Source organism: Lotus japonicus, chromosome 1 (assembly GCF_012489685.1).
Source record: "Lotus japonicus ecotype B-129 chromosome 1, LjGifu_v1.2".
Lineage (NCBI taxonomy): Eukaryota > Viridiplantae > Streptophyta > Magnoliopsida > Fabales > Fabaceae > Lotus > Lotus japonicus.
In genome coordinates this window covers 90,823,912-90,939,371 of record NC_080041.1, presented here as the reverse complement: position 1 = coordinate 90,939,371, position 115,460 = coordinate 90,823,912, and the positions used below count along the sequence as shown (strand labels likewise).

The following is a 115,460-nucleotide window of genomic DNA, read 5'->3' as shown; positions in this document are numbered from 1 at the left end:
CTGTAATGGAAGCAGAAGCAGCAGGAGTAAAAACCACTGGTGCAAGTCTAAGGGCTTCAGCTTCAGCTTCACGTCTCTCTGCCTCTAGCACTTTCTGCTGCCCAGACTTCAAATTTGGTAAACCATTGAATAGATTAATTTTGTTTTCACTCAGATAACCCAAGTTGAATGATGGCCAATTCCATGTTTCCTCTTCTAACTTTTGCTCAATAATGTTATTTAATTTATGGTTGACCTTCTTTTGGTTTTTCTTTTGTACATTTGACATGTTATTTCCCTATCTATTTGTGTTCTTGGGTGCAACGCAATATTTTAATCAAATTTGGGTTACCATAAAGTATTAGTGGGAAAATTATTTTGTTCTTACTTTAATAGTATAGTATATGTAAATACCTGATTTATGAAGTATGTATAATTTTGTTATTTGAATTTGGTAGTACACTATTTATGATAGAGGTTATATGTATTCAGTACATAACATAGGGTACTTGACTAAGAGAAGTTCACATAGCATTGTAAAAAGTTAACATTTATTAGTAAATTTTTGTCATTCTTGGAAAAGTTTTTTTTAGCTTATGTTTGTTCTAGAAGCTATATTGGTACGATGACAAAATATAAGGATGAAGAGTTGTTTTATCATGTAAAAAGTGTAACGCATTAAAATTTTAAAAAATTGTGTACTAGAGAAGTATTGACTTTTGTAATGAATTGGTTACTTTTTTGGGAAGAATCATTTTCATGAAAAGTGACTCTAAGTATATTGGATTAGTTTGCTATAGAGGTAATACCTTTAACACCCGTGGAGGCAAAAAAAACACATTTTCAGTATAAATATAGTACAAGTAGGTTGTAAAATTTCATTTGTGAAGAGCATGTAAGCTAGGTGATCATTGTGTTTTGTTTATTGCCCTTATTTTCTAAGCTCTTACCTTAGATTTGTTGTCCAAAAGAATAGGTAGGACTTGAAGTATAACCAGTGAGGAACAATTGGTTTTTTTTTCTGGCATATTCATTTAATTAGTATCATGTTTGTTAAATTTTTAGGTAATTAGTGTGGGCAGATTTGTGGTGCTTTGTCATGGCTGGTGTTCCTAGAAAATATAAAAGAGTAATGTCGTCCAGTAGCAAATCAACAGGTAAATATGTGTTCCTTCTATATCAATTGTGTGAAAGAATTATGATTAAAAGTGTTTGATATGAATATATGAAGAAGAGCTGAGCTTATTAATCCTTTGTGTTCTTTTTGGTAAGGTATTGGACAGGGATCGGTGCCCTCATTATCTGAAGAAAGAACAAGGGGTAACAAAAAGAAATGTTTTCCGAGAGGCCAAAGATATAATGCGCCAAGAGAAATTCAGTTGAGTTAATTAACTTAGCATGTTAATTAGTAGTGATTATTTTTGTTGTGAAGGTTTTTTTACCTTAGTTTTTATCTTTTGGTAGTGTGCTCAAGGATACCTCAAGTTTGGCTAATGACACTCTTTATGATGCTATGGATATTTCCTCGTCATCGGTGTCGACTAATGCTGGTATTTTTTTCTAATGGTTTATAATGTGAAATTTTGAAGTGAGTGAAAAATGTATAACTTGATTTTAGAAATTTTTAAGATAAGTAATATTAACTGTCAAATGAACGAATTATCAAAAGTGGGATTATAAAGATGACTGTTTTTGAGTTAGTAGTTTAAATCCAAGGGGATGATTTTGTGGATTATAAAATATTACAATGGAGGTTATTTAGGTGTCATATGATATGATATGAATCTGAAGTTGAAGAATTAATATAAGGTATACTTTTTAAAGTCCAGTACAAGAAGATGGCGCGAGTGATGTTGGTGTGGATAATTGGATTAGTAGAGATGATAAGCTGCCAGAGTATATATTTAAATAATTTTATGGCCAATTTTTGGTGTCTAGGACAGTTCATTTCCATTTTCCAACCATGATTTTGATTTTTAATTTAAAGTATTGTTTGGTAGACATTTGTGAATGGAATGTCAATTTGAGTTCAGTTTTGTGATTGTTATGTTTTTATGATGGAGCAGAAGAGAAGAAAATTAAATGCTCTTGGAATATCACATTTTTGTTCTTTAGAAAATGGTGGAACATAATGAAACACACTCTTAAAAATTTAAATGGTCCATATTGCTCCTAATTTATATTTGAAATATTTATCTCCAAATGGTTTTAAATTGCATCTTTTGTAAAAAAACTTATTGACAAACTTAAATAAAAAATTATTTTATTCAAAAAATTCACTTAAAATAAAATCAATATTTTTTTAAGTAAATATTTTTATGCATATCGCTTAACTTTTTGATCAATAGAGTAGAATTGCTTTTTTTTAATGGAGGTTTTGAATAATGTTTATTATATTTTTTGTTCTATTCTTTCTATTTATGAAATAATAATAAATTGCAACTATTTGTAGATGAAGTTCAAACATTTAGTGGTTGTTCATCAAGTGATGAAAGTGAAGATAGTGAAGATGGTGAACGAGATGATATGCCTTGCAGTAAAAATTTAGATGAGTTTGAGGGTAAATTATTGTTTTATGATATAAATTTGTAATTAAAGGTTGATTGTGAAAAAATTTCCATGTAAGTGTTATTGAATTTAAATGCAGAATATTCTGATATTGGAGACATGAAGTATGAGTGTCAGTATTGTGGGGCTTTGCATTGGTATGCTGAAGGAGTTAGAAAGAAAAAGAATAATATTCCCACAATTTTTTCGTTGTGTTGTCTAAACGGAAAAGTGTTAGTTCCTTTCTTCAGGAAGCCACCGACTTTATTATGGGATTTGATAATGGGAAATGATGTTCGTAGTCAAGAATTCTTAGCAAATATAAGAAGTTATAATAGTGCTTTTGCTTTTACTTCATTTGGTGGAAAATTGAAAGTGGTCTAAATGACGGAGGCGGTCCACCACAATTTGTTATTAGTGGGCAAAATTATCATCGTATTGGTAGCTTGCTTCCAAATGTGGTAGAGACTCCTAAATTTGCCCAACTTTATGTTTATGATACTCAGAATGAGATCCAAAATCAAAGTTCACACTTTAGGTACGTAAATGCTATTTTTTCTTATGAATGTTGTATATTATGTTTTAATGTTATTAATATTTTTGTTTATTGTTTAGGAATTCGGATGGAAGTTGTAAGCTAAACAAATCCTTAATTGAAGATCTTTTGGCAATGGTTGATGAGTGTAATGTCTTGGTGAAATCATTTCGAAAGGTACGTGATTTCATTTCTATCAACCAATTGTTAAGGATTTCTCTAAGATTGTTTAGGGCTAGACCCAAAGACCCAAGAGTGTACAATTTACCTTCTGTGGATGAGGTAGCTGGTTTAATTGTTGGTGATTTTGATTCTACTGATTGTGGTCGAGACATAGTTGTTAGTTCAATGGATGGTACTCTTAGAAGAATTCATGAGACACACACTTCATTTTTACCGTTGCAATATCCTTTGCTTTTTCCTAATGGAGAAGATGGATATAAAGAAGATATTTTGTTTCGCCAAGATGGAGATGGTCGTGTTTTTAAAAAGATAGTACGAGTATCTTTGAGAGAATTTATTTCTTTTAGAATTCATGAAAGAATGAGAGAGGATTCAGTTATATTGCGTAGTAGAAGATTATTCCAACAATTTCTTGTGGATTGTTATTCGATGATTGAGGCTCAAAGATTATCATATATCAAGGGTAATCAAAAGACAATACGTCGGGACTTCTTATCTGGATTGGAGGAGGCTATGGAGAAAGGTGATGTCGATTCAGCATCAGTTGGAACAAGGATAGTTCTACCTTCATCATTTACTGGTGGAAGAAGATATATGTTTAACAATTGTCAAGATGCAATGGCAATCTGCAAACATGTTGGATATCCAGATCTTTTTATAACTGTTACTTGCAACCCAAAGTGGCTTGAAATTCAAAGGTGTGTTTCTGAAAAAGGCTTGAATGCCTATGATCGCCCTGATATCTCGTGTCGGGTTTTTCATATTAAAGTGAAGCAGTTAATGCGTGATTTGAGGAAAGGTCAATATTTTGGGAAAGTCTCAGCCGGTTAGTAATATTTCAATTGAATATAATATATATATATATATGTAGATATTGAAAATATTATATGGGTGATTAATTTATTTATAGGAATGTATACCATTGAGTTTCAAAAGAGGGGACTTCCACATGCCCATATACTTATTTGGTTAGCGCCTGGTTCAAAGCTAACAACACCAGAGAAAATTGATTCAGTTATATGTGCAGAGTTACCTGATCCAGTTGCTAGCCCGAAACTATTTGAAGTTGTTTCTATGTTCATGGTCCATGGTCCATGTGGTAGTAGTAGGAAAAATTCTCCGTGCATGGTAAATGGTCGGTGTTCCAAATTTTTTCCTAAGAAATATGTGGATAAGACCTCATTTGACATTGATGGTTATCCGACATATCGAAGGAGGAACACTGGTGTTTTTGTTGAAAGACGTGATGTTCAATTAGATAATGGGTATGTTGTTCCTTATAATGCAAAATTGTTGATGAAGTACCAAGCCCACATTAACATTGAATATTGTAAGAAATCGAATTGCATCAAATACTTATTTAAGTATATCAACAAAGGAGTTGATCGGGTTACAGTTTCAATGAAAAATGAATGTAATGAAGGACAAAATGTGCCAGAGGTTGATGAGATCCAACAATATTATGATTGTCGTTATTTGTCTGCTTGTGAAGCTGCTTGGAGATCATTTTCATTTCGTATTCATGATCATTGGCCTCCCGTTCAGCGATTACCTTTTCATATGCCCAACAAACAAGTTGTATTATATGGTAATGAAGAACCAATTGATAGGGTCGTTCAAAGAGGTCAGATGTCTGAAACAATGTTTACTGGGTGGATGGTTGCTAATATGATATATGAACATGGTAGGCATTTGACATATGCTGAGTATCCGCAGTTATTTGTTTGGCATCCTAAAGATAAAGAGTGGCGACCACGCAAAAGAGGGTTTTCCATTGGAAGAATGAATTTTATACCTTTGGGGTGTGGGGAGGTATATTATTTGCGTTTATTGTTAAATCTACAATGTGGATGCACAAGTTATGCCGATTTGAGAACTGTTGATGGTGTTGTTCGAGTGAGCTTTCAGGAAGCATGTTCTGCCTTGGGATTATTAGAGGATGATAAAGAATTTATTGATGGATTAATTGATTGTGCTGAATTGTCAGGTGGTATGTCTGTTAGAAAGTTGTTTATGGTGTTGCTATTATCTAATTCAATTGTCACACCAGGAAAAGTTTTTGAGGAAACTTGGAGGTTGTTAGCCGATGGAATTCTTTATAAGCGAAGGAAATTACTTTGCAATCCAAGTATTTTTTATTTATTTATGTATTTGTTTATATACATGTATATATTTATGTTTTGTACATGTCATTTCTTTGTGGTTGTTAAAGTAATTGTTATTTTGACTTTATATAAATTGTTTTATTTTATCTAGCTTTGCGTTTGGATGATCAGACTTTGAAGACGCTTTGTTTGGTTGAGCTTGAAAAAATGTTAGTTAATAATGGGAAAACACTAAAGGATTTTCCTGGCATTCCGTATCCTATTTCAGATGAAGTCCCTCAGTTTGAGAATGTCATGTTGTTTAACGAGTTAAGATTTGACATTGATGATATGTCAGTTAAACATAATGACCATTTGATGAAGTTGAATAATGGTCAAAGGAAAGTGTATGATGAGGTTATTGATGCAGTTAATAAATCAGATGGAGGATTTTATTTTGTCTATGGTTCAGGTGGTACAGGAAAAACTTTTCTTTGGAAAACCCTAAGTTATAGATTAAGATCTGAGCGGAAGATTGTGTTGAATGTTGCATCCAGTGGTATAGCATCTCTTTTGTTACCTGGTGGGAGGACTGCACATTCGTTATTTAGTATCCCACTTGTGTTAAATGAGGATTCATGTTGTAATATTAGGCTGGGTAGTAACAAGGCAGAGTTGCTTAAACATACAAGTTTAATTATATGGGATGAGGCACCTATGGTTAATAGGTGGGCATTTGAGGCTGTTGATAGAACCTTGCGTGATATAATGGAAGTTGGGGATGTTTATGGTGGGGGAAAGCCGTTTGGTGGAAAAGTTGTGGTTTTAGGGGAAGATTTTAGACAAACTCTTCCTATTATCCCGAAAGCAAGTAGGGAAGAAATTGTAATGGCTACTATTAACTCATCAAGACTATGGAAATTTTGCAAAGTCTTAAAACTTACTGAGAATATGCGTTTGCATGGGAATGATTCTTTACATGATTGTGAAAAATTGGTTGAATTTAGCAAGTGGATACTTGATATTGGTGATGGTAATTTGGGTGATTACAATGATGGTGAATGTGATTTAGATATTCCACATGACTTGATGGTTCTCTTTAAAGATGATGTTGTGTCAAGTATAGTTTATTCCACCTACCCTGATATTCAAAGGAAATTTTTTGATGAGGAATATTTTATTGATAAAGCTATTCTTGCTCCCACTTTGGATATTGTTGATAGTGTGAACCAGTTTGTGCTTTCAATAGTACCTGGCAAAGAAAAAGTGTATTTAAGTTCAGACAGTGTAGTCAAAGTTGATGAAGATGTAGCCATTGATGCAAATTGGATAACCATTGAGTTTTTGAACGACATTAAGGGATCTGGACTTCCTGATCATAGGTTGTGTTTGAAAATTGGAACGCCCATTATGTTAATGAGAAATATTGATGTTTCAGCTGGGTTATGCAATGGAACTCGGCTTATTGTGTTGGATCTTAGACCAAATTTGATTTATGGGAAAGTGCTAAATGGAAATAAAGCTGGCACAAAAACATACATCCCACACATGACTATTGTTCCTTCTGATAGTGGTCTACATGTTAAAGTTCAACGTAGGCAATTTCCGGTGTGTGTTTGTTTTGCAATGACAATTAATAAGAGTCAAGGGCAGACGTTGTCTCGAGTGGGGGTTTTTTTACCGAGACCTGTTTTTTCCCATGGTCAACTATATGTTGCGTTGTCGCGTGTGAAATCAAGGGATGGATTGAAAATTTATGTTGACCAGACAGAAGTTCCGCCTTTGGAGCACACAAAAAATGTTGTTTACAAAGAAGTATTCAAAAATTTAAGCTGAGGTATGAAGATGAGTCAATTGCTAATTATATATGTTGGTCCCCTTATTTAAATTTAGTATAAAGGTAGGTTTAGATAGTGACAATTTTTAAGCAAATACTATGATAAATAGTAATTTTATGATTTATGTTAACTCAATATTTATGGTAGTTAGTTTATTTTCAAATGAATCTCCAGATGGGGAAGGTCTCCTATGTACCATTTAATGGAAGGCATGGATTCTCATAAATGGTAAGTGATTTTAGGTGTGCATTGCTTGAATGGATCTTGTAGTCGTGCTCTTGTATTGCTCAGTTAAATAACAGATTTGTTCAACTAAAATGAAGTATGGATGGCCGTTTTTTGTACTCTAAGTGATGGTGTTGCAACACTCTCTTTTGGTGGAGGATATTGGTTTTTTTTATTGATGCAAACTCGTGAGCTCCCATTAGAATGGCTTTTGCTTCCTGGTTCCTTTTTCACAAGTCTACCTCTGCTGGTTATTTCCTGGAGGTACAGATTCTGTATTAAGAATTTGGTGGAAGGTTTGGTCTTGATTTTGGAAGGCTTACCAATTGGGTTTGGGTTGAGTATTAGTTTTCTTTGTAAACACCCTTGAAAATTCCTCTTGACTTTTCAAAATAGGTACTCTTTTTCCTTGCTAGGTTTTCCCAAGGGGGTTTTATCCTAGAAAGGTTTTAATGAGGCATGTTTTGTTAAGTCTATTTTCAAGGGGGTATTAGGTGGGGTAGTTTTCTTCTTTTATAGGGTTTTGGTATTTGTACATGTAAGTATCTGATTATTTAATTTATTATATGTAAAATGTTAAAGATGAACTTATTATGTATTCATTGGTTTCGTTGTTAACTTAAAGAAGCAACTTCATTTAATAAAAAAATAGGTACGTCTAACCTGTTGAAGGGATAGGCCATTTGTGCAATGGAAGTTTACACACAAAACCATTTTAAGCATAAATATAATCAGTACTACGTCAGTAGTTAACTTTCATACTAAAAGTTCAATTATCATAAACTGCAATATAGTAACTATAGCCATATATAAAAGCCAACATTGATATGTATGTCTTGGAGCAAAAAGTATGACATATAAGGTTAAAAACAAAGTCGCTAAAATAAAAGTTTATCCAGTTAAAATTCAACTATTTAGCACTAAGTTTGTTGAACATTTTTCTTCAAACTTCTCTCATTGGATTTGGTATCTTGTTATCTTCATCTTGTTAGCAGAAGATAGGTTTTTATTCATTCTTGAAAACCTGAACATGGACTTTTGTCCAGAGTAAGGTTTTCTTCAGAACTTCTGACCCTGGTACCTCTGAAGTCATCAGATGTTACCTCCTTCAGAAGTTACTCGATCAGAAGCACTTAACCCACCGGTTAAACTTATGTGGTAGGCAACAATACACGTGTCACTTCATTTGTGACATAGTTCCTTGAGTCGCGTGGTATATCTGCTATAATGATGATGTCTACTCTCCTCTACTATGCTATTTTCAGACTATCTATTTTATAACCGTTGGTTTTGCCTTTAATTTCTTAAAACTGTCAACGGTTACCATTAAACCCACTATATGCACTGTCACACACGATCTCCCACTCACTTACACTTACGGTTTTGAAACTATCCGTGTGCATTGCATTCATTCATACTCCTTCCTCCAACATTTCCCCCTTCTCTCTGAACCCTAAACCTCATTCTCTGAGAATCATGGGCAAATCGAGGAAACCTAAGGTAAATGTTTCTGCTTCTTCCAAACAAACTGCCGAAGATCAAGAGAATCAAAGATTCGAAGAAGCACAGAAGATTCTGAATGCACCAAATGTAGTCACTTGTGCCAAGAAAGTAGAAGAACTGAATGTGTGCTGTGAAGCAAGAGTTGACTTCGACAATCTGGCTGAACATGGGTTCGACATCAGGGATCAGGTCAACTTACAAGGGTGGTCTGGCTACTTCAATAGACTTGATGGTCCGATTTACAACAAATTGGTTGTTGAGTTCTGGAAGAACGTTGTCTGCAACGACTACTACGTTGTTTCTCACGTGCTGGACAAGAAGATTGTAATCTCAGAAGAGTCCATTGCAAAGTTGCTGGGTATGGAATTCCAGCAAGGAAAAAGGATTATGAACGTTGATGCAAATGTTCCTGGGATGAGGAGCGTGGTCAACAAGGCGATTTATGACCACTGGGAAATGGAGAAAACCAAGTACAACATAAAGGACTTGAAGCCTCAGATGAAGATTTGGCAGAAGATATTCCTTACATGCATTCACCCCAGAACTGGTGGAACTGATTATCTTAATGAAACTCAAAAGGTAATCATGTACTACATTTCTAAGGGCGAACCTATCTGTCTTCCATTCCTTCTCTTCAATTATCTGAAGGAATGTGTTGAGAAATCAAGGACTACAACTGGTTCTGAGAACAAGAGGTTCATATCTTACATTCCGTATGGAAGGCTGCTGTCAGATATCTTCGTCCAGAATAAGCTTGTCAAGACCCTATCAGACCTTGGACTTCACGAAGATCTGGCCATGTCTATTGGCGATGCTCTCAATGGCACAAAGTTGAAGAAAATGCAAATCATTGAGAAAGTTCAAGTTGCTCCCAGAGAAGACACTTCTGATGAGGTTCGTAAGAGAAACTACCCCATTGATGATTTTCCTATTTGGTCCAAGAAGGACAATCCAGCATGTATTCTGGAGTATGTGCGGATGCTCAGAAGACAAGGAGATCCTATCACTCTTGAGGAGTTTGTCAAGACACTTCCTGAAAGTCCTCCTAAGTTGGCAACAAGGAAATCAAGGAGGGCAACAAGCAGCAAGCCTTCAGATCCTAAGGGCAAAGGGATTCTGACAGAGGAACCTGCAAAGAAGAAAGCTGCATCCAAGACTGTGATCATCAGAGAACCCTCTACTGAAAAACCTTCCAAGAGAACCTTAGTTCAACCACGTCAAGTGTCTGAATCTGAAAGCTCTGAAGACACATGGGAAGATTCCTCAAGCGAGGAAACTGAAGATGATGATATTCCTGTGGCTAAGAGAAGAAAAGTTACTCTTGAGGAAGAAGAAGATGAGCATGATGACCATGAGATCATCCAGAATGTGATTCAGGTTATAAGGGAAGCTTCAGACGCTGAAGAATCCACTGATTCTGATGTTGTTCCCTTAGTGAAGAGAAGGAAGCTTCCTCTGAGGGGTCCCCTTCAGCAGAAAGAGGCAGTTGCAGAGCAAGCATCTGAACCTGCTTCAGAAGTTCAACGTGAAAGGAGATCTAAAAGAACTTCTGATCCAGCAAGGGCTGCAAATCTTACCACAACCACATCCATCAGAAGTCCAAGTAAGGTAATTACTGAAAGCATTAACTCTGATTCTGCTTTAGTAGTTATTCTTGAACAACCCCTGCCTATATCTACCTCTATGCCTACCTCAATCCAAACAGCACCCACTCAACCTGAAACACAAGCTGAAACACAAGCTGAACCTCAAGCTCCTAAATCCACCATCCAAACAGCTACCACAACCATCCCTTCCACTCCAATTTACACCTCTTCCACATCCATCCCAACTGAACCAGTACCTCCTTTCAATTCCTTCATTCAAGGTATTGCTCAAAGTGAGGCCACTCTGAGAACCTTGGTTGAACAATTCAACCCCAAGCCTTCATCCACTTCACACACCTTCCTCATAACCCAGACTGGTGAGATCCATGCTGAGAAAGAAAAGGATGATGATGATGTTCAGATTCTTGTACCGCCTTTCAATGTGAAGCCCCTTCAACAAATTGCTTCCAACTTTGAAGATCAGCTTCCAGATGCTGCTGAGACCTCCTATGTGTCCTTGTCCAACTACTCAGCAGTCAACTCACAGGATCTGAGTTTCACTTCACATGAGAAGACTGTCACCTCAAGGCAAAGGCCAAATATTATCTCTGAAGCTGAGCACATGGATGAATCAGATCACTCAGGCGTAGAGAAGGACCACGAGATTGATTCCACACCTTCAGAGCACCTGGATGAATCAAATGCTTCAAGCTCCAATGCTGCCAGAACTCCTCAGCTTGTTCTGACCTTGGCCACCTCCTTTCATCCTCAGAATCTTACTCAACTCATTCGGGAGTTTTCTGAAGAGGCCTCCAGAAGACTGAAATGGCTGTATCAGGTAACTGATAATCAGTTTGATGCCTCTCTTGTTGATGGTCTATGGTCTGCCTTTGAGAGATGGTCAGAAGGCAAAGTTCATGAACTTCAGAAGCAACTTAGCAGGGAGAAACGACTAAGAGTTCATGATGCATCTGAGAGGGCCTATGAGCAAAGGCAGAGAGTGCTGCACAGGGTTTGTGAACCCTTGAGAAAAGCCATGGCTCAACGACCATGTGTTGTCTCTGAATGTACCTCAGAAGATGCTGTGATGCTTTCAGCAGAGGTTGAAGAAGAAAGCTCTGATGGTATAGTCATTCTGGAAGATGCAGTTGATCATGAAGTTGAGAAGCAAGGGCCAACTCAAGTTGATACTGTCATGTCTTCAGAAGCTGCAGCTGCTACTCCTACACAAGCACCAGAAGTTCCTACTTCTGCTCCAGCTCCAGAAGTTGTCATTCTTGCTGCTCGGATTGACAGAATTCAGGATGATCAGCAGAGGTTATTTTAGATGGTTGAGCAACAAGGACATGTTCAGAATGAGCAAAGCAAGCGAATTCAAGAGTCCTCAAGCAAAATGGAAGCAATCATGAAGTATTTAATGGACAACCTTCCTTCATCTTCCAAGCCTTGAATCCCCCACATCTATCATGCATGCATTTATTTGTCATGACTAAATTTAATTCATGTTGACTGTGTTAATTTTTCATTCTCTGATTCAATGCACCGTCCATTTAGTAACTCACATGCTTTTATGATTGATAAGTTTTATGCATGTTTTTCTGTTACTTTTTCTTCTTATATTCTCTGCAATACTTCTTCTTCATCACACCACAATTCACCTCATCCTTCATTCACTTTAAATCTTCCATAACTTCCAATTCAAGAATGACTACTGTCGATTTGATTTCTGGACTCAAGACTTTGGTATTCGACCAAGTCTTTCCATGGAGCGTCAATCTATCTTCTTCTCAGATCTCTCTCGCTCTTGAGCGGATTGAGACTCTTCTGAAATGCTGGCTCACTTCTCATCAAACTCACTGTCTTCAGAACCTTCAAGAAGTTTTGACTGACTCCTCCGTCTGACCACTCGCCGGAAGGACGTTGAAGATCAGCTCCAGGGCATTTGCATGCTTCTGGAATATGAAGAAGATCACGATGAAGCGGATCAAGCAGCTGTCCAGGAGAATGTTGCCTTGAAGGAAGAACTGGCTACTCAGTTAGCCTCAATTGATCAGGACATTCGTCCCCTCCACCTTCAACTTCTCTCCATGAAGAATTCTCGAGCTTTCCTATTTATCTAGGATTAGTCTTCTTCGTTCCTCTCGATCCTTTGTACTTCTTCTCCGTTTAGTAATAATAACATATCTTATTTGCATCACCTTCTTGTTATCGTTATTGTTGGTTTTGTTTTTCACCCTTTTTGCTTATGACAAAAAGGGGGAGTACATAAAAATGGTTTTGATAAATTTTTTTTCTTATATATATATATAAAACCAGTAGAGGAGAATAAGTATAATTACTTATAGCACATAGATATTGTCAAGCGTCTCAAATAAGGAATACATTTTGTTCATATACTGAACTAATCTTGCTTCTGACGCCTTATTCCAATTATATCTGGACAAGAATCTATGTTATTATGTGATATACGCTAAGTTCTGAACCATCACTTTTGATGAGTATACATCTCTTCAAGCGTCGTAAATTCTGATCACATAACCAGACTCCGAATCTAGACTATTCATCATCTCATCAAGTCATAGATTCAGGGGGAGTCAGGGGGAGACCCTAGCTCAGAATCAGGTGTCATCCCAGATTCAGAAAGAGCAATGCAAACCGTTACACAAGGATAAGTTTAATCTCTGATCCTTTCTTTCCTGTGTATTCAGTTTATTGTGTAAAAATTGTTCATCAAAATACTTGTTTTGTCATCATCAAAAAGGGGGAGATTGTAAGATCAAGGTTTGATCAGTGGTTGCATCTCTATGTTTTGATGATTACAATTAAGGTTTGTGATGATGAACAATTGTGGTACCCTAACGTTTGTCTTTTTAAGTTGTGACAAACAGGTTCTGAATCTGACCCAAGCCTATTCGTTCAGAAGAAGAAGAACCAAGAGTTACTAAAAAGAGAGCTCTTTAACCCACCATGTTCGTTCTGAACAGTGGCAAATACTTCAGAAGCTCTGAAGATGGAAGCTCTCGAGAAGTTCTGAAGAACTCAAGTCAGAAGTTCTGAAGACCAGATGTTCCAGTGGAACGGTCCAGAAAGCAGAAGACTCAAGTTCTGAAGACCCAAGCTATTCTAGCTCTGACGATCAGAAGTTCTGAGGAACTTGTTCAGAAGCAGAAGTTGCAAGGTCAGAAGAATCCAAGCTTCAATCTGACGATGATCAGAAGCTTCACCAACGTTCATCTGAAGCTCCTTGATCTCAAGTCAACCGGTGAAAGGACAGGTCGCTTTCACAGTACAACGTCGTACATGTCTCAGTCTGTCCGCCACCTACCTTGTACAGCCTAGCAGTCTGAAATTGCAGAATTGCCACTCCAACGGATAAAACCCTAGCAACGGCTACATCACAAGTCTTGGAGTATATAAAGGCTGAAGAAAGAAGAAAGAAGCCAAGAAACTTTGCTGAAAACATTCAACATATACGAACCATTCTCTTAGCATTATTTCTTCATTGTTCTTAAACATCTGAGTTTACTATTCGCTTGTTAGAAGCACTTATTGTAAACCCGAAACCTTTTACATCACATTGTAAAGTTCATCAAGAGACCAAGGTTGGTCGGATCTTGAGAGAACTGAATCAAGGTTGATTCAGTATTTAGCTAGTCTTAAGAGGATCGGTAGATCAGCTTCTTAAGAGGATACTAGTGAGAAAATCAGTGTATTGTTAGTCACTTAGCAGGTTGCAAAGTGCAGTTGTAACACTCATTGATTTTAGTGGATTGCCTTCATCAGAAGAAGGAAGAAATCACCTTCACAGGTGGACTGGATTAGCTTGAGCTTTTATCTCAAGTGAACCAGGATAAAATACTTGTGTGCTTTACTTCCTATCATTTAGCACTTAGTTTTTATCTTTGAGTTTTGAAAAAGCTTAAAAAGTATACCCGTGATTCAAAAACTCTATTCAAACCCCCCTTTCTAGTGTTTTTCGCACCTTCAGGATGGTATCCCCTGAAAATGGTAACTTGTATAATTTATGATATACAATGATTTGGTATGAAGAAAATGATGAAATGTAGTAAGTGAAATACCCTTTCAGATTTTCCCTTCATTTCTTCTGGACTTAAGATTGCCTTCCACATGAGCAGACCATGTTTACCTGAAGCAACCATCTCATTCCAGTATCTAATTGTATCGTAATTCACTGGAACACCTGGTTTGTCAGCATGCTTGCCTTTGTGATGCTGGGGAGTTTCTTCTAAGTTGTTGGTGATCTTAGCAGGATATTCTACCTCATAGTTGTTGCTGTCATAGACTCTAATTTCAAATTTAGCTGGTTGAATATATGAAAATTTGATCCATGATGTAGTGTGAAGTTTATATATAGTTCTGAGGATAGTTATAGATTTTCCGAACCAATATCTGTTTCTATGCCTATGTGTTTTCATAACTAGGACGTTTCCTGCTGGATCTTCTAATAGGGCATGGTGTTGCAGTTCTTGTCCATATATTTTGGTTAACCACCGTGGAATCAGCAGACTATTCTGCAATTTAAGTAGAAGAATGAAAAATTGAGGATTTAGATGAAATAAAATATAAGAAAGGTAACAAACAGAAAGTACTGTTGGTAAGAACAAGTGTTTACTCTTTGTTTTCAAAAGAGGATTAAATCAATATAGAAGGGGAGACAAACAGGTAATCAAGAGGCTCTTCTAAGTTTGAAAGGTAGTAAAGTGAAAAGAAAGCAAAGTAAAAAGCAACATAACAGATAGTGAAATTGCAAAATATAAAGTCAATAAGTGTCTTTGATCATTACCCTGTGTAGGTGGAGGGGCTTGTAGAATAGCTTTGAGTCCTTTTGTCCATTGTGTCTTCTTTGGAGATCCATCTTTGACATGGTAAAACAGTCCAACTGAAGTTAGTCAATTAAGATATGCAGATTGATTTGTGAGATTTTATTTCAATATTGCTTTAGTTCTATAAATGGTTAAAAATTGGAAATGAAAATTGTAAAAGTAATGTAAGTGGGATTAGACATGGTATAATGTATGGTACTGGTTAATTGGTTGTCAAGGTAGGTTTTTAAAAATTAAAAGAACCGAAATTCAATGAAAATAGAGTATATGATATAAGTCTTTCTATAGGAAATTTATGTTAAAGTGAATTAGAAGGGTTGAAATTGAATAACAGAAAACAAGTATTGACAAGTGGAAGATTGTTTTTGGTGGATGTGACAAGTTTCTTTTAATTAAGCACAAATACGAATGGTGGTGTAAAACTTATTTACACCGTCGGTGCATTGAAATTAATCTCATAATTTATTTGGTATGATTGTTATATATTAAATTCTGGTAGGATGAGTATTCTATTTAAATTTATGAAAAAACAAAATTCAAAATATGGACACTTAGTTTTATTTTATTGTTAACTTAATATCTCATTGTAAAATATTTGGAAAAAAAATAATTTAACATGGTATTTTATAGATATTGTTTTGATACTTTGTTATTTGTTTTTCTTTATATTTTCGTATGAAATTATAATTAAATTAAATTAGAAAAAAAAATAGGAAAAAAAAAGATGTGAGGTACAATTTAATTTATTATATTTTAATTGGATTAAGACATTTGAATCACATCATATTATGTTATAATAAAATATTTTGGAAAAAAAATGGCACCGTGCATAGCACGGGTTACTACCTAGTATTAGACAAGCGATGTAAACATTTTTCTCAAAACTATTCTTCACATGATGCTCATTCTAAGCGACCCATCCAACATGTTATGTGATTGGATAAATAATAATATCTGAAATATATATAACATATAATGAATTAAATTAATAAAAGCTAACACAAAGTACATAATAATGACAATCATATTCATACCATTCCTTGAAAGTCTCAAACCATTCCTTACAAAGAGTGTTATCTCGTCACAATATTGTGACGATGAGATGTAGAGAAATGTGATTGTAGGAAGCCGAATCGCTATTGTACGCATAAAAACTAGTATTTCTTACCCGTGTCTTGTAGGCGGCGGGGCAAATTAATAAATAATGGTGATGTATTGGACCGCTGATTAACGAACAATTCGTTCCTGGCGCTAAAAAGAGTGAAGTGGCACGAAGGTAGAGAAAGGTGTAAACTGCAAATGTACGTGTGAGCGTAACATTTCTCTTCGAGATCAGAGAGAGAGTGAGAGACGAACGAAAATGGCGAAATCCAGCGCTGACGACGCGGAGCTCCGGCGAGCTTGCGAGGCTGCAATCGAAGGCACGAAGCAGAAGATCGTCTTGTCTATTCGAGTTGTCAAGACTATCGGCACCTGGGGAAAAACCTCCAAGCTTGGCCGTCAAATGGCCAAACCTAGGGTTCTCGCTATCTCCAGTACGCACTCGCCATCTCACACTCGTTTCTTTCTAATTCCGCATTTTGCAATAACACATTTTCCATTTCAATGATGCATCTATAAGCGCAATTGAACAGTCATTCTATGAACAAGTGAATGTAGTGATTGTTGTCTCGCTTATTGGGTTTGGCATTTCCTTTTGAGGCAGGCCATAAGGGTTTACTTTGTTGCTCCAGGAGATAACATGTGGTGTTTTTGCATTCTATTACTTCTATGGGTTTTCAAACTTGTAAATTAGGTAGTAGTTTCTATTTCATGTTAATAGTCAGTGTGCAGTCAGAAACACTTTTATTTTCTATTTTTTCTTTTAATTGCAAAAATGTCACCAGAAGCTAAAAAAAAGTTCTATGGTGTTTGCTGTTTCATATACAAATATTTGGAAACAGGAATACAAGTTATACAAGATGACATTTTTGTAATTTAATAGGTGATTGTATGTGGTCATCTCATCAAGTATCACAACTGTAATTATTTGTGAACTTCTTTATTTTTAGCACTGTTGGTGACAACATGCTATTTTGTGTAGCAAAAGCAAAAACTCAACGGACAAAAGCTTTTCTTCGAGTTTTAAAGTATTCCAACGGAGGGGTTCTTGAGGTGATTTCCTTCTTAACCCTCTTCTTGGCCTCCCTGGTATATGCTTGTTTTTGTAGCCTGTTTCAGCTAATGTATTACTGGTCCACTTTCTATTGCACAAAGGAATCAGAGAAGCTGTTGTTTTATCTTGCATGTTGCTTTTATAGTTTTTTGCTTTTCTTAGGAGGGTTGCTGATTATGCTATTCAACTTTTTTCAAGAAAAACTTCTTTTTTCCTGTCAAAGAAAGTTTCATTCCTGCACTGGTTGCCCAAGAAAGGAAAAGTCCTGCATGTAACTGACATATTTTTGTTTTGGTAAAAATTACATTTTTATGAGGCAATCGAACTTACACTCGTTCCATCTTTGTTGCCTCTTTTTTTTTTTTTTTAATTTCTTAATAAATACAGCTTAACCTTGGTGAGTTTGCATCCGGCCTTGCTGCATGGGTTAGCTATGCTCTGTTTGCTTTATCTGTCAAACAATCAGACAACCTACAAACTAGATTATTAAGTGTATACTAACATGCATCCTCAATTAAAAACCAATAACAGGCCAACCACTACTCCAGGTTGAAAGTTAAAAATTATAATTGTGGGGAGAGGGATGATTAGCATCTCTTTTGAAGTTCAAACAGCCAATCTTTAATAGTATATTTTTCCCTTCCTTGCAACTTCTATTCATCTCATTCATATTTCAACACGTGATTTCATTTCCCTAATGTATCACCACTTTTGAGGTATTGTGTATTTATATCTAATTGCTCCCCTCAAATTATAATCATTAGTGAAGTGAAGAAATTATCCACCTTTCCTTTGTTAGCAGAAGAAACAGATATACTGAAGCTGGTCAGTTGTATTAGAGTGAATAGGAAGGTTAGGGATATGAAAATATCGCCTATGTGTACTTGTGTTTGTGCCAGCTGGAATGTCAGCTGGACACACTAGTCTTTTCTGTTATTCTGTTATGTTAGCTGTCAATTCTGTTATGCCAGCTGTCAATTCAGTTAGGAGTAGTTATAGCAGTCAGGTTGTTAGCTTAACTTGCTGAACAAGCTTCTACAATCCTATATAAGGATTCATCTTCTCTGTATCAGTTTAACCAATTCATAATAGAAGTTTTCAGATGCATTTCTTTTTCTCTCTTTCTGTTTTCTCTAACATGGTATCAAGAGCTTAAGATCCATGGCTATGGAGTCTTCACCTTCTTCTCTGCCTACTCCTTCTTCTACGAATTCTCTTTCTCAAGCATTCTCTCACAAATTGAGCATCAAGCTTGATGATTCCAACTTTTACTCATGGAAGCAACAAGTAGAAGGTGTCATCAGATCTCACAAGCTGCAGAAATTCGTTCAAGATCCTCCTCAAATTCCTGTGAAATTCTTGACTGAGGAAGATCGAATCATGGAGAATGTGAATCCTGAGTTTTCAGATTGGGAGCAACAGGATTCATTCCTCTTCACCTGGCTTCTTTCTACACTTTCGCCTTCGATTCTTCCCAATGTGATCCAGTGTGTGCACTCTTGGCAGATCTGGGAAGAGATTCACTCGTTTTTCAATGCCAAATCGCGTGCTCAGTCAACACAATTGAGGAATGAGTTGAAGAACATCACAAAAGGTACCAAAACTGCTTCTGAATTTCTGCAAAGGATCAAAACGATTGTGAATACGCTTGCTTCAATTGGAGAACCTGTGACTTTCCGTGATCATCTGGAAGCTATTTTCGATGGTCTCTCTGAAGAGTACAGTGCTTTGATGACGGTTATCTACAACCAAACAACCTACTACTCGATTTCTGAGGTGGAAGCTATGGTGATTTCGCATGAAGCACGATTTGATAGGATGCGAAAGAAACAACAAGCTGAAACCACTCCTGCAGTGTTCCTTGCACAGGCGCAAAATCCGCCTTCATCTTCTACTGCACCGGCGCCGCCGCCACAAGCTCTGTGGACTCAGCCTACTCCGGCGCCGCCATCGCCAGCGCCGCAACCTCCTGCAACCAGTGTCGCTTCTTCCCAGCCACTCGATGGTACTGTTGCTTCTGGCTATGAGAGTCGCGATGAACAAAATCGCAATTTTGGTGGCTATGGCAGAGGACGCGGGCGCGGGAGAGGACGCAATGTCCAGTGCACATACTGCAACAAATGGGGTCATGACACAGCTTCTTGCTGGTCACGCCCTTCAGGAGTTGCTCCTGGTACTAATCCTCATGGTAATTCTGGACAATCTGGAAATTCTGGTCAATTTGGGAATGTTAGTCCCAATTTAGGGTTTTCTCCAATGCAATTTGGGGGTTTTCCTTCTATGGCTAATTTTGGGATTACACCTTATGCATCCTACAATCCCATGTATCCACAGTATGGTTCTAATGCTAATTCAGGTCCTGGTATGCCTACTTGGCCTCCTTGGTGTGTTCCACCTATCTCTGGCATGCAATTTCCTCAACCAACTGGAATGCATTTTCCTCCAGTTGCTGGAATGCAATTTCCACAAGCTGCTGGTATGCAATTTGCAAGACCTTGGGCTCCTCAGCCAACCACTTTTCCAAGGTCTCCACAACATCCAGCTCCCACTGGTGTTGCTCCTCAGGCCATGTTGACTACTGCTCCTGCATCTTCTACACAATTCACTGCTGCACCTCAAGTGAATTGGTGTCCTGACTCTGGGGCCACACATCATGTGACAAACAATCCTGGCATTTTTGTGGATAATGTGCCTCTAGCAACACAAGATCAACTTCTGGTGGGCAATGGTCAAGGATTACCAATTCAGTCCATAGGTTCAGCCACTCTTCCCTCTCTTTTTAATCCTAAAGCTATTTTAATTCTTAATAAGTTGCTCCTTGTTCCTTCTATTACAAAGAATCTAGTTAGTGTTAGTCGTTTTGCTAAAGATAATAATGTTTACTTCACTTTTCATGCCAATTTTTGTGCTGTTCGTCATCAGGACACCTCTGAACTTCTTCTCACTGGAAGTGTTGGTGATGATGGTCTTTATTACTTTGATGGACCACCCTCACAAGCTGTGTCTCACTCTCCTGTTAAAGCTTCTTTGTTTCAGTCTTCTTTGCATTCTCAGCCACTGGCACAGGCTGGCTTAGCTTCTCAGCCTGTAGGAAACAAAGCATCTTCTGCTATTGATTTGCCTTCTTCATTAGTGAATTCTAGTGTTTCAAGTTCTGCACCTTGTAATAGTAGTAGTAATATTTCCATTTATGAGTTGTGGCATAATAGAATGGGTCATCCCCATCATGATGTTCTCAAGCAAACTTTGTCTTTGTGTAATGTTCCAGTTTCAAGCAATAAAAGTGTGTTTTCTTTTTGTAAAGCTTGTTGCTTGAGCAAAATACATCGCTTGCCTTCTTCTTCTTCAACCACAGTTTACACAAAACCCTTTGAATTGGTGTTTGCTGATTTGTGGGGACCATCTTCTATGGAATCCTCTTGTGGTTTCTTCTATTTTCTAACATGTGTTGATGCATTCACAAGATATACATGGATTTTTCCCTTAAAGAAGAAATCTGATACCTACACTACCTTTGTCAATTTTCACACCATGATTGAATTGCAATTTGGCCACAAGCTTAAGAGTGTCCAAACAGATGGGGGAGGGGAATTTAAACCTTTAACTGGTCATTTTCAGGCCCTAGGAGTTGTCCACAGGGTCACTTGTCCCCATACTCATCATCAAAATGGGAGTGTTGAAAGGAAACATAGGCACATAGTAGAAACAGGTTTAGCTTTGTTATCTCATGCTTCTATGCCCTTGCATTTTTGGGATCATGCTTTCCTCACAGCCACTTATCTCATAAATCGTATGTCTACTACTACTCTACAAGGTGCTAGTCCTTACTTCAAATTGTATGGTAATCATCCTGATTTTAAAAGCCTCAAAATATTTGGTTCAGCTTGTTTTCCATTTCTCAGGCCTTATAATTCCAACAAATTGTCTTTGCACTCAAAAGAGTGTGTGTTCTTGGGTTATTCTTCCAGTCATAAGGGTTACAAATGTCTTGATCAATCTGGTAGAATATATGTTTCCAAGGATGTTCTGTTTCATGAACATAGATTCCCCTATACTACTCTCTTTCCTTCTGAACCTTTTTCACCACCAACCTCTTCAGCAGAGTATTTTCCTCTTTCTACTGTTCCTATCATATCTAGGAGCATGCCTCAGCCCTCTCCAGCTCCAATCTCTACTGAATTGGCTAATCCTGGGCCACTTTCTCCACAATCCGAAGCATCAGACCTGCAGTCACAACCTTCTCCAATTCCTACTGGTTCTGGTTTAGTTTCAACATCTCAGCCAGCTGAGCATGCATCCTCAGAATCAGCACATCAAGAAATGGCTACATCCTCAGGGGTACATGCTGCAAGTTCAGCTTCTACTGTTGCAGTACCTGTGAATGCTCATCCTATGCAAACTAGATCTAAATCAGGCATTATCAAACCAAGACTTAATCCTACTCTATTGTTGACACACATGGAACCAACCACTGTTAAACAAGCTATGAGGGATGACAAATGGTTACAAGCTATGAAGGAAGAGTATAATGCTCTTATGAGCAATGGTACTTGGTCTCTTGTCCCTCTCCCTTCCAACCGAAAAGCAGTGGAATGCAAGTGGATTTATAGAGTCAAGGAGAATCCTGATGGCTCCATCAACAAATACAAAGCCAGATTGGTAGCTAAGGGCTATAGTCAAGTTCAAGGCTTTGACTACTCTGAGACCTTTTCTCCAGTAGTCAAACCAATCACAGTGAGACTCATCTTGTCCCTTGCTATTTCCAGAGGATGGCCATTACAGCAAATAGATGTTAATAATGCTTTTCTAAATGGTGTCTTGGAGGAGGAAGTGTTTATGACTCAACCTCCTGGGTTTGAGCATAAGGACAAGACATTGGTGTGCAAGTTGCACAAGGCTCTCTATGGCCTCAAACAAGCCCCAAGGGCTTGGTTTCATCGGCTTAAAGAAGTGTTGCTTCAGTTTGGGTTCAAAGCTAGTAAATGTGATCCCTCACTTTTCACCTACAACTCTCCTCTTGGCTGCATCTATATGTTGATATATGTTGATGATATAATTCTTACTGGTGATTCTATGGTCCTTATTCAGCAGCTCACTGCCAAGCTTCATTCTATTTTTGCTCTAAAGCAACTAGGACAGCTTGATTATTTTTTGGGTGTTCAAGTCACACACCTGGCCAATGGCAGTCTTCTTCTCAATCAAACAAAATACATCAATGATCTTCTAACAAAGGTGAATATGGCAGATGCTGCACCTATCTCTACACCTATGCAGTTTGGGGCAAAGCTTACCAAGCATGGAGGGACTAGCTTGCATGATCCCACTGAATATAGAAGTGTAGTTGGGGCTCTTCAATATGCAACAATAACTAGACCTGAAATATCTTATGCAGTGAACAAGGTCTGTCAATTTTTGTCTGATCCTCATGAGGAGCATTGGAAGGCAGTAAAGCGAATTTTGAGGTATCTCAAAGGTACTATCACTCATGGAGTGCTCTTGCAGCCTTGTTCAATGACACAGCCTCTTCCTTTGTTGGCTTTTTGTGATGCTGACTGGGGATCAGATCCAGATGATAGAAGGTCTACATCTGGGTCTTGTGTCTTTTTGGGGCCAAATCTTATTTCTTGGACTGCAAAGAAGCAAACACTAGTGGCCAGGTCTAGCACAGAGGCTGAGTATAGAAGCCTTGCTAACACAACAGCAGAATTACTATGGGTGGAATCACTTCTCACAGAGTTGAAGATTGCTTTTACTGTTCCTACTGTCTTATGTGATAATATGAGTACTGTTTTGTTAACTCATAATCCAATTTTACACACAAGGACAAAGCACATGGAAATGGATCTATTTTTTGTCAGGGAAAAAGTGCAAGCCAAGAGCCTAGTTGTTCAGCATGTGCCCTCAGAACATCAAAGAGCTGACATCTTCACAAAGGCCCTATCTCCAACCAGATTTCTACTTATGAGAGACAAACTGAATGTAGTTGACAAACATCTTATGTTGTCACCTACTTCAGTTTGAGGGGGTGTATTAGAGTGAATAGGAAGGTTAGGGATATGAAAATATCGCCTATGTGTACTTGTGTTTGTGCCAGCTGGAATGTCAGCTGGACACACTAGTCTTTTCTGTTATTCTGTTATGTTAGCTGTCAATTCTGTTATGCCAGCTGTCAATTCAGTTAGGAGTAGTTATAGCAGTTAGGTTGTTAGCTTAACTTGCTGAACAAGCTTCTACAATCCTATATAAGGATTCATCTTCTCTGTATCAGTTTAACCAATTCATAATAGAAGTTTTCAGATGCATTTCTTTTTCTCTCTTTCTGTTTTCTCTAACAAGTTGATCTGTATATATTTGTATAGTCCTTGTCCCTTTGAATTTTTCTAGGTTGGATATTTACATACTTTTTGTTCAATTGTCTATTAAATTAGTTTGTCCCCATCTAGATGGGGAAGTCTTTGGTTGTGTATGTTGTATTAAATTTATTTTTCTTGCAGCCTGCTAAGATATACAAGCTGAAGCATCTCTCAAAACTGGAAGTTGTAACAAATGATCCTAGTGGATGTACGTTTACGTTGGTAATGCTCTATTTTTTCTTTCTGTCATAAAAAAACTTTATGTGGTGAAGATAATTGATGTTGAATAATCCATGCAAAGTACTCTGCTGATAATATAGAGTTTTCTAGGGCAGAGGGCTCTTCCGACTCAAATATGATAATTCTATGTTGAGAAAACTCAATGGCATATGATGCTCAAATCAAAAGCTTCCCTTATCTTTAGAATGGAATTTATAGACCTAATGAAGCCACAAATACCCTTATGAGCTATTCCTACTCAGATGAAATAAGATAATCTATAATTCCTAAATAACAATTAATAATTCCAAATAAACCCTAAATAAATAATACAACCATATAGGTTGATCTATACCATTTATGTTCTCAATTTCTGGAGCAGAAGCAAATCAAGATGCAGTCGTTTCCTGTTATAAAGTTTGTTTCTGTAGAAGTTCAAGAGAAAAAGAGAGTTTTCATGAGAGAAATGTGAGAGCTGAATTATTGAAGATTAATCAGTTAGTAACTAACACTAACAGAACATGCATTAGGTGAGAGCTGTATAACACCTTCTGACCAACAGTACCAGAAGCTTAGAGATTACAATCCTGTGTGTGTGTGTGTGTGTGTGTGATAACTGTATGCTCCAACAGTTTGCAAATGTCATCCTTTTTTTATGATGAATGTATATCTTATAGGGATTTGATAATCTTAGAAGCCAGAGTGTGGCTCCTTCACAGTGGACAATGCGCAATATTGATGACAGGTTATACCTTTGAGAGAAATGCATTATTTAAGCACACTGAGTTTGATTGTTTATGGTACCACGTTGAGAGAGTGGACTTTTTCATTGTGTCTATTACTTTCTTATAGGAATCGCCTCCTGCTTTGTATCTTAAATATGTGCAAAGATGTCCTGGGTCGCCTTCCTAAGGTTGTTGGTATGGATGTTGTGGAGATGGCTCTTTGGGCAAAGGTACATGATGGTCTTCTTATCACTTAAACTTAAAGTTGCTTTACAATTAAATTGCTTAGGATACTGTTTTTATGTTTTCTTTGAGTCTTTTCAGTGATATTGTTTTTATGTTTTCTTTGAGTCTTTACTTTGAGTCACAGTGTCCTACTTTTTGGAGGTTTAAAAAAAAAGTGTCATGTCGGAATCGATGGTTCATAGCTCTGAACACATGGCCATGGTGACATGGTCTTCTTTTAGCCACATTAACCCTGATATAATAATAGTGGAGACCAAATCCAATATTTTCTGTAAAACTGGGGACCTTATATGAAGGGCTTTTTAGAAATATAATTAAAATAATTCATGTATCTTCACCTAACATCTTAAGCTTTTGGGATAATTGGTTCATGAGAAAGTCCTTAGTTTCAAGCTGAGCATGTTAAACTCTAATGAATATTTACTTGATGACAAATTTCTGTTAATCACTACAGACTGAATGTTCTCTCGGTTTATTTTTTTCCACCAATGTGAAATAGGAAAATACACCTGCAGTTTCCACTCAAAGTAACCAACAAGATGGTGCTCCTGCTGAATCTTCTGTCACTGAAGCAGAATTGAAAGTCAATGTTGAAAAGGAACTTGTCTCCCAGGCAGAGGAAGAGGACATGGAGGCTCTTTTGGGAACGTAGGTGCTATCATTTTGTCATAAACTGTACTACAAGTTTAAGTATTTGTGATGCATAATTGAATTGATTTCTTCTGCCTGCAGAGGGTTATTTCAATATCACGGAAAGCCTCTCTCTCTCTCTCTCTCTCTCCCCCCCCCCCACCTCAAATAAATTTCTGGCCATATTTTATGATTGATACTGATACAGGGAATTCCCAAATTAGTTGATAATATCATGTTGCCAAACATTACATCGATAATGAAATCATAATACCAATGTGAAGAGTTAAATTGCTGTCGTTTTTGAATGAGCAGTTATATCATGGGTATTGGTGAAGCAGAGGCATTTTCTGAAAGGTTGAAAAGAGAGCTCCAGGCTCTGGAAGCAGCAAATGTGCATGCCATTTTAGAAAGCGAACCTTTGATAGATGAGGTATAACTGTTCTTTGAGTTAATTGCCTTTCTTTTACTAGTATTACTAAGTTTTACTTTAAATGGGCCCCTTGATTCATATTTTCTATTATGGCTTAATTTTCTGCCGTTGTGAATTTAAAATGGTAGACTGAAAATATGTTTTCTAAGCTATGATTGTAATTATTCAAACACCAATACACCTTGGATTCTTGATTTATTTTTTGTCGTGAGGTAAACCAATTTGCTTGGTTCTATTCCCTTCTGGAAGCTTTATCCTTATGCAGATATTGTTGGTTGTAGTTTTATTTCAGTATTTTCACTTTAACCATTAGATCTGTCAGGATGCTAATAACACTATGATCAGGAAATGCTACTTCATTTCATAAATCTTCATGTTTCTCATAATTGGTTATTTGAAATTATTTTAACTGAAGTAGTTCATACTAATTTGTGCTTTGCAGGTGTTGAAAGGGCTTGAAGCAGCTTCAAATTGTGTCGAAGACATGGATGAATGGTTAGGCATGTTCAATGTGAAACTCCGACATATGAGGGAGGATATTGAATCAGTAAGGGCCTGTTCTCTTCAAGTCAGGAGCATATTTTTTATTCACAATTTACTTTGTGTTTGTTATAGTGGTGTTTGTTAGAATACTTGTTTATTCATTTGATTTGATTTCTTAGTTACTTGGCTAAAGCACCGTTTGGCATATTCATTAGTCTAGTAGGTTATTTTTATTTTTTGGTGTCCTATCCCTGTTCTTTTTCTTTACGGCTTTATGTTGTCACTAAAGCAGCAACATAGATTGGTTTGTCAGTCAAAAGGAAAACTAATTGGTTGGGAAGTAAATATCTCACCTTTAAGGATATTTCTTTGGATGAGAAGCTTCTTTTGGGCTAAGATTAGGCATCTGGCTTCTATTTGGTGTAAAACTCACAGTCTTTTGACAAGGATTTCTCTAAAAGATTTAATGAGAAGTTGGGCATTTTCCTTGACTGCTGTGTTCTTTATATTTTTGTTTGTTTTATTTTTCTGTAAGGAGGATATCCTATATCCTATCCTCGTAATGCTTTTATAATAATCTTCTTTTTGGCTTATTGAACTTCTTTATTAAGAAAAAAATAATGTCTTCTCATTTTATCTCAATACTGTTTTGATGTTCAGATTGAAATCCGCAATAATAAGCTGGAAATGCAATCAGTAAATACAAGATCTCTCATTGAAAAGCTTGATAAGCTTCTTGAGCAATTGAGTATCCCTTCTGAGGTATGCCTTCATCATGTGTTCAATTCTTGTAGTTTGAGTTTGTTGAGAGTTATTAGCTTGATACATTTTAATGATGTTTCATTTGGTGTAGTATTCAGCATGTCTGACAGGAGATTCATATGATGAAGAACAAATGATGCAAAATATAGAAGCATGCGAGTGGTTGACCACTGCCTTGCGTGGTCTTGAAGTGCCTAATATAGATCCTACTTATGCAAATATGAGAGCTGTATGTTCTTGTCCTTGCTTTTCTATCTGGTATAGTAAGTTGTTGATAATTTAGGAAACAGAACTGTTCATGGTAGTACATGCTTGTTTACTTTAGTTTCGAAGTTAAATAAAGAAATCTGATTTAAGGTGTAAAAGCTGATTTTATTCATTACTTACTACCATTTTTTATTTGTTTGAGAAGCTGTTTATGTCAGTATTATGAATTTGAGGTCTCACTAAGCAAATAGAGTTGGAAAGTTTCGAATAGGGTTTTCGGTCATAATTTGAGGTCTCACTAAGCAAATAGAGTTTGGTAGTGCATGCTTGTTTACATTAGTTTCGAAGTTAAATAAAGAAATCTGATTTAAGGTGAAAAAGCTGATTTTATTCATTACTTACTACCATTTTTTATTTGTTTGAGACGCTGTTTATGTCAGTATTATGAATTTGAGGTCTCACTAAGCAAATAGAGTTGGAAAGTGTCGAATAGGGTTTTCGGTAGTGCTAGAGGAAGAGAGATCATATATGATGAATAATCTAAAAATGTTTTTTTGATGTGATGGATGTGACACAAAATATAAAGCACTAACCATTTTTATCCTAATACTAAACTCATAATGCCTGATTAAATTAGAGAAAAGGCATGAAATATAGGGGTTTGTTGGCTTGAGAATACATTTCCTGTTTTCACTAATAATTACATTATGCCATGTTGTTTTCCTTTTGTTTCCGTTTTTAAAATTGTTTCCACTGTTTTTAATATAAATCTTGTTGAGATATATGATGTATGGTGTAGTTTGTTGAGCTAATTCTTCTAGGACTATATTTTATTATGTTATAATTCCTTGCTATCTTATTGTTATAATTTGTTAGTTTGTTTCCTTATTTAGTTTGACTAGGACTAGGAAGTCTTGTATATAAATATTGTACTTCTGAATCATGTTAACATCAATCAATTATTAATCATTATTCTGAATTCTTCCATTGTCAAGATGGTATGGGAGTGGTATCATCTTCCATGACCTTTATGATTACTATTCCACTGTTGAGTTCCCTAAAGTTCTGAACTATACTAATGTTATTATCTCCCTCAAAGAGGCTGAGATAGGGATTTTAGAGAGAATCTAAACTCTGGTGAATTGGTATTTTATTGCATGAATGAATTATTACATCATGTAGTAGGATTTATAGTCTAACAGAATAAATGCCTAAGCTCATTGTGAGCTGTCACAGAACCACCTGACAGCTATACAAGAGTTAGCTCTAACTAACTCACTGACCCGTATGTTACAACAGAGTATCAACCTAGTGCTCCAATACCCCCCCCCCCCCAAGCTCAACTTGGGATTGCTGTGGAGGCAGCATGTACATTGAGCTTGGTTCTGAACCAAATAAACTTAGTAGACGTGAGGGGCTTAGTTAGAGCATCAGCAAGATGAAGATCAGAAAGCAAATGCTGAACCAAAAGCCATTTGCTGATGACTCGTTCACGAACAAAAAACAGGTCTAGAGTGCAAAGACCAGATTGTGAGCTAAGGAAATGGTATTGAGATTATCGCAGTATAAGGTAGGAGTAGCAGTGAGAACTTTAAGCTCTTGAAGAAGAGTTGAACCCACAGAACATCCGCTGTTAACTGAGCTAAACTACAGGACTTGGCGTCCGTACTGCTGCGAGCAATGACAGGCTGCTTGCGAGACCACCACAGGAAATCAAATTAGGGCCAAGAAACAAGCAAGACTCTGAAGTAGAGCGACGATCATCAATGTCAGTTGTCCAGTCTGCATCAGAAAAACCACAAAGTTGTAGAGAAGAAGCAGAAGCTTTGCGAAACAAGAGACCATGAGACATTGTCCCCTTCAAGTAACGTAGGATTCTTTTCACTGCAGTCCAATGTTTGTCTAACGGATGAGACATGAATTGACAAACTATGTTGACTGAGTATTGCTCCACTCAGGTCTGGTGATAGTGAGATACTGAAGAGCACTCACAATGGATCGGTACAAGGATGGATTATCAACAGGAACACCAAAATGCTCCCCCCCCCCATGTTTCGGTGTTTTCTTTTGTTGCTGTTGTTCCAGCCTTGTTTACTTTTGGACGTGTTGTTGGTTTTGCACCTTAGGTCACTCTGTACTTTTGTTCACTGAGTCAGCTGACACGTGAAAATTTCAGAGAATCAGTTTTAATTTTCAAAAATCTTAGCTAGATAAAGTATGGAAGTTGAGTACCAGGCAATAGCTTTCACAACTTGTGAGCTCCTATGGTTGAAGCATTTAATTCATCAGCTGCAGTTCTGTGATGTTGGTCTTATGGAGCTGATGTGCGATAACTGGTCAACTTTGCATCTGTCCTCCAATGCAGTCTTTCACGAGAGAACCAAGCTTATAGAAATTGATTGTCATTTTATTAAATAGAAACCTTTTGTTTACTCCAAGGATCAACTTGCTGATATCTTCACTAGACCCTTAAGAGGTCCAAGGACAATGATATCTTGCACCAAACTGATATCTTGCACCAAACTGCTTTTTTCTTCTTCTTTGTTTCTGTGTTTTCTTTTGGTTGTTTTTGTTTCAGCCTTGTTTGTTTTGGGGCGTATTGTTGTTGGTTTTTCTCCCTAGTTCATTGTCTACTTTTGTTTACTGAATCAGATGACCCCAACAATCCCAGAGAATCAGCGTTTATTTGCAAAAATCTTAGCTAGATCAAATATGGAAGATGAGTTCCGAGAAATGGCTTTCACAACTTGTGAGCTCCTACGGTTGAAGCTTTTAATTCATGAGTTGTGGTTCTGTGATGTTGGTCTTATAGAGCTAATGTGATAACCAATCAGCTTTGCAAGCATATAGAAGTTAAGGGTTTTCATACATCCACACTTTACTTTCTCTTCCATCTCATTTCCACCAACTCTATCTTCCTATCTCTCTCTTCTTTTCATGTCACACCACCTATTAAATCACTCATTTCTCTCTCTTCGCTTCCTATATCTCCAGGCGTGGGTGGATTTGGGATGTGAAGGTAATATTTTCCAGAAGTTAATTGTCATTTTATCAGACAGAAAGTTCTTTCTGGCATTGTCAAAACACCTATTTACTCCAAGGATCAATTTGCTTATATGTTCACTAAGTCCTTAATGGGTCCCAGCATAACATACATATGTTCCAAGCTGGATGTATATGATCTATATGCCCTTTAGTTTTAGAGGAAGTGTGGAGATAATTATATTAGGATTAGATTTTATTTTGTTAATATTCCTTGTTATCTTGTTATAGTTTTTTAGTTTTGTTTCCTTATTTAGTTTGACCAGGACTTGGAAACCTTGCATAAACTTTTTTACTTAAGAATAGTGTGAGCATCAATAAATTATTCTGAGTACTTCCAATTTCATGAAACCTTTATAAATAATAATCAAAGTGAAAACAAGGTGACATTTCCGTAATTGTTTATGAAAATAGGAAATAAAAACATAAAACATTTTATGAAACCAAACTGACCCTTAGGAAATATGAAAACTAACCCTAAGAGATAATACTCTAAATAGTTCTGTAAGAGATACAATGATAATATTATGAAATATTTTTCATGTTCTAAACGGAAACATGCATAGGACCAAAGTCATCTGTTTTAATGGTGATTTTTGCTACTTCTACAGGTTAAAGAGAAGCGAGGCGAGCTTCAAATAATAAAATCTACTTTTGTCAGGAGGGCTACTGAATTCTTGAGGAATTACTTTGCTACTTTTGTTGATTTCATGATAAATGATAAAAATTACTTTTCTCAGGTATTTTCTGCATTAGATCTTTATGAACGTGAAAGATTTTAAAATCTCAGATTATTTCATTTTCACTTTGGCTGCTTACTCCAAACAGCGGGGACAGTTGAAAAGGCCAGACCATGCTGACCTGCGGTTCAAGTGCAGGACATATGCACGTCTTCTGCAACATTTAAAGGTTTAATTATGGATGAACTGCAACTTCTGCTCAAGTTTTATTTTGCATACCTAGATTTGTTAAGTTCATTTGTTTTTCTATTCTCCCTAACTTACAGATTCTTGATAAGAATTGCTTGGGCCCACTGAGAAAATCTTATTGCAGTTCTCTAAACTTGCTTCTTCGCAAGGAGGTTTGAGATTACAAACTACTCATCCCATTTTGATGTTTTTTTTTAATTTTTTTTGGGCCATTTGATGGTAAAATTCTTTCTCTGACGTGCACTTCAGCTTTTTATGAACTGAGAAGTGGCCATTATGCACGTGGAAATATATTTCATTAGAGTGCTTTCCTGTATAGAATCAATTCACTGAATAAAATCTTTCAATAGCAAGGAGGCTTATAAAATGTCTTAACAGAATAAAAATCCCAATGTAATAACAGAATTTATTATAGAGATAATGATACAACTCTTGTGTTCAAGAGCCAGCCTCTCCTAATTCTAGAATTCGAGAGTCCAGTACCTCTCCATAAAACACACAACTTCTGAATAACTCCTAACAGAAGATACAACTCCTATTGATAACCTACCTCTGATCAGTTATAATTCAAACTTACTGCATAGCTGATAAATTTAAATTTAAATAAATAATCCAAATTCCAAACTGAACCAACTACTAATTTCTCATAACTGATCCAATTACTAACTGACCACAACTGCTACAGCAGTTAGGCGCCCTTCCTGCCTGAACTCCCTTGGCTGTGCGGCTGTTTCAGTGGCAGCAGTGGCTGTCGCACCACTTGTGGTGGTGGCTAGCCGTGTTTTCTTCCTTTTTCGGCGGTAGACATGAACCAGTGGAGGTTTCTCCCTATCATGGTGCCACGATGTTTTATCTCAGGCACATCTTAAAAAACGGTGAAGAAATAGAGGTAAATAAAACGTTTGAAGTGGGGTGGATAAAATGGAGGTGTGCTTCAGATGTTTTTTATCATAAAGTATCACTCAAACTTAAGGGAAAGTTTTAGTGCAAAAGTTATAAGATTGTGTGTGTGAGCGCGTGGAGGGCCTTCTTGACTTCTTGTAGTAAGTTTTATGTGATTGGACAGACAAGAGATAGAGAATCGGCGAGGGTTGTTGATCAGGGATGGTGCGGTAGTGCATTGGTTGACAGTGAACAGCCATGGACAATGATGACTTGGTGGCTGTAATTGCAGTGAGAGCACAAAGTGGTTGTAATGAAGACAACAAAGGCAGCCACAGAGGCTGCTAAAGTTTAGATGTAATGAAAATGACTTTTGTGGAGTATAGAGGCTGAAATGAACACAGGCTAAGATTTGCAAAAGCCAAGTCTCACAACAATATATAAGTCAACTGAATATATACTTTCCTAAAATAAAACCTAATTTCATGAACGAATATTTTACCCTACTAATTGAACATAAATAAAAATACAAATAATATGGGACTTAATAATGGAATCCTAAGATGTGTGACACGAAAACCTAGATATGAATAGGAATGGTTATATAAGAGATAAAGTTATGGTAGCACCTATTATGGAAAATACACTAGATTAGGTAGTTTTAGGCAGTGTAGAGAAGATGTATAGAAGCCCTAGTAAGCAAAGTAGATCCGGTGGAGAGTAGTCCAATAGAGGTTGAGGGATACTTAGAAAAGTATATGCCTAATCATTGGGAAGGACTAATATTTAAATTATTTTTCTTTAGATATGATATGTGATGATCCATGTCACTAACCCTGCTTAACGTGAAAAGGCTTTGGTTATTATTGTTTTTATTAAGTTCTATGTAATATATTCTGGTTTGTTTTAGCTTTGGTAGAACAGTGTGCTTAAGAGTCTAAAGTTTGACAAATCCATTCACAGGCTCGTCAGTTTGCCAATGAACTTCGTGCTAGTACTAAAGCTTCTAGAAATACAAATATTTGGCTTGAAGGTTCCTCCGGTTCTAGTCAGAATGTTAATTCTGCTGACACTGCTGTAGTTTCTGAATCATATGCAAAAATGCTAACAATTTTTATTCCACTTCTGGTGGATGAGGTGAAAGTTCTTGATATCACTTCTTCTGTCTTGTTCATCTTTAATATTTCAATTGTAACTATTCTGCATTTATATTTCAGAGCTCTTTTTGTGCACACTTTATGTGCTTTGAAGTTCCTACACTTGATGCTAACAAATCTGGATACAAGGATGATGCTAACGATGATGATTTGGGAATAGAGGACATTGATGAGAATGACAGTAAATCTGGTATATGTGCCTCACTATCAATAAACACCCTTTCTGTAAAAGTTTATATTTAATCATTATGGTTTGGTTTTCCTTTCTTGTGATCAGTTGTTCCATAGTTTGACCGTTTCTTCATTTTCGCAGGTAAAAACTCTGCGGAACTTGCAGCTTTAAATGAATCACTTCAGGATTTGCTCGATGGAATTCAAGTATGCATAGAATAAACTCTACATCTCTTTTACAGTGAAGTTGGGATTCTGGTATTTGTGAGATGAAAGGATCTAGACCCTCTCTTGTTATATATAATATCTCAAAAGGTCCTACTACTGCCCAGAGCAAGAGCTCCTATAGAGAATCATAGCTCTCTATTCATTCTAACGAACCCCCTATAAGGATGCATCCCTCACCTCATTCCATCACTAATTCTTCCCTCCCTTTTCTCTCACTGCCAGCTCACCTTTCTTAGCACCTCTCCTAGAGTAGACTCTCCAATTCTTAGGCCCATAAGACAATTGCTGAATCCAATCTCCCTTCTCTGCCCTTAACTCATTTGGGGTCCTAACAAAAGTCCCTTGGAGGAGAAATCTCCTAGTTTTGTCAAAATACAGATACACCAATTTTCCCTTTTGTATCCTCTCGCTCTGTTCTTTCTCCCTAGTTATTCTGTTTCCTCTTCCTATTTTCTCTGGAATCTAACAATAGGTTAAAATATTTTAGTGCTATAAAGCTGCTTTATAATTTCTATGATTTCAGGAAGACTTTTATGCTGTTGTGGATTGGGCATTCAACCTTGATCCTTTATGCTGTATATCAATGCATGGAACAACAGAACGCTATCTCTCCGGTCAGAAAAATGATGCAGCAGGATTTGTACGCCTTTTGCTTGGTGACTTGGAGTCTCGAATATCTATGCAATTCAGCCGTGTATGTGACTAGCTTCATAAAGACCGCAAAATGCATTTAGAAGATAGAGGTGCTAACTCAATTCATCTATTTGGAAATATTTTTCAGTATGTTGATGAAGCTTGCCATCAGATTGAAAGAAGTGAGCGCAATGTTCGCCAAACTGGTGTGCTACCGTACATTCCCAGGTGAAATGGATCCTTGCAGTCTTCTTTTCCAGTTTTCCCTTTTTCTCCAAAGAAATTGTTTTTCCCCAGGCCCAGAATGATAGTACAGTTGTCCACTCTTTTTAGCCTGTTATACAGAGTTTAGAATATAGAAAGACCTAGAATATCATCACGACTAAATATTGTGAAAGGTTCTGTTTTTTGTGAACCACATTATGGTCAGATAAGGTCACTTTTGGTTAATCTGAAATCTAAATTACATGATGTTCATACAAGCCTGTGGAAAATTGTGTTTCAACTTTCAAGTCAAGTTTCAGAAAAAAATTTATTTATTTTTCTAAGTCAATATTTAGATAGAATCAGAGATATCTCAAAGAAAGTTGCTGATCTTTCTGGAAATATACTGACATGGCAAGCAAACTAATGATAAGGAATGACTGCTTTATGATGTCATCAAATTGCCCTAATTGCTTGCTTATGTGCATGTGAGCAATGCACTTAAGTTGTCGGCCTTGTATACTAGATGTGAGCATGCAGTAATGTGTGGATAATAAAGAGGTGGAGAGGATAAGTGGCAGAGATATGGATGGAGAAAATTGGATATATTACTAAGTAACTAGCAAGCATTTCATTCAATTATAGGTACTTTTGTTAAATATAAAATATATATATATATATATATCGTGTTTAAAGTTTTAATTTTGAAAATTAATCTAAGTGATAGAAAATTAATTTAATGATCATTTATAAATATCTATTTGGTATGATGTTGATTGATTGAAGAAATTAAAGTATTGATTAAGGAAATTAATTATATCCTTTGGTTGAATGATTATTTAAAAGGTAGTAAATATTAATTTGGTTTTGATTTAATATGGAAGCTCAAGATATGTATTATAGTACAAGACACATTGATTTGTGAGACAGGAGATACAGTATGGCATTGTTTCATAAAATTCAAGAATGACTAAAATTTAACATATAGAGGTGAATATTTCTTTGATATAATGTTAAGTGAAAAAAAAACCATTTAATTGTGTATGTTTATAAGCCTATATACTTTTGGTTTATTCAGAAAACGTGAGAATAAAGTCATTGTTTGAAAACTGCCTCCCAGTTCTAATTGTCTGTGTGTATGTTGCAGCAATGAGCAGTTATGCCGGTTGCAAATCTAATTGTGTGTGTGTGTGTACTTTCCGGTCTGTATTTAGTAACTCAAGTCTGTCTTCATATTTGGTGTTAAGTAATGCTTTTTTTTTTGCTTTCTTATAGATTTGCAACCCTTGCAACACGGATGGAACAGTACATCACAGGACAATCAAGGGATTTGGTTGATCAAGCATACACAAAATTTGTTAGTAATTCCTTTTAAGCGTCTTGTTTTGTGATATCTCCCAGACAACTTAGGGGGGAAATATAGTTAATATCTCTCAGGAACTTGCTTTCCTATTTCGATGAGACTAAAATAAATCTAGTTAATTACCCTACCACTCTTGAATTTTTTTTCCCTATCCATTTTTCCTTCTTATTTGGGGTTGTGGGAGAAGAAAGTTAGTTAAGTTGTGGTCTTTTTCATGCATATGCATTTGGTTAGAAGGAATTGTAAGAGTTTTCAGCCTATGGTGTCTATCCAGTTCCTTGTTTCCTGATATGCTATTGTATCTTTGTAGGTTTGCATTTAATTTTTAGGAGTGCTCTTTATTTCTTTTGGTGTTGGGTGATTTCCTATTTGTTCTGTTTTGCATTCTTCTTTTCTCTTATGTACATTTGGTACAAGGAATGTAATGCCATTGAATAAATAAGAACAGAAATTAGTCAATTGGAATAGAAACCTGTTCAGATTCCATAGTTTGGTACAGTTAGAAATAAAACTGCATGGAAAGTGATTCTGCAATTTGATGCATGAAATACAATATGTAACAGGACTGAATTGATTCAAATGACATAAGTAACTGTAGTGAAAAAAATGAGAAGTTTGACCTTTTTATTCAATATATTAGTATTAAATGAATTCTCATTTTTTTTTGTGTGTTATTAATTTCTTTCTAAAGAACAGAGAAAAGACTTTTCATCCATCAATAAAGTTTCACTGAACTTCTTTATAATTTGTGTGTGCATATCTATATTGCCTATTCCCTGGCTTTACAACCAGTAATTTTGTGCTGTATCATTTCTATATTATTGATGCATCCTTAATGAATGAGAAATTGATAGTCTTAACCCTTAAGTCATATCCACTATGTTGATAGACACTGCAGATGATTTCAATTGATTACTGCCTACTTACTCTCTTGTCTGCTGTCCAAGTATTCAATTTTCTTTTTTCTTTTGTTTTCTTGTCATGTTTCAACAATGTGTAACCAAAATTGGCATGTTGTTTGCTGGTGGGATTGTTGCTTGACAGGTTAGCATAATGTTTGTAACTCTGGAAAAACTTTCACAAACAGATCCAAAGTATGCAGATATTTTTCTCATAGAGAACTATGCTGCTTTTCAGAATAGGTTGGTTTCCATTCCCCTTCAAAGGGGAAGCTCAAGGCTGTTTCAACTCTTTCCTGTTTGTCAACTTGAATCTTTATAAGGAGTTAAAAGCTGGTTTTCTCTTGTTACTTTGTTTTGCTCAGTTTGTATGACCTTGCCAACGTGGTGCCCACTTTGGCCAAGTTTTATCATCAGGCTAGTGAAGCCTATGAGCAAGCTTGTACACGCCACATCAGCATGATTATCTACTATGTGAGTATTCCGTTCTCTATTTTCTGACTTTTTGTTGACCATACTTGAATTTATAGCCTGTAGGACATAACTCATTATCCCTTTTCTTCCTTGTAAAGCAATTTGAACGCCTCTTCCAGTTTGCTCGAAGGATTGAGGACTTGATTCTCAATAACCTTCAACCTGAAGAGGTTTGTTATGTACAATTCTGTTTGATAATCTTTCATAGATCCTGCCATCTTGAATTTTTTCAATTAACAATTATTTGCAATGTTTCTCGTACATTGATAGAAGTAATCATTGTAGAACAAGTCTAAAAATCCTTTATGGGCACCATGTGTAAAGTATGTGTTAGAATATAATATAAAATCATTCATATGTCATTTACCCAAAAGCTAATTGGTTTATGACATGGTATGAGACTCTCTATGACCAAGTGGTCTAGAGTTCGATGCTTGTCACCCTCAACTACTCTAATAAAAAAAGTTGAATTTCAGCATAAGGCGGGTGGGTCTGTGCATTGTCCATGCTTCAAGCCCAAAAAGAGCTCTTGCGTGAGGTGGCGTGTTAGAATATGATATAGTAATATACAACCATTGATGTGTCATTTACTCAAAACCTAAGCTTTTGGGATAATTGGTTCATGACAGTATGGAAAGTTGAAGGTCTAATAGTTTATTACACTAATTTCCGAGGTTCCCCTCCCAGTATATGCAATGAAAAGCAGACTAAATTTATCAAAATGTATCGAATTGTCTTGAGGTATTCATTTTGATTAAAGTCAGTCTATATGGGCTACTCATTTTTGTATATTTACCTTTTTTATCGTGTGTGAATAGATAGCCAAAATTAACATTTTTATCTGGATATTTACATTCTACCCTCACTAGTGTTCTATGTCCATTTCAGGTCCCTTTCCAGATTGGGCTGTCAAAAGTTGATCTTCGGAAGATGCTAAAATCTAGTTTATCTGGGGTAAGGTGGTGCCTATCTTTTTTTATAACCCTTTGGCAAGCGGCTTACTTTGTGAATTATGTCTTTACTTTCCTGTAAAGGTGGACAAGTCTATTGGTGCAATGTATAAGAAATTGCAGAAGAACTTGACTTCAGAGGAATTGCTGCCTTCCTTATGGGATAAATGCAAGGTACGTGAACTTAATTCCAATTGACTAACACAAAATAAGAATGAACCGAAAATCATATGGTAAACGTTTCCAAGGCCAAATTGCAAAGGTCATGTGATTGCTTTGGTAGTATCACCACGTGCATTACTGATGCAATTCTACAAACTTAGAAGATGCATGTAATAAATGAACCCTTCTGTGTTGGACTCTTAGACTTTTAAGTGCTTCAAGTCCCCGACATACTTAGGACTGACAAATTACTTTAGGTCCATAGGATCATAATAATGGTGGATTTATAATTAAAACTAAATGATAAATGAAAATACAAACTGGACATGCCTAGAATTTCTCCTAGAACAAAGTAACTTGCATGCAACAATTTCTGATTGTCATTTCCCCAAAACTATGGCAGAAGGATTTTCTGGATAAGTACGATAGTTTTGCCCAACTTGTCGCCAAGATTTACCCTGCCGAGTCAATTCCTTCTGTAGGAGAGTTGAGAGATCTTTTAGCTTCCATGTAAAGGTTCATGCTGTATATATTTGCTTCCAATCTTTTATACCTATTCATTCTTTTTACGACGATGTAATTTGATTTACTTAATGAAGTGCACTTCAGTGATTTTAATTACTTGAAACAAGCACCTGAATACATCAGCCAGACTATGAGATCAATAATATCTCGTGGGAGTTTCATGCTTTGATTACGTTTCGATAGTCATTTTTTGGTGTTTTGATACTGTGATACATTGAAAGGGAAACACCTCTCCAAATTGAGAGTTATAATAGAGCACCAGATCATATACTACCCCATTTACTTGCAAATTTTGTAGCATATTATTGATACATTTTACTAAATCTTTTTATTCACGTAAATTATGTTTTAAAACTATGACAGAAGGATTTTCTGGATAAGTACGATACTTTTGCCCAACTTGTCGCCAAGATATACCCGGCTGAGTCAATTCTTTCTGTAGGAGAGTTGAGAAATCATTTAGCTTCTATGTAAAGGTTTATGCTGTATATACTTGCTTTCAATTTTTCTTACCTGTTCATCCTTTTTACAACGATGTAATTTGATTTACTTAATGAAGTGGAGACTTCAGTGATTTTAGTTACTCGATACAAGCAGTTTAATGCATCGTCCAGGCAATGAGATGAATAAAAATCTCGTGTAAGTTTCATGTTTTGATTAGGTTTCGATAGTCGTTTTTTGGTGTTTTGGTTACTGTGAGACTTTGAAAGTGGAAGTTGAGGAACACCTCTCCAAATGGAAAACTACAATAGATACCTTATCAAATACTACTAGCTCTCCTTGTGTACACTTAGAGAGGGAAAAGAAAAAAACTTCTCTACCTATCCACTTAGAATTTTATGAGAGACGTTGAAAGTGGAAGTTGTGGAACACCTCTCCAAATGGAAAATTACAATAGATACCTTATCAATAATTGGTGTTTTTCTAAATGCCTTTGTAAAAAGTAGAAATGATGAGAGGTAAAAGATACATTTTAGAAACCGGCATGAATCCCTCCCTCTAAAAACAAACACTCAACACAACAGAAAAACACCTCTAGAAAAGAAGAAAAAGCAAAACAATTCAATGACATATATACATATATTTTCTTCCATTTCTGTCCTTCAGACTCGTAGTAGTCAAGAAAAACAAAATATTAAAGACACGTCATTATTTTTTACGGATGTCGTCACCCGTTCGGAAAACAGTTACAAGTCACTTTTAATAAATATTTTTTCCAAGATTTGAATTAGTATTCTCGTCCTTACCGTGTCTAGCTTGCTTGTTTGGTATAACATTCTTAAATTAATAATAAACTTTTTTCTTATTCAAAAGAGAAATTCTATGAATACAATTTTTAACACATTTTATTATTAATTTATTTTCTTTAAAAAAAATCTATATACTTGTCTTACACTAATTTATCATTAAAAAAAGAAATTAGTTTTCCAAAAATAAATAAATAATAAAAAGGGTTTCTTAATATTCTTGTAATCATCAGCATTGCCCTTTCTTAAATCCAATAAATCAAAACAAAAACATTGACCTCTCTCTATGTGTGTTTTCTGGTCTCGATCGAATCGATCCCCTCCCTGTCAATTCTACATCGCTGTTTGAAGGAAAGGGTATCAGAAATGATAGTATTGAATTTCACCTCCTCAATTCCATGTCTACCTCTCTTTCTTCACTCCAAGCATTCCATCAAATCATCCTTTCTCACAATCAATGCCCAACGAACCAGAACCTGTGAGCTCTTGGATTTCCATCATGAGCTGATTCCTTACGAAGTGGCATGGTCTTTACAGAAAGACATAGTCAGGGAAAAGAAGGCACAGATTGAAAACGAAGGAGATTGCTCTGATACCCTTATCATTCTGCAACACCCTTCTGTCTATACTTTGGGTTCAGGTAGTACCACCCAACAGAACCTCAAATTTGACATCGAAAACCCTCCTTTTCATATTCATCGTACTGAACGTGGAGGAGAAGTGACATACCATGGCCCTGGCCAGGTTCTTAAATTATGTTTCTTGATTAAATTCCTGTTTTTTCTTTAGTTTGTTATGTGTGTATTAATTTCTGAATGTGTTTTGCATTGATGTGCAGTTAGTTATGTACCCTATCATCAACCTCCGAAGGCACAAGATGGATCTTCATTGGTACCTCAGGACCCTTGAGGAGGTTGTCATTCGTGTCCTTTCTTCAACCTTTTCGATTCAAGCTTCTCGAGTTGAAGGCTTAACTGGTGTTTGGGTTGGTATGTCACAATTCTCTTTATTACCACTACATCAACAATTTCAGATTATATGGTCAATTGATTTATCAAAATGTTATCTCATGTCATCCAAGATAATCCTTCATGCTTACAGCATTTGAGTTTATTTGGTTGATCATGTATATGTAGTATGTACACATTCACATTTTAGTTTCATGCATCATAGGATTGGAAAATTTGATCAAGATATTACTAGTATTACTGATCCGAGCAAAATAGGTTGGATAAGTATTTAGCCCTGATTTGGGAGTCCTTGGTCACGCTTAAGATTTTAGATGCTGCAAGTGCAATCTAATCCTTCATGACTGAAAAATTAAGGAATTTGGATGTTTGGTCTATAGATTGACACAGGTTGTCAAAAATTGTGACTTGCGAGACTCCTGCCTCATGATTATGAGTAGTGTCAGTTAGCTTACTTGTTTCCTATTCCCCCATGAAATTAATTGCATGTTTGGATCAGCTTCTGATTCCTATTCCTCGGAATCAATTCTGAAACTCATGAGCTACTCGCATAAGCTTCTTAGCATCATTGGTTGTGACTTTAGAAAATTTTCCAAATATCAAGACAATGACTGCTACTAACCTTTTTTGACCTTGCTTTGGTCTACTATGAAGCACTGCAGTAAGATTGTACAGCATAATCAATTTGTGCATGTGAGTTTATCATGATTCAAAATGTTGAAGCCGGAGCAGCCCGAAATTGTTATCTCATTCCTTATTTTTCATTTCATCATATTCCAGGAAACCAGAAACTGGCAGCCTTAGGTATAAGAGCAGCTAACTGGATAACCTATCATGGCTTGGCCCTAAATGTCACGACGGATTTGACTCCATTTAAATGGATCGTCCCATGCGGAATACGTGACCGTGAAGTTGGGAGCATCAAGGGATTACTGAGAGAAGCACAGTCATGTAGTGCTAATGGAACAGCTGATTTGCATCATTTGGATGATGACAGTCTTATTCATATTACTCATAGGTCCTTGATTGAACAGTTCTCACAAGCGTTTCAGCTTGAATACCATTGTAGAACTGCTTCTGTACCTGTGTTATGTGAAAGTAAAGGAAGTTTCCTTACCAAAGAAACGCAGCAAACTTGAATTTGTTCAATTCACGTAGTAGTCTGTTTATTTTTCACTTTTTTTTCTTCTGAGAAGTGCAGATTAAAACATCATCTGGGCATCTGGCTAACCATGTGCGTCTCATGCGTGGTCTTTAGCTTCGTTTGATTCTCACTTTGGCCTTTATTAACACTCATGTGATGGTGTGCACAAGCTAAAATCACTTTTTTGCAGTACTAACAAAGAGGGTTTAAACTTTGAGTTATAGTGCTCCTTGTAATCATATCAATAAATTTTCATTTTGATTACAACTATTTTATCTAAATTACTATCCTGGGGTGCAAATAAGTTAATTTGACCTAACACGATTTGGCTATAAAACCAAACAAGCCATTACAGAGACTAAACCCTTAATTTTCTTTTTCTTGGTAAATGAATGATATTACTCTGAACTCTGAAGAAATTAAAACAAATATTACAGCGAAATTTTTTTTTTTATGAAAAACCTACATCGAAAATAATCAAATAATAATGCTCAACTCTTACAGATTCCATTCAACTATATACAACACCCTTCCCCGATCCCTGTTAAACTCAGTAATGATCTGCTACTGGCCTAGAAGGGAACAGCCTCACGAGAAATGTCATCAATGACCAAAGGCACACAATTCCCAGTACTTGGAAGCTCACTATCATTGCAAACAAAGCTCCACTTCGTTCTAGTATTTCAGGGGTGGCAGGAAGCCCTTTCAAAGAGAACATCAACCTCTCAACAAAATGAGCAGCTTTTGTAAGTTGATATAGTCTGTATACCTGGCAAGTCAATTCAAAATGTTATAAGACTACGTGCATGTTTGAAATTCCTTCTACAATTGATTCTAAAGTCAAAATCAATTCCATGGAGAAGCTTGTGTGATTAGCTTCTGAGTATTAGAATTTAAAACTGATCCTGAGGAAAGAGAAACTGATTCAAACACGCTATTACCACTCGTAAAAAAGTCAAGTTTCTGCTACTCTTCTCCCAGCAGTGGGCAGAAGAGTCAAGCTGCATAAAGTTCTTGAATCAATATGAAAACAATGGGTCCAGCTCCTCTAAAGTGAGTCCACTACTCACTTTATGGGGTAAAGTAAGTCATCACACCATTGATTAAGTTTGATTTTATTGACTTTTCAAATTAGTTAATCACTATTAATGGTATGATGACTTACTTTACTCTCTAAAGTGAGTCCACTCGCTTTAGAGGAGTCAAATCCGAAAACAAGCAGAATAGCAGATAGACAAACCTCAAATATTATCGGGACTAGAGGCCAACAAGCTGAACCACGCTTGTCCAAATATTTCTCGAATGCAAATTGAATAACACAACCAGCTAAAAAAGGAGCTACAGCAACAATTACGGCCAGGCGAGCAACGGACCAGGCTGCGTACAAAAGAAGGAGAGGAACAACGACCTTCAAACCCATTGTGAGGAATGCAGAGGATAGGTATCCTCTGAGGCCAGTGATGAGACCCCATCTTTTTGAGCTAAACTGCAAATACGGCTTCTGGACACGATCAACCACATGCAAAAATGTTGCAAGTCCAATGTAGAACAGTGCCTCAAAAGTAAATGAACTCACAATATCTGCATTTTATTGGTAATAGAAGTGTGCATAAGAGTTACTTCTTCCCCACATTTTACAACATCCTACAAATAAAACTATGTAATTCACAGGATTCCATCTAGATCTTTTCTGATAGCAAATTCAGTTTATTTGTCCAAATTCAGAAGTAGACCAAACTTGTCCAAAAGAACACCATGGAAACACACAATTTTTCCAAATAGCTAAAAGTTAAACAAGAAACAAAGGCTTCAATCTTCCAAGAACTAGTTATGAACTAGTTACCTTTACTGAAGTCTACATCCACACCACCAAGAACCAGAAATATAGCAAAATCCAATGGGAAGCAATAGATTAGGCATTCAAAATTCTACAACAGGGCTATTATTCCACAGAGCTAACAATGTCAATACTTACATGTCTTGTGTTTTTCTAAAAGATATGCTTCTCAAATAAATGTCAAAGCTTTTTAACTTTTTCTTCCCCGCAATGACTGGTTTAACATTGATACGATACTATAGTCAGTTAAGGTTAGGTTCTCGAATATATGCCAATACAACTCATCTTATTGGGATATAGATAGATACATGGATAGATATTCGCAAAAATAGTGTCACTACAGAAAAACAGGTTTGCATTGAGATGAGATTGAAGATCACTTGAAAGAAATCATTTTACTATTTGATTAGGGCTTCAATAAATATTAATAAGATTATCATTAATAGTCTTTGAAGTTTGGACATTGGATAACACTTTGGCACTACGTCAAGAAAATTATTCATTTGGTGTTAACAGCAGCAAAAAGCCTTGACAGTTGCGACCATCATATATTCTCCGGGTGCCTCTTGGCAGTTTTTACTTTCCACAACAGAAACGACTATGAACTGATTTAAAACAGAAACGACTATGAACTGATTTAAATCACAAGAGACGGTAAAACAAAGTATAAAGTTGTATAAATACCTACTAAAATCATATCATTAAAGAAAGCCTCAACCACATTGCCAACAAAGAACTGCGGCAGAATCAAACATGACAGGAATGCAGCAGGACCTAAGAGCCAGAAGTAAGAGCTCTCCTCTTCATTAAAAGGAGCAGATTCCAATTTCCCTTCTTCAACCAGCTGGTGTGTCAACCCACAGAATGAAACCGAACCCGATTTACCACGAAACGGCTCCACCCCATTATACGCATCAACCGGCACACCAGAACTTCGGCTTGGAAGAACTTCCAAGCCACCATTTACATCAACAACAGGCACACTCGAACTTTCGCCCGGATGAACTTCCAAGCTACCATTTACACTAGACTCAGAAGCATGAACTATAGGCCTTTGAAATTTGCTCAATCCAAACAAAGAAGGCTCTTTAATCACCCATTTCAAACCTGAAATCAAAAAAAGCTTAACTTCTTAAAGGGTTACTTATAATGTAAACAGAGGCCCAAAATGCTACAAACTAAAAAAATCAATTTTTTATTAGGTTCTGGTGTTAAATTTGAAAAACCCAACACAGTATCCATGCAATAAGGGGGGAAGTTCGTACATTTAGAGGAGTTTCCAAACCCAAATCTCTGTCTCTGATACTTGAAGGGGCTATGGATTCCAATTGTTTGAGACTGCGAAAAAATGTTAAGAACGTTAAGTAAATGGTGTTTGAAAATGGAAGATAGCAGAGAAGAAGAGTTAGAATGGAAATTGAATGGCATTGCAGGTTGAACACTCACACGAAGGGGTTGAGAGGGAAGAGCGCAACATAGGGTTTTAAGTTCCATGAATCACCTGAATTTAGGGTTTTAGAGCTTGCGATTTGCTTCTTCTTCCTCCTAAAACCCTTACACTGCACAAGTGGATAACTTATTACACAGTAGGGGTATCTTGGTATTTTACTGTTTGCACTGGCTTCAGACAACACAATTGGGTTTTGCTTGGAATGAGAAAATAGAAAAATAGAGCATTTCATAAAAGATAGAGTTTTTTTACATTTTTCAATCATATATTACCTATTGGGTTTTGCTCTGTAAATAATGTACTCAGGATTCTAGAACACCGTTTCCGAATGGTAGCTCAAGTGATAAGAGCTGGAGGGACATATGGGATGGAAGGGGAAGATTTTGGGATCGATCTCTAAAAAGTGCAATTTATCATTCCGATAAAAATATGATTCTAGATTATCTACTGGGAGTGAAGATGATTTTTAGTTACTATAGTTCTTACACTTTAGACTTGGAGATTCCTCGACCAAAGATGTTACATTTGTACTTAAAAAATGTGATGTGTCTTTTTGGAAATCTTTAATATACACAAGCAAAAACTTATGTATGGTTTGCACAAGCCACTTTTTACCTGTTAGTGTAGGTTTTCCGGTTTTTTTATAAAAAAATAATTCAAAAAACTTATTTTCTTAATTAGACAATTATCCTTTAATCTTCAGAAAATTCAAAACACACTATCTCTCTCTCACTGTCTCACATGTTCATCTTTTCTCTCTAATCTTCGACTTCACCACCGCCAACCACCACCCCCAACCACTCCTCTGGTCATCCTTTCCCTTCCACACCTTCGAATCTGCTTTTGCAAAACCCACAACTTCAACTTAAACATTAGATCTAGGGGTTGGGTGACGACGGCGGAGCAGAGCGGCGCGACGGTGAGGTTGCGGGGTTGGGTTTCAGATATGGGGTGGGGGTTGATTTGCATTGTGGGTTGTGGGGCGGATGGGGTGAGGTTGGGTGTGGGTGGGTTCTGGGTTCGAGTGGGTTGTGGGTTGTGGTTTGCTGGTGTGGGTTGCGGTGGGGGTGGTTTTGGGTTACGGTGGGGATGAGGTGAGGTTGGGTGTGGGTTCGATGGGGTTGGGGATGGTTCTGGGTTGTTGGGAGCGCAGTTCTGGGCTGTTGAAAACCATGGAACAAAACCCCCAAGTTCATGTAAGAATTTTCTCAAACAGTTGGAAGGTGGCTCTCACCTGAGAGAGATTCAACGGTGTGTGGCGATTCTCCACCGCAATGGGTGGGGTAAAGGCACAACTTCCGCCGTCGCCGCCACCCAGTGGTCCTCTGTTTTGGAAATCGAGCCCGGAAGCTTCACCGTTGATCTTCAACCTCGCGACCTGTCCAGCGGCGGCGGACAACACATCCTTGGCGTCGTTCGCTTCAGACAACGACGTCGTCGTGGGCGACGACACCCGGGTTGACCCATATGGGCTTCCGTCGCTCCAACCAGACCAGCTTTCGATCCCGCTCAATGTAGACTGAGGTGACCCAGCCATGGCCTGAGTCTTCTCCTTCCTCTGAAAAAAGAAAAGAAAAATCCAAAGAGAGAAAGCTGGGTAATGGAAGTAGTCTTTTTTCCCCTTCTTCCAGTTGTTCGTGAACCCCTTCCCTGGGTTCTTGTCTTTTTTTTTTTTTCTTTTTCTAGGTTGTACGTGAATGGTGAACCTGGGTTCTTTCCATCCTCCTCTGTTCTTGTATTTTTTTATTGATTGTAATGTGTTGTTGAATCTGGAATAATGTGGATGATAATTAATAATTTGTTACTTTCAGTTTTTGTTGTTTTTGGAGAATAAAGATGATGAAAGAATGATAAAGTTGATGTGAATAAATTTAGTTTCCTGGATTTTTTGATGTTAGAGGATGAAGATATACGATGAAGAAGGTTGAAGATGGTGATGAGATTAACCTAAATCCCTAATTCACTAATTCACTAATAACTAATAAATATGTTTTTGAATTATTTTTTTAAAAAAAATCTGGAAACATGCTATAATAGGTTAAAAGTGGCTTGTGCAACTCTACACAAGTTTTTACTTGTGTATATTAAAGGCCTCCTGTCTTTTTATGTAAATGAAATTATCTCTCTTTATGGTTATTGTTGTCTTGATAAATCACATAAGCTTCATATTTTCAAGTAGCTAGGATGATGATTTTCATCTGCATATGGGAATCCTCGTTGGGATTGTCCTATTTGGAGGCCCGATCTTTGGAATTTTTTTTCTGTGGGGATGAGGACGAAAAATCTCCCAAGAAAAATTTCGGGACGCGGTGGGGGTACCCTCCTGACCCAACAAGATCTCTGCAATGGGTATATAAGAATAAGTTCAATAATACCCTTAATAATAAAGTGATGTAGCTCATTAAAAAAAAATACCATAAACCTAGCTGATTATATATAATAAAATATATATATATATATATATAATGTATCTTATGAGAAAGGTAATCTTATGTGAGAAAATGAGAATAAATCACGACTGTTAGATCTAACCATCAACGGTCAAGATTAAAACATTAAGCCATGTGACTTTTTTAAGTGATCATGTGACAATCACATGACCATTAAATTATTTTAATCTTAACCGTTGATTGTTAGATCTAACGGTCGTGATTTATTTTCATTTTCTCACATAAGATTACCTTTCTCATAAGATACATTCCCATATATATATATATATTAAATTATTTGTGGTCCAGGTAGAAATTTATGTACTTTTTATATTCAATTTAATTTTTTTTTTGTAATGGTGTATTAGTGGTGACTGTGGAGACCCGTCGGGAGGTGGCAATAGGGGATGGGACGACAATTCAACCCGCTGCGGGGATGGAGAGGGGGACAGGAACATGGAAAGGATGCGGGGGCGGGGTGCTAGGCTGACACTGAAACTAAGAGATGAAAGCTAGGGAAACGAATGGGGTCAAATACTCCGGTAGCCCTAGCCATAAACGATGAATATCAGGCGTTGTTCGTATCGACCCGTACCTTATTCTTAATTCAAATTACATATCAATCTTTTAACCACTTCTTACATTTTAAAATATAAGTTGAACATCAATTTAGCACCACAATTAATATGTTTCAGTCTTGTTATAGTGTGTGGCTTATGAAAACACATTGTGGCTGAGTGATGACAAGTTTTAGTGTTTGGTTCAACACGTATCTCAACAAAACATACCTCAACACCACAGAAAGTGGTCGAGTTACGACCTCCACCGAGGGAGACTGTCATGACCCAAAATCCTAAGTCGTGACCGACGCACAGACTAACACCTTAGTCTGGCAAGCCTCAATCTCACAAAATCGTTTTCCAACTATTTTCCAAAAATTATACAAGTTCTCTATATTTTATAATAATTCAGCAATATCTCTTTTGTAAATTTCAATAACTACAAATAACATCTGCCAATAAGCTCTTCCATAGCCAGTATTTCAAGTAAAATATAAAATCAACTCGAGCACTCAAGTGCCAACTCTTGAAAATAAAAATAACAAATAACAACTCCAAATCTAAATCCACCTAGGACTCCCTATAGCTGCAGATAACCAAGATTAAATAAAAGACACCAATGTGACGACCTGCCAAATGAAATAAGCCGAATGATCTTAAACTGACAATAATCTGCTACTCAATTGCCTGAAAATCTGTGGAGGGAAATAAGGAATGGGGTAAGTCACAAAGACTTAGTGAGCAGTCAACAACCACCATGAATAGGAAGGGGAAACAGAATAGGCACGAGTTTTTCTCTCTCAACTCAGTATAAACAGTTTATATCCATAATAATAGCATTTTAAATCATCTCAACAATGAACTTGACAAAAAAATCAAGTTCATCAATAATCACTTCAAATAAATACATTTAAAATCATGTCCTGATATGAAAACATAAGACGATAAATTTAATATCATAGGATCACATATGTAAAACCGTGAGGCGGCTCCATCTCGTTGATAGCCCTCTCCTCCTAAGGGATGGCCTCTCCGATAGGGGCGGCTCAATCTAACGGATAGTCATTTCCTCTCTCATATCATATATCGTATCGTATCTCATCGGGGGAAGCTACATCTCGTTGATAGCCCTCTCCGTGCACTGGCGGCTCCATCTAACGGATAGCCCTCTCCTCCCGGAATCAATCTAGCTAGGTGCACCTAGGTTGTTACCTCCGTTAACGGCTACGGGGTTCTACCAAGGATCCCCAAAACCGTTTTCTTAAACCAGTTCAAGTCTCGTCAAAAGTCTCATAATCAACTTTCCAAGTTCACAATCTCAGTTTCACATAATTTCCAAAGTCAAAGCAATATAAATTATTGTTTCATATCAGTTCATTATCAGACTCAAATCAACTTCATAAAACCAGCTTTCAGATAATTCACGAATTGTAAAGCATGTTTCCCCAATTTTCAAATGAATAGGTAATATATCAAAATAATTAAAAATAGCAATTATTGAGTAATAAAATTATGCCACAATGATTGAAAATCACTCACAACTAAGACGAATCAACTGAACCGCTCTCAACAGCTCCACGCCAACCGAACGAACCACTAACCGATAAATCTGAACACCAAAATTAACCTCAAACCTTCAGCATTTATTACCCTTTTTACATACTATCCATAAGCAACAATAAAATTCCCAAATGTGTAACTAAAGCCCTAAAAATAATTCTACTTAATTACAAACTGTGCTATAATGCTATTATTGAAATTTGTGGGTTGAAGGTATACCTCAATAGCATTCAAAGAGCAATTTTTGTAGAGTGGATACTCTTCTCCTTCCTCAAAACATACATCATTAATCCAAAAGTTATGTCAAGAACCTTCAACTCAAATTCCGAATTTCCCTTTCATGATTGTGTATTCCCATGATTGAATTTGGTGTAATTCTAGTGAAGGAAAGAAGATTGAAGAAGAGGATAGATGAGGGGCGTTGTCACAGAGGCAAAACGAGGGAGAGAAAATGAGATGGGTCGTGGGTTTTGGTTTTAGAATGGGGTGGGGTGGGGGCTGCGTTGGCTTTAAAATGCCTGGTAGGTTAGTTTTGTTTTTTTTTTCCCCTTTATATCTACATATATATTTTTTTTTCATTACTTTTTTTTTGTCACCTTTTTTTTTATACGGGCCGTTTCAGAGACCCGCACAACCGCTGAGTTATGACATTTATCTCCTAACCGACCTAAGGTCATTTGGTTGTGATACAATATGTCAATCAACCTAAAATCACTTGGCCGAGATACGACTATGTCAATCGACCTATAGACATGCAGCCGAGACACAATTATGTAAAAGAAGTAAGCCCAACCCATAGCTTCATGACCGAGATATGCTAACCAGATGATATATGGAGTGTTCGTGGCAAGCCCGCTCAAAGATACATGAATCAACACTTGTGCAAATTCCAATAAATTACCACAACCCCATGAGATCTCAAAAATAATTCGAAATAATTCCCTTCAATGCATTTCCTCTCAAACTCACCAGGGTCAACGACACACTGCCTAACGCCAAACACTTCGCTTGAGGACGAGAATATCATAACACATTGCACAATTTCACCGTCCACCCACGACGATCCAATGACTCAATTTCTCTTTGTTCCCAACCTTTAAATGGAAAAGTACTTATAAACTGAAAATTTGTACTAATTGACCAAATTTAGAAGTTGCAAAATTCCACTAAAAAAAAAGCTTAGTAGTTGCAAAAGTGATTTTGAAAACTCCAAACAACAAACACTTTACGCCTTTATGGTGTGTATATAACTATATATGCTCATCCAATTAAACGGGAATGCGTATATAATTGCTTCTAATAGCCGCAGAACAGTGAGCTCCGTCCTCTAAACAAACACAACCTGCCATGTTGAAAACTTTGAATCCATTTCAGATGCGTCAACCGGCATTTTTTCATCGCAAACAAGCACCTACGGGGTCGGTAAACAAACACACTTCACGTTTGGAACCAGCACGTTTTTTTCCTTCATTCTTTTTCTTCTTGGTGACCACTATCTACTAATTTTCTTTGTCATTTTCAAGCTAAAATAAAACCACTTCTCTCATGAACCGTCCAATATAGGAAACCGTACTCAAAAAGAGAAAGATTTTAGACCATAGAACACCAAGAGTCCTCAAAGTTGTAGTCCCACACGCGTGGTTTTCAGTTTTCAATGGTCATCATCTCAATTTCCCACTAAATTAAATCTCCATAAATACATAGCCCAAAATCCCATAACACTCACTCAATCCTCTGTTACATTTAACCACATTCTCATTCTTCCTTCATCCTTCAATTGTCCATTTCTACTGCACCTGAATTCTGCATAGTGCATGCATGTACGCATCAACCATAATGGCATCATCACTTACCTCTCTACCTTCCCCTTTCCTGCAACTAGAATTTCCATCAAAGAACACCAACAGACCTTACAAGTGCAACCACTCCAGTTTCTCAATCAGAGCCTCTACCAATGAGACACCATCACTATCATCACCACCGTCCTCTGCTCCGGCAACCACCCCTCTTCCAATGCGCAAAATCCCCAGCGACTACGGCCTCCCCATCATCGGACCCGTCAAAGACCGCCTGGACTATTTCTACAACCAAGGCCGCGACAAGTTCTTCCAATCCCGCATGCGAAAATACAACTCCACCGTCTACCGCGTCAACATGCCGCCGGGACCCTTCATCTCCTCCAACCCAAATGTCATCGTATTGCTCGACGGCAAATCTTTCCCAACCCTCTTCGACGTCTCCAAAGTCGAGAAGCGAGACCTCTTCACCGGAACCTTCATGCCCTCCACCGAGCTCACCGGCGGCTACCGCACCCTCTCGTACCTCGACCCCTCCGAAGAGAGGCACCACCAGCTCAAACGCCTCATGTTCTTCCTCTTAAAATCCAGAATCAGCCATGTCATCCCGGAGTTCCATTCCTCCTACACCGAACTCTTCAACACCTTGGAAAATGACCTCGCCGAAAAGGGCAAAGCCATTTTCGCAGACGTTAATGACCAGGCAGCATTCAACTTCCTGGCCAAAGCCCTTTACGGGACCCATCCTTCCGAGACCCATCTCGGAAGGGATGGACCCAGCATTATCACGAAATGGACTCTATTCCAAATAAGCCCAATTCTCAAATTGGGCTTACCAAAACTTATAGAAGAATCCATCTTCCACACCTTTCGTCTCCCTCCTGCATTAATCAAGAAAGATTACCAGAAACTCTACAACTTCTTCTACGAATCGTCCGGCCCGTTGCTCGATGAAGCTGTCCGTTTAGGCGTGTCCAGAGAAGAAGCATGCCATAATCTCTTATTCGCCACGTGCTTTAATTCATACGGAGGGATTAGGGTTTTCTTCCCGATCATGCTGAAGTGGATTGGTCGAGCAGGGGTGAAGCTTCACACAAGGTTAGCGGAGGAGATAAGATCAGCTGTTAGAACTCACGGCGGAGGGAAGGTGACAATGGCGGCGATAGAAGCAATGCCGTTGTTGAAATCAGTGGTGTACGAGGTGTTCCGGATTGAGCCTCCGGTGGCGTTGCAATACGGGAAGGCGAAGAGGGACTTGTTGATCGAGAGCCATGATAATGTGTTCCAAGTGAAGGAAGGTGAGATGTTGTTTGGGTTTCAACCGTTTGCAACAAAGGATCCGAAGATTTTTGATAGAGCTGATGAGTTTGTGGGGGATAGGTTTATGGGTGAAGGTGAGAAGCTGTTGAAGCATGTGTTGTGGTCGAATGGGCCGGAGACGGAGAAACCAACCTTGGGGGACAAGCAGTGTGCCGGTAAGGATTTGGGGATGTTGTATTCTAGGCTTCTGGTGGTGGAGCTGTTTTTGCGTTATGATTCGTTTGATATTCAAGTTGGGCCTTCGCCTATAGGTCATGCCATTACATTCACCTCTCTTAAGAGGGCAAGTTTTTAGATTTAGATTTTGGGCGCGAATGATGACAAAAATTACAGAATGATCAATGTCTTTGTAGTTAAATAATGTTATCTAAGAATCTCTTGACACAGAAAGAGTCAAATAAAAAATGATGGGGGTGGGACTTGGGAGAGAGCTTTTTCGATGGAAATAAGAGAAGAAGATGATGGAGTGATGTTTTGGAGCCAAGTTTAGTGGATGGTGATAAGTACCTTATTTGCACGTGCCAAAATATGCAGATAATGAATGTGAGGTCAGGGCACTATGCCACTAACATCTCTAACCTCACTTCTTTCACATTCACTTACTTCTTTATTCCATTTATATTATTCTTCAGAATTTGTGTTCTTATCCTCTAATGATGACTTAAGTTTATGGTGTGAATTTTAACCGATCCATTCGAAAGATAGCAGAGCTCGACAATTATACTCTTTTTCAAAATGAGAAGACTCATAAAATTGATAGATGACATTTAGTGCTATGAGGGAGATGGTATATGAGGGTCTTTTTCACGTGTTCTAAAAAAATAGTTTAGTTCTCATTTATTATGTATTTGACTCATTTGAATTATCAAAGAAAATGAGAGCAAACGAAAAGAAGGATGTTCACTTTTGCATTATATAACTAGGTTAAAGAGATTAATTCTAGCTCGGTTTCCTAAAGATCACTACGTGAACAATGATGGCCACCGTCAGTGACAGATCCAGAAATTTTATGTAGTGAGGGCAATATATACATATAAATTCGTAATAAAAAAATTAACATATTCTATTATGAGTGAAGACATTTTTTTACCAAAGAAGACACAAGTAAGGTCATTTTTTACCAAATGGGTCATCAAAAACCACATATTTTACTACTCAAGTGAGGGCATTTAGCAATGTGAAACACAAGTGAGGGCATTTAGCAATGTGGAATATAAGTGAGGGCAATTTTTATCAAAGGAATCATAAAAAACCACATACTTTTACTCCTCAAATTTTTTTCTAATGTATTTTTTCATATTTAAGTGAGGGCACTTGCCCTCATACTCCACAACTTGGATCCGTCCCTGGCCACCGTGGTGAAGTAAGGGCTAATTGGGCATATTAGAATCGTCATGTAGGGAGAGGTCGAGATGAGTGGTGCTGAAGCAATTGTAGCTCTTAGCGTCAGCCAATTTATCTGTGGAGAGAAGCATAAGTGGTGGATTAGTTGGTAGATGGTAGCAGCGAAGTCGTCGAAGGGGAGTGTTGTATTGGCTTTGGATTCGTCGGCCATAAATCCTAGAGGCTGGATGATTTTTGGGTGGTATTGAGAGAAGAGAAGAAAGAGGTTTTATTTTGGTTGAAGTTACATGAGAGAAGAATATTTGATTGTAGAAAATATGTTGTAGAGACTAGAGAGTTCATGGGTGAGGGGCTCTTGAATGTTCTTGGTGTTGCCAATAACATGGCCACTAGGGGCTAGTGGAGATTTTACTAGGCCCAATGGTGGGCGCTTGTGTTCATGTAGTGAACTCTAGGAAATCGAGCTAGAACAAGAGCGATCTATGTCCCTCAAAAGCACCTACCCTTTGAGGGGAAGGGAAGTGGAAGACTTAAGGGGAGGAGAAAATAGGGGAGTGGAGGGTAAACCTTCCTTTGTTTTGAAGCTCAAAATTTCACTAAAGTCCTCAATTTGGGAAAACTCCACAATATAACTAGAGAAAGGTCTTATAGGTGTTTTAGAGAGTTTTTAGAAACTCCTCAAACCCTTAGCCCTTCTTAAAAAAACTCCCAAATAAAGTGAAGATTTCTAATAAGTATAAAAAAACATGAGATATATCCACTTACACAACTAAAGGAAACATTTAGATTAAAAAATAGAAAATGACACACAATAAACTCGGGTTCTGTAAAACTAGGGTTCCTAAAATTCCCGATCATCTCATCTCACATCTACTAGCACTCATCTTTCTCAACCCTCACATGTGGTCTTGATCTACGGATCTTAGCACACAACTTAGTTTAAACGCCCTATGGGAGGGATGCAGCAGGCATCCTCAATCAACATTGAAGCAATTGTTGCATGAGATATGTGTTAGAAATATAATATAAAATCATTCAAAGTCTCAAACTCTTACATAAGGCGGTGTTCTAAAAACATAATATAAAATCATTCAGAGCACGGAGACATTTCGCAAGCACGGTTCATCAACAATGGTGAGAGCTGGATTTGCCACCCCAACCATTAGATTTCACACCCCCTATTTTCGGATTTTCAAGTTCTGAATTATTTCGGAATCTTAGATTCCGAAATTAATTCGTGATTTGTAGTGCAAAATACATGTAACACCCAACTTTTGAGTGAAAAAATGCTTCGGAAACCTTATTTCTGAAATATTTCGGAAACTAAGTTTCCGTAAGTGGGGTGACATTTCTAATGAGTGGGGTGTCAAATCTAATGATCAACAATGGTTAGTCCAGCACGACCTGGTTAATCATGAACGATTATTTGGTTAATTTGCCTTCTACCTTAGACTTTCTGATTAAATTCCATTTCTATATGTAAATAGCCACCTTACACACAAAAAATCCTATATATTCTCTTGTACCTTAGGCTTGGTTTGCAGCCATTGGACATGATTAATTAAAAACAGCAAACTATTTGATGAATGAAACAGAGAGACATAGAGTTAGCTCAATCAAATGACTTGCTGGGAAAACTACTCGTCGAAGCAGAGCTCTGTTCACTCAACCATGGATCCGGGTCCTGAACCGACACCGGCGAGCTACTATCAGCTCTTTCCATCAACTTCAAAGCAACGGTTCTTCCACTTTGCACCTGAAGATAACATTCACCCTTTGGCTCAACCTTCTTCACTGCTGCACTCAGTGGCTTCTCACTTTCACTAGAGGAACAAGAACCAGAACACAATTCCGATGAACCTCTACAATTGTTAATGTTTTCTCCAAAACCTGTCATCAACCTCACCTGCTCTAACTCACTAGCAACTTCCGCCATGGAAGGCCTCATATCCCTGTGAAACGCAAGGCACCTGAATGCAACCTCAGCAACCTTGTGTATAGAACAAACTGTGCTTTCATTTTCATCATTGCTTGATTCAGATTCAAGGATTAACGGGTCAATGATCTCACACAAAACCCCTTTTCTGATCCTGTCCACAGCAAGAGAAGCCAGATTCACCTCATTCTGAGGACGAGAAAAGTCCACAGCTCTTAGCCCTGTTATCATCTCAACAAGAACAACACCAAAACTGTAAACATCACTCCTATCAGAAAGCTGAAAATCTTGGTGGTATTGTGGATCAACATAACCAGGGGTTCCCTGTGGTGCAGTTGAAATGTGAGACATGATTGTTTCTGTCTCTGTCATTCCAAGTCTAGAAAGCCCAAAATCAGCAACCTTAGACCTGAAATTCTGGTCCAACAGTATGTTGCTTGATTTAATATCTCTGTGGAAAATTGGAGGGTTTGTTGAATGAAGATAAGCTATGGCTTGTGCTGTTTCTGTTGCAATTCTGAGTCGAATTTCCCATTGAAGCCCGTTCCCTCTTTCTCTTTGCAAATGCTGACTTAATGTTCCATTTGGCATGAACTCGTAGACAAGGATTTGTTCTTGTTCTGCATAATCAATGGAGCAACCTAACAAGCGAACCAAATTGCTGTGGCTTACTGAGGAAAGAAGCTTGATCTCGTTCATGACTTGCTCAATGCTCTCGTTGTCTCTGTGTTTGATTCTTTTGATGGCAACCCATTCATCGCTGTGAAGCTTTCCGGCGTAGACGGTGCCGTATGCCCCTGTTCCAAGCCTCTGTTTCTCTGAGAAACTGTTGGTGGCTTTTTCAATGTCTTTGTAGGGATAGATTGGGACGCTGTAATTGCCCGTGGCTTCGGTGAAGCGCCGTTTTGTGCTCTTTGTGATCCTTAACTTGGTGCGGCGGCGGAAGAAGCAACATAGTGAGACTAGAGTAACCATGAGTGAAGCACCACCAACAAAGGCTGTAAAATGTGTTTTCACATTGCAATTCTTCTTAGTTAACTTGCATAAAATTGAAGGGGAAGAAGATCAGTGTTTCAAATGGTTATGAGAACATGAAATAAGCAGATATATACCTCCAATTAAGACAACCAATCTTGCTGTTCCTCCACATCGACCAGACAGGTACTTTGCTGGGGTGCATGTTGATGATGAGGCTGTGTAGCCAAATTCAAAAGATAATACAATTTAGTAACTCATAAATATTTTATAATAAGATATTGTTCATGTAACCAAGAATGTTTGATGTTGTATTAAGCAAGTTAGACTCCATGAAAGATTATAACATCTCGAGAAATATATATGTTAAAAGAGACATACAACTATTTCTCGAACGGGTGACTGACATTGGTCAAAAGCAAAAAAAAAAATTGTTCATGTAGTGAACCCTAAAATCAAGAATAGAATGATTTACACTCGACCTCTAGGATACAGGTGAACATGTCATTCTTAGTCGCCCATAGCTCTCTTTCTATTATACTAATTGGTATTTACATCATAAATGTGTTATAATTCATTCCCCTTTATAGCTTAAATCATAGTTCCAGCTTCTTGCTCATTCGTATTATGATGCGGTCGATCGATATTCATTGAAGGAGACACAATACCATGAATATTGAGTAATACTCTTGAGTAATGAGTATTACTGTTGAACTTCTAACCATCCAAATGTGGGTTCCGTTGAAAAGAAACTGTCAACGTAACATGTTCTTGCATTTTGTCTTTTTGAGTTTCGTAATATTAAGTTTTTTTCATGTCTTGAATCATTGGATAAACAGCATAACAAGATTTCAGTCATCCATTTATCTTTCAACGAAAGTTTAGTGATCAAACACCTAACTCGACAAGTGTATGAGTCAACATGTCAGTTGGATCAGACCAATCCAGGTACTAATAACTAAATTCTCAAGTCTCATGAGAGAGTGTTGATGAGCTCTAAAAGGTTGCCGCAATGGTTACTAGTACTTATGATGTTAACCTGTTCGGGATATGATGACCTGTTCGGGATATGATGACGATCTCTCCTAACCATGGTTGTAAAAATCGGACCGGATCGGACGGTTCAACCGGTTGAATCGGGAACCGGACCCCTAGCCGGTCCAAAGCACCCACAGAACCGCCTAGGTTGAAAACCGTTGATGAACCGCCCAAACCGGCGTTGAACCGTGCGAACCGGTGAAAACCGGCCGGTTGGCGATTTTTGCCGGTTTTATGTTTTTATTGTTTTTTCGGTTTTTTTTTTCATTTTTTGGAATAATGGGCTCGGCCCATGCCCAAATTTGGATTCAAAAAAAAAGGAAAACAGAAGGTTCAAAATAGAAACGTACGTTTACGTATCTCACATTCTCACGTTTCCACAACCCTAGTCACCCATCTCCGCCCCCGCCGTCGTGCTCCGCCCGCCACCGTTCTCCTCCTTTTGCCGTGCTTCGCCAGCCGCCGCCACTGGTGAGTTTTTTTTTTTGTTTTTTACCGCAGCTGGTGCTGTTCCTGGGAATTACACAGAACTAGGGTGTGGAATTACCAGTAATTATACAGTATACACTATACACTTTAGTAGCCCATAATACAAGTATTATGGAGATGGACGGCTTTCTTCTCACGAGGGACCTCATCACTATACACTTCTGTTCATCTCTGTGCTTGTGCTTTGCCCCCTCTTCCCCCCTGTTTTCATTATTTTGAGGCTTGGTTTTATGCCCAGTTTTCTCTCCAATTTATTTTCTGTATCTCCTTTTTTTATTCTTTCTCTTGTAATATCGATTGGGTGGCACCCCTTGTAGATTAATACAAGTATTTGGCTAGCTTACCCAAAAAAATTTTTTACCCATATTATAATTTTAAGTACCGTCTATAAAATATTTGTATTGCATATTATGATAAAACATGAAATTGGTGGATTCATTGGTCTAAATAGAAACAAAGCGAGCAAAAGATAGCATGATAAGTTACATTATATACCTTTTTAAAATCATATAGTACTATTTCGATTTGCAGAAGTCACATAATAAATTAGGCTTCAATGGTAGTGGCTTTGGTGCTAGGTGTTGGTGGGATTTGTTTGGATATTTTTTTATTCAATACTTACCTTATATATTATCTATTTATTTAAAAATAATATTGTTTAATTTATAGCGGTAAAATCGGTTGGACCACGGTTGAACTACGGTTGAACCATTGAACCTTGAACCGGTACCCTCACCGGTTTCATCACCGGTTCGGTTCTGATAACCTTGCTCCTAACTAATGGTTACCAATACTAAATATTATACTTTCTATTTCCTAAACTCAAATCAGGATTAATACTTTCAACTCAAGGTACCTATAGGGCACGTTTGGTACGTTGTATAGTATAAGGCCTGATAGTATTAGGCCTGATTGTATAAGACCTGATAGTATAAGGCCTGATAAATTTTTTATACTATACAACGTTTGGCGAGACATTGTATAACTTGTCGTATTGGTTAACTTAATACAATCCTACGTTTGGTGAAGTCATAAATAATGATGGATAGTATAAAAAATTAATATATGTACAAAAATACCATTTAATAAATTTGTTATTTATTTATTATTTTGATGTATTGAATTAACTTTTAAAAAAATAAATACAAAATTTTTTTAAAAAGTTTACCATATATTATTTTATTCAAAAGTAATTAAAAATATTTCTCATAGATACATACATAATATATATATATATATATATAAATTATATACTTTCAATTTTTTAAAAATATTGTGCAGCAAAAAGGAAATGCACAAAGATGGACAGCGTCCAACAGCAGCGAACCTCCGGTTGATGCAAACCAGCAAGAAATACTAGGATTTCTTAATTGTCATATATAACTTATGTCATCAACCTAGTAGCACAAAACAGCGTTTGGGGAAAAAAGCGTTTTCGTGAATTGAATAACCTTATTGGATTTCAAAAGAACGGTGAATTTGGGGGAAACAGGGTTTTCACAAGGGTTCAAGAAAATTGGCAATTCCAGAACAAAGATGAATCAAACAATGAAGAAAATAGAACAGATGAAAAAGATGAGAAATTGTGAAATAGCCATGGAGAAAAACTGACTTGACAATGGAGGAGGAAGAAAAGGAAATGAAAGGATGAAGAAGATGGGGGTGAAGGAACGTGACAGCAACTCAGCAAGAAACGAACGTGATGAGCGATAGATAATAAGGTTAGGGTTGGAATATTTTTAAGTTGCTAATACATCAAAACTTATCAGGTCTTATCCTCCTTCATATGATGGATTAAATTATCCATCATTTTGATGTATTAGAAGAGACTAATGGATAAGGTTATCCAATACAATGTAACCACCAAACAACTGATAAACACATAACGTATTGTATAAGCTTATACAATCAGGCCTAATACAGTGTACCAAACGGACCCATAAGGTTTGTCTTTGAATAACTTAAGCATTTAGTAAAGACTCACTAACTGTTTAGAAATAGAAGAAACACATATATTAAGAAATGCAATTAATGGAAAGACAACGAAGAATAATTATTTTTTCTCTAAATGAATAAGAAGGAATATTCTAACCTAGATTTTTAAGACAGTTATTAGATAAATTCTTAAAAAATATGGGGATGTCTAATATATATTGGTGAAACTTCCTTTCTTGGGGGCCACTGATGCTTAAAAACAAAAAGGAAAAGTAATGAAAAAGGGAAAGAAAGCGAATGATGACAAGAAAATTAGACCACTTGGCTAGTTGACTTGAACTCTTTCCCGGTAATCATGGGCATGTTTCAGTGGGTCCCCTCTTCTCTATTGGTTGCTGCCGCTGCCGCTGCCGCTGCCGGGTCCTACTTTGCGTCCTTTATGCCAACCTTTTATGACTCTACTACCTCCCCGCTTCTCTCAAGAGTCAAAGTCATTCATCATTCACAATATTTCTGTTATATTATCTTATCATATTATTAAATATATAATGCTGTTTTATTTATCTGTATAATATTTTTAGATAACCTTCAATTATGTTTGGCCCTTCGTTTCCGATTTAAGATAAATTGAACTAAAATGATACGTGACAATCACTATTTTGTACTAGTACTTCCATGAAGAAACATGTCTTAATCTTGCACATGTAACTTTTACTGGCTACTCAAAATATAAAAAGGCTATGGTTCACATTCATACTTATCTATTTCTATCTTGTTGTTCAATTAAATTATATTATGCATCATATCTTTCATTTTCCACTCTATTTCAACTTTTGTGGCAGAGTGAATCAAGCTTAACTTAAATATACAACTAGTCAATTTTAACATGTAGTTAGTTGAGAGACGCAAAGAAAAAGAGAAAATGATTTAAAATATGAAGCTTGTGTGAACATAAGCTAGAATTCAACCATTGGTTGATTTGTTTATCTAATGATGGTTTAGCATTATTTTTCTTAATATATTTAGCAAGTGTTATGCTATCGTTTCTTAAGTATTCTTATAGCTCGTAACTTTGAGATTAATTATTAAGAAATTTAAGCGTTCATCAAATGGATAAATATTTTCAAATAAATTTTTCTTCATACGCACTTTTTAATATGGAATGTAACTCGGACTAAATACTTAAGGAGTTAAACTATCTACAATTGTATTAGTATTGTTTTTTTAATTAATCTTAAGCATACATGATACATCATTGATTAAGTTACAAGGAAGCTGCCTAGCACAATGGGATAATCTTAAATCATGTTAGAAAGTCAATCAAATAAAAAACCTTTTAATTTTCAAGAAAACAGAAAATTATACTTATGCTGAAATTTTAAGAAAATTAACGGGGAGAAATAGAACAGAAAAAAAATAATTTAACTGACCTTTCCGGCAGCCTGCTCCGGCCAAAAACCCATCTCCGACGAACCCTTCATGGCAGCGACACCGGAACCCTGGTTTTCTATCACGCGGCGACAAAATTTGGGTACAATTGGCATGATCAGAACACAGACATTGATCTCCATGAAGCCACCACCCAAGCTCAATTTCACCAACCTCCAACGACACCGCCTCACCGGAAACATTTCTCAAATTCTCCGACGAAATCGACGACGCAAAATACTCGCACCCGATTCGTTCCAATATTCCATCACTAACGAAACCCGTCGTGCTGTTCTCGAAGTAGCAGCTCAAGTTTCCGCCGCCGCTACAACCTTCATCAGATTGTAGATGAGCCTGAAGCAGAGTCTCCGGTATGGAACAGGGCAAGAGCGTCACCGTGCAATTCTGCAGGAGAATCACGTTTCCTGAAGTGGGTGCGTATTTGTGGCTGAAGAGTTGGTAGAAGCTAGCAAAGGGGCGGTTGCACTGCGCTTCTATGGTCATGATTATGCTGTCTGCGTTCACCGATTTGACGGGGAATTCTCCGATGAAGACTCCGCCGTCGGGGGTGCAGTTGAGGCGGATTTCGCAGCCGGAGGAGAAGCCGAACGGGTAAGGGAACGGTTTTGCTGAACCGCATGTTCGGTGGCACTCACGGTGGTTCACTTGGGCAGTGATTTTGGGAAGAAAAATTGATGATGATGATGCTAAAACCAGAAGGATTAGTAGAAGTGTAAGTGTTGTGATCATTGCAGAGATTATCTAGTGAAGGGTGTTTCTCATTATTTAAGGTAAGAAAGCACACAATAGGGAAAGAGAGACAAGGTTTTTTTTGTTGGAGTGTAAGACTTTTGTGGCGTGTGACTTTAGGGTATGTGATTTTGATTGAAAAATTGCATGTGATTTTCTAGATGAGGAATGGGTTTTGATTGGGAAAACGTATGGATGAAAGTAAGGAAAGAAATCCGTTAAGAACACTTCTTTATTTGCACAAGTTGATTTGCATAGAGTTGGTATTAAGGAGATTAATCATTTGAAGACTCTGATATCACATTAAAATAGATAAGAATTTTACCCAACAAATTTTCTTTCATGCATAATGTTTAGTCATCATCACTTAACCAAATACTTAAGAAGTTTAGTTAAACAATTTATTATACTTTTTTCATTTGTTGATAAATCCGTTAAGGAGTGTGATTGAGGAGTGGGAAATATGTTCTGTTTCCACACCTACCTCTGTTTTTTGTCTTCTTTTCACATTGTTAATAGTATAGTTTAATAATAGATTGAATAGTTTAGTGACATTAAATATTGGCAAAGGGAAGAAAAATGAGAGAACATGATAATGACATATGAATATTGTGATTAACAGTTTGCAAATGACCACACTTGCTTCGAATAATCTTGGTGTTCACGTGATTTTTTTTGTAACAAGTCAAAAATCTTGACTGCAATTCTCAATCTGACAAGGAATTTCCTTCTTCTTCATTTTTTAACAAGGACTTTGCTTCTTTATGAGGAACACTAGTCTGATAATTACAATGAAATGACATCGAAATTAGTTAATTACCAAAATATAGATCAAACATTAGTTAGAGCCCTAGAGGTTGAAGGCATTTGAAGAATTAGAACTTTAAATGAACAAATTAACATATACAAAATGTTTTTTATACGCAAATTAACATACAAAAGGTACTTATATAACTTCTCCCAATATCACTTTTCCCTCTAATATGAAAAACTACCCTTTTCTAAACATGTTCTTCTTCATTCTCCTTTTCCCTCCTTTTCCTTGTATTCGATAACTTTAGTTAACAATTTTCTTCAGTTTTTGTATATATGGGGATCATTTCGGAAATAATATTTTAAATCCTACAAATTTTATTGTCTTGAAAAAATAAATCTTTTTCAATATGAGGTTAAGGTTGGGATTTGAGTCCTATAAAATGAGAGAGTCGCTTTAAATGATTTACTTTAGCATTTAAGGGGAATCAAATCATAAAGTCAGACTCAACATATATATGTCATAAGAATTTGGTTGTAGAGATGCCAAGATATTTGAAATGAGACATGTGCGTCTTAAGAAAACTTTTCAGGTCACGCATCCTCCAAAAAGGCAAACACACTTAACCTTGGAGTTTTCATTAGTTGGATCTCGAAAAAAAGATGCGCCTTGTTGTTATGAGTAGTACCAATCAAAATTTACAAGCTCTTCTCATCTGTATAGTCTCGCACCTATACAGTTTTGGAGTATCTCTCGTTCTAATGTGAGATCAATTCATCCATGTGTCCATTCGCCTAAAAGTCTTACTTGGAGTCACTCCTTGTCAATATCTTCTCATTGCATCAGCAATCACGTCAAGCCATTGTCAGTCTCGGAAGTCACATGTCCACCAATTTCTACTTGGTTCGTCCCCTAACCAAACCATATTAGGAGGGGTTCACTCTAATATTAAACATGATAACATGTTTCTTTGAGCTAATTTGGTTGGTTTTTGTAACATCCCGATCTGACGACTGACCTCACGGTAACAAAACGAATCCTTCCAGCACATTTTGTCCTCAGTCACGTGCTTTTCGGAAAAACTTCTCATAAGGTCACTCATCCAATATTACTCCAAAGCAAGCACACTTAGCCTTGTAGTTTATGATTTGGGATCCGAAAAGAGGACATATAATTGTCATGAGTAGTACCAATCAAATTTATACCATCTTCAACTGTATAGACTCATACCTATACAGTCTCGAAATATCTCTTATTCGGATGCGAGATCAGTTTATTCATGTGTCCCTCCACCTAAAAGTCTATCATGAGTCACTCTTTGTTCGTGCCCCATTGCACCATCGTTCACTCCCTGCCTTGTTGGTCAGAATAACACTCCACCCCATTCTTCTTTTAAATCTACACTCCACCCCACCTCCATCTAACAAGTTAACACCATCTAAAAAGATGCTAACGGAATATTCTTTTCCTCATAATAATAATTAAAAACTAATAAGTAAAATAACAAAATCATTTTTTTATTTTTTTATTTAGAGTAACAAAACTTTTCAACAAAGGAACTTCAAATTAACTTATAGTTCATTCGTTAAAAAAGTGAAGAAAAAAATTTTATTTTTGTTATAGCTTAAATTAAGGGTGAAATGTATGAAATAGTCCTAAAACTTTCAGATTTTGAGAATAAATATGACTAACTATAAATTAATCTTAATTAATCTTCAAATTATGAATGTTGTCATTATTATATTAGACTCTTTTGTTAATCAGAGTTAACTCAACAATCGATAATGATCTTCATAAACTATAATCCATGTATGAGAGAATGTTCAAATAAAAAAAAGAGTAACCTTTGGGAGAATGAAAAAAAAAATTCTCTAGTGTCTAATAGGGTCTGTAAACTTTTTTTTCTTGTTCGGGATATCTTCTTTATTATAGTAACTTTGAGATCCAGTGCATCCATTGCTGTAAAATATAATTTATTTAGAGCAAGATACTACAAAAACGTAGATTCATAAAATATTACAAAAATATTTTCATCCTAAATTAATTTGAAATTTCTTTATATTTATTGATAATTTTTTTTATAGTATTTAAATTCTCTAAATAAACAAATAAAAATAAATTTTTATTTTAATTATTATTAAATATTTAAAATAGTTAATTGAGTTAAAAAGAGAATGAATCTTTTGGTTCTAAATAAGTTATATTTTTTAACGAATGAAGTTTACCATTTTAAAAATATTTTTACTATAAGTTAATTTGAAGTTCTTTATATTTATTGTTGAAAAGTTGTGTTACTCTAAATAAAAAATTAAAAAAAGCTTTTGTTATTTTACTTATTAGTTTTTAATTATTATTATGAGGAAAAGAATATTCTGTTAGCATCTTTTTAGATGGTGTTAACTTGTTAGAGGGGGGTGAGGTGGAGTGTAGATTTAAAACAAGAATAGGGTGGAGTGTCATTCTGACAAACCTTAAGGGGGTGAGTGCATTTTACTCTATTTAAATCTAACAAATTGTAAAGTTTTCTTACATTATCATTGTTTATTTCAATATTTACAAAAAAATTATTATTTAATCAAAGTTTTCTCAAAATAAAAGAAAATTCAAATATAAATCCTTAAAGTTAATTTTTCATATTTTACCCTTTTAAAAAGTAATAGAAAATTAATAACAACTATTTAACATTTATCATACCGGGGTCGAATATGATCGTCTCAATAGATGATATCCATGGTTAAGCCAAAAATACAAAATTTAAAATGACAAATCTATTAAGTTATTTAATCTCAATTATAACTATTAATAATAATTTGATAAAAACAAACTAATAATATGTTAATATTTATAGCATTTTATCATATTTACAAATAAAATTCAGAAAATCTATAGAAACTTCTAGATCATTCTATAAATTCTAAGTCTTTTTGGCTAACAAGTATAATGCTAATGCATGATCTAACAATCAATAATGCATGCTTAATATATATATATAGGAGATGTATCTTATGAGAAATGTGATCTTATGTGAGAAAATGAGAATAAATCACGACCGTTAGATCTAATCATGAATGGTTCAGATTAAATCAAATTAATAGTCATGTGATCATTTAAAAAAGTTAAAAAGTCACATGACTTCATGTTTTAATCCATACCATTCATGATTAGATCTACCGGTCGTGATTTATTCTCATTTTCTCATGTAAGATCACTTTTCTCATAAGATACATCCTCCCTATATATATATATATATATGTGTGTGTGTGTGTGTATGTGTGTGTGTCTTTACATACATATATAAAATTCACTAAACCTTATATTAAATGAATATTTTTTTATTCATATGTTTTAATAAAATTAAAAATATGATACTGGTACCAGAAATGGAACCTGAGTACTTTTTCCGTGGAGAAGAGGTGATATCACTTAATGAGTGCAATTCACACATCTATATACTAGTTTATGGGGAGGTGTGTCTAACATGAAAAGTTCATGTACATGTAGCTGCGCACGATCCCATTGATAATGATAGGGCTGGTCTTATTGAGATTGATAGGGCTCGTGATCGTGAGATGCTTTCTAAACGGGAAGGACTTACGTTTGGAGAAGTTGGAGCTATGTTTAAGAGGGGCTATCATTGCTCGAACCATAGGGATTTCTCACTTTATAAAAGTGAGCAGCCAAAATCTCTTCGATATGACAAGGAGATATGAAGAGTTGCGTGATCCATTACCAGATCCCAGAAGAGCTCCTCACCATATACCGCATGGTTTCAGAACTGAAGGGTGTGATTGCCTTGCATGTACCGAGATTCATGAGGAGTTCTCTGTTGAGAATGCACTGAATCAATGGGGAATTGATTGACATAGCATGTCATAGCTTGAGTCTGATTCATTTCTCTGTTATGTTAGTGTTAATACTATACGCGACATGACTTTAATCCTTGTTAAGGGGGACCATGTGACTCTAGAATTTAATTGTTGATGCACTGAATCACCAAAAAGCAGCTCAAACTTGTTGTTGCTCATTATCTACCACTGTGATAATAACATTGTGCATGAAAGAAGTTTCGAATTTAAGGAATATATGATTTGGGGTTTAAATTTTGATTTTCTTTAGAATTATCTTATATCTATCCTTTCCCTCCCAAAAAAAAAATAAAAAATTTGAAGAAAATAAATAATTTTAATTCTGAAGTTTTATACTAATGAATTAAGTTTCTTTTACACAATTGACATTTATCTTGTATAAGTAATTAAGATAATTGCATAATTTTATTTTGGAAGTATAATTTGTTGTTAGTAAAATTAGGTAAAATGCATATAATTACCCTTAGCTTTATGCCTTTTGAAAATAGGCATTATGAATTTTCATTTTGTTCTTATAAACCCATAAACTTCTACAATTGTTGTAATAGAGCCTTTTATTCATAAACTAGTTTTATACGATCGAACGGGGAAGTATGTTATATATGGATAATTATGAAACTTGATCTATTACAAAACATGAGAAAAAATTATTGTTGAAGAAACTAATTAAGGAATAAAAGTTTAAATTAAAAATATAATAGATTACATTTTTATATTACATTTCTAACATGAAATTATATTGTAAATTAGTGAATTTTTTAATATTTAACGCGATGGTTTTTTAACACAATAAATTTAATTATATATATATATATTTATAATCCCATAATTTACTTCTAACATTTTTATAAAAATATATGTAAACGTACTTAAATTATATTAAAAACATTTTTATTGATTTTAGCATGAAAATGTTTTATCTAAAATATTCCTCCTGTAAATTTTTTTTACAGTTTAATTTGTACACAAATTGAAGTTGGCTAATGTTATAAAATATAGGCATAATTCATGTTTGTATTCTGGAAAATATAAATTTCATGTCAGCTATCACCTTATGCATGAAGTCACTACTCATAGCCAAGGGATGATTTGTTGACACTATAGCGCAAAAACAAATTTGATTTAAAAAGATCAAAAGCTCTAAGTTATTTATGAGAATTAGTTGTATATGGTATGAATTGGAACATTATATTTATCACCCTCTTTATAAATCCTTTAATGTTACAATGAAAAGTACTTAAAAAAAATAAATAGCAATGACACGTGCTTAAGATTAGTTTAAACATCATGATATTTTCATTTAAATTTGTCCTCTCCGTAAAAGTTAAAATATCAAAATTATATAAATAAATTATTAAACATAAAAAAAACATGAAACATCATTTGATGCATCTATTATACTCCATCAGGAGTAATTATAATAGAAAAGAATTAACTCAAACTCATTCCCACTTGAACTTGAGAAAGAACTCATAATCAATCCAAAAACAACATCATGAACGACTATTGAAGGGAAAAAGATATGAAGATAACAATTGAAATTGTAAGCAGGGACGGAGGGAGTGGGGTGACTGCCTCATGCTCCAGTCACCCCCAAGTTGGAAAATTTTCTAACTTAGCGAAAAAATATTTTTTTGCACCCCTCAATTTTAGTTTATCCAATAGGTGAAGTAGAAAATACTTTTCCATTGCATAAATTCCTAATGGCTGATGCATGATTGATAAGTTCTAAATTTATAGTCCAACCACTTTTGCTAGTCACACTTATAAATTGCAGTTAATGTGGTGATCGATTAATTGGTGTGTTTCAGTGTTTAGGTACTGCTTGTGCCTTCTCCACTCTTATGTACTCAAAAGAAATTGAAGTAATGTGGTGCTAAATATACTAAAACTGAACTATGATTTTCTACATGATAATGAGAAAAAAATATTCTTTGAAATAGCTTCTTTCTCTGCGATTTTCTGCTATGAACTTACTGTGGGCTACTTTTTCTACTACCTTTTGAGAGGGTATACCCAACTAATGTCTTTTTGTCAAGTCTCATTTTTTATTCTTGTCAAAATCTTTATGAGCTGGATAGTATTTTTTGTACTCAAACTAATTATATATTTCTCATGCTTATAAAAAATTGCTAGTTATATATGATTTTTTTGCACATGCTTTGTGAGAAAAATTAAAATTTTCTTATAAATTACATTCTTTTAAATTTTCGTCACCCCCTTATAAAGTTCCTGCCTCCGCCCCTGATTGTAAGGTGATTGAAGTTGAAAAGTGGTGAGAAATGGAGAAAACAAAGAATGAAGAGGCCAAGGCCACGTGGAATTGGTGTCACATGAAACTTTTGTTATGAAGAGACGGTAAGATGATGTGCCGCATGGAATGGTGGGACAGTGAACTATTCCTATTTCTATATATTATGGATATGGATGATAAGTGTTTAATGTTCAATTACAATGAATTTGTGAAAGGAAAAAACTTACCTCCATTGCATAGTATTGTTGCTATCCAGTTTTTAAATGAGAAGTTTACACGTATTTAATTACAGCTCACCAACTTATTTTAAGTAACTAAACGGTGGTTAATAATTCCTTTGTAAAAGTCTGTCTATGAAATTCTGTCAAAAAAAAAAAGTCTGTCTATGAAATACTCTCTATTTTGCCGTTTTCTCTCATATTCAACTTCGTTTTATGAAGTGGACTGTATTGACAGATGTTAATACCTTATTGGTCAACTAGACTTTCAACATATGAAATATTGGATGTAAATTTTCTCCTTTGTAAAATCTAAATAAAAAATATAATAATTGAAAAAATTGCAAGCTGTGTCGAACCCACGCGCACTAATGTGCAGAAGATATTAAGTCTCCCCCCTTAACCTCTCAGGAAAACTTGCTCATTACATTAATTAAATAATTTCAGAAATATATTATTATTTAATATGTGTTTTTGTAAAATAAGTCATTAAATACCCTATTATCCGTTTTTTAGACTTGCATACAAATTATGGTAAATAGAGATGTTAATGGGTACAGGTGGACATGGGTAGTATATACCCACCACCCACTCCACATGTGAAAATTCATACTCGTGCCCGCTCCATACACACATGGATATCAATTAAGTGAGGTTTAACTGAATTTTAAAATATACATGAGCTCCTAACACCCATGAACATATATGGATACACATATATTTTTTCAAATGAAAATAATATTAAAAATAAAATTTAAGATTAGACTTTACAGTCAATCAATGTATAAAGGAAAATACTTCTTTTCTACCCCCTTTTTTGGGTCTAAGGGTTTCCATTTACCATTATCATTGTACAAGTTTTTTTTTTGAAACTATCATTGTACAAGTTTACTTGAAGGAGAACTATAACCCAAACACAAATTCATCATATATTAGATATACATCTCTTTATATATCTAAGATATTTTAGTATTTTATATATTTGGGGTATCCATGGGTATGGATACCTCAATATATGTACCCGCCCCACTAATAAATGGATAGTGAAAATATCCATTAAATAAATCTGTGGATACTCGTGAGTGGGGGTAATTTTGCCCATAGTGAGTTTTTATCCGCGGGTGTGGGTCATTTTGACATCCCTAATGGTACAGAATTATAGAGAAGGTGTCACACAGAGCTACCTAGCTTGATTGTCGTAATCACCACTTGTCATCCTGGTGCCTTTTTACAAGATGCATATATAGAGAGTGATGTCAGAGGTCAGGTCATTGCATTAACTTGACTTAACAATTACTTGTTCTTCAATTTTTTTATATATAGGATCATTTTGGAAAGAACATTTTAAATCCTACAAATTTTCTTCTCATGACAAAATAAATCTTTATCAATATGAGGGTTAAGGTTGGGGTTTAAACCCTTTAAAATAAGAGACTCACTTTAAAAGACTTACTTTACCATGTAAGGGGAATCAAATCATAAAGTCAGACTCAACATATATATGTCCTAAGAACTTGGTTGTAGAGATGCCAAGATATTTGAAGTGAGACATGTGCTTCTTAAGAAAACTTTTCAGGTCACCCATCCTCCAAGGTAAACACACTTAACTTTGGAGTTTTCATAAGTTGGATCTCGAAAAGAATATGCACCTTGTTGTTATGAGTAGTACCAATCAAAACTTACAAGCCCTTCTCAACTGTATAGTCTCGTACTTATACAGTCTTAAAATATCTCTCATTCTAATGTGAGATTAATTTATTCATGTGTCCATTCGCCTAGAAGTCTTGCCAGGAGTCACTCCTTGTCAATATCTTCTCATTGCATCAGCGATCACTTTCAGCCCTTGTCAGCATCACGAGTCACATGTCCACCAATTTATGCTTGGTTCGTCCCCAAACCAAATCATATTAGGTGAAGTCTACTCTAATATTAAACATGATAACATGTTTTTTTGAGCTTATTTGGTTTTTCTAACATCACAATCTGACGAATGACCTCACAATAACAACACGAATCTTTCCAACACGTTTTGTCATCAGTCATGTGCTTCCCGGAAAAACTTCTCATGAGGTCACCCACCCCAATATTACTCCATGGCAAGCACACTTAGCCTTGGAGTTTTTATGAATTGGGCCCCCGAAAAGAGGTTACATCTAATTATCATGAGTAGTACCAATCATTTTTTTATACTCTCCTCAAATGTATAGACTCATACATATACAGTCTCGAAATATTTATAGTTTGGGTGCGAGATATGTTCATTCATGTGTCCCTATGATAAAGGTTTTTCCTTAATTATATTGCTTTTGGAATTAAACCCTTAAGATTCAATGGTGATAAAGCAGATACATATTCTGTCGTCCTCGGGGAGATTCGATACTATGTCGTTCCAAGAGTTTGATTGTTTATACATGATAGTAAAAAGGAAAACAGATTAAATGATGGAGAAACAACATGTATGAAAATGTGTTGTGATTAGACTTCATTGAATGACCTATGTGCATTCTATTGATTCAAATACAAACAAATCCTAAGCGTATGATTCATCTACACCAGTTCACCTCTACGTCATCGATGTCTCGCATGAGTGGATAACAATAACTCTCTAATCCTAAACATTGATGTCTCACATGATTAAGAAAGAAAGTTATCATGAAGTTTGGGTGTGTAATGACTAACAGACCTAACTCTATGTCTAGAAATTTAGATTGTTAGATGATTAACTCTAGTTCGGAATCAAATGTTATAGCTTCCGCTCACAAGTCGAATCAAGCAAAATAGCCTAGGTGATCAATCTAAGATACAACATGAAGATTAAGAGAAAACAACTAAATCTTAAACAAGAAACATGCTTTATATTGAATAGAATCACATAAAAAGCATAAGTATCATACAACTACATCAAATCCCAACAAAAGAGAGATTTTTTATAGGCAAATGTTAGTTTTTAGTAATGTTAGCAAATTAGTCCTCCTTAGGGTTCGAACTTTGGCCACTTCACCCTTCATCCCACCCAACCCTTATGTTCCTAGCTCTTACCACTTGAGTTATCTTTGAGGACCAACAAAAGAGAGATTAGCTATCCATTTTCATGGATAGCTTTACAAATAGAGATGAAGAATGAGAAGAACCGAAACCATTGCATTGTCTCGTCACCGAATCCGATATCAAAGCCTCTTCTCTAGCCTCCTAAGCCTCTCTCCTTATCTTTCAAATGTTTCTCTTAGTTTTCAAGTGATGGGTCGGAGTATATCTCTCATATAATCTCCTACAAATTAGCTTTTATAGTGAAATTTAGTTGTCTTGTTTCTTTATAGGTGGATTTCTGGAACCGCCATGGCCGCTCGGCGCCCTCTGAAAGCTGCTCGGAGGCATGTACACTTCTGAAACTTCATTTTCTCACCAAACATGTATTTTTTCTCGATCTAACCGTTCAAATTGAAGTTCGAAGTGTTATGAACCACATATCCAAATTTTAGCTCGATCTGACGGTTAACAAATGCGGGATTCCAATTTTGCTCGAACATCTTTTAACTTTCTACACCAAAAAGTTGGGATTAGAATTGAAATTATCATTAAACTTATCTTAAACCTAAAAAATTACTAAACTAATCAATTGAAGATTAAAATGATATAAATCGAAGCACACAAATCAAATAAGTGCCTAAAATGTTATTCAAATATACGTAAAAATGACATTTATCACTCTCCACCTAAAAGTCTATCAGGAGTCACTCCTTATCCGTGTTCCATTGCACCAACGTTCACTCTTCGCCCTCATTGGCCTCAGGTGTTACAATTTCCCTCCTTCTTCTCATCCAAGGAAATGTTATCAAAACCTTTTTGAATGAATAAATTGTCTTTACCCTCAGGAAAAAAGTTAAAATATTTAAAATCTAACAAATTTTAACAATCTATAAAGTTTTCTTACATTATCATTGTTTATTTCAAGAATTTTTTTAAAATTATTATTTAATTGAAGTTTCTCCATAAATAAAATAAAATATAAATATAAATCCTTCAAGTTAATTTTTCATATTTTATCCTTTTACAAATTAATAAAAAATAATAACAACTATTTGATATTTACCACACTCAGGTCAAATATGATCGTCTCAACAGATGGTATCTAGAGTTAAGTCAAAAATACAAAATTTAAAATGACAATACTATAAGTTATTTAATCTCAATGATAAATATTATGCATTATTTGATTAAAAAAAACTAATAAATGTAATATTTATAACATAAATTTTTATCATATTTACAAATAGAAATTTAGAAAATCTCTAGAAACTTCTAGATCATTCTATAAATTCTAAGTCTTTTTGGCTAACAAGTATGATGCATGTTTATCACAGTCAATAATGGATGCTTAAAAAGTATATGTGTACGTCTCTTTACACACATATATAAAATTCACTAAACCTTATACTAAATGAATATTTTTTATTCATATGTTTTAATAAGATTAAAATATGAAGAAAATAAATAATTTTGATTTTGAAATTTATACTAATGAATTAAGTTTCTTTTACAAAATTGGCATTTATTTTGTATAAATAATTAAGATAACTGCATAATGTTTTTTGAATTGTTAGTAAAATTAGGGGAAATGCATACAACCACCCTGAGCTTTATGCCTTTTGAAAATAGGCACCATGAATTTTTATTTTGTTCTAATCAACCCTTAAACTTTTACAATTATTGTAATAGAGCCTTTTATTCATAAACTAGTTTTATACCCATGCGATGCACACGGAGAATTATGTTATATATGGATAATTATGAAACTTGATCTATTACACAAACATAAGAAAAAAATTATTGTTGAAGAAACTAAAGACTAGAAATTTAAATGAAAAATATAAGTAGATTATAATTTTATATATTACATTTCTAACATGAAATTATATTGTAAAGTAGTGAATTTTTTAATATTTAATGCGGTAGTTTTTTTATGCACTAAAGTAAACATAAATAAATTTAAATATATATATTTCTAACCCCATAATTTACTCTTAACATTATTAGAAAAATATATGTAAAAGTACTTAAATTATATTAAAAAATAAATTTTTTATTGATTTTAACATGAAAGTGTTTTATCTAAAATATTCACGCCCGTTAATTTTTTTTACGCTGTAATCTGTACACAAATTGAAGTTGGCTAATGTTATAAAATGTAGGCATAATTCATGTTTATACTCTGAAAAATATATATTTCATGTCAGCTATCACCTTATGCATGAAGTCACTGATCATAGCCAAGGGATGATCGGTTGTAAGGCGATTGAAGTTGAAGAGTGTTGAGAGATAGAGAAAACAAAGATTGAAGATTGAAGTTGGCTAATGTTATAAAATGTAGGCATAATTCATGTTTGTACTCTGAAAAATATAGATTTAATGTCAGTTATCACCTTATGCATGAAGTCACTGATCATAGCCAAGGGATGATCGGTTGTAAGGCGATTGAAGTTGAAAAATATAGATTTAATGTCAGTTATCACCTTATGCATGAAGTCAAGCTGTGGGGTTCGAACCCACGCGCACTTATGTGCAGAAGATCTTAAGTCTTCCCCCTTAACCTCTCGGGCAAACTTGCTCATTACATTAACTATTTAACTTCAAAAATATATTATTATTTAATATTTTTTAGTAAAATAAGTCATTGATATTAACCGATTTTTGGACTTACATACAAATCATGGTAAAAAGTAATAGAGAAGGTGTCACACAAAGCTAGCTTGATGATGTCAGAGGTCAGGTCATTGCATTAACTGCACGCATGCAGCTGAATTGAAGAAGCTAGAGATGAGACTCATAGCCATAATCATCATGCTTCATTCCATCTGCATGCATGCGGTTAATGCATGCAATTAAAACAGACCTAATGCTAAAACTTTCAAAGGAGATGACACTTATCCAGTTTTATTAAGGAAAAAAAGTGAAAACAACATTTGTACAAAAAATGAATAAGGACAACAAAAAAATTGTAAATGAGTTGAAAAAAAATATGGATGAAACCAACATTTGTATCATGTAGAACCATCTTGAAAGTACAAGGGATGTTAGGATTCCATTGATTCATGTGTCTCAGATCTATAGAAATTGTATGACTGATAAAGTCAACAAAATCAAGAAGCTTAAATTTTATCACCCTAAAAAAAACACCAAAAATAATAAGGAGAAAGGGAAGTATGAAACATGAATTTGAATAGAAACAAAAAAGAGTGTGAAAATAACATTTTCATCAAGTAGAACCATCTCTATAATACATGAGACGTTCTATCTTTAAAACTTAGAATAGATCAAAACATAATGATTATGACCATGAGTTTCACATCCTTCACAGTTATGATGCTTTTGATATCTTCACATAAAGAAATCATAGGGTTAGAGTTTTTTGAAAAACAAAAAAAAGAACGACAAAAATATAAAAACGTGAAAGAAAACTTGTTAGATGTTTACCCTAGTTAAATGAGTATTTATAATTTCAAAAGTTTGCTCTTTTTTTTTTAAAAAAAATGAGGACTCAAATTTGATTGAAAAAATTTCAACCTAGAACAAATGATCCACTGAATTGAAAAAAAAAAAAACAATCCGTTGTTCCTTTTCCTTTACCTAATGTCAGATTGCTCTGTTCTACTATTCAAAGTTTTCATCTTTGTTATATTCAACTTGTGGAATTGACATTTTTTGTGTTGATTTACCATTTGAGGTACTCCCGAGCCAAAATCCTTGCTTTTTTTTTTGTCATAGGTGTATGAAATAAAACTCAAAATACTTGCGCTTTTGCCATGGCTCAAGACCTGGATTTTTATGTTCCCATTACAATTTGGTTTTGAAACTTTGCGGACACCACTTTTTTAAACCTTGCCTCGCTTTTGTTGTTTGCTGGATTAATTGATGGATTCGAAGATGTGATGGTGCATTTGGTTGGGGCTTTGAATTGCGTTTAACTCTTTCTTTTTTTAGTCCAATGTTTTAGCTTTTATTTTGCTCTTTAAGTTCCTCAACTAGTGAAAGCCCATTTATGTATATCGTTCAAAAAGGCCAGGCCCAAAATATGTCAACGCACAAGAACTAGGTTGTAGAGTGTCAAGAGATTCCAAATGTGGCAATTTTTTTAAAACGAAACATTTGACAAAAAATAAAGTGTTGGATAAAATAAAATCTGAACAAATGAAGTGCATTCTAATTGAAAATTAACCTCACAGATTCAAGCTTTCTGTAGTATAGCAGCATCCAATGATCCAATATACTCGTTTTCCTTTATTTACTTTAATTACAAGAGGAGTGGGGATTACAAGTATATAATTTGAGCTTGAACTACACATGAATTTGATGGTCCTAACTTTACCACTTGAGCTAGCTAGACTATAAAATCCAATACTAACGAAAGATTAGAATTTACAAGGCAGCAAAAGCATCATCAACCCACTTCTTTTGCTGAACAGAGGAGTCACCTCCGGCACCGGTGGCAGTGCCTAGGATGGCTCCAACAGCAGCTCGCAGCTTGTTCATCCGCTTCCGGTGACGAATGCGCCGCAGAACCACTTGTTTGTCCAGACTCCGCGAGTTCTCCGGCGATTTTATACACAACTGGCTCGTCACAGACACCGCCTCCTCCTTCTTCTCGTACTGGTCTCCTCCTTCATCTCCCTCTGTGCTCCTCCTAGTACCAACTTCAACTTCCTTGGAGTTGGACACAACACCTTGCCGTTTCGCCGCCTTGGATTTGGAAAACATGCTTTCTAGCTAATGTGTCAAATGATGTAAAAACTGCTTCAGAGCATGAACAGTTGAGCATGGTGTTAAAGGAAGGGTGCTCTACTTATAAGTGGTGACAGAATATTTTGGTTTGGCACATATTCGTTTCTTTATAGTTTTTGCTTTAAAGGGACGGTGGGATACGATCTCCTAGGTGTCTCTGACACCGACAATGTACAATGGATTTGTATTGGTTTTTACTTAATGAGACTTAGACTTAGATTCCAAACATGTTCTGCCTAATAACTGCATCAGATGCTTATGTCTCATAAGTCATCACTTGATCTTATCCGTTATCAGATTCAAATCTTGATAAGCTTTTTTTTTTTGTTACATGTGGAAAGCAATGTTTATAAGCATTTGTTCATTTATGAATAATTATCAATTTTTTAATTCAACTATTAAAAATTGTCGTAGTTAATTTTTTTTTGTCTAAGTTCATTGAACTCATCAAATAGCTATTTTTCGTTATTTTTGTACTTAAAATAAAAAATATTATATTATAAGTAAAATCTTAATAACTAAGAAAAAATCCATCATTATTCCTGCAAGCACGGAGGCTATTTTTTTTTTCTCCAGATCAAATAGTAAGCAACTGCAGCGAATGAATGAATATAAATGTTCACGACTAAGACCAATGAAAGAGACTAGAATATTATATAGGTACGAACTCATATATATCTATAACATACTAACACAAATAACCCTCTTTTTATGAGAAAATGATATTTTCTTCCTGAGACATGTTAATGGTGAATATCTGGTAGTGGACGGGCTACCTTCAACTGTTACTGTTAGGAACAGGCCCAATCAATCTATCATTAGACCCAAATGGATGAATACCTACCTATATCATATTTCTTGTACTTTGTAGAATTTTATGAGGCTCTAGAATAATGTCACTTGTATGACTATCCTTAGGGCTAATATTCAATTCTACCCTAACAAATAAGTTGTAATGCTAAAGTATGAAATTAATCAGAAAATTTTAGCTTGCTCATATCTAGTTTTCTCCTTTTCTCTTCTAGGGAAGGCAGTGTGGCAAATGGTGTGTGGAATGGACAAACCCTGGGTGAATCTTCTTCGAGCGGCTTACTTTCCTGATGGCAATTTTCTGGCAATAAACAACAAGTTGGGATCCTCTGTGTGGAATGCTTTTCAGAAATCAAAACCCTTTATAGCCTCTGGAATAAAATTTGCAGTAGGGAATGGTGCTTCTTCCTTCTGATACTCAGCTTGGAATGCCTTAGGGCCTCTCTCCCAGCGAGTAGTTTTCGTTGATGTGCATGACTTGGAGCTTCGGGTGAGAGATGTGTGGAATGGAACAACATGGAATTTTGATAGATTATGGACGCTCCTTCCCCAAAACATTAAAATGTATATCAGCTCTATTACCGTGCGTTTGAACTCTCGTGTCGTTGATGGCTTCCGTTGGGAGGGTTGTATCTCTAGGGAGTACACTGTAGCTTCGGGCTACGCTTGGATCCTCCAGAATCGACTACCCCAGGACCCTTTGGTTGAACAACACTGGTCTTGGATTTGGCGGCTTCGGGTTCCCTTGAAATGTGTGGTTTTTGTGTGGTTAGCTTGTCACGGGTCCATCCCTACAAATCAGGTTCGCCACCATCGAGGTTTATCAGACTCTGCGACTTGCAGCAGGTGTCTACAGGCTGAGGAAACAGTGCTCCATTGTGTCAGAGACTGCCCTCAAGCATCTCGTGTTTGGGTCTTGCTGCAGTTTGATATTCACAGTGCTGACTTCATGGAACCAGATGTGAATGTGTGGCTTCGCAAGGTGTTGGGGAACTCTTGTCTGGTGGCGTCGGCGACTTTATGGTGGATTTGGAAGGCAAGAAACCTCTTTGTTTTCGAGAACCAGATGGTTTCCGACCAGACCCTGGCTGTACGCATAACTGCTATGGTTTCTGATATCCAACGCGCGTTTCCCTCGGTTGTGGCTCCCCGCCAACATCGTTGGGTTAGGTGGAGCTCGACGCTGGATGGTTGCATTGTTGTGAACGCGGATGGAAGTGTTTTGGGAGTCCCATATCGGAGTGGGTTTGGTGGCTGCCTCCGTTGCGCTGATGGGGAATGGATCAGAGGTTTCTTTGGTTCCAGTTCAGACCCAACTATCTTGCACATGGAACTCTTGGCAATCTTCCATGGCTTAACGCTTGCTTGGGACATGGGGTTCAAGATTGTTGAGTTCCAGTCGGATTCTTTGTATGAGGTTGATTTAGTGTTGGCTCCTCCGGCCCCTCGCCATCTGTATGCAACGCTTCTTATGGATATTCGGGATCTTCTAGCTCGCGCTTGGAATGTCAAGCTTGTGCACACGCTTCGGGAAGGGAATGCGTGCGCTGACTTTCTCGCGAAGTATGGTGCTGGACAGGCTGAGGACTTGGTGCTCTTGTCAAATCCCCTACCGAGTTTGGGTAGTCTCCTTTTAGCGGATGCGTTAGGAGTTTCGTTTCTAAGGCCCTAGCCTCGATGTTTTCCTTGCTTTCTTTCTTGCTTTTGCTGCTCCTTTTTTGTACCCCAAAAAAATATAGTTTTCTCCTTTTATCTACTCTAAGTTAATATAAGCCGGTAGATTATACTAATCCTACCAAATTGTTGATTTCATCATTGTCCTTTACCCGATGGTTTCTCCGTACTCATCATTGTAAGATCAAGTTTTGATCTAGTAGTACAACTCTATGTTTTGATGATTACAAGTTAACCTTTTGATGTGAACAATTATGGTACTCTAACGTGTTTTTCTGAGTGTGCTATTTACAGGCTCTGACCTCAATTTAATCCCACACAAATCAGAAGCACTGTGCATAAAGAGTGACCCAAGCAACGTTTTCGCATTGATCATGTTCAATATGAACAGTGGAAAAGCTTCAGAAGTTCTGAAGCTACACAAACTCTAATGTGGACTCAGTCACTAGAAGCTCTGAAGATCCAGAAGTTCTGAAAACCAAGAAACACTGAAGGCTCAGATGTTCTGATGGTGTAGAAGACTCTGAAGATCCAGAAGCTGAATAGTGGAAACTCTGATGTCCAGAAGCAAGAAACTCTGAAGACCATGTACTTTCCTCTGAGTTCAGAATCAGAAGATACAACGGTCAGGGGATCTGTGCTTTCCCTCTGACTCTGATCAACCGGCTTCACAAGTTCCAACATGAAGCATTCCCCTGATCAGAAGTCTCCTAGGTCTAAAGGTCAAGTCACTTTCAAAGTACAAAAGCAACAGTACTATCCTGACGACCTACCTAACAGTCTCAGACACAGCAGAAGCTGGAATTTCCAGAACTGCCCTCCAACGGTAGCATTCCCATGCAGCGTTCAAACCCTAATCCTTGGAGTATAAATAGAGACTGAAGATTGAAAGATGCGGTGGGAAGAATTTACATAAGCACAAGCTATATTCAAAAACCTTCAAGCATTCTTTCATTTGAATTTCATTGTGTTTACTATTAGCTTTTTAGAAGCAAATCTCTTGTAAACATTCTTTAATTAAACAGTTTGTTTAGTTCCTTTAGGAGATCAAGGTTGATCGGATCCTAGAGAAGACTAAGAGAGTGAATCTTAGTGTGAGCTAAGTTAGTGTAATTGTTAGTCACTTGTAGGTTTCAAGTGCAGTTGTAACTCTTACCTGATTAGTGGATTGCCTTCATTCTAAGAAGGAAGAAATCACCTTAACGGGTGGACTGGAGTAGCTTGAGTGATTTATCAAGTGAACCAGGATAAAATCCTTGTGTGCTTTTCTATCTCTCATCTCTAGCACTTAGTTCTCAAAAAGATTTGTTCAAATCTTTAAGGTGGAAGTTTTATCTTAAAAACGTTATTCAAACCCCCCCTTTCTACCGTTTTTCATACCTTCAATCATAATTACCATCCACATAGAATTTCCAACACTCATCCAACCATTTTGCCTCTACTTCCTCCATTAGACTAACTAATTCTACTTCATACACCATACCTAAGCCATCTACTACATTATCTCTCATAATAAAAAAACTTATGGCACCTCAAATGTAGTAACTCAAAGCTTTAGGCCTCTTTTATAATTGTAATGAGAAGTACATCTAGGATCATAAATGCTCGCACAAACTTTTTCTTCTCTCACATAAGTTGGGAGATAAACTTATAAGAAAAATTGAACAGAAAAATCGTAGATCTATGAAAGCATTACAAATAGTGGAATATGATGATAAAAACTAGAGTTACAAACTAAATTTTTATTCTACTTAGATAATAAAATATCTATGTATAATGGATTTATGCTATTATTTCATTTAATCCATTCCATTTTATGCATGATATTTCAACATGATAAATTAAAGTTACTATTATTTTAACCCTTTTTATAATAAAATAAAGATACTTCAGAAATTTTAGAGATCAATCGATGACATTCGGTTAAAACTTCTGCGACAGACAGTGTACTGTTGTTAGAATCTTTGCTCCGGCGAAGTTTCTATTTTCATTCCCTTTGCTCCGCCACGTTTACACGGCAAACTCAGGTGTGTGAAACGCCGATCCTTCTCTATCGCTAGTAATTCATCAAAGATATTCATTTCTCACTGCAATTTGTAGTTGATTGCTTGCTAATCACACTATTCAATCACTTTCGGACGAATTTAATTTGGAATTTTTACTCGTTTTTGTTGAATGTGATTGAATTTGACATGTTCGTTCACTTGTCTCTGATCCCTTTGTTATCTGCCAGTAAAAGCAAGGATTCACCATGGCTGCTCCAGGGGTACGGTTGCACATACTAGAGAACCATGTAAGTTTCCTTGTGCATTTTTTCTTCATTATATCTTGCCTTCGATTTCGAAACCTTGAAATGTTTTGTCATATTTGATTATATTCAATGTATCTAGTCCTAGACCTTATTGTCTAAGTTAAATTGCTGCTGCTGCATCACTATTTAACTAATTTGGCATGTGCAGGTGGTGATGGATAATGGCATAGTCCAAGTTACGTTGTCAAATCCTGATGGAATCGTCACTGGTATACGATATAATGGTGTTGATAATTTACTTGAAGTTCTCAACAAGGAATCTAATAGAGGGTATGTGAAAGAAAAATATATTTCTTCTACTGATTGTGAGGAAATTCACTTTTTCAACATGGATTCTGATTTTGTTTTTCAATTGAATGAGTAGGTACTGGGATCTTGTTTGGAGCGCACCGGGAAGCAAAGGAATCTTTGATGTGTATGGCAGTACTACTTGCTTTTGTTACTGCATTGAGTTTTTGATATTCTTCCACCATGTCAAATTCTTATAAAGAAATATTCAAATGCATCCACCAATTACAATTTGCAATTAAACTAGGAGTGGTTTTTATGTCACACCAGCTGAAATGTAAACTCGTTGAAAAAAAAGCCTCTATTTTGCTTACATGTTCTGTGGACAGTCTTATCTGTTATTGCTCTAAGAATAATATTTTAAGCGAATGTGAACTCAAGATATTTTCGTCCAGGATTAAAGGAACGTGTTTTAAAGTTGTAGTTCAAAACGAGGAACAGCTGGAGCTTTCATTCACCAGAATGTGGGATCCTTCTCTCGAGGGAAAGTTTGTGCCCTTAAATATTGACAAAAGGTCCTTGACTCCTTGCTCAAATTTTGTTTACCTTTTTTGAAATTGTAGTTACCGTCTGTATTAATATTTGTGAATGATCAATTTCAGATTCATAATGCTCCGTGGTTCATCAGGCTTCTACTCTTATGGAATTTATGAGCACTTAAATGGATGGCCGGATTTTGATCTTGGTGAAACTAGGATCACTTTCAAGCTTAGAAAAGAAAAGTACATTATATATATCTCTACACACAGACACATTTCAGCTGTCATTTTAAGTACAAGCATGATCTTTTAGTAGTACTTCTCAATCTACTTTTTTTCTGTATTTGTTTATTGAACAAAACTTTGCAAAGATGAAAATGGCTAAATAATTTCCTAGCACTTTCAAATGATTTTTCTATTCCAAAAATAACTTATTTAACAAATCTAGCGGAAAAACTAACTCAAGCATAAAGGCTTTGATATTATATCAAAAGCATAAGCACTTTGGGAAGACACGTGAATTGTTTATCTTATATTTTTGACAAAAACATTAGTGGAGATGTTCATAGTAGACGACAGACAATCCTTTTTTGATTTTGCATATGCAACCAATTTAACAATCAAGAATGTAGGTTTCAATACATGGCTATGGCCGACAATAGGAAAAGGATTATGCCTTTCCCGGAGGACCGGTTACCAGGAAAGTGCCAAACCTTGGCCTACCCAGAAGCTGTCCTACTAGTCAATCCCAAGGATCCACGACTGAAAGGAGAGGTACTAGTTGCAATTTCTTTGCCTTTTTAGTCTATTTTAGGTCTTATATACATGTAGGCATGTTTGATTATGCATATGAAACTGATGTTAAGTTTAACATCAACTTCATCCCCACCCATTGATGCCTTTTCCAAATTGATGAAAACCATGTGTAAATCTTTTTGGTTCCTCTAATATCTCTACATCAATCTTTATAGCAAGTGTATTGCTTTAATGGTCAACTTCCCTGACATTAGACCAAATCGTCTTTCTGTAATGTAGGTTTCTTAATCTCCATTCAACCCTTCTCCCATAATTCCATAGTATGACTCATGAGCTTAGTCCCCCCCCCCATAATTTGCAGGATTTTGTATGTCACCCTTGTCCTTCCAAACAGGACACATTTTTATAAAATTTCTTTCATTAAATACTTCCATACTCCATAGAGCTCATTCTTCCAAAATGAATTCTTTCAAAACTAATTGTTCTAAACTACATCTTATTGAAGATAATTGTTCAAAGTCCAAACGCACACATAATGGTTAGTTGAGTTTACAAGTGTTGAGTGTTCACTAAGATATTTTTTCATATTTCTAGTTGAAAAGGAGATAGAGATGATTCCCTTTGCATAGGTTGACTGTGTAGTATGAAGTATTCTGTTGTGGTTTCATTTGATTCTAATTCACAGGTGGATGACAAGTATCAATATTCATGTGAAAACATAGATAATCGAGTCCATGGGTGGATATCATTCAGTCCACCTGTAGGATTCTGGCAGATTACTCCTAGTGATGAGTTTCGTTCTGGTGGGCCTCTCAAACAGAATCTGACCTCACATGTAGGACCCACCACACTTGCAGTAAGTGAACGAATTGAGACCATGGTGATAGTTTTACCACATGGCTATCATACTGTGTTACCTCAAGTTGTAATCTTTGATCTGATATTATCTCTTATAAAATTATGTGTTTGTTGAATTGGCATCATTAGATGTTTCTTAGTGGTCACTATGCGGGACAAGATTTGGTGCCCAAAATTAGAGGTGGTGAACCATGGAAGAAGGTTTTTGGTCCTGTATATATTTATCTCAATTCTGGATCAATTGGTGATGACCCACTTTGGCTATGGGAGGATGCAAAAATACAGGTTCACCCATGTGTCTCTTGTACTTTTGTTGTTTGGAGATGCATGCATAGTACAGTTGGATGCAGAAGTTGTAACTTGTAAGATAATACTGATTTTAGTTGATATTCAGATGATGAATGAAGTTCAAAATTGGCCATATTATTTCCCTGCTTCAGAGGATTTTCCAAAGGCAGATCAACGGGGCAACGTCAGTGGCAGATTACTTGTATTAGACAGGTAAGTATGCGGGATATTTCTAGTTTGTTCATGAGCTTTTAATTTTGCATTGTTGGATATGTATGGTGTTGTTATACCGGTGCTTGGAATACAACCAAAATCTCGCTGCTGCGAGTCTAGGACTTCTTTTCGGGTACATAAATGCTACTATTTATTGACATCTTTTCATTATTTTGTAATATGGTAAAATAGAAGGTTCTCACTTTATTTTATTGAATAACTAATCGATTGTTTTTCAGCAGCAACATTGTGGCTCTTTTTTTCTATATATGTGAATTTGAGTGAACCGGTCTAATTATCATGTCTAGGTACATCAGCACCGACTTAATATCAGCAAATGGTGCTTATGTTGGTCTCGCCCCACCAGGAGATGCAGGCTCATGGCAAAGAGAATGCAAGGTGTTCTTCCTTCACTTTTTTAGGTTATCCTCAATTGTCTTTTTTCTTTCCTCCATTTGGGGTGAGGCTGGGGTTATTAAAATTTTCATTGCTCTAATATTAAGAACTAAGTTGAAGTCAGTCTGTAGTTGACAATATAATCTGTTATTTTTATTTAGTAGTTGAAATTTGAAAACAGCTAATAGTTGAAGGGTTGAAGTTAAAAATGTACTAATCTCATTCTTTGACAAATCAAGAATATTACAAACAATGTTAGACATAACCTTGTTTTCCTTTCCTTTTGAAAAACATAAATCTTATGTGTTAAAATAATCACAAGAATGCTATTGTGGGTGCCCAAATGAACTCTTTTCTAACAATGATTATTTAACTTCTACTGCTTCCAGGACTATCAATTCTGGACCAGAGCAGACGATAATGGATTTTTCACAATTAGCAATATACGTGCAGGCGACTACAACCTTTTTGCTTGGGTACCGGGTTTTATTGGGGACTATAGATGTGATGATTTTATGAAGATAACTTCAGGTTCCTACCTTAACCTGGTAAAGGTTGAAATTGTTGGCACCTTGCATAAAAATTTCTCACCAAACTTGCAATGTAGGATCTTATATTGAATTGGGTGAACTTATATATGAGCCTCCAAGAGATGGTCCCACATTGTGGGAAATAGGTATTCCTGATAGATCTGCTGCAGAATTTTACGTTCCTGATCCCAATCCACAATATATTAATAAGCTTTTTATCGGTCATCCAGACAGGTTAGCTCTATTATCTGTTATTAGGAGCATATTTCTGTGCTCATTCTATAAAAAAATTTGCTTATTTTTGGACCTATATTACATATTAAAACAATCAGCACCAACTGTGCATTTTATCTTCTTATATGTTATGAAAATGTTTCCTCGAGATGTCAGTAATCTGTTCTTAGAACTTCTTTTTCTCCTTTCAACTTGTAGATTCAGGCAGTATGGATTGTGGGACAGATATACAGAATTGTATCCTGATGCAGATTTGGTTTACACAATTGGTGTTAGTGACTATAGGAAGGATTGGTTTTTTGCTCAGGCTCCCAGGTCTGGTTCTTCTTATATCTATTTATTGATATAACACGGCTGAAGACTATAGTGTCCTACTTCATTGATAATTGTTGCATTTATTTTAAACTATACACTACGTACTCTGTACTAATTTTTCAATCTTTGCTTAACTGCAGAAAAGGAGGGGACAACACTCTTCAAGGAACAACTTGGCAAATCAAGTTTGAAGTTGGTAGTGTGGTCCAGGGAAGTACATATAAACTGAGAGTTGCACTTGCATCTGCAACATTAGCTGAATTGCAGGTGAAGTCCCTTGACTTTTCTGTCTCTCTCACACACATAAGACCTCTTTAGATATAACATGTATTGTGCTGACCTGTGTGATTTGTCTGTGAAGATTCGAATAAATGATCCCAATGCAAGACGTCCCGTATTTACCACTGGATTAATAGGAAGGGAAAACTCAATTGCAAGACACGGAGTTCGTGGACTCTATTGGCTGTACCATGTGAATATACCAAGCTCTCTTCTTATTGGTGGCACGAATACTATGTATTTTACGCAGCCAAGATGTACCAGTCCCTTCCAGGGCATCATGTATGATTATATTCGTTTGGAAGGCCCTCCTTGTTTCAAAGAAGAAATTTAGCATAATATTGGGTAATGAATGAATCTAAGTTGTTGTACATTTTCATCATATTGGAATGTATATGTTAGTGAACAGTGTATACATATTATCATTTTCTTTTCTTTTCTCTGAAATGTATTGTTTGTCTTTGTGTTTGATTTGGCATATGTACCAACGTTTTGTAATACCTTTATATATGACAAATTCATATTTCTGTTATTTATGTTAGACTTGTTCAGCCACCATCATTCATGAAACAGGAAGATTGAACATTTTCTTGTTTTGAATAATGTGGGATTTCACCTCGGATTTGAACATTAGATTTTTACTATGTCATACTGTATATGAATTATTGATTAGATATTTGAGGATACAATGTTGAGTATGGCCCAGGAACTATCATTTGGTGAGTACTAGGAAGGCTCAAAAGCTGTACATGGTAGACTTTGTTTGATATTAGCTCTCCTTCCGAACACAATAAAGCCCATCCAGAAGGTAGGACATTAAGAATTATCTGTTGTATTTGACTTTATAAAAGATCGTTTGAACAGACTCATTAAGTTTTAGCTTTTACAGAAAGAAAGCAAAACGAGGAATAATAACCTTGAATACTTTTGTGCTTCAATAATGTGATTGGCTGCTTCTTCAATCTCACGACTTTATCTAATACACCACATACACCACCAAACAACTGTTGCGACTAAGTAAAGAGATTTAAAGAATGCTTTCTTTCTAGTTCAAGGAAACTAAACCCAACATATTTAAGCTCTCTGGCTGTCCAATTTCTGTTGGCAGGACAAAAGCACAAACTGTTTATTTTTTTTCTTTTCCAAACGTTGTGCTAAAAACCAGCCACTGTCACTGAACCATATAAAGGACATGCTTTCTTCTCATTAGAAAGATAATTTCTTAGCCATTTTCAAACCACTCTGAATCTGTGAGACCTTCATTGTGCACATATCTGGTTTACTGCTACTACAACCATGCCACCTCTTGGGGTGCAACTCAGTATTCAAGATCGTCATGTATTTAAATCTCTCTAGAATGATTTTCCTTCCATCTGAATGAATAACTTTTACACTCGTCTCAATTAGATTGTTTTAAGACTATTATAAAACTTCATGTGTAGGTGGTGATGGACAATGGCATACTACAAGTCACATTGTCCAATCCTGAGGGAATTGTGACTGGAATTCAGTACAATAGCATTGACAACTTGCTTGAAGTTTTGAATGACGAATCTAACAGAGGGTACACCCTACAAAGACACAATTGTTAATTTTTACAGATTAAGGAACATTGTTTGGCTCTCCTCCCAGTAACACAATTCTTTTTGTAACTTCATGTAGATATTGGGACCTTGTTTGGAGCTCACCAACCAGTACAGGAACCACCGGTAGATTTGATGTGTATGTCTCTCTCTCAGCTATGTGTGTTGATAATTAGTTTCACAAACTCATGGCATATATTTGAATTTTCTGTTTGTTCCTCCCATTATATCTATAATCATCTAGTCACGTCTAGTTTATTTTCACATGTTTTCAAAATCTTTATATTGTAAGTAAAGCACATTTTGTGATACACGTTTGTGAGGGCAGGATAAAGGGAACCACTTTCAAAGTTATAGTGGAAAATGAGGACCAAGTTGAGGTATCCTTCACTAGGATGTGGGATGCTTCCCTTGAGGGCAAGTTGGTTCCTTTGAATATTGATAAGAGGTTAGTGAAACCTACCCTCAATAACATTGTTAAGATGGTGGCACTGGATATGAAAAATCTATATCTATTATCGATTTTATTATGCATGTGTGACTTTTAGGTTCATAATGCTTCGTGGTTGTTCTGGCTTCTACTCGTATGCAATTTATGAGCACTTGGAGGATTGGCCTGCTTTCAATCTTGACGAAACAAGAATAGCTTTCAAGCTTAGAAAAGAGAAGTACGTAAGCATTCAAAGCTTAACATTTTATTTTATGTTCTGTAATTAACTTTCTTGCTTCTAGTCATTGTTGATCATAGGCTAATATATATGCTATGTTTTGTGCGGTCAGGTTCCATTATATGGCAATGGCAGATAATAGACAAAGAGACATGCCTCTTCCAGATGACAGAGTACCACCTAAAGGCCAACCACTTGCATATCCAGAAGCAGTTCTACTTGTCAACCCTATTGAACCAGAACTAAAAGGAGAGGTATATTTACATTAAAAGATCTTAAAGTGTCCCAAGGACATAGATATGCACTTTGACATATATGATCCTTATACACCCAAACAATATATACTCATCATTTTTCTCTGTTTTTACATGTCTCATTATATTTCATATTCATTGCTTCACTGTCTTCTCTTATTCTCTCACTACGCTTGTCTACACCTATTGAATGTCTACACAACATTTTAGGCACAATGATTGCAATTTTGATGTATAGGTGGATGACAAGTACCAATATTCATGTGATAACAAAGATAGCCAAGTTCATGGATGGATTTGCAAGGATCCGGGTGTCGGATTCTGGCTAATTACGCCTAGCAATGAGTTTCGATCTGGTGGACCCCTCAAACAAAACTTAACTTCCCACGTTGGACCTACCACGCTTGCTGTAAGTGCTTAATTAATCATGTGCATGGAAGAAATGTAATCAAATTGTTAAGTATGGTGCTATAACTTGGATCTGATTTTAGAATGTTGTTGGTCTAAAATAACACAATCAGGTGTTTCTAAGCGCTCATTATAGCGGAGAGGATCTGGTGCCTAAGTTCAAAGCTGGTGAGGCATGGAAGAAAGTTTTTGGTCCAGTTTTTATCTATTTAAATTCTACTGATGATGGAAGTGCCGTCCCTAATCTATGGGACGATGCTAAACTGCAGGTTCAATATTACTTACTTTATCAATCTACATATAATATAAAGCTAGATTTTCTAACACAAGAACATATATACCAATTAACTTATAGATGTTGGTGGAAGTCCAAAGCTGGCCCTACAGTTTTCCTGATTCAGATGATTTCTCAAAGTGGGATGAACGTGGTAATGTTAGTGGCAGACTTTTGGTTAGAGACAGGTGAGTTCTTATAAGTTGTGTTTTTAAGAGTAATCATAGCCCCTGAAAAATTTCTTATATATTTGTCTAAATCCCTTAGATTTGTTTTTGGTCATCAAATTTTGGAAATTAAGAATGAGAACCTCCTAAACTTGCTTGTCAAATTAACTGAATCAATTCTGCACTTGAGAAGTTAATCCCTGAATCAAATATATAATAGTTTGTTTTCTAACAATTCCATTTTGGCATATAAAATATATAGGTATATAGACGATGACTACATATCAGCGAAAGGTGCCTACGTTGGCTTGGCTCCACCTGGAGAAGTGGGATCTTGGCAAAGAGAATGCAAGGTAACTTGAAAAAAAGGAAAAACATGGTCTAGTCTTCAGTGTACATGTTCTTGTTAGTGTGCTCATTTCACTATGATGCACAATATTCCTTTTAATGATGCATATTGCATAATATGTTCTTATTAGATTTTATTTGTGATCAGAATTACCAGTTTTGGGCTAAAGCAGATGATGATGGCTATTTCACCATCAGCAATATTCGTGTTGGCGACTATAATGTGTACGCATGGGTACCTGGTTTTATTGGTGACTATAAATATGATGTGACTATGACCATAACAGAAGGTATTCATCAACCAGTTTTATCACTTTTATTTTTGAAGCTACAGAAAGTTTTTGTGCTAAGTATTTTGTATTTGGTTTCTATGAAAACAGTTTGTGACATAGACATTGGGGATCTTGTATATGAGCCACCAAGAGATGGTCCCACATTGTGGGAAATAGGCATCCCTGATCGCTCTGCTGCCGAGTTCTATGTTCCTGATCCAAATCCCAAATATATCAACAAACTCTATGTTAATCATCCTGACAAGTTAGTCACCTCTTTGGCTAATTGGCTTTACATTTCAACTTAAACTTTCATATTATTAAGCATTTAGTGTATGTTTGAAACTTCTTCTACAATTGATTCTGAAGCCAAATTTTATATGATAAGAAAATTTTCAAAATCCAAAGATTGACTTCATTGGACCACATTAATTTCCCATGTAAATGCATTTTAAATTAACCAAGACTATATATATTGTAATAGTTGATTATAATTTGCAGGTTTAGGCAATATGGGTTATGGGAGAGATATGCAGAATTATACCCTGACAAAGACTTGATCTACACTGTTGGTGTTAGTGACTACACCAAAGATTGGTTCTTTGCTCAAGTTACCAGGTAGAGAGCCAGTAGTTTCATCACTGGTTTCACATTACAAACTTGTTATATTTGCAGCAAGGTGAAACAAAAAATTGTTGACTTTTCCTCTCCATTTTAGGAAGAAAGATGACAATACTTATCAAGGAACCACATGGCAAATCAAGTTTAAGCTTGATAATGTGAACAAAAGCAGTATTTATAAACTTCGAGTGGCTTTGGCATCAGCCACATTTTCTGAACTTCAGGTACATCAATTTTCTTACTTGATTATATGAATTGAGTTGATGGTAATACTAGTTAAGTTCAAGGTTGTTCATAAATACTCTGTTTACAATTTTAAGGTTCGAGTTAATGATCCAAAAGCAAATCGTCCTCTATTTTCAAGTGGATTGATTGGAAGGGATAACTCAATCGCTAGACATGGAATTCATGGCCTTTATTGGCTTTACAATGTGGACATACCAGGCACTCGACTTGTAGAAGGAGATAACACCATCTTCTTGACACAGACAAGAGGCAATGGCCCATTTCAAGCTATTATGTATGATTATATTCGTTTGGAAGGTCCATCTGAGTCTAGTTTCAATAAGAAAAATTAAGAGAGCTTTTAGAAGGTCCATCTATAGTCTAGCAATTCCTTACATTGTGTCTGACTATGTAAAGAAATTTTGCTACTTGTTCTTCAATTATTGCTCATTGTGTATGCGAAGTCTACCTTGAAGTTCTTTAAGCTTTGTCTTTAGTTCGATCACTGGACTCATGTATGGATAAAACATTATTAAGAGGGTTGTTGTCACTTTGACATCTGAGTGTATGGTGAAATCTCTGAGGTGGGAGGACATTGAGAAAAAAATGTTACATAAATTTTTAGTTCTACATTTTACAATCAAATTTAGTTTGGTCTCTACCATTTAATCTGTCCTGAAAGATTTTTATCATCAAATTATTCACTGAGTAAAATTTTGCAACTATATTACTCCTCTATTTTTTACCCTCTAAGTTAGTCTTCCAAAGATACAAAATTGCTATCGAATTATTCGTATAAGAGGTTATTGTGAAGGCTAAAAATGATGAATTTGGTGAAAATTTTCTATGTTTGATAGACAAGTGTTTCATGGTAGAAATAATGTGGAATTGAATTTATATTGTGAAGGTCGAGCACCACTTGACGTTGGTTGAATTGAGCTTCACTTCTCGGCGTTGAAAGATTAGTCTGCGTTCAGATTACATTAACAGGTAGAATTCAGTAAAAATGATATGTTTGATTACAAGGTATCATTAGAGCTGTCATATCCCGTTCAAGTTACAAACTAAGAAAGAAAGCGTGAAATAGCACAATAGAAGTACATGCATGGATTCTCAAAGTGTGGGTTAAATGAAAATGCAAGATAAAATTGGTTCTGGTTAAGCAATGTTGAAAACGCCAAGATGCTATGAATGCAACCTACCTAATTCGAAACTGACATAATCAAGGTATTTTTTGTGCAACTGGGCGGGTGAGGTTGAAAAAAGGGTTATGCAGATGTAGAAAGTCCTTTCGTGGTCTTATGCGGTTAATTTCGGTTTCGGCTCCAACCTAAACAAACCGACCAAAATAAAGATATATAGAAATTAAAAAAAAAAAAACACTTGGGCCAGGCTTGTTTCCTATGAGTGTGAGAGCTATGAGTGAGGAAAGGATCGAGAGCTCATTCAATTAGCTTAGCGCTTTAGCCTTTTCTCTTCTTTCTCATTCACCATCCAAAAACCCTAGCCTCTCCCTCTCTAACTTCAACATTGTCTCTTTTCTCCCTCTCCTCTCACTTCACTTCCCAGCAAGCCCTAGATTTTTAATCTTCTATTAAGATTTTTCTAGAGATCTTGACTTGTACGCATCTCTGTGAAGCACGGGTACGACATTTCTGCCCTCGCACCCGTACCGGGTGCGCACCGGGTGCGGGTACGCCGTGGGTACGCTTCGGTGCGCTTCGGTGCGCACCGAAAAACGCCGGGGACGTCGTGGGTCATTGGGTACGTCGGCGGTGCGGCACGGGTACGTAATTGGGTACTCTGATGTAAAAATTGGCACTGGTCTCTGTTATCGTGTGTCTTTGCTGCAGTAGGATGGCTGAGATGGGATCAATAGAGTGGCGGGATTGGAGGGCTTGCAGTTCTTTTGTGCTGGATTCAGAGGTTAAGGAGTCGGGCAGGGAAGGGAAAGCCATTCATCTGTGTGATGCTTTCTCTCACTGCGTCTTTTGTTCTTTTGAGTCATTCCCCTCTGTTTCCCTGTTTTTTCCTCTGGTTTGGTTACAACTTTGTTGTTTACTTTTGCATTTTCCTCCCCTCTTCTTCTTTGTCTTGAACTTTTTTACTTTTAGCACTTTTTGTGCACCTTAATACAATTTGGCTTACCTAAAAAACTTTTTTACTAATTTAATAATTAAACAATTAAAAAAAATTCCCAGCAAGTAAATAATACCTAATTTACTTCTCTCACATTCTTAGTTCTCACCTTCATTGCTTCATGCCGTTTTTTCTCCTCAAAATTGTGCTATTGTCTATGTTAGAGGTTTGATTATAGCCTATATTTTCTATTTTTACTTCACTATATACATAAATGTACATATATCTATATTAACGTACCCGGCCGTACCAGCACCTAGGATTTTTTGAAAACGCCGTACCCCGTATCCGGTACCGTACCCGTACCCGGTACCGTACCAGTACTCGTGCATCCTAGACGCATCTTCTCATCTTATTAACCCTAGTTAACCCTAAATCCCAAAATATATTTACATTTAAAATTTAAATGTATAAATTTAAAATTAAAATCTTATTAAGCTAATTAACCCTAGATCTAATTAACCCTAAATCCCTAAAAGATTTTAATTTTAAATTTAAATGTTTAATTTTTTTTAATCCATGTGTATTTAAAAAAAAATAGAATAGCCACGTGGAATAAATGACTCAGCAAAAATTGTGCCACATAGGCTGGAAACACGAGTAGGGACTTATTCTGATTAAAAAATATTTTCCAGGGATTCGGAATCAGAAAAAAATTTCAGGGACTTATTTTCATACGACAGACAATTTCAGGAACCTACAGAGTATTTAAACCTAAAAATAATAATAATGAAGTTGATTCCTTCTGGTTTCTTTCCTTTCTTTTTAGCTGGTTGGAAGTTTAGAATCATCACAACCCCGCTTTATATTACTAGGAAGGATAAAGAAACATGCCTCTTCCAGATGATCGATTACCACCTAAAGGCCAACTTCTTGCCTATCCAGAGGCGGTTCTACTTGTCAATCCTATCGAACAAGAATTTAAAGGAGAGGTATCAATATATATTAGAAAAGAAGAACTTTCATAGTGACGTGTCAGCACCAGATTAATTCTCATAAAAATTATTCCACGTGTCAATTTGTTAGAGGATATTATTTTCAATTGATGTATGTTTTAATTTTATATATTCTAACCTAATTAATTGATATTATTTTAGAAGATATAATTTTCAATTGACATATGTTTTAATTTTATATATTCTAAAATAATTGATTGATATTATTTTAAAAGATAAGATTTGGTCTTTTAATTTATTTTAAATTGATATTATTTTAGAAGATATAATTTTCAATTGATATATGTTTTAATTTTATATATTCTAAAATAATTGATTGATATTATTTTAAAAGATAAGATTTGGTATTTTAATTTATTTTTAGAATATATTGATTAATTTTTATTGAATTTTCGAATTTTTTATTAATTCGGGATTTTATGAGTTTTTATTGTGATTTGCTAGATTTTTTTAGTTTTTATCTATCTTTATTTAATACCATTTTTAATATTAGATTTGATTGGGATTTAGGTTGTTTATTTCTTAATTTTATTTTATTTTAAATCCAGGAAAAACTTTATTTTATTTTAGATTTACTTTTAGAGTATATTAATTAAATTTTCTTAAATTTTCGGATTTTTAATTAATTCAGGATTTTATGAGTTTTTATTGTGATTTGCTAGACTTGGTAGGTTTTATCTATCTTTATTTAGTACCTTTTTAAATTTTAGATTTGATTAGGATTTAGGTTGTTCATTTCTTAATTTTATATTATTATTTATTTAATTTTACTTCCAGGAAATATTTTATTTTATTTTACATTTATTTATAGAGTATAATAATTAATTTTTATTCAATTTTTGGATTTTTAATTAATGCAGGATTTTATGAGTTTTTATTGTGATTTGCTAGATTTTGATAGTTTTTATCTATCCTTATTTATTATTTATTTAATTTTAATTTCATGAAATATTTTATTTTATTTTTGAGTTACTTTTAGAGTATAAATGAATTTTTATGGTATTTTTATTGAATTTTCATATTTTTATTTAATTCAGGATGTTATGAGTTTTTTTATTGTGATTTACTAGATTTTGGTAGTTTTTATCTATATTTATTTAGTACCTTTTTAAAGTTTAGATTTGATTAGGATTTAGGTTATTTATTTCTTGATTTTATCTTAATTTATCTTATTATTTATTTAATGCTAATTCTAAGAAAAAGGAGTTGATTTGGTGCTGAGGGTCCACAAAGCTACCATGGACACGCAGAGATTTGATAGCTGCTATTTCTACCTCTGCCACATGTCGCGATCAGGACAGAGGTATGCCGTAAGATGATGTTACGTGAAGAAGAGTTTATCATGTTGTGATTGATGGTTTGTGCCGTTTCAGTTTATCCTTTGTTCGTAATTCAATCCTGGATTCTTAAATTTCACATATTTGTGTGTTTTGATCCAAAAGTTTACAAATTTTTGTATAGACCCTTTAACGAATCATTGTTGAAGACGTAATGTTTTGATTCTGATGTAATGTTTTTTCTATTGTTCTTCTTCCGTTTTTGTATTTCTTTAAACCAGATTTTAGTATAGTTTGTAGAAATCCATGCGTGTGAAGTCATTCTAAACCAGATTTTGGTATAATTTATAGAAATTTACGAAACTTAGGATAGCCAGAATTTATATTCATTTCTCAAATTTTGCACGTTTTTATTCATCATGTTTGAGCTGTGTGTATAAGCATACTATTTGCACTGTATGTGAATGATGCACAACTTACTTTCCTCAAACTCATTAATTTTGCATATACTCATGTTTTAGTATGCCAATTGGGTGACTTATCTTACTTTGCTCTATATATTTCCTTAAGTTCAATTTAAATTGATTGTTAGTATAAGTTTATTGGTGAAGTAACCACAATTATTTTGGGTGGGAGAATTATTTTGTTTTTTTCTCACATATATAGATAATTTGTTGGGGTGCGCACATATGGGGCAATACACCATTTTTTGTTTCTCTTGACTGAAATGTGCCTTTGAATTTTTGTTTCACAAGGGTTCCACCCCAAGATTCACAAATACACTAAATACAATTCTTTCACCACAGTCCTTTCAAATTGGTGAAGGAGGGTATTTTGTTCTTCAAGACTTCATTTTGGGTTTCTGTTTCAATCTTCTTCATGAATTGATTTTGTTCTTCAACTAATTGTAAGATGTCATATGCTTCAAGGATTCCTGCTTTTCTCTTCTTAATCAAAAGCAAAAGGATTGAGGAAAATAAAATCTTCTAGGGTATAGAATATTCACTAATTGGAAAAAAAAATAACACGTGTCATTCTCAGATTAATTCTCATAAAAAAATACATTTTAAAATTTTAGATTTGATTAGGATTTATGCTGTTTATTTCTTGATTTTATCTTAATTTATTTTTAGAGTAAAAAAAATACATTTTTAAATTTTAGATTTGATTAGGATTTAGGTGGGTTATTTCTTGATTTTATATTAATTTATTTATTATTTATTTTAGAGTATTAATTAATATATCCCAAACTTTTTTTTTAAAAAGAGTGAGTTTGAAAGCTATAGCTTAAGTTAATTTGTTAATATATTCCCAAATAATAATAATAATAATAATAATAATAATAATAATAATAATAATAATAATAATAATAATAATAATGATAACATATGTGTGCGGATATGGGCCGGTTGGGTACTATAGTGCCCATACCCGCACTCATACCCATTATTTTTTGCGGGTAATTATCTATACTCAACCTCATACCCATTTAGCGGTTTTTTACCCTACCCATAGTGGGTATTTTTTGCGGGTACCCTATGATTTTGAGACCCATTGTCATCCATAGATTTAGATTTTGGCAAAGATGGATAGCTTCATGTAATGACATTGAATTGTCTAAAGGTGGAGAGTTTCGAGTTGCTACCCACGTGAGTATGGAGACGGGTACATGTAATTTTTAAAAACGCGGGTATGGAGATGATACTATAGTACCTACCCATTGTCATCCCTACTTAGTTGGAATAAACACAATAATGTTATACTTTATGATATATCTTACACAATCCTGATTTGTGCTACTATCACATTAATTTTTTTTAAGATTAATATGTTCATAATTCCTTATATCTATGATTTGTGTTATCGTCTTCATATTTTTGAAGAATGTGAAACGAGTTCCTCTTGGTCTCAATCGAGCTTAGAAGAGAAGTCTTTATATCCACTTTACTCATCAATACTGACTTTTCTATTTCATTCGTTGTTTAATATATTTTTAATAATCAAAGTATTAATTAATGTATCAAATACAATAGACATATTTCCCGTGCAACGCGCGGGTAAAAAACACTTGTATTTACAATTTTTTTAATTGAGGTATATTTACGTTAAAAATATCTTAAATTGCTAACTATAAAGGGGGAGTGTTCCATAAGAACATAGATATACTTTTATATAAAAAGGAGAACAAATTTGAAGAGGCTTTAATTTCCTTTGTGATCAATGTTTATTGTTTCCTTTTAGTGTGTGTTTACTACTTAGGTATCTACTACTTCTTATTCTTGAGTTTGGTTTTTACTATTCCTACAAGACCTCCAATCGCAACTCGCCACGTGTCCTGCTTTTACTTACTTTTGTTTTTTATTTTTTTTTTCAAATTACCAGACTCAATACGACGTCGTTTCTGAGTTTCTCCTCATCTCTCATGAATCCCTTTCGCGTGTATCCTCTTCCACCTCCAATCAACCCACGCTGCCGTACCATGCTTAGCGTGTTTTCCTTCCCTTTCTACCCACTCTGTCGTCCTTCTTCATCACCTTCCTTCCAATCAACCCTAGCTGGCATACCCTTTCCACCCACTTCTCACCAATCCATCAATTGCGTCCTTTCCGATTGATCTGATGAGGCTTTCCTCTCCGCCGCCGGTTACTGTTTGCCCGACGATTTGTATACGGTGGAACCATTCACGGTTCTACATCTCAAACTATCCACTGTTCATTCGTCATTCTTTCAATACTGTGATTTCGTCATCGGATGCGTCGCCTGCCGCCGGTTCACATTCGTTGAGTACCACACGACATGGATTGGTGGAGCCATATCAACAGGTTAGCTTCCCTATAAATACTCTCATGGTTTTACTTTTTCCCCATCCTGCATATGTGTTTGTTGCTTTCTCTGTAGACATTTATTTGTTACTGGCTTTTCTTTGTGCGTTTTTTTTCTGTTGCAGTGGACTACTGGCTTGGCGTGGTAGGAGTAGATGGAGTTTGAAGCAATTCTGGCTGGGTTGTGTGTGTTGGCGGTTAATTGCGTGGGAATGAAGGGGCAACCTGTATGCGTTTTTGTAAGTTTTGATTGTACCACCCTGTTTCCCCTTTTTCGTTGTTCTGTTTCTAATTTGATACTCTCCCCCTGCCTCTACCATAATCATGCAGCAGTAGCAGTAGCAAGTTCTTCTCCAGATTAACTCTCCTCTCTTTGAACATTCTGCAACATGAAACGCCCCCTGAATGGTGAGAATCTTCCAAATCTTGAATGTTATTTAATTAATACTTTGCATCCTTCAATGCATGAGTTGCTGGTCTGTTTCATTTTTTTTTTGCTTTATATCTCCATACATAGATGATTCTATGTGTATTATATATCCTCCAAGATTCAGTCATATCCTTTTTTTTTATGTTATAAACCTACTTAAATGGTATGAAGCAAGTGATAGAAGATAATCTGAATTTAAAGGTGAAAGGTCTGGTATGACATAGATAATTTCATTTTCATCACAATTTAACTAGCTATGTCACCTCACACTCCCCAATTTTGAGCTCCCAATCTTGAGGATTTTTTTAGTTCAGTGGGAGATTACTAAATATGATAACAAAGCAATTCATCATATTTGTGCATAAAACAACTAGGCCTCACACAACAATTACACTACATAAAAAATGAAAGAAAGAATGTGAACAACAAGAGGAAGAATACCATAAATCAACCTATAAGTTATATGAGGGCAGGGCTCAACTAACTGGATCTGCAGGAAGCCAAGTATATAGGTTAACACAAACTTTGATTCTTTATGTGCAACATTAGGAACAATGTTTGATCAGAGCTGTTCAACTTAGACAGTAACAGGTTTGAAGCTATATTGAGACAGCCTTTTAAAAAGTTTCATCCCAATATTGAGAAAGAAAGGGAGGAGGAAAATATATATAAACATGGAGTATTAAAAGAACACATTCGGATCAAGAGAGTGACTAATTTCTTTTGAAGATAATACTGAAAATCCATTTAAAAAACAAATCAGAGCCAGTTATTCTTCATTTCCGGTTGTGTCTAAATGGCAGAAAAACAAAAGCTAGGAGGTGAAAATTCTTGACTTATGCAGATAATTAGGGGTCTGAAGTTATGAATTGTAGTTGATAAAATCTTTTTAGCTATTTTAGTGTTGGTATATAGTTTTGTAAGACATCAAAGATTTCTTAGCTCAAATAAAAACTTTGTTAATTTCATTTGAGTTTTAAAAAAAAAAAGAACTGGCACACACACTGATTCTTAATGGATAGAATAATTATTTCTAATCTCCTTAAAGTTGTATGACATGTTTCCAAGTTGTTTAATTTTGTTGCTAATTTGGTTTTGTCAATCTCATACTGTTGTAAATTATGAACAGCTTTAGGTAGGTAACAAGTTCAAAAAAGAAATATAATTAATTTTAATCTCCACATCCGGTTCACCAATATCTTCTTATCATACTTTGCATTTGTCTTTCATTTTTGATACACACAATACCTTATTATCATTCAGGGGAATGTATTTTGATGAATATAGATGATAATTTAACCATGGATTTGATGTAGTTGTTATTTATGTAGTGGAGAAGAACATGATGAAGGTCCTACTCTTAAGAGTTGTTTGATGAGTAGTTATACGAAATATGATAGGATTAGTAATACAATCATTAGAGAAATAACAAGAGTGGGAGAGAGAGTTGGAATAGCTTCAATACTAGAAAAGGTGGTAGTGTTTGGTATTAGGTAGTTTGGGTACGTGTGGAGTAGAAGCATCTCTAATTAGGGTTGATTAGATGATAGAGAGCTCAGTCATTAGGGGGAAAGTAAGACCTAGGGAAAATTAAGGCAAAGTCATTAAGAGGAATTTAGAGGTAAATGACCTGTGCAAAAACTTAATATATGACAAAGCATTATGGCTAGAGTGATTCATATAGCCAGCCGTGGGAAAAGGCTTAGATGATACTGATGGTGATTGACTAATTGGAATGTTGTTTATTCTGATCCAAATAATTTCTACTGAACTCATTTATCCAAATGCATTTTAAGCATTTTTAACACTTACTTGCCTCTTTCATAGTTTGTGAAGGCTATATTTGATGATACTTGCCTCTTTCATAGTTTGTGAACGCTATATTTGAAAGCATTTTTAACACTTACTTGCCTCTTGATGAGTGAGAAAGAAGTCCACCTTAGGGGGAATGATGCGAAATCTAGACATCTACTACTTCTTATTCTTCAACTACTTCAATTAGCACAGAGGAATTTTAAAACTATTTCACTTTGCTCATGGATCTAAATGAGAGTTTGATTTTGATTTGTAGGTACGAGTTGATGATTTATGCTCACAAGTTGGTTTATGTTCTGCCAAAAGGGATCAATCTAAGAGGTTAGGAAGTTTTCCCCTTTTACATGAGCAATTTTACATATCAATGTTTTGCATTGGTTTATTGAATAAATATGCTTATCATGGTTTGTTTGCGATTTTGTTGATTTTATTTGCAATGAGGTGGCTGGCCACTTCTTTCTTCCTCTGCTAATTTAATTTTTTCTGTGAGATAATGACAATCAATTTAATTATGATTTTATTCAAATCATAAAAATGGTTCAATTGTTATAAATGTCTGATTTAATGTTGGGAACATGGAATTAAGTATAGGTAACAGTCAATCCTTCACGTTACCTTTTTCCATTCAGTTCTTCCTTCCTCTGCTAATTTAGTTTTTTCATCTGCTTGGCTGAGTTTAATTTTTCCTACCTTCATTATTTTTTCTATGTTTTGACAGTGAATGTTCTCTTTCTTCTCTTGGACCTTTATCTTTTGTGTTATTTTTTCTAATACTATTGTTTCTGTGAGAGATGTGTGTTCATCTTGAATGGAAACTGTTAAGGTTTTCTTAATTATTTTTAGTATTTGGCGTTTTAGTGAAGTTGATAATTATGAGAGAAGAGATACATCTTTCTCTTGGCAAGAGGATTACCATTATGGTGTTGATTAGGGTGAACTACATAGCTACAATGTGCCCAGCGTGTTGATTAGGGTGAACTCTTAATTAGAATATGCTGATTTTTTGGCGATTGTGATCACTCTCCCTTTTCAGTTGAGTTGTCAAAAGGAACTGATTGACTGTCAGATAGAGCTGGATTTAAATGACTTAGTTCAATTCAACACAATTAGAAAATTAACTTTTAATATGAGTTGACTCACAATGGGTAAACCCAACTTTTTATGGTCTATTTTAGAATTGAGTAGAATATCTTAATATAAACTAATTTAGGAAGTATTAACTTAAAAAGAATGTATTTTGATAATGTTACTGTAAGTTTGAAAAATAAATTTTAATTTGGATGGTAAGATATAATTACTTTAGAATTACAAATATGGATATATTTTGTAAAACTCGCAGCCATAATGAATTATTCTCAGTGGGAAAAAATCACTTCCATAAGGACATTCTCAATGATAACAATTCCCTGTTCAATTGTTCAACCATTGGATAGAAAGCTAACTCTCATTAAAGGTACTAAAATCTCATCTTAGGTAGTTTAAATATGACCAGCAAAGGGCATTCACCATTTGGAAATATTCCCATGGGTAGAGGTAGAAAACAAAACTTAGTTCAAATATGTTTGTTTTTCAGTTAGGGCTCCGTTTTCTCACATTAGAATGTCAACCATATATGTTTGTTTTGTGTTTGGGTTTAACTTTGAACCATAGAATAGTCCTTTGGCTTTTGTGTGATAGATATTAGTGTCTTTATACGATATCTGCATAAATAATACATTTTTTTATCACTTATTCTTGGGAAGAAACCCACATTTATATAGTGAGACTATGGTACTTTGATCGGGTAATCATTCCAAAAAAAATATGTGCAGATTGATCATTGGATTAATCTAAGAGCGGGGTACTATTTTTTAGAAGACAAAAAATATTGATTTTCGTGTTTTATTGTGTTTCATTACCAAGGGAGCAAATGTCAGCAAATCAACAAATCTTATGATATGATATCCTTCTTCCCCATTCCTGGCCTGCTCCTCCTATTTGCAGCCTTATGACTATACACTCAACAGAACTCTTGAGCCTTGACTAAATGCAAGGAAGTTTACCTTCATACTGAAAAGAAGGCAGCTTCAGTTAGACCTTGGCCAGCCACATGAACTAAAAAGAAGAAAAATTATGTACGCTTTGGATGTGATGCTGACTTAGCATCTGGATTATCTTCAGATGATGGGCATATGAAGCAAATCAAGTCACCAAATAACCAATTTGCATGTAAATCATCATTGTATCCTATCCCTTTTCATTATTTGTTTTTTTATTTTCTAGAACTTTTTAAACTGCCAAATAACTGGCTACTAAATGGCATGATAATTGCTATTTAAGTTTGTGTACAATATTTAGTGCAGAATATGATCACACATTGATGAACTTCATATTTCATATAAATTTGTTGTGTTGTGTGTGTATTCTACACTATAAGTTTGCTGCCTATCTAATGCAGACCCAAGGAATAAAACTTGGGTATTTTTAGAACTGACAGTATATACATCTAATTAGTAGTTCTCACATGTCGTCGAACTGACTGTATATATTGCTCTGCTTTCTTATATTATATTTAAAGTTATATTTAAAGCTTTAACCTTTTTATATCTTTCTTTTTGTTACGAGATTAGGATGTTTTTTATCAACATGGTTAAACTTTTATTTGTTCTACTCCTTGCCTTGGTTGATTTCTCTGATTGTTTTGCCAAGATTTTTCTTTTTTATGTTAATGTGTAGCATAAGCACTGTCTATTACATGACAGTTAGCAAAATTTTATTGTCTTATACAGTCAAGAAATTGGTCTTTGATTGAGGAGTTATGGCCTGATGCTTGCTCTTGGTTCCTCATAGAGAGAAAAGAGAGATGTTTTGGTAATTTTATTGTTGATGCATAATTAGTGTAAATGGTTCTTAGAAGAGCATCTATGCAGGAAAAATTTAGATGCATTTGATTGTTTATAGTTCTTTCAAATGCATTGCAAAATAATTTTTTTTGTTTATTTTATTAGAGTTAAAGACGAGAAAATATCTTATACAAGAGATATTCCGTACATATTAACAGAGTTGATTCTCAACCCTATATATATATATATATATATATTATTTTCAAAAAATAATAAGAGATATTCCTATTTTTTTTAGTGAATTTAGAAAAATTTCAAATAAATGGCTAATAAATTGTTCCCTGATTTTATGAAAAACTGTAAACAATAAAAGACCATGAAGCCAAACCGCAAAGCGTAGGTTAAATTTATTTTTTCGAAAGTAAAAGAGTGTATTAATATCAGCTTTGAAAACCAAGCTAAAAGGGAGATAAAGAAAGCAGGGTGATTAGTAACAACAAAAAGCTAATCACTCCACAGCATAAGACGGTCCCCAAGATAGCAAACCAAAAAGATATACAACAATCAAGAACCCTAAGCTCAACCAAAAAACAAAGCGTTGGTTAATTCATTTGTTAAATTAAATCTATATGTATAAGTGTTCGACTAATTAAAATTGTATGCCTTAGAAAATACATCGTTGTATTATTCCATATATATCAAAAATTCAATAATTGTAATTAACAGTAGAGTTCGTAAAACATTATCCGTGCATCGCACGGACAAACGGGTTATATCCTAGTACCTCTAAACAGAGCGAATTGGGTTTTCACGTTGGAAGGTTTCTGGGCCTTGGGCCTTTTATTTGAAATCTGAGCTACGTTGAGAAAAAAAAGTGTTTAGTAACTTTTTTTTGGTACAAAGGTCAGCAGTAATTTTTTTTTTTAAATTCAACTGCAAATATATTAAGAGTCAACTGGCTGAAGGTTCATTACATCGGTATCAACCAAATGAACAGCGGCTAGTGGAACCTCGTCCACTCATACCATATTGGCATAAGTGTCTGCGTTCCTAGCAAAAAAGTTTGCAACAGTGTTACCCGTGCGACAGACAAAATAAACAGAAACTATGTCAAAACCAGAAACTAACATATAGCAATCACTAATAATAGAACTCAAATAAAACCGGTCATCCTCATGCTTCTTCCAATAATCAAACAACTGTAAGCCGTCAGTCTCCAAAGAAATCCGACGGAAACCTAAATCAGTTGCTAACTGCATCGACCCTCTCATAGTCATCTAATAAAGTATTTAATTTTATCACATAAGTATTTAATAAACTTATTAAATGAAGATCTTGTTCTTCTTGCGAATCTCCTTGATGGTCTAGGAAGCTTATTGTTAGCGAATGCTCTGGGTGTCTCCTTTGTGAGATTCTAGTCTTTCTTTTGTTGTTTGTTTTGCGTTGTATTTGATGTTAAGCACCAAAAAAAAACTTCTTGTAAGTTTAACCAGAACCTTTTTTTTAAAAAAAAGTAACCAGAACCTACTTAAATGTTTATTCTTTAATATAAGTTCCAAGGACTAAAGACATTTTTAAGCCATGAAAGAGTAATTATTTTGTAAATTATGGCTTAATATAAATAAATATGACTTTAATATAAAAAAAATTCGTTTTCTTCCCCATTAATTGTCAATGCTTCCCCCACTTGCGTCCCCACAACTTGAAAATAGCATGAATTCAGTCCCTCATGTTGAATCCACTAACCTTATGCCACATCATCCTGACTTATAACTAATTGTCCGACATGTCAAATTTAATCATATGTGTATTAACACATATATTTTTGGCATAATTAATGATTTGATGTCTAGGTGGATGACAAGTATCAATATTCATGTGACAATAAAGATAGTCAAGTTCATGGATGGACTAGAAATTAAACCCGTGCGTTGCACGAGTTTGTTTTTAAGTTATGTGTCTATTATTTGTAGAAATAATTTTTGAATATAAAAAATTATTAAATAATAGATAATTAAGAATATGATAAACATATGTAATGTAATAACATTAATGAAGCTAAAAAAAATTATTGTACACTAATTTTTTCGTTTTTTTTTTGGTATAAGAATTTGGTACCGTTACCATTTGGATATACCACAGATTCGAGATTTAGTCAAAATTAAGGCTCATCATCCCTCCCCCAGAGTGTACTGTGTGGGGATTGAAACCGAGAGCTCTTCATTCACACTCAGCCTGCATTGCCAACTGAGCTACCCCTCTTGGGTTAATTTTTTAGTATATTAAAACACATTTAATATTTTATGTTTATTTAATAAAAATTATTTTCAATTTATTTAGTGATTATATGTTTAAATAGTAATGCACTCTCAATATTTAGTAAAATGATGAAAATATATAATTAGAGCTGAATAATTTAGTCCAATGTTTGTGTAAAATCATCTATAAAAGTAAAAAGACTTTTATAAAGTGATATTTATATATTGCTTTCATGTTTTGGCCAAGAAAGTTGTGTTTTCGGTTGATAACTCTATGGTAAGTGTGCTAATAAAAATTTAATGTCGAAACATATTCTTAGTGACACATATAAAAATTATACTATTTATTGCATATGAGTATTTAATTAGTTAATATGCAGTTTGTAATTTGTAAGAGCATATATTTTTTAACTTAATTATGAATTAGGATAATAATTTAAATTATTCGATAATTTTTTATAGTTTAATATAAAGTAAAAAATTATAGAACCTCGTCACACAATTTGAAAACACAAATCGTTCAACCTAATGAATGTCTATTACAATAGTTAAAATGAACTCTTTCGATCCCTGAGATTCCGTCCTTAAGGAATGCACTTTATGATAGACCTTTAACTTTCACTACACTTGAGTAGAACTTGATTCCCTCAGTAGATGATACATGTGGTTAGCACAATTAAATTATAAGGACTTAGTTAAAAAGATTCTTAAACTCATGTACCATAATAATGTGTAAAAGTGAAAGCTGGTTAAGAATGATTGTTATTTTTTATCACCGAAGAAATATTGTAGCTATATGACTATATCAAATATAATTTCATTTATGAAATTTATTAAATACCATTGCATACTACATTTTTAGTTTGTTGTAAATGAGTGCAACAATGATAAATCTCATAGGAGGTCATAAACTCATATTATATATTATTAGAAAACATATTTTAAATCAAAATTATAACTATTATCGATCAAAAAATTTAAAATTAAATTATTTTATTATTTTTTATAACTAACATGACATGCATAACATATTTAGTATATATCTCCTAATTTAATTAACTTATTTTTTAATATATTTAATTTATTTATCATCATATATTTAGTTAAACAGAAAAATTACTTTATGATAAGCTTAACCATCAATAATGATTTAATAACAAATATTTATTAATTTTAAATCTATTTTATCTAAATTAATTAATTTTAATTCTTAATATTTGTCAACTCAAGTTATTTTTAAAAATTATAACTATTATTATTTAATATATATATTTTTGTGAATATTTAATGTAGGTAGCTGAATAGCTTTTGACAATACAATTTTTTTTCAGTTTTTAATCTTATTATTTAATATATTTATTACAAAGATAATTTGTTATTACTTAATGCACTATCCGTGAAACCCGCACTTTTATTTTCCAATCATCTGCAGTGGAAGATAGTTCACTAAGGAATGTGAGTTTTTTGTTGTTGTTGATGACCTTTCTCCTGAAACAAAGAAATAAGAAATGAGTAATAGAAAAAATAAAAAGTGTTTAAATTTGCTAATGTGATGGAACATGACATACTTGTTGAAATAGCTTGTGACAGTTGCCATTCTTTTCCTGTAGGATGTTGGAGTCTAAGATATGCATGATTTGAGTGTGAGTGGTTTGTTTATATAGAGATATGGAGTAGGGCCTGATTTAGTCTAATACATTGCATTTTTTGAATTTAATGTTGGTAGATGGATAGGTTCTTGACATTGCCAATTTATACCGTTTTTAATTTTATTTTCATCTTTGTGGTGCTGCATACAAAATGTAACTAAATTTCTTTAATTGCAATGATTTTATTTTTTCAAGTGAATGTTTCAATTGCATGGTGTTATTTTCAAGTGTAACGTAATGTTGCAACTTTTCTTCAGATACCTTCTGCCCGTAGTTGTTGTGCTGCTACATACAAAAAGAAATTGAATGTGTTTAATTGCAATCATGCTCTTTTTTCAAGTGAATGTAATTAATTCCAATGAGACTATTTTTTCAAGACTGAATGTATTTAGTTGCAATTTTTGTGGTGTTGCATACAAAATGTAACTGAATGTATTTAATTGTAATGATGCTATTTTTTCAAGTGAATGTAACAATTGCAATGATATTATTTCCAAGTGTAACTGCAACTTTTCTTCAGATACCTTCTGCCTTCTGCTCGTAGGTGTTGTGCTACTACAAACAAAAAGTAACTGAATGTGTTTAATTGCAATCATGCTATTTTTTCAAGTGAATGTAATTAATTGCAATGAGACTATTTTCAAGTGAATGTAATTAATTGCAATGACACTATTTTTTCAAGTCTGCTTTACTAATATATATAGATTTGCACAGACCCGGGTGTGGGGTTTTGGCTAATTACGCCTAGCAATGAGTTTCGATCTGGTGGACCCTTCAAACAAAACTTAACTTCTCACGTGGGACCCACCACACTTGCGGTAAGTGCTTAATAAATCGAATTTGAATCCTTTAAATTCAAATCTCTATTAGTTGATGAGTGACTGATAGAGATTTAAATTAAGAGGATTCAAATTCTAATAAGCTAATGATGAAATTGTTATTTATGAGTTGGATCTTTTTTGAATTTAATGAGTTGGATCTGATTTTAGAATGTTGTTGGTCCAAAATAACACAATCAGGTGTTTCAAAGTCCTCATTATAGCGGACAAGATCTGGTGCCTAAGTTCCAAGCTGGTGAGGCATAGAAGAAAGTTTTTGGACCAGTCTTCATCTATTTGAATTCTACGGATGATAGAACTGTTGTTCCTAAGCTATGGGATGATGCTAAACATCAGGTTCAATATTACATACTCTAAACCTATTTGGATGCTGTTAAAATTTATCTTATATTTTTTTAGTAGATAAGTGATCGGGGTGACCAAGCCACTCGGAGAGCGAGAGTGGCGGAGAGGAGTGGAGAGGTGGTGAACCGGCGACCTGGACGATCCCGGGAGGGGCTCCTGCAAGGGACTCCAATGCCAAAGTAAGTATGAGAATCACGAAAGTATGGGGTGAAGTGAAGAGAATATGTTCCCTTGGTGTAGGGAAGGAGCCTCCTTTATATACACATAAGGATATTAGGGTTGGAGCCATGCAACGTCATGCATGGTCCGTACTAATAGGTTCAGGACCGTTGGATCCTCTGCTTCTCCTGCTGCAAGCAGTGATCTAACGGTCTATGATTTTTGTAACGCCCCGAATTTCGGGTGTCACTTTAGTAACCTATTAAAGTAAATATGCAATGTTTTCCAAAAGAATATATAAACACAAGTATATTTTTTTTCTTTTCAAATGCACTTCCAAAACATGTCATGCATACTCCCAACTACAAAGGGATTTACATCAAGCCTTGAACAAGGCGAGTACCCGAAACCCCAAATAGAAATTTCTAAACTCATTGTGCAAGCTTAAACCAATAACGGTAAGCTCTCTAACCCAAGGCTCTAGCCCTACACACGACTCTATTCTTCGAGTCATCCACATTTCTTCAAGTTCTTCTCTCCGACTCGTACGAAGGTCAAGCTCCATCGAAAATTCTTCATCGCCTAATAGCGTTAAGCGCCCAAACAACAAGTAGCAAATAGAAAGGGTTAACTCCATGCAATTACCACGTAGAAAAGAGAAAAACATGTTATTCAAATTTAAGTGCATATCATGGCACATAAACTAGCAACTTATTTCAAGATAAATGACAACATATATCCAACAACATGAAATCAAATCATATATCAGCAAAATCAACGATATGAATTTAACTCAGATATCAACAACTTAGCAACATAGATATCACGAACAGATAAGCTAACAATAAAATCAAAGATAGATATCAATAGAAGCAGCAACATAGAATTAAATCAGATATAAACATAATCAACAACATATCATCAAATCATATATAAACAAAATCACATCTAATCAGATATCAAAAACCTCAACAATATAATACCAATAAACCAAAATCCAACAACATAGGGTTAGGTGTTAGTTCCCTATAATGCAACTATATGCTGCTACCAAAATGGATCGATCAATAGTGTCTCTCAAGACGGGACAGAGCGGGAAACGGACTCCCCTGAACTATCACCAAATAACGCCCATAAAAGACGGGACAGACGGAGAACCGAACTCCCCTGAATGCCACTTAATAACGCCCATGAAAGACGGGACAGTCCTGTAAAAATATCCACTCCACTGCCACTTAATAACGCCCATGAAAGACGGGACAATCACGTGGGACAATCACCACCACACTGCCACTTTAGGACATCCCGAAAGATGGGACGATCACGTGACACCGCCACTTTATAACGCCTTAAAAGACGGGACAATCACGTGGGACAATCACCACCACATTGCCACTTCAAGACCAAGCCCTAAATGCCAAGTCAATCAACAACAATCCTCAACCTCAGTAATCACTCGAACAACAGTCTCAAATCCAACAATCAAATCAAGGTAAACCACATGTTATTCATATTATCAACCAACATAAATCAACTCAATTGCATACCAACTCAGTTCAATGACAGAAACCAGTAAACGGCCAAAGCCTCTCAGAAAACGGAGACACACGTCTCAATAAGTTTACTCAGCCGAAGCCTTCAGAAAACATTTGGCACAAGCCTCAGAAACAATCAACATAAGCAAGCATAATAATCATAATCCAATGCCAATCAATATAAACATCTTCATCTCAAACGCATGCAGTGCGATTTAAACATGCAAGACTCAAAGACACTCTAAAACTGAGTTACCCTTACCTTAACCAATTTCTTCCTAAACTGCAACTTCAATCCAATCACATCTTTGTTTTCCACGTCGGCTCGCTTCCTTCTATTCTTTAGCTTCACCGCGAGGCGCTTTCGCCCTTCGTAACCTTCACAAAGTTCATATACTAAACCTTAGCCTCTAAGGTCACATCCAAAGTTCCAAAACAAGCTTAGCTAATCTTTCTAACTTACTTAGGCTAATTCATATGCTTTATTGTTTCAAGGACTAAAGTCCAAGAGAAAATATTTATGAGTCTTAAAGAAAGGTCCTTTAAGAAACGCATTATGCAAATAAGTCCTCAACTATAAATGAGTTCTTTTTCAACCCTCAATCTTTAATAAATTTATCAAACAAACCTCAAGACTTTTAAAACACAAGTTTAACCCAAAACTTCTAAGCATATTGTGTTTTAGGCCCTAAAATTATTTTCATACAATTTTCATCCCTAAAACACATTCACAACTAGATCCCCAAATAGTTTATAAAACCTTTCAGCTCAAAAAATAATATACTCATAAAAAGTTTTAATTCCAAACTTAAAATCCTCATGATGCTCTCGGCCCTTTTCTTTAAATGTCAAGGTAAATATTTCTTCCAAAACTAATAGTACACAAGTGAGACAAATGCAAAAACCATGAGGAAAACTAGTTTTAAAGTTTATAATCACTTCTGGGAAAGGAACACTTTTCAAAACTCAACTTTTTCTCCACATGAAACTATTACCATCAGCCCTTTTGAAATCAAAAGAGCAAAACCATCTTTAAAAGAGAAATAGCCACACAGTAAAGGAAAACTAGAAACAATAAAAGTTAGGAGCTGTTTTAGAAGGATTTAATACCAAAACAAAAGCCAATAGTATTAATTAGAAGCAACCTATGGTGATGGTGGCCAGCGGTGGCATCTCGTGGAGAGGGAGAAGAGGATCTACCAAGAGGGAGAGTAGAGGTGGTGGTTCGCTCATGAAAGGAGGCGTGGCGGTGGTGACCAGCGGTGGCTGTGGTGCTCGCGTGTCCATGGCTGTTTGGAGTGGCCATGGTTGGAGCTTTTGTGTGTGGTGGTGGTGGTGGCTCATGGCTGGTTGTCCATGGAGAAGAAAGGAAGAAGGAGCAGAAATGGGTCTGCTGAAGAAAGAAAGAAAACGTGAAAGAGAAGAAGAAAATGGGTCTGGCGTTGGGAGAAAGAAAAGAAACGAGAGTGTAAGGTGATATGCTGGAGAAGATATTTTCATGAACAAGTGGGGGGCCGTGGGTCATGAGTCAGAAATTGAGAAAGAATAGAATAAGGAACTTAGTAAGAGAGAATTATAAAATATTTGTGGTAATCATCAGAATGTGAAACGTGGAGTAAGCATAACCAAGGTAAAAGAATATTCCAAGTTTTGTGGGTGTGAGTTGATATGGGTAGTGTAGGATTTAACTTATAGAGCTAAAGAGAAAAATATAAGCATGATATATTACTATATTAAAAATTATGAGGAACTCTATGAAATGATAAAATATAAATTTGAATCACTTTGAGCAAAATAAAATGATCCATAAACCAAGAAATGAGTAGAAACTGAGTTAAAGAATAATTATGAGACAATTAGAACAAATATGACGTTGTCATATTGTGCGTCTAAGCTAGAATAATTTACAAGGAAAATGACAATAGTAACTATTATCATTTGAGAAGAACAGTTTATAGCAGTGCGAGTGGCTTTGGCATCAGCCACATTCTCTGAACTTCAGGTACATTAATTTTTTTTACTTAATTTTATGGGTTGAATTGATGGCAATACTAATTACGTTCAAGCTTGTTTAAACTACTCTGTTTTCAAATTTAAGGTTCGAGTTAATGATCCAAACGCAAAACGTCCTCTATTTTCAAGTGGGTTGATAGGAAGGGATAACTCAGTTGCTAGACATGGAATTCATGGGCTTTATTGGCTTTACAATGTGGACATACCAGGCATTAGGTTTATTGAAGGAGATAACACCATCTTCTTGAAACAGGCAAGAGGCAGTGGCCCATTTATCGCCATTATGTATGATTACATTCGTCTAGAAGGCCCATCCATCATCTAGTTACACAATTACTGCGTTTGGACCCATCAGAATTATGCAGTGAAGGGTGCTTTGAGCATAGTAGCACTAGGACGAGTTACCTCATGAGAAGTCAAGTGTTATATCCCTTTTAAAAAAACCTGACAAAAAAAGGGCATTGTGCTATGTAAAAAAAAGTCTCTATTTGTTCTTCAATTATTGCTCATTGTGTATGCTGAAGTCCACCTTGAGGACATGCACGAATTATATCATAATAGCATGGTTAAATATATTCTAGGTCCGAGACATATACGCTTTGGTCTAAATTCGTCACTGTAAAAGTTTTGTATAGTTTTTTGTCTCTGAAAAATCTTCTTATTTTAAATAAGGACAAATGATGTTATGGTGTTTATTATGACCAAGTGTGAGAGGTGTATTGCTTGGATGGAAATTAAAAATAAGTCACATGTCGTGCTGAGTTGGATTTTTCATCTCATTTGGAGGGAGAATTCAATGTTAAAGACTAAAAATGAAACTGATAATATTGGAGACTAAAAACAAAAAAATTGCAAGGACTAAACATATAAATAGAGTATATTTTAAGGACCAAAACTTATTTAAACCAAAAATTAAATAATATTTGAAGTGGTAGTCCACCAAACCAACTAACTTTTCGCATTTATTTAGTAAAATGTTTTCAAAATTGTGGTCAAATGGTTCCATCAACAGTGCACTAGAAGTTATAATCATGATCTAGTTGAGAATCTGTTGATTTTTATTTAACTTGGACTTTAATATGACAAGCTAACCAAATATTGTTTGCAAATACAGATGCAATTCACACAAATACAACTAAGAGCAATCATTAATTTTAGGAAAATAAAAATACTCAAGAGGCAAGGTTAATAAGTGCACAACCGATGGTTGCACAAAAGAAGAAAAATTTGAACCACAATTGCTTTGCTGAATAAAGAAACACTCACTTCTAAAAGTTTTGGGTACAATTATTCTTTGGTTCTCTAAAAGACTGTTTGGTTTATCTATTTGTGTTGACGCAAGTGAGAAAACACACATTCCAATTCATTATAGCTAAAATTTTGTCACATTAACTTAAACATGGATCAAGTTCAAGATGGAGTAATTCAAACATCCACATTTAGTGCCGTGGCGTAAATCCCTTGGACGGTTCTAAAGTACCAATTCATAGGGCAACCCGTGAGGACTGTGAATCTGTGATAGATAGTTCATTTGTCACAGTGCTAGCTACAAATAAAAATCCAATTGAAAAACAATTGGATTGGTAAAGAAATAATCATGGTTTGTCTTCTGTTGAAGAAAACCAGACCAACAAGATTCTTGGAAGCACTCTTTCACATGACTTGGAAGCACTCTTTCCTCCTTCATGTTACATTGTACCTAACTCATTACCTTACTCCATCCCCCCTCATTACCCAATCAAGTTCCTAATTCCATTAAAACCATCTAGCTTCTCCTTCTTTCTAACTGCCACATGCTTCTCTTGTCAAACAACATAGAAGCTACCGCCCACAACACATGATAAAAGTCAAGCTAAAATAACTTTAGTTGTTCAAGGACAAATCACCTACTCATGCTTTAAAGGTTTCAAAGCCATCTAA

General features: G+C 35.4%; 9 protein-coding genes, 1 long non-coding RNA gene and 1 other non-coding gene across 20 annotated transcripts in view; 6 read left to right on the top strand and 5 right to left on the bottom strand.

Moving 5' to 3' along the window:
* The window catches only part of LOC130711636 (uncharacterized), a 13,515-nt gene extending 1,708 nt beyond the window's left edge, over window positions 1-11,807 (top strand). Inside the window, exons 3-13 of the mRNA XM_057561340.1 lie at window positions 1,444-1,529; window positions 2,432-2,539; window positions 2,627-2,684; window positions 3,142-4,070; window positions 4,155-5,372; window positions 5,501-6,926; window positions 7,341-7,394; window positions 9,077-9,473; window positions 10,371-10,497; window positions 11,116-11,318; window positions 11,649-11,807. Coding sequence (XP_057417323.1) covers window positions 1,444-1,529; window positions 2,432-2,539; window positions 2,627-2,684; window positions 3,142-4,070; window positions 4,155-5,372; window positions 5,501-6,926; window positions 7,341-7,394; window positions 9,077-9,473; window positions 10,371-10,497; window positions 11,116-11,318; window positions 11,649-11,807 — 4,765 coding nt within the window. The remainder of the gene's footprint in view (window positions 1-1,443; window positions 1,530-2,431; window positions 2,540-2,626; window positions 2,685-3,141; window positions 4,071-4,154; window positions 5,373-5,500; window positions 6,927-7,340; window positions 7,395-9,076; window positions 9,474-10,370; window positions 10,498-11,115; window positions 11,319-11,648) is intronic.
* Window positions 11,808-16,372: 4,565 nt separating this feature from the next.
* On the top strand, window positions 16,373-39,816 carry LOC130727701 (exocyst complex component SEC3A-like). 3 transcript variants are annotated; one of them, XM_057578914.1, is made up of 26 exons: window positions 16,373-16,859; window positions 17,408-17,478; window positions 23,974-24,054; window positions 24,729-24,796; window positions 24,904-25,006; window positions 25,522-25,670; window positions 25,968-26,085; window positions 26,528-26,632; window positions 27,229-27,330; window positions 27,422-27,559; window positions 31,191-31,319; window positions 31,408-31,488; window positions 31,586-31,660; window positions 33,354-33,527; window positions 33,608-33,737; window positions 33,861-33,925; window positions 34,470-34,640; window positions 34,728-34,807; window positions 36,059-36,140; window positions 37,191-37,288; window positions 37,411-37,519; window positions 37,618-37,689; window positions 38,408-38,473; window positions 38,554-38,643; window positions 39,035-39,147; window positions 39,520-39,739. In XM_057578914.1, the coding sequence occupies exons 1-25, from the start codon at window positions 16,685-16,687 to the stop codon at window positions 39,143-39,145; spliced, it is 2,643 nt and encodes an 880-aa protein (XP_057434897.1). In that variant the 5' UTR covers window positions 16,373-16,684; the 3' UTR covers window positions 39,146-39,147; window positions 39,520-39,739. The 3 variants fall into 3 exon arrangements, with proteins under 3 accessions (XP_057434897.1, XP_057434896.1, XP_057434895.1); XM_057578913.1 differs by lacking the exon at window positions 39,035-39,147 and having other exon boundaries at window positions 39,520-39,816; XM_057578912.1 differs by lacking the exon at window positions 39,520-39,739 and having other exon boundaries at window positions 39,035-39,320.
* Window positions 39,817-40,652: 836 nt separating this feature from the next.
* Window positions 40,653-42,522, top strand: LOC130727699 (octanoyltransferase LIP2p, chloroplastic-like). Its single transcript, XM_057578911.1, has 3 exons — window positions 40,653-41,147; window positions 41,242-41,392; window positions 42,152-42,522. The coding sequence occupies exons 1-3, from the start codon at window positions 40,770-40,772 to the stop codon at window positions 42,508-42,510; spliced, it is 888 nt and encodes a 295-aa protein (XP_057434894.1). The 5' UTR covers window positions 40,653-40,769; the 3' UTR covers window positions 42,511-42,522.
* Window positions 42,523-42,863: 341 nt separating this feature from the next.
* LOC130727698 (uncharacterized) lies at window positions 42,864-45,917 on the bottom strand. Its single transcript, XM_057578910.1, has 5 exons — window positions 45,799-45,917; window positions 45,618-45,690; window positions 45,037-45,459; window positions 43,756-44,096; window positions 42,864-43,284 (listed from the first exon to the last, which is right to left on the bottom strand). The coding sequence occupies exons 1-5, from the start codon at window positions 45,844-45,846 to the stop codon at window positions 43,066-43,068; spliced, it is 1,104 nt and encodes a 367-aa protein (XP_057434893.1). The 5' UTR covers window positions 45,847-45,917; the 3' UTR covers window positions 42,864-43,065.
* Window positions 45,918-48,502: 2,585 nt separating this feature from the next.
* On the bottom strand, window positions 48,503-51,406 carry LOC130727700 (uncharacterized). Its single transcript, XR_009015424.1, has 3 exons — window positions 50,571-51,406; window positions 50,331-50,400; window positions 48,503-49,486 (listed from the first exon to the last, which is right to left on the bottom strand). It is a non-coding gene; the product is annotated as an uncharacterized LOC130727700 (long non-coding RNA).
* Window positions 51,407-51,568: 162 nt separating this feature from the next.
* Window positions 51,569-54,113, top strand: LOC130727697 (allene oxide synthase 1, chloroplastic-like). The gene has a single exon (XM_057578909.1). It carries the CDS (start codon window positions 52,170-52,172, stop codon window positions 53,760-53,762), a length of 1,593 nt encoding a protein of 530 aa, XP_057434892.1. The 5' UTR covers window positions 51,569-52,169; the 3' UTR covers window positions 53,763-54,113.
* Window positions 54,114-56,264: 2,151 nt separating this feature from the next.
* LOC130727696 (wall-associated receptor kinase-like 14) lies at window positions 56,265-63,570 on the bottom strand. The gene is made up of 3 exons (XM_057578908.1): window positions 62,615-63,570; window positions 57,860-57,940; window positions 56,265-57,745 (listed from the first exon to the last, which is right to left on the bottom strand). The coding sequence occupies exons 1-3, from the start codon at window positions 63,360-63,362 to the stop codon at window positions 56,424-56,426; spliced, it is 2,151 nt and encodes a 716-aa protein (XP_057434891.1). The 5' UTR covers window positions 63,363-63,570; the 3' UTR covers window positions 56,265-56,423.
* Window positions 63,571-75,975: 12,405 nt separating this feature from the next.
* TRNAL-UAA (transfer RNA leucine (anticodon UAA)) lies at window positions 75,976-76,059 on the bottom strand. The gene has a single exon. It is a non-coding gene; the product is annotated as a tRNA-Leu (tRNA).
* A 6,551-nt stretch (window positions 76,060-82,610) lies between these two features.
* Window positions 82,611-88,197, top strand: LOC130727695 (uncharacterized). Its single transcript, XM_057578907.1, has 16 exons — window positions 82,611-82,741; window positions 82,948-83,007; window positions 83,174-83,295; window positions 83,390-83,440; window positions 83,709-83,828; window positions 83,916-84,035; window positions 84,425-84,566; window positions 85,234-85,404; window positions 85,536-85,691; window positions 85,801-85,907; window positions 86,216-86,306; window positions 86,693-86,834; window positions 86,911-87,067; window positions 87,266-87,382; window positions 87,523-87,649; window positions 87,744-88,197. The coding sequence occupies exons 2-16, from the start codon at window positions 82,966-82,968 to the stop codon at window positions 87,993-87,995; spliced, it is 1,917 nt and encodes a 638-aa protein (XP_057434890.1). The 5' UTR covers window positions 82,611-82,741; window positions 82,948-82,965; the 3' UTR covers window positions 87,996-88,197.
* A 110-nt stretch (window positions 88,198-88,307) lies between these two features.
* LOC130727694 (probable rhamnogalacturonate lyase B) lies at window positions 88,308-93,145 on the top strand. Of its 3 annotated transcripts, none has more exons than XM_057578906.1 (15): window positions 88,308-88,469; window positions 89,104-89,225; window positions 89,324-89,383; window positions 89,573-89,692; window positions 89,793-89,912; window positions 90,025-90,166; window positions 90,405-90,575; window positions 90,688-90,843; window positions 90,930-91,036; window positions 91,278-91,368; window positions 91,512-91,653; window positions 91,744-91,900; window positions 92,137-92,253; window positions 92,354-92,480; window positions 92,577-93,145. In XM_057578906.1, exons 2-15 carry the CDS (start codon window positions 89,110-89,112, stop codon window positions 92,832-92,834), a joined length of 1,884 nt encoding a protein of 627 aa, XP_057434889.1. In that variant the 5' UTR covers window positions 88,308-88,469; window positions 89,104-89,109; the 3' UTR covers window positions 92,835-93,145. The 3 variants fall into 3 exon arrangements, with proteins under 3 accessions (XP_057434889.1, XP_057434887.1, XP_057434888.1); XM_057578905.1 differs by lacking the exon at window positions 88,308-88,469 and adding an exon at window positions 88,759-88,999; XM_057578904.1 differs by lacking the exon at window positions 88,308-88,469 and adding an exon at window positions 88,758-88,999 and having other exon boundaries at window positions 91,512-91,900.
* A 16,524-nt stretch (window positions 93,146-109,669) lies between these two features.
* On the bottom strand, window positions 109,670-113,079 carry LOC130727693 (uncharacterized). 6 transcript variants are annotated; one of them, XM_057578900.1, is made up of 3 exons: window positions 112,728-113,079; window positions 111,790-111,905; window positions 109,670-109,989 (listed from the first exon to the last, which is right to left on the bottom strand). In XM_057578900.1, exons 1-3 carry the CDS (start codon window positions 113,050-113,052, stop codon window positions 109,801-109,803), a joined length of 630 nt encoding a protein of 209 aa, XP_057434883.1. In that variant the 5' UTR covers window positions 113,053-113,079; the 3' UTR covers window positions 109,670-109,800. The 6 variants fall into 6 exon arrangements, with proteins under 6 accessions (XP_057434883.1, XP_057434881.1, XP_057434882.1 ...); XM_057578898.1 differs by having other exon boundaries at window positions 112,638-113,075; XM_057578899.1 differs by having other exon boundaries at window positions 112,673-113,064.
* Window positions 113,080-115,460: the final 2,381 nt, after the last annotated feature.

Bases quoted from the DNA above. Each gene is read 5' to 3' on its own strand.
- LOC130727693 (XM_057578898.1), bottom strand. From the start codon at position 113,052: ATGACCCACGGCCCCCCACTTGTTCATGAAAATATCTTCTCCAGCATA. The intron at 111,906-112,637 runs GTATTAAATCCT...AACTTTGTGAAG, and splicing joins TACTATTGGCTTTTGTTTTG to GTTACGAAGGGCGAAAGCGC. The intron at 109,990-111,789 runs GTAAGGGTAACT...AGTCCCTTGCAG, and splicing joins TTAGGAAGAAATTGGTTAAG to GAGCCCCTCCCGGGATCGTC.
- LOC130727698 (XM_057578910.1), bottom strand. From the start codon at position 45,846: ATGGAACTTAAAACCCTATGTTGCGCTCTTCCCTCTCAACCCCTTCGT. The intron at 45,691-45,798 runs GTGAGTGTTCAA...ATTTTTTCGCAG, and splicing joins TTCCCTCTCAACCCCTTCGT to TCTCAAACAATTGGAATCCA. The intron at 43,285-43,755 runs GTTTGTCTATCT...TTGACTTGCCAG, and splicing joins TAGTCCCGATAATATTTGAG to GTATACAGACTATATCAACT.
- LOC130727696 (XM_057578908.1), bottom strand. From the start codon at position 63,362: ATGATCACAACACTTACACTTCTACTAATCCTTCTGGTTTTAGCATCA. The intron at 57,941-62,614 runs GTCAGTTAAATT...TTGGCTACACAG, and splicing joins CGGAGCAGGCTGCCGGAAAG to CCTCATCATCAACATGCACC. The intron at 57,746-57,859 runs GTATATATCTGC...CACATTTTACAG, and splicing joins ATTGGTTGTCTTAATTGGAG to CCTTTGTTGGTGGTGCTTCA.
- LOC130727701 (XM_057578913.1), top strand. From the start codon at position 16,685: ATGGCGAAATCCAGCGCTGACGACGCGGAGCTCCGGCGAGCTTGCGAG. The intron at 25,007-25,521 runs GTACATGATGGT...AATGTGAAATAG, and splicing joins AGATGGCTCTTTGGGCAAAG to GAAAATACACCTGCAGTTTC. The intron at 33,738-33,860 runs GTATATGTGCCT...TCATTTTCGCAG, and splicing joins TGAGAATGACAGTAAATCTG to GTAAAAACTCTGCGGAACTT.
- LOC130727695 (XM_057578907.1), top strand. From the start codon at position 82,966: ATGGCTGCTCCAGGGGTACGGTTGCACATACTAGAGAACCAT. The intron at 83,008-83,173 runs GTAAGTTTCCTT...TGGCATGTGCAG, and splicing joins TGCACATACTAGAGAACCAT to GTGGTGATGGATAATGGCAT. The intron at 83,441-83,708 runs GTATGGCAGTAC...ATTTTCGTCCAG, and splicing joins AGCAAAGGAATCTTTGATGT to GATTAAAGGAACGTGTTTTA.
- LOC130727694 (XM_057578904.1), top strand. From the start codon at position 88,958: ATGCCACCTCTTGGGGTGCAACTCAGTATTCAAGATCGTCAT. The intron at 90,844-90,929 runs GTTCAATATTAC...ATTAACTTATAG, and splicing joins GGGACGATGCTAAACTGCAG to ATGTTGGTGGAAGTCCAAAG. The intron at 91,037-91,277 runs GTGAGTTCTTAT...TAAAATATATAG, and splicing joins AGACTTTTGGTTAGAGACAG to GTATATAGACGATGACTACA.
- LOC130727697 (XM_057578909.1), top strand. From the start codon at position 52,170: ATGTACGCATCAACCATAATGGCATCATCACTTACCTCTCTACCTTCC.
- LOC130727699 (XM_057578911.1), top strand. From the start codon at position 40,770: ATGATAGTATTGAATTTCACCTCCTCAATTCCATGTCTACCTCTCTTT. The intron at 41,148-41,241 runs GTTCTTAAATTA...ATTGATGTGCAG, and splicing joins CATACCATGGCCCTGGCCAG to TTAGTTATGTACCCTATCAT. The intron at 41,393-42,151 runs GTATGTCACAAT...ATCATATTCCAG, and splicing joins CTTAACTGGTGTTTGGGTTG to GAAACCAGAAACTGGCAGCC.